This window comes from Hyla sarda, chromosome 3 (genome assembly GCF_029499605.1).
Source record: "Hyla sarda isolate aHylSar1 chromosome 3, aHylSar1.hap1, whole genome shotgun sequence".
In the NCBI taxonomy this organism is placed as follows: Eukaryota; Metazoa; Chordata; class Amphibia; order Anura; family Hylidae; genus Hyla; species Hyla sarda.
In genome coordinates, this window is record NC_079191.1 from 436,648,105 (window position 1) to 436,792,283 (window position 144,179).

The 144,179-nt window shown below is 46.2% G+C and overlaps 2 protein-coding genes and 1 long non-coding RNA gene across 4 annotated transcripts in view; 1 reads left to right on the top strand and 2 right to left on the bottom strand.

The window, feature by feature from the left end:
• Positions 1-2,591, bottom strand: part of SPDYA (speedy/RINGO cell cycle regulator family member A) — a 54,050-nt gene extending 51,459 nt beyond the window's left edge. The window contains exon 1 of one of the 2 annotated variants that reach the window (XM_056568570.1): positions 2,451-2,591. In XM_056568570.1, coding sequence (XP_056424545.1) covers positions 2,451-2,458 — 8 coding nt within the window. In that variant the 5' untranslated portion in view covers positions 2,459-2,591. The remainder of the gene's footprint in view (positions 1-2,450) is intronic. The other variant, XM_056568572.1, reaches the window with a different exon arrangement.
• A 53,420-nt stretch (positions 2,592-56,011) lies between these two features.
• Positions 56,012-57,723, top strand: LOC130363158 (uncharacterized). The gene is made up of 2 exons (XR_008891743.1): positions 56,012-56,422; positions 56,916-57,723. It is a non-coding gene; the product is annotated as an uncharacterized LOC130363158 (long non-coding RNA).
• A 313-nt stretch (positions 57,724-58,036) lies between these two features.
• On the bottom strand, positions 58,037-115,037 carry PPP1CB (protein phosphatase 1 catalytic subunit beta). Its single transcript, XM_056568573.1, has 8 exons — positions 114,586-115,037; positions 84,102-84,233; positions 79,219-79,449; positions 74,615-74,719; positions 70,597-70,668; positions 65,969-66,120; positions 62,174-62,308; positions 58,037-58,343 (listed from the first exon to the last, which is right to left on the bottom strand). The coding sequence occupies exons 1-8, from the start codon at positions 114,635-114,637 to the stop codon at positions 58,239-58,241; spliced, it is 984 nt and encodes a 327-aa protein (XP_056424548.1). The 5' UTR covers positions 114,638-115,037; the 3' UTR covers positions 58,037-58,238.
• Positions 115,038-144,179: the final 29,142 nt, after the last annotated feature.

Genomic DNA, 144,179 nt, shown 5'->3' on the forward strand with positions numbered 1-144,179 from the left:
TGTGTGTTCACAAAGCCCCTGTGCTACCAGAACAGTGGAACACCCCCCCCCCCCCCCCCCAAAATGTGACCCTATTTCGGAAACTAAACCCCTCACAGAACATAATAAGGGGTACAGTGAGTATTTACACCCCAGTGGACCACTGTTCAAAAAATATGTCAGACACCTGTGGGTTGTAAATGCTCACTGCACCCCTTATTACATTCCGTGAGGGGTGTAGTTTCCAAAATGGTGTCACAAGTGGTGGGGGGTCCGCTGTTCTAGCACCATGGGGGCTTTGTAAACGCACATGGCCTTCAATTCCAGCCATATTTACTCTCCAAAAATCTAACTTTGCTTCTTCTCTTCTGAGCCCTGTAGTGCACCCGCAGAGCACTTAACATCCATATATAGGGTGTTTCCATACACCCTATATATGAAGAAATGGTGTTTTCAAATTTTGGGGGGCTTTTACTCCTATTACCACTTGTGAAAATGACAAATTGGGTGTAACACCAGCATTTTAGTGAAAATTATTATTTTTTCTTCATTTTTACGTCCAACATTAACGAACATTTGTAAAACACCTGTGGTATGTTAGGCTCACTAAACCCCTTGTTACGGTCAGTGAGGGGTGTATTTTCCACAATGGGGTCACATGTGGGTGTTTTATTATTTTTTTGTTTATGTCAGAACCGCTGTAACCAGCAGCCACCCCTGTGAAAATCACCAGTTTAGGCCTCAAATGTACATGGCGCGCTCTCATTCCTGAGCCTTGTTGTGCATCCGTAGAGCACTTTACTTCCACATATGAAGTATTTTTGCACTATTTCTGCAAAACTGCAACTCCCAGCATGCCCGGACAGCTGAAGGGCATGCTGGGAGTTGTAGTTATGCAACAACTGGAACTGTGTAGTGGTCTACAAACTGTGGCCCCTCAGATGTTGCAAAACTTTAACTCCAAGCATGCCCAGACTGCCCAGGCATGCTGGGACTTGTAGTTCAGCAACATCTGAAGGGCCAGATGTTGCAAAACTACAATGCCTAGCATGCCTGGCTGGGCATGCTTTGAATTGTAGTTTTGTAACATCTGGAGGGCTACAGTGTGGACACACTGTATAGTGGTCTCCAAACTGTGCCCTTCGAGATGTTGCAAAACTACATCTCCCAGCATGCCGAGACTGTCCAGGCATGCTGGGAGTTGTAGTTCTGCAAAATCTGAAGGGCCAGATGATACAGAACTACAACTCCCAGCATGCCTGGACTGTCTGGGCATGCTGAGGTTTGGAGACCCCTGCACAGTGGGAAAGCTGGGTGTTGCAGTTTTGCAACTCCTAGAAGGCAGCAGTGAAGATCACTCACCACTGATCTTCACTGCTGCCGCCGCCACCTAGCTGCTGCCGTGGTCCTGCCACCGCCTGCTGTGATCCCGCTGCACTCTGGCTCCCGCCTTCCAGGGGCAGGCAGAGCGGGGATTTCAACTTTAAATATATCCGGTTCTTCAATAAAAGTAGGAAGTGTAAAAAAAATAAAATAAATGCCCCTTTCCCAATAAAAGCCCTGTATTATCATAAAAAAAAAACAGAAATCATATACATACGAGGTATTGCCATGTCCCTAATGATGTGTACTATAAAGCTATAATGTAAATTATCCCGCGCAGTGAACGCCATAAAAAATGACTAAAAAGTGCAAAATTTGCCAATTTTGGTACAAATAGCGGAATAAAAAAGATCTAAAGGTAGCATGTATGACAAAAATGATACCAATAAAAAGTACAGCTTGTCCCGCAAAAAATAAGCCCTCACTCAATGGCGTCAGCTGAAAAATAAAAAAGTTACGACTGTTGGAAAATGGTAACACAAAAAAGGGAAAAAAAATTTTGATCAGAAAAGGAAAAAGAACATAAAAAACGACAATGCTCAAAATAAATAAAGGGAACACTTAAACAACACAATGTAATTCCAAATCAATGACACTTCTGTGAAATCACACTGTCCATTCAGGAAGAACACTGATTGACAATCAATTTCACATGCTGTTGTGCAAATGGAACAGACAACAGGTGGAAATTATAAGCAATCAGCAAGACACCCCCAATAAAGGAGTGGTTCTGAAGGTGGTGACCACAGACCACTTCTCAGTTCCTATGCTTCCTGGCCGATGTTTTGGACAGCTGTCACGCCCCCTCCCATAGAGTTGCATTGAGGGGGCACGGTGTGACGTCACACGGGGGCGGAGTCGTGACGTCACTATTTTCAGCCCCCGTGGTCGGGATGGAACTAGCCTGAGGGCCTCCAGCGCTTCCGGAAGCCGTTACAGGTGGGTGCGGCATGGTAGATTGCGGGGGTCCCCAGCAGCAGGACCCCCGCGATCAGACATCTTATCCCCTCTCCTTTGGATAGGGGATAAGATGTCTAGGGGCGGAGTACCCCTTTAAAGGGGTACTCCTGTGGTATATAGGTATTTACCTCCCCATCCTGCAGTGGCTGTTTGGCGTTCATGCCTTTGCTCCCGTGCATGGTGGTATCCTTGCGTCCTTTTTTTTCCCTCTCATGGATTTGTGTTTTTTTCTCTTGTTTTTTCTGTTTCCTGCTGTTTGCAGTGTGAGGACTACGATTCCCAGGTGGCCGTGCGGCTGCATGGAGTGAATCATATCCAGATCTGTTGCTATGTTCTCCCGCCCACATAGGCCTGTCTATTCCGCAACGCAACACCTTTCCTTATGAATTATTCATTGGGCAATGGTCTTATTTGTATAATTTGTTCCGACCCTAATACGCCCTGCTGATTGGTCTCTGTTGCTTGCACTCTTCATAGCTGCTCTGGCCAATCACATTTCAGCTAGGCTGCACCGGACCGAAAGCAGGGATCTGGCGGGGGTCTCCTCGTTCCCCCTCTCCTCCGTCGCTTTACACAGTGAAGCGATCGGTGGTGAGGGGAATGCAGAGTGCCGATGGTTGCCATGGCAACCGGAGGACTGACAGTGGCCTCCGTTGTCATGACAACAGATCAGTGTTTACCTAAGGTAGATCGGCGGGCGGCGATGTTGTGTGGCTGCATCCGCAACATCTGGAGGGCTACAGTTTCAGACCACTATACAGTGGTCTCTAAACTGTAGCCCTCCAGATGTTGCAAAACTACAACTCCCATTATGCCCAGACAGCAAACGGCTGTCCAGGCATGCTGGGAGTTGTAGTTTTGCAACATCTGGAGGTCCGCAGGTTGAAGACCACTGTGATTGACTAAATAATCTTATGCACGCATGCGCTAAAACATCTGGACATGCATTAAAAAAAATGTTTTTAAATGCGCTTGCGCAATATGTTTGCCCTACATCACAATTGACCCCGGGTCACGTCGCGGCACATGCTCCGTTTACAGAAACAATTAATGCAAAGAGGTATAAGTGCGCCTGCGTTGCCGTCAACAGCTGATTGGACAAGAGGCAACCAATGAAAAACAGAGGAGGAACAGGGAAACAAATGCGAAAGGAGGAGCGCCGGGACTAGATATGAATATTCATTAGACGGGTTGTTTGGGGGGGAAAAAAATGGCTGGAAAGAAAAGGACGTCTACACCCACAAAGACCACGTCACGGACACAACATGGCCATCGGAGAAAGCAAACAAGTGGTCGCCAGCGAAAGGATGGTAAAGAAACTACTGAACTTACGATCTTACAAAAAAGGTAAAATTCCAACACATCCCATAGAATACAGAAACCAAACTCCAGGGAATATACAAGGAACAGACAAGAAACAATATAATCGCAACACTTCTTAACCAGCGGAGTACCCCTTTAAGGACCAAGGCAAATTTTATTTTTGCATTTTGGTTTTTTCCTCCTCGCCTTCTAAAGATCATAACTCTTTTATATTTTCATCCACAGACCCATATGAGGGCTTGTTTTTTTTGTCACCAATTTTACTTTGTAATGACATCACTCCTTTTACCATAAAATGTACAGTGCTATGAAAATAATATTATTTATTGGGGGAAATTGAAGAGAAAACCGCAATTTAGCAAGTTTTGGAAGGTTTTGTTTTCACACTGTATACTTTACAGTAAAATTACATGTTTTCTTTATTCTGTGGGTCAATACGATTAAAATGGCCCCATGTTATATGCTTCTTTTTATAATTTGTCCTCTTGAAAAAAATCTCAAACTATTTTAACAAAATTTGTATGTTTGAAATTGCCTTGTTTTGACCACCTAGAACTTTCAAATTTTTCCGTATATGGGGTGGTATGAGGGCTCATTTTTTTGCGCTGTGATCTGTAGTTATTTTTTTACTTAATTTTTTTATACTTTTTATGTTCCCATAGGGGAACTATCTATAGCAATCACTTGATTTCTAATACTGTTCAGTGCTACGAGTGCATAGCACTGATCAGTGTTATCGGTCATCTTCTGCTCTGGTCTGCTCTATCTCAGACCAGAGCAGAAGACCCCTGGAGACGGCCAGAGGCAAGTGTGGGGTCCTCCAGCCGCCATGCTGGATGATCGGATCCCCGTGACAGAGCTGCAGGCGATCCGATCATCCATTTAAAGTACCTCACTGCCGCAGATGTCGTGATCTGTATTGATCAGCACGATCCGATGCTCGCGGTCATTACAGAGCTTAAATGTACATCAGGGCACACCAAGTTCCACCGCACCATGACATCCATTGTCGTTAAGGGGTTAAGGTAAAAAATGGGTCTGTCCTTAACCCCTTATCGACCACTTCCCGCACCAGGACGTACATTTACGTTCTGTGTATGACCGCGAGCAAGGGTGCTCGCGTCATACACAGCAGGTTCCGTCTGCTAGCAGCAGCCGGGGACCCGCCCGTAATGGCCGACATCCGTGATCGCGCGGATGTCCGCCATTAACCCCTCAGATGCCGTGATCAATACAGATCACGGCATTGCGGCACTTTGATTGGATGATCGGATCGCCTGCAGCGCTGCTGCTACATGTAGTAATTTTTCCACCACGATGTCCCGTCACTGTATAATGTCCGTAATGAATTACGGGCATATACGGGTGCAAACGGGCAGTTATAAAACCCCATAGGCTGCAATGCAATTTAGTCTCGGCCGTCAGGGGTTTTGTAACGGCCGGGTTTCGGCGAAAATCGTGACGGAACTTCAATAACGGTAAAATCACCAATGTGATAAGAGCCTGAGCTGGTGTATATTTTCAACTTTTTTGGAGGAGTTTGTGCAACAATTTGTAAGAATATAAAAAAGTTGCAGATAATAAATGAGTTACCACTGCAACCACTGCCAAAGTAAAACTGACTTCAACAGATTAAACAGGGCACATTTTCCAAAAGTGCGGTCTGCAACAGTTGGAAAAATATTTTGCGGAATAAGAAGCATTGCGCAATAAATAAAGTGTATACACTAAGATAAATTCTGCCAAAAAGTGTATTTTTTATGTACGATGCGGGTCACAATGTAAGTCAAGAAAAAAGGTGAACTGAATGTGTAGTAGTTAATGTTGTCATTAGGTGATTACTTTCAGGTCATCGAATTGGGCCAGTGCCTATCGGAGCACAGATACGTCAACAGTTGATTTAACCCCTTAAGAACATAGCCCATTTTGGCCTTAACCCCTTAAGGACCAGGCCATTTTACACCTCAGGACCAGAGCGTTTTTTGCACATCTGACCACTGTCACTTTAAACATTAATAACTCTGGAATGCTTTTAGTTATCATTCTGATTCCGAGATTGTTTTTTCGTGACATATTCTACTTTAACATAGCGGTAAAATTTTATGGTAACTTTCATCATTTCTTGGTGAAAAATCCCAAAATTTGATGAAAAATTTGCATTTTTCTAACTTTGAAGCTCTCTGCTTGTAAGGAAAATGGATATTCCAAATAAAAAAAATTTTGATTCACATATACAATATGTCTACTTTATGTTTGCATCATAAAATTGACGTGTTTTTACTTTTAAAAGACACTAGAGGGCTTCAAAGTTCAGCAGCAATTTTTCAATTTTTCACACAATTTTCAAACTCACTATTTTTCAGGGACCAGTTCAGGTTTGAAGTGGATTTGAAGGGTCTTCATATTAGAAATACCCCACAAATGACCCCATTATAAAAACTGCACCCCCCAAAGTATTCAAAATGACATTCAGTCAGTGTTTTAACCCTTTAGGTGTTTCACAGGAATAGCAGCAAAGTGAAGGAGAAAATTCACAATATTCATTTTTTACACTCGCATGTTCTTGTAGACCCAATTTTTGAATTTTTACAAGGGGTAAAAGGAGAAAATGTATACTTATATTTGTAGCCCTATTTCTCTCGAGTAAGGACATACCTCATATGTCTATGTAAAGTGTTCGGCGGGCGCAGTAGAGGGCTCAGAAGCGAAGGAGCGACAAGGGGATTGTTACGCCGAGCGCTCCGGGTCCCCGCTCCTCCCCGGAGCGCTCGCCACATCCTCGCTACTGCAGCGCCCCGGTCAGACCCACTGACCGGGTGCGCTGCGATACCGCCTCCAGCCGGGATGCGATTCGCGATGTGGGTGGCGCCCGCTCGCGATGCGCACCCCGGCTCCCGTACCTGACTCGCTCTCCGTCGGTCCTGTCCCGGCGCGCGCGGCCCCGCTCCCTAGGGCGCGCGCGCGCCGGGTCTCTGCGATTTAAAGGGCCACTGCGCCGCTGATTGGCGCAGTTGGTCTAATTAGTGTGTTCACCTGTGCACTCCCTATGTATACCTCACTTCCCCTGCACTCCCTCGCCGGATCTTGTTGCCATCGTGCCAGTGAAAGCGTTCCCTTGTGTGTTCCTAGCCTGTGTTCTTGACCTCCTGCCGTTGCCCCTGACTACGATCCTTGCTGCCTGCCCCGACCTTCTGCTACGTCCGACCTTGCTCTTGTCTACTCCCTTGTACCGCGCCTATCTTCAGCAGTCAGAGAGGTTGAGCCATTGCTAGTGGATACGACCTGGTTGCTACCGCCGCTGCAAGACCATCCCGCTTTGCGGCGGGCTCTGGTGAAAACCAGTAGCAGCTTAGAACCGGTCCACTAGCACGGTCCACGCCAATCCCTCTCTGGCACAGAGGATCCACCTCCTGCCAGCCGAATCGTGACAGTAGATCCGGCCATGGATCCCGCTGAAGTTCCACTGCCAGTTGTCGCCGACCTCACCACGGTGGTCGCCCAGCAGTCGCAACAGATAGCGCAACAAGGCCACCAGCTGTCTCAACTGACCGTGATGCTACAGCAGTTACTACCACAGCTTCAGCAATCTTCTCCTCCGCCAGCTCCTGCACCTCCTCCGCAGCGAGTGGCCGCTTCCGGCCTACGACTTTCCTTGCCGGATAAATTTGATGGGGACTCTAAGTTTTGCCGTGGCTTTCTTTCACAATGTTCCCTGCACTTGGAGATGATGTCGGACCAGTTTCCTACTGAAAGGTCTAAGGTGGCTTTCGTAGTCAGCCTTCTGTCTGGGAAGGCTCTCTCATGGGCCACACCGCTCTGGGACCGCAATGACCCCGTCACTGCCTCTGTACACTCCTTCTTCTCGGAAATTCGAAGTGTCTTTGAGGAACCTGCCCGAGCCTCTTCTGCTGAGACTGCCCTGCTGAACCTGGTCCAGGGTAATTCTTCCGTTGGCGAGTACGCCATCCAATTCCGTACTCTTGCTTCCGAATTATCCTGGAATAATGAGGCCCTCTGCGCGACCTTTAAAAAAGGCCTATCCAGCAACATTAAAGATGTTCTGGCCGCACGAGAAATTCCTGCTAACCTACATGAACTCATTCATCTTGCCACTCGCATTGACATGCGTTTTTCCGAAAGGCGTCAGGAGCTCCGCCAGGATATGGACTTTGTTCGCACGAGGCGTTTTTTCTCCCCGGCTCCTCTCTCCTCTGGTCCTCTGCAATCCGTTCCTGTGCCTCCCGCCGTGGAGGCTATGCAAGTTGTCCGGTCTCGCTTGACACCTCAAGAGAGGACACGACGCCGCATGGAGAATCTTTGCCTGTACTGTGCCGGTACCGAACACTTCCTGAAGGATTGTCCTATCCGTCCTCCCCGCCTGGAAAGACGTACGCTGACTCCGCATAAAGGTGACACAGTTCTTGATGTCAACTCTGCTTCTCCACGCCTTACTGTGCCTGTGCGGATATCTGCCTCTACCTTCTCCTTCTCTACTAAGGCCTTCTTGGATTCCGGATCTGCAGGAAATTTTATTTTGGCCTCTCTCATCAACAGGTTCAACATCCCTGTGACCAGTCTCGCCAGACCCCTCTACATCAATTGTGTTAACAATGAAAGATTGGACTGTGCCGTGCGTTACCGCACGGAACCCCTCCTAATGTGCATCGGACCTCATCACGAAAAAATTGAGTTCTTGGTCCTCTCCAATTGCACTTCCGAAATTCTCCTTGGACTACCGTGGCTTCAACGCCATTCCCCAACCCTTGATTGGTCCACAGGAGAGATCAAGAGCTGGGGTACTTCTTGTTTCAAGGACTGTCTTAAACCGGTTCCCAGTACTCCCTGCTGTGACCCTGTGGTTCCTCCTGTAACCGGTCTCCCTAAGGCTTATATGGACTATGCTGATGTATTTTGCAAAAAGCAAGCTGAGACTTTACCCCCTCACAGGCCTTTTGACTGTCCTATTGACCTCCTCCCGGGCACTACTCCACCCCGGGGCAGAATTTACCCTCTGTCCGCCCCAGAGACTCTTGCTATGTCTGAATACATCCAGGAAAATTTAAAAAAGGGGTTTATCCGCAAATCCTCCTCTCCTGCTGGAGCTGGATTTTTCTTTGTGTCCAAAAAAGATGGCTCCCTACGTCCTTGCATTGATTACCGCGGACTTAATAAAATCACGGTAAAGAACCGCTACCCCCTACCTCTTATCTCTGAACTCTTTGATCGCCTTCAAGGTGCCCACATCTTTACCAAACTGGACTTAAGAGGTGCATATAATCTCATCCGCATCAGGGAGGGGGACGAATGGAAAACTGCATTTAACACCAGAGATGGACACTTTGAGTATCTGGTCATGCCCTTTGGCCTGTGCAACGCCCCTGCCGTCTTCCAAGACTTTGTTAATGAAATTTTTCGTGATCTCTTATATTCCTGTGTTGTTGTGTATCTGGACGATATTCTGATTTTTTCTGCCAACTTAGAAGAACATCGCCAGCATGTCCGCATGGTTCTTCAGAGACTTCGAGACAATCAACTTTATGCCAAAATGGAGAAATGTCTGTTTGAATGTCAATCTCTTCCTTTCCTAGGATACTTGGTCTCTGGCCAGGGACTACAAATGGACCCAGATAAACTCTCTGCCGTCTTAGATTGGCCACGCCCCTCCGGACTCCGTGCTATCCAACGTTTTTTGGGGTTCGCCAATTATTACAGACAATTTATTCCACATTTTTCCACTATTGTGGCTCCTATCGTAGCTTTAACCAAGAAGAATGCCAATCCTAAGTCCTGGTCTCCTCAAGCGGAAGACGCATTTAAACGGCTCAAGTCTGCCTTTTCTTCTGCTCCCGTGCTCTCCAGACCTGACCCATCTAAACCCTTCCTATTGGAGGTTGATGCCTCCTCAGTGGGAGCTGGAGCGGTCCTTCTACAAAAAAATTCTTCCGGGCATGCTGTTACTTGTGGTTTTTTTTCTAGGACTTTCTCTCCGGCGGAGAGGAACTACTCCATCGGGGATCGAGAACTACTGGCCATTAAATTGGCACTTGAGGAATGGAGGCATCTGCTGGAGGGATCAAAATTTCCAGTTATCATTTTCACCGATCACAAGAATCTCTCCTATCTCCAGTCTGCCCAACGGCTGAATCCTCGCCAGGCCAGGTGGTCGTTGTTCTTTGCCCGTTTTAACTTTGAAATTCATTTTCGCCCTGCCGACAAGAACATTAGGGCCGATGCTCTCTCTCGTTCCTCGGATGCCTCGGAAGTAGAGGTCTCTCCGCAACACATCATTCCTCCTGACTGTCTGATCTCCTCTTCTCCAGCCTCCATCAGGCAAACTCCTCCAGGGAAGACCTTTGTTTCTCCACGCCAGCGTCTGGGGATTCTCAAATGGGGTCACTCCTCCCACCTCGCAGGCCATGCGGGCATCAAAAAGTCCTTGCAACTCATCTCTCGTTTCTATTGGTGGCCGACTCTGGAAACAAATGTTGTTGATTTTGTGCGGGCCTGTACTGTCTGTGCCCGGGATAAGACTCCTCGCCAGAAGCCTGCTGGTCTCCTTCACCCTCTGCCTGTCCCCGAACAGCCTTGGTCTCTGATTGGTATGGACTTTATTACAGACCTACCCCCATCCCGTGGCAACACTGTTGTTTGGGTGGTCGTTGATCGATTTTCCAAGATGGCACATTTTATTCCTCTTCCTGGTCTTCCTTCAGCGCCTCAGTTGGCAAAACAATTTTTTGTACACATTTTTCGTCTTCACGGTTTGCCCACGCAGATTGTCTCGGATAGAGGTGTCCAATTCGTGTCAAAATTCTGGAGGGCTCTCTGTAAACAACTCAAGATTAAATTAAACTTCTCTTCTGCTTATCATCCTCAATCCAATGGGCAAGTAGAAAGAATTAACCAGGTCCTGGGTGACTATTTACGGCATTTTGTTTCCTCCCGCCAGGATGACTGGGCAGATCTTCTACCTTGGGCCGAATTCTCGTACAACTTTAGAGTCTCTGAATCTTCTGCTAAATCCCCATTTTTCGTGGTGTACGGCCGTCACCCTCTTCCCCCCCTCCCTATTCCCTTGTCCTCTGGTTTGCTCGCTGTAGATGAAGTGACTCGTGATCTTTCCACCATATAGAAAGAGACCCAAAATTCTCTTTTACAGGCTTCATCTCGCATGAAAAAGTTTGCCGATAAGAAAAGGAAGAGGGGGAGACCCAAGGGGGGGGGTACTGTTACGCCGAGCGCTCCGGGTCCCCGCTCCTCCCCGGAGCGCTCGCCACATCCTCGCTACTGCAGCGCCCCGGTCAGACCCACTGACCGGGTGCGCTGCGATACCGCCTCCAGCTGGGATGCGATTCGCGATGCGGGTGGCGCCCGCTCGCGATGCGCACCCCGGCTCCCGTACCTGACTCGCTCTCCGTCTGTCCTGTCCCGGCGCGCGCGGCCCCGCTCCCTAGGGCGCGCGCGCGCCGGGTCTCTGCGATTTAAAGGGCCACTGCGCCGCTGATTGGCGCAGTTGGTCTAATTAGTGTGTTCACCTGTGCACTCCCTATGTATACCTCACTTCCCCTGCACTCCCTCGCCGGATCTTGTTGCCATCGTGCCAGTGAAAGCGTTCCCTTGTGTGTTCCTAGCCTGTGTTCTTGACCTCCTGCCGTTGCCCCTGACTACGATCCTTGCTGCCTGCCCCGACCTTCTGCTACGTCCGACCTTGCTCTTGTCTACTCCCTTGTACCGCGCCTATCTTCAGCAGTCAGAGAGGTTGAGCCGTTGCTAGTGGATACGACCTGGTTGCTACCGCCGCTGCAAGACCATCCCGCTTTGCGGCGGGCTCTGGTGAAAACCAGTAGCAGCTTAGAACCGGTCCACTAGCACGGTCCACGCCAATCCCTCTCTGGCACAGAGGATCCACCTCCTGCCAGCCGAATCGTGACAGGGATTTTGGAGAGTATGTTTTTCTGAAATGGTTTTTGGGGGGCATGTTGCATTTAGGAAGCCCCTATGGTGCCAGAACAGCAAAAAAAAAACACATGCCATACCATTTTGGAAACTAGACCCCTTGAGGAACGTAACAAGGAATTAAGTGAGCCTTAATACCCATCAGGTGTTTCACGACTTTTGCATATGTAAAAAAAAATTATTATTTTTTCACTAAAATGTGTGTTTCCCCCCAAATTTCACATTTTTGCAAGGGTTAATAGCAGAAAAGACCCCCAAAATTTGTAACCCCATCTCTTCTGAGTATGGAGGTACCCCATAAGTTGACCTGAAGTGCACTACGGGTGAACTACAATGCTCAGAAGAGAAGGAGCCATATTTGGCTTTTTGAGAGCAAATTTTGCTCGGGGGGCATGTTGCATTTAGGAAGCCCCTATGGTGCCAGAACAGCAAAAAAAAAAACACATGGCATACCATTTTGGAAACTAGACCCCTTGAGGAACGGAACAAGGAATAAAGCGAGCCTTAATACCCCACAGGGGTTTCACGACTTTTGCATATGTAAAAAAAAAAAAAAAATTTCACTAAAATGTGTGTTTCCCCCCAAATTTCACATTTTTGCAAGGGTTAATAGCAGAAAAGACCCCCAAAATTTGTAACCCCATTTCTTCTGAGTATGGAAATACCCCATGTGTGGACGTCAAGTGCTCTGCTGGCGCACTACAATGCTCAGAAGAGAAGGAGCGCCATTGAGCTTTTGGGAAAAAAATTGTTTGGAATGGAAGTCAGGGGCCATGTGCGTTTACAAAGCCCCCCGTGGTGCCAGAACAGTGGAACCCCCCCCCCCCCATGTGACCCTATTTTGGAAACTACACCCCTCACAGAATTTAATAAGGGGTGCAGTGAGTATTTACACCCCACTGGCGTTTGACAGATCTTTGGAACAGTGGGCTGTGCAAATGAAAAATAAAATTTTTCATTTTCACGGACCACTGTTCCAAAAATCTGTCAGACACCTGTGGGGCGTAAATGCTCACTGTACCCCTTATTACATTCCCTGAGGGGTGTAGTTTCCAAAATGGGGTCACATGTGGGTATTTTTTTGGGGGGGTTTATGTCAGAACCGCTGTAAAATCAGCCACCCCTGTGCAAATCACCAATTTAGACCTCAAATGTACATAGTGCGCTCTCACTCCTGAGCCTTGTTGTGCGCCCGCAGAGCATTTTACGCTAACATATGGGGTATTTCTATACTCAGGAGAAATTGCGTTACAAATTTTGAGGGTCTTTTTTTCCTTTTAACGCTTGTGAAAATAAAAAGTAAAGAGCAACACCGGCATGTTAGTTTAAATTTTTTTTTTTTTTTACACTAACAAGCTGGTGTAGCCCCAACTTTTCCTTTTCATAAGGGGTAAAAGGAGAAAAAGCCCCCCAAAATTAGTAGTGCAATTTCTCCCGAGTACGGAGATACCCCATATGTGGCCCTAAACTGTTGCCTTGAAATACGACAGGGCTCCAAAGTGAGAGAGCACCATGCGCATTTGAAGACTAAATTAGGGATTGCACAGGGGTGGACATAGGGGTATTCTATGCCAGTGATTTCCAAACAGGGTGCCTCCAGCTGTTGCTAAATTCCCAGCATGCCTGGACAGTCAGTGGCTGTCCGGAAATGCTGGGAGTTGTTGTTTTGCAACAGCTGGAGGCTCCGTTTTGGAAACACTGCCATACAATACGTTTTTCATTTTTATTGGGGGGACAGTGTAAGGGGGTGTTTATGTAGTGTTTTACCCTTTATTATGTGTTAGTGTAGTGTAGTGTTTTTAGGGTACATTCGCACTGGCGGGTTACGGTGAGTTTCTCGCTAGAAGTTTGAGCTGCGGCGAAAAATTTGCCGCACCCCAAACTTGAAGCAGGAAACTTACTGTAAGCCTGCCCGTGTGAATGTACCCTGTATGTTCACATGGGGGGGGGGGGGGGGGGGGCAAACCTCCAACTGTTTCAAAACTACAACTCCCAGCTTGTACTGACAGACCGTGCATGCTGGGAGTTGTACTTTTGCAACAGCTGGAGGCACACTGGTTGGAAAACCTTCAGTTAGGTTCTGTTACCTAACTCAGTATTTTCTAACCAGTGTGCCTCCAGCTGTTGCAAAACTACAACTCCCAGCATGTACTGATTGCCGATGGGCATGCTGGGAGATGTAGTTATGCAATAGCTGGAGGGGATTGCTGTCAGGGCATGCTGGGATTTGCAGTTTTGCATCTGGAGGGCTACAGTTTTAGAGAACACTGCAAAGTGATCTCCAAACTGTGGTCCTCCAGCTGTTGCAAAACTACAATTCCCAGCATGCCCTGACAGCAAACAGTTGTTTGAGCATGCTAGGATTTGTAGTTTTGCAAGATCTGGAGGGCTACAGTTTAGGGACCACTATATAGTGGTCTCAAACTGTAGCCCTCCAGCTGTTGCAAAACTACATATTCCAGCATGCCCAAACAGCTGTCTGGGCATGCTGGGAGTTGTAGTTTTGCAACATCTGGAGGGCTACAGTTAGAGACCACTGTATAATGGTCTTAAACTGTACCCTCCAGATGTTGCTAGGCAACTCACCGGCTTCCGTCGGATCCAGCCGCACGTCATCGCCGCCCGCCGATCTCCGTCGCCTGCAGCCTCCGACGCCCGCCCGGATGGGTAAGTGGATCTTCGGCGCCGGTCCCCGTCGTTTCCCCGTCCTGCCCCGCCTATTGTGGGAGGGCATGACGGGGAAAACGAAAGTAAACCCCCCGCCCCCGATCTGCTATTGGTGATCGCGTCTAGACCACCAATAGCAGGGATAGGAGGGGTGGCACCCATGCCACCTCACTCCTATCGCTTCAGGGGGATCGCGGGTGTCTTAGACACCCGCGATCCCCCTTACATTCCGGGTCACCGGGTCACTATAGACCCGTAATGACCCGGAATCGCGCAAATCGCAAGTGTGAATTCACTTGCGATTTGCCGCGATCGCCGACATGGGGGGGTCTGATGACCCCCCTGGGCATTTGCACGGGATGCCTGCTGAATGATTTCAGCAGGCATCCCGCTCCGATCCCCGCCCGGCGCACGGCGGGGACTAAAACTGCCCATGACGTAAATGTACGTCCCTGGTCCTTAAGACCCAGGGTGTCGGGACGTACCGTTACGTCATGGGTCCTGTAGGGGTTAAAGGGGAACTCCGGTGGAATTTTTTTTTCTCTCAAAGCAACTGGCTCCAGAAAGTGAAACAGATTTGTAAATGACTTCTATTTAAAAATATCAACCCTTCCAGTACTTATCAGCTGCATAAACTACAGATATACTGCAGAGAAATTTGTGAAGTTCTTTCCAGTCTGACAACAGTGCTCTCTGCTGACACCTCTGTCCTCATCAGGAACTGTCCAGAGCAGGATAGGTTTTCAGTGGGGATTTGCTCCTACTCTGGACAGTTCCTAACACGGACAGGTGTCAGCAGAGAGCACTGTGATCAGACTGGAAAAAAACTACACAAATTTCTCTGTAGTATACAGTAGCTGATAAGTACTGGAAGGATTAAGATTTTTTAATACAAGTAAATTTACAAATCTGTTTAACTCTCTGGCACCAGTTCATTTGAAAACATTTGTTTTCCACTTGTTTTCACCAGATTTCCCCTTAAGGACATAGCCAATTTTAATTTTTGTGTTTTTGTTTTCTCTTCCTCCCCTTTTAAAATCCATAACTTTTTTTCCACCTATAGACCTATATGAGGGCTTGTTTTATACGTGACAAATTGTCCTTTGTAATAAGATCTCTCATTTTACCATAAAATGTACCGCAAAACAAATTTTTTTTTATTTGTGAGCAGAAATTTATAAGAAAACTTTTTTGGGGTTTTTACACAGTGCACTTTATGATAAAAATGATACATTATTTTATTCTGTAGGTCAATGCGATTAAAATAATCCAATTTACATAGTCTTTTTTATTATTGTACTACTTTAACCCCTTTCCGCCCTACGAAACGGATGCATACATTCCAGATGCTAGCTAGTTAGCGCAACTGGACGTATACATACGACCTGGCAATATCCTTCTCAGTGCGATGCACTGCAGGTGAACTCTGATGGGACCTGGCTGTCAATCACAGCCGGGGTCCCGCCGTAGCTGCCGAGTCCGGGATCGCGCCGGTCTTGGCAGCATTTACCCCATAGATAGATCAGTCCTGTAAAAAGTGAAAAGTAAAAAAAATTAAGGTTTTTAAATAAATTAATAAAGTGTAAAAAGATAAAAATAAATGCCTCTTTCCCAATAAAACCCTATATTATTGCCCCAAAAATAAAAAAATAAAAACCTATACGTAATAAGTAAACTTTTAGAAAGCAGCTGGCACTGCTACCACTTCAGAGTAGACTCGCTCCCTTTGCCCTCCAACCCTGATATCACTGCACAGTCACTGATAAGAATAGAGCAACCCAGTTTGTAGATTATATCAATAATAATCCTTATAATCTGTGGTTCACTTTTTCTTGGAATCATATTTAGACTCCTTTCCTGGACATTTTACTGGTTGCTAGTGGCTCCCATGTGCAGACTTCCACCTACCTAAAGCCAAGTGCCGGTAATTCCCTTTTAAGGGCTGAATCATGTTATACCAGACATACAGTTTCTGCCATGCTTGTGGACGAATTCATACGTGCTAACGTAATTGCTCCTCAGAAGAGCATTTCCACAGTGAATCGATTGTGGTGAGTGATCCTCTTGCACACATGGGCTACTCTTCACAACTTACCAATAGGGCTAAATCCAAAGTATTAAATAGAAATAGAGAGGACTTATTAGTCACCTCCAAAAATAAATCTATAATGTATGGCTGTTCCACTCATGAAGATACTGTTACATTTGTTACCACCTACAGTAACGAGTACCATCAAATAGTTAAAATTATAAAAAAATAAAAAATACTTACCCATGCTATCCCAGGACCCTATTTTGGCTAAGTTCACAGATAAGGGTTGTAGATTCTCGTCTTGCCGGGCAGTGTCCTTGTAGTACTACTTGGTTGCATGTTAAAGGTTTTCATAAATGCGGTTCTCCAGGTTGTGTAGTGTGTACTGTACTTGTGAATGTTAAAAAACATTAAAAACAATAGGATACTCAATTTTAGGAACATGCTCATATCTGTATTTTCATTCAATTCTACCGGGTCCATAGCTCCCGTTTTCAGGATCCATCTAGTCTCGCAATGCAAGAGGCGTCTATCCCTATTGGGTAATTAACCAGTTCAAGACCTGCAAATTTAAGGACCAATACCTCACTGTTGTGATCTTCCCTGACATATTGGATTAGTCTGGGGCATCCTACTGCTGTAGTAATGGATTTAAGATGTTCCCTTATCCTAACATTTAAATTCTGGATCGTCTTCCCTATATAGAAGCGGCCACAATCACAGATGATAGCATATACCACAAATTTGGATTTACAATGTGGTAGAGGGTGTGATGCAGGGCAAATGGAATTACCCTAGGGGCAGATGGCATTAACCCCTTGTATTCGTGATGCCAGGGCATGGTTTATCCTCAATACCACCCGAAGGTGTACCGCTGGATCCTGGGCTAGGCATGGGGGTAATAATGACTCCGACGCCAAGTTACGGAACAACGGTAGCTTTACTGAGTTAGACAGGTGGAATGGACTGGGACAATTCTGATGCAGGCCACGCTGACTGAAGACAATTTTACTTGACTGACTATACCCTGTTTGTAGCTTACCAGCTCTGACTTGGACATGGGGGTAGTGGACTTGTAGACTTGTGGCTGCTTGACAGACTTTAGGCCTCCTCTGGACTTCAGACACACACCTAGGGCTTGAGTGCACTGTGCTTCAGTAAAGACTTAACTGGAACTCAAGAGAGCAAGCTAGCTCCTCAAAAGGCTTACAGTAATGGCCGTAAATGTTGGCACCCCTGAAATTTTTCAAGAAAATGAAGTCTTTCTCACAGAAAAGGATCGCAGTAACACATGTTTTGCTATACACATGTTTATGGTCAGGGCCTTCCAGTGCGTATGGAACGTACACCTACCTGACCTAACATACCATGATGTAACTTTAACCCTATTTCCTATCCTGTAACAAGAATACCAGACATAACTTACCTTACCTAATCAGCGGCAGAGGTGTGCCCAGGCCGCCGTCGGGGGTACACCTTAACCCCTTAAGGACGCAGGACGTACTCAAACGTCCCCTTTTCCGAGTCCTTAAGGACTCAGGACGTTTGAGTACGTCCTGTCAAATCCCGGCCCCCCGCCGCTAGCCGGAGGGGAGCCGGTGCCCGATGCCTGCTGAAATCGTTCAGCAGGCATCGGGGCATATCGCCCAGGGGGGTCATTATGCCCCCCCATGTCGGCGATGGCCGCAGATCGCTGGACAATTCAGTCCAGCGATCTGCGGCAGATTCCGGGTCAATCGGGTCTCCAGTGACCCGGTGACCCGGAATTACAGGCTGTTCGGGGCCGTCTCCGACGGCCCCGAACAGCCATAGCCAGCAGGGGTGAGGTGGCACTGGTGCCACCTCACGATCGCCCTGATTCGTCGGCCGGATTACCGGCCGACCAATCAGGGCGCCTGCTGCGGGTGTCACTCCCGCAACCCGCTCCAGCCCTCTTCTGGAGGACGTGAGCGGGTGCGGGACGTGCACCCCAGGTGCTGGGGACCCCGATCCCCGGCGTCAATGTTGGGATCGGGGCCCCAGGAGCGACGGCCGCGGCGGAGACGACGAGGGACTGACCTCATGCGGCTGGATCGTTGGAGGTGAGTGACAGCCTCCTGCTGTTGCTTAGCAACAGCTCCCAGCATGCAAAAAGGGCATGCTGGGAGCTGTAGTTATGCAACAGCAGGAGGCAGACCACCACAACTCCCAGCATGCCCTTATGGGCATGCTGGGACTTGTAGTTTTGCAACAGCTGGAGGCACATTTTTTCTATGGAAAAGTGTACCTTCAGCTGTTGTGTAACTACAACTCCCAGCTTGCACCAACAGCTAAAGTGCATGCTGGGAGTTGTAGTAGTGCATCTGCTGGTTGCATAACTACAACTCCCAGCATGCCCGTTGGCTGTCGGTGACTGCTGGGAGTTGTAGTTTTGCAACAGCTGGCGGCACACTGAGTTATGTAGCAAACCAGTGTGTCTCCAGCTGTTGCATAACTACAGTCCCCAGCATCCCCAGCCAAAGTAGTATGCCTCCAGCTGTTGCATAACTACAAGACCCAGCATGCCCTTCCGCTGTCCGTACATGCTGGGGGTTGTAGCTTTTGCAACAGCTGAAGGCACACTGGTTGCAAAACACTGAGTTTGTTACCAAATTCTGTGTTTCACAACCAGTGTGCCTCCAGCTGTTGCAAAACTACAACTCCCAGCATGCACTGATAGACCGTACATGCTGGGAGTTGTAGTTTTGCAACAGCTGGATGTCCCCCCCCCAATGTGAATGTACAGGGTACACTCACATGGGCGGAGGATTACAGCAAGTATCCGGCTGCAAGTTTGAGCTGCGGCAAATTCTCTGTCGCAGCTCAAACTGCCAGCGAGAAACTACTGTGAACCCCCCGCCCGTGCGACTGTACCCTAAAAACACTACACTAACACAAAATAAAAAGTAAAAAACACTACGTATACACATACCCCTATACAACCCCCCTCCCCTCCCCAATAAAAATGAAAAACGTCTGGTACGCCACTGTTTCCAAAACGGAGCCTCCAGCGGTTGCAAAACTACAACTCCCAGCATGCACTGATAGACCGTACATGCTGGGAGATGTAGTTTTGCAACAGCTGGACGTTCCCCCCCCCCCATGTGAACGTACAGGGTACACTCACATGGGCGGAGGATTACAGTAAGTATCCGGCTGCAAGTTTGAGCTGCGGCTCAAACTGCCAGTGTGAAACTACTGTGAACCCCCGCCCATGTGACTGTACCCTAAAAACACTACACTACACTACACTAACACACGATAAAATAAAAAGTAAAAATCACTACAAATACACATACCCCTACACAGCCCTCCTCCCCAATAAAAATGAAAAACGTCTGGTACGCCACTGTTTCCAAAACGGAGCCTCCAGCTGTTGCAAAACAACTACTCCCAGTATTGCCAGATAGCCACTGACTGTCCAGGCATGCTGGGAGTTTTACAACAGCTGGAGGCACCCTGTTTGGGAATCACTGGCGTAGAATACCCCTATGTCCACCCCTATGCAAGTCCCTAATTTAGGCCTCAAATGCGCATGGCGCTCTCACTTTGGAGCCCTGTCGTATTTCAAGGCAACAGTTTAGGGTCATATATGGGGTATCGCCGTACTCGGGAGAAATTGTGTTACAAATTATGGGGGGTATTTTCTGCTTTTACCCTTTTTAAAAATGTAAAATTTTTGGGAAAAGAGGCATTTTAGGTAAAAAAAAAAATTATTTTTTTACATATGCAAAAGTTGTGAAACACCTGTGGGGTATTAAGGTTCACTTAACCCCTTGTTACGTTCCCCGAGGGGTCTAGTTTCCAAAATGGTATGCCATGTTTTTTTTTTTTTGCTGTCCTGGAACCATAGGGGCTTCCTAAATGCGGCATGCCCCCAGAGCAAAATTTGCTTTCAAAAAGCCAAATGTGACTCCTTCTCTTCTGAGACCTGTAGTGCGCCAGCAGAGCACTTTTCACCCCCATATGGGGCGTTTTCTGAATCGGGAGAAATTGGGCTTCAAATTTTGGGGGGTATTTTCTGCTTTAACCCTTTGTAAAAATGTAAATTTTTTGGGAAACCAAGCATTTTAGGTAAATTTTTTTTTTTTTTTTTACATATGCAAAAGTTGTGAAACCCCTGTGGGGTATTAAGGTTCACTTTACCCCTTGTTACGTTCCCCAAGGGGTCTAGTTTCCAAAATGGTATGCCATGTGTGTTACGCCGAGCGCTCCGGGTCCCCGTTCCTCCCCGGAGCGCTCGCCTCATCCTCGTTGCTGCAGCGCCCCGGTCAGATCCACTGACCGGGTGCGCTGCGGTCCCGCCTCCAGCCGGGATGCGATTCGCGATGCGGGTGGCGCCCGCTCGCGATACGCACCCCGGTCCCCGTACCTGACTCGCTCTCCGTCGGTCCTGTCCCGGCGCGTGCGGCCCCGCTCCCTAGGGCGCGCGCGCGCCGGGTCTCTGCGATTTAAAGGGCCAGTGCACCTATGATGGTGCCTGGCCCAATCTTCCAATTAGCTTAATTAGTTTCCACCTGTGCACTTCCCTATATCACCTCACTTCCCCTGCACTCCCTGGCCGGATCTTGTTGCACTTGTGCCTAGTGAAAGCGTTCCCTTGTTTGTTCCTAGCCCGTGTTCCTGACCTCCTGCCGTTGCCCCTGACTACGATCCTTGCCGCCTGCCCCCGACCTTCTGCTACGTCCGACCTTGCTTCTGCCTACTCCCTTGTACCTCGCCTATCTTCAGCAGTCAGAGAGGTGAGCCGTTGCTAGTGGATACGACCTGGTCACTACCGCCGCAGCAAGACCATCCCGCTTTGCGGCGGGCTCTGGTGAAAACCAGTAGTGACTTAGAACCGGTCCACTAGCACGGTCCTCGCCATCCCTCTCTGGCACAGAGGATCCACCTCCTGCCAGCCGGCATCGTGACAGTAGATCCGGCCATGGATCCCGCTGAAGTTCCTCTGCCAGTTGTCGCCGACCTCACCACGGTGATTGCCCAGCAAGCCCAACAGATTGCCCAGCAAGCCCAACGGATTGCCCAGCGAAATCACCAGCTGGCATACTTGACCACCGTGACACTGCAACTTCAGTCACAGATACAGCAGCTGCTGCCACAGACACAGCAGCTACAACAACCATCTCCTCCGCCGGCTCCTGCAACTCCTCCGCAGCAACCGGCCGCTCCTAACCCCTGCTTGTCCCTGCCGGACAAATTTGATGGGGTCCGCAATGATCCTGCCACAGCCACAGTCCAGTCCTACTTCGCTGAGGTCCGTGGTGTCTTCGAGGAGCCTGTCCGAGCCTCTTCTGCCAAGACTGCCCTGCTGAACCTGGTCCAGGGTGTTTCTTCCGTTGGCGAGTACGCCATTCAGTTCCGTGCTCTTGCTTCCGAGTTGTCCTGCAATAGTGAGATTCTCTGCGCGACCTTTAAAAAAGGCCTATCCAGCAACATTAAAGATGTTCTGGCCGCACGAGAAACTCCTGCTAACCTGCATGAACTCATTCATCTTGCCACTCGCATTGACATGCGTTCTTCCGGATGGCGTCTGGAGCTCCGCCTGGATATGGACTTTGTTCGCACGAGGCGTTTTTTCTCCCCGGCTCCTCTCTCCTCTGGTCCTCTGCAATCCGTTCCTGTGCTTCTCGCCGCGGAGGCTATGCAAGTTGACCGGTCTCGCTTGACACCTCAAGAGAGGACACGACGCCGCATGGAGAATCTTTGCCTGTACTATGCCGGTACCGAACACTTCCTGAAGGATTGTCCTATTCGTCCTCCCCGCCTGGAAAGACGTACGCTGACTCCGCACAAAGGTGACACAGTTCTTGATGTCAACTCTGCTTCTCCACGCCTTACTGTGCCTGTGCGGATATCTGCCTCTACCTTCTCCTTCTCTACTATGGTCTTCTTGGATTCCGGATCTGCAGGAAAAATTTTTTTGGCCTCTCTTATCAACAGGTTCTACGTCCCTGTGACCAGTCTCGCCAGACCCCTCTACATCTATTGTATTAACAATAAAAGATTGGACTGTCTCATGCGTTTCCGCACAGAACCCCTCCTAATGTGCATCGGACCTCATCACGGAAAAATTGACTTTTTTTTCCTCAGGTTCTTTGGCCCCAAGAAGAGGGGGAGACCCAAGGGGGGGGTACTGTTACGCCGAGCGCTCCGGGTCCCCGTTCCTCCCCGGAGCGCTCGCCTCATCCTCGTTGCTGCAGCGCCCCGGTCAGATCCACTGACCGGGTGCGCTGCGGTCCCGCCTCCAGCCGGGATGCGATTCGCGATGCGGGTGGCGCCCGCTCGCGATACGCACCCCGGTCCCCGTACCTGACTCGCTCTCCGTCGGTCCTGTCCCGGCGCGCGCGGCCCCGCTCCCTAGGGCGCGCGCGCGCCGGGTCTCTGCAATTTAAAGGGCCAGTGCACCTATGATGGTGCCTGGCCCAATCTTCCAATTAGCTTAATTAGTTTCCACCTGTGCACTTCCCTATATCACCTCACTTCCCCTGCACTCCCTGGCCGGATCTTGTTGCACTTGTGCCTAGTGAAAGCGTTCCCTTGTTTGTTCCTAGCCCGTGTTCCTGACCTCCTGCCGTTGCCCCTGACTACGATCCTTGCCGCCTGCCCCCGACCTTCTGCTACGTCCGACCTTGCTTCTGCCTACTCCCTTGTACCTCGCCTATCTTCAGCAGTCAGAGAGGTGAGCCGTTGCTAGTGGATACGACCTGGTCACTACCGCCGCAGCAAGACCATCCCGCTTTGCGGCGGGCTCTGGTGAAAACCAGTAGTGACTTAGAACCGGTCCACTAGCACGGTCCTCGCCATCCCTCTCTGGCACAGAGGATCCACCTCCTGCCAGCCGGCATCGTGACAATGTGTTTTTTTTTGCTGTCCTGGCACCATAGGGGCTTCCTAAATGCGGCATGCCCCCAGAGCAAAATTTCCTTCAAAAAAGCCAAATGTGACTCCTTCTCTTCTGAGACCTGTAGTGCGCCAGCAGAGCACTTTTCACCCCCATATGGGGTGTTTTCTGAATCGGGAGAAATTGGGCTTCAAATTTTGGGGGGTATTTTCTGCTTTAACCCTTTGTAAAAATGTAAATTTTTTGGGAAACCAAGCATTTTAGGTAAATTTTATTTTTTTTTACATATGCAAAAGTTGTGAAACCCCTTTGGGGTATTAAGGTTCACTTTACCCCTTTTTACGTTCCCCAAGGGGTCTAGTTTGCAAAATGGTATGCCATCTGGGGTTTTTTGCTGTCCTGGCACCATAGGGGCTTCCTAAATGCGGCATGCCCCCAGAGCAAAATTTCCTTCAAAAAAGCCAAATGTGACTCCTTCTCTTCTGAGACCTGTAGTGCGCCAGCAGAGCACTTTTCACCCCCATATGGGGTGTTTTCTGAATCGGGAGAAATTGGGCTTCAAATTTTGGGGGGTATTTTCTGCTTTAACCCTTTGTAAAAATGTAAATTTTTTGGGAAACCAAGCATTTTAGGTAAATTTTTTTATTTTTTTTTAAATATGCAAAAGTTGTGAAACCCCTTTGGGGTATTAAGGTTCACTTTACCCCTTTTTACGTTCCCCAAGGGGTCTAGTTTGCAAAATGGTATGCCATCTGGGGTTTTTTGCTGTCCTGGCACCATAGGGGCTTCCTAAATGCGGCATGCCCCCAGAGCAAAATTTCCTTCAAAAAAGCCAAATGTGACTCCTTCTCTTCTGAGACCTGCAGTGCGCCAGCAGAGCACTTTTCACCCCCATATTGGGTGTTTTCTGAATCGGGAGAAATTGGGCTTCAACTTTTGGGGGGTAATTTCTGCTATTACCCTTTTTAAAAATGTAAAACTTTTGGGAAACCAAGCATTTTAGGGAATTTTTTTTTTTTTTTTACGTATGCAAAAGTTGTGAATCACCTGTGGGGTATTAAGGTTTACTTTACACCTTGTTATGTTCCCCGAGGGGTCTAGTTTCCAAAATGGTATGCCATGTGTTTTTTTTTTGCTGTTCTGGCACCATAGGGGCTTCCTAAATGTGACATGCCCCCCAAAAACCATTTGTCGCTCCTTCCCTTCTGAGCCCTCTACTGCGCCCGCCGAACAATTAACATAGACATATGAGGTATGTGCTTACTCGAGAGAAATTGGGTTTCAAATACAAGTAAAAATGTTCTCCTTTTTACCCCTTGCAAAAATTCAAAAATTGGTTCTACAAAAACATGCGAGTGTAAAAAATGAAGATTGTGAATTTTCTCCTTCACTTTGCTGCTATTCCTGTGAAACACCTAAAGGGTTAAAACGCTGACTGAATGTCATTTTGAATACTTTGGGGGGTGTAGATTTTATAATGGGGTCTTTTATGGGGTATTTCTAATATGAAGGCCCTTCAAATCCACTTCAAACCTGAACTGGTCCCTGAAAAAAAGCGAGTTTCAAAATTTTGTGAAAAATTGGAAAATTGCTGCGGAACTTTGAAGCCCTCTGGTGTCTTCCAAAAGTAAAAACTCATCAATTTTATGATGCAAACATAAAGTAGACATATTGTATATGTGAATAAAAAAAAAAAATATTTTGAATATCCATTTTCCTTACAAGCAGAGAGCTTCAAAGTTAGAAAAATGCAAAATTTTCAAAATTTTCATCAAATTTTGGGATTTTTCACCAAGAAAGGATGCAAGTTACCACAAAATTTTACCACTAAGTTAAAGTAGAATATGTCACGAAAAAACAATCTCGGAATCAGATTGATAACTAAAAGCATTCCAGAGTTATAAATGTTTAAAGTGACAGTGGTCAGAATTGCAAAAAATGGCTGAGTCCTTAAGGTGAAAAAGGGCTCAGTCCTTAAGGGGTTAAGAGGGCAAAACACAGCATACCTAGGGGAGTAGTATATAATGTGCCCTTAAGTGATACCAGAGCCTGAGCTGTCGACCCCGCCTTCAGGCCATGGTCCCAACCCCCTCAGCGCGTATCCAATAGTATTGCGGACATCCTGATAATAACACCTACCTCACCAGAAGCCATAGCTACCATCTAGACACCAAGTACATATTCGTCACCTGAACTTGCTGAATGGACTGAACAAACCGCTCCCTATCCTACTGTACCTCATGACCCACTCTTAGTAAACCTAGTATGCAGTTTCCAGGATTATGGGCCAAACCTGACAAACCATAGGGAATTGTAGAAAGAAACCCAAGTGTCATGAGAGACAGAACATTACAGACGTCTACTGCCGATACAATGAACTTTTCCCTACATCAACGACCATAACTATGGATGAAAACAACTAACTGAACCATGTTACCATGTGTGAATATGTCACCTGTAAATGATCACTTAATACCGGTATGACAGTCGTATCCTGTAAAGGTGTCAGAACAGACGACTATGCAGTATATCCCACCTGAGAACGTGACAGGCATAACGGGTATACAGCTGCCTATGTGTAGTGATGTTATTGCTCTGAAAAACGTGTCAGCAACAATAACCAAGTAGTATTTCCCACCTGAGAACGTGTCAGGCATGTCAGATATATACTCCTCTATGTGTCATGCTGCTATTGCCCAGGAAAACGTGTCCGAAACAATAGCCCAGATGCTGTATTCCCCTGCAGACGTGGTAGGCAGGCTGAGAATATCCACAACCTTTAAACGTGACATGATTCAAAGTGGTTGATAATGCGCCTATGTGCATGATGCGTATGACCATTACGTGTAAGATTCGTGAACTGTGATACCTTGAAATGAAGCCCTATGCCCAGCACATAGTATTATACCTGCATCAATGACATGAGCGTGTGACTACCGTATACAAAGTAAGATAGCTTGAAGTAAAACCCTATAACAGTGATATGGTAACGTAACCTGACCTATTCATAAACTTAGAATCGTACTAAGGTAACCTGCTTAAAATAACGTACGTGTATGGAGACATTTACTGGGTACCAAATGGGCAGATAAGCATTGCGTCATGCAAGTAGTAACGTACACATAGAATGCTCGAACTAACGTAGCGCATGTGCCGTAGTCCATGCTATGATAATAAGCGAAATTACGTATGTATACGTACCCATATTATGACAACAAGACTCAGTTCACCTGTAAATGATCACTTTAATACCTGTATAGCAGTCGTGTCCTGCAGACGTGTCAGAACATACGAGTATGCAGTGCATCCCACCTGAGAACGTGACAGGCATAACGGGTATACAGCTGCCTATGTGTAGCGATGTTATTGCTATGAAAACGTGTCAGCTTGTCAGCTATATACTCCTCTATGTGTCCTGTTGCTATTGCTCAGGAAAACAAGTCCGTAACAATAGCCCAAATGATATATTCCCCTGCAGACGTGGCAGGCAGGCTGAGCATATCCACAACCTGTAAACGTGACATGATCCAAAATGGTTGAAAAATGCGACTTAGTAACATATGTCTAAACACAATTACCATAGACCCTATGCTTACCACAGTGTGGAAACATGAGCCAGTTATACTATAGCCCATTAAGCGTGTAATACCGTATGGAAGCCTACGGGGGTGTGTGAAAGCTATATGGGAATTGATCGCATTAATCATATGGAACACTACGTGTTATGCCGTATAGACGCATAAGCGTATAATAACGTGTGGAAACCTGAGCATATACCACGTATGGAACATAGGCGTGTTGTACCATATGGTGAACAATAGTATGCCATGTCATATGAAAATAAGAATAGAGTATTGTAATGAAACATCAAAGTTTTAACCCATTTAGAAACCTAAGTGTCACACCATCTAAGCCATAATCGTGTTATCCTGTATGGAACTGAGCGTGTAAACTGAATGGAACAAACATGTATGTATACTGTGTGGTAATTGCCAGCATACATACCGAATGGTAAACACCAGTGCGCACCCCGTGCCAACCACAGGCGGGCACACCGTACGGAAAATACAGGCATGCACGCTGCACAGTAGACACCAGTGCGCACACCCACGACAACCACCGGCATGCATACTGCCTGATAACCACCAGCGTGCCTACAGTATGGAAAAATGCGATTGTGTATATTGTACGGAAAATGCCATCAGAAAATGCTCCCATGTATACTGTACAGAAAATGCAATCATGTATACTGTACAGACAATATAATCGTGCCTACCGTACAGAAGATACTGTATGGAAAATGCAATCGTGTGTACCGTACGGAAAATACGATCATGTATACTGTACGGAAAATGCAATCATGTATACTGTACAGACAATACAATCGTGCCTACCGTACAGAAGATACTGTATGGAAAATGCAATCGTGTGTACTGTACGGACAATACCATCATGTATACTGTACGGAAATTAGGGGTGTGAATCGCCAAGAATTTGGCGATTCGAATCGCGATACCAGTGTGGCGATTCGATATATCCCGATATATCGCGATACCTTCTAGGTGACGATACATCGCGATATATCCCGATACATCGCCCACCTGGGAGCATTCATAGATCCCAATAGACGCCGCTGTCAGCTTTGACAGCGGCGATCTAGTAGTCCGGTGCTCACTTTTCTCATTTTATCCCGTCCGGGCTGCAGAATAAAAGAAAACGCACTTTATCTTACCTGCCAACGAGCCCCCGGAGCTCCGGTACAGGTGTTCGGTCCCCGGGCTGTACTCTTCTTACTTCCTGTTAGACCGGCACGTCACACGGAGCTTCAGCCTATCACCAGCAGAGGCGGGACATCGCTGCGGCCAGTGATAGGCTGAAGCTCCGTGTGACGTGCCGGTCTAACAGGAAGTAAGAAGAGTACAGCCCGGGGACCGAACACCTGTACCGGAGCTCAGGGGGCTCGTTGGCAGGTAAGATAAAGTGCGTTTTCTTTTATTTTGCAGCCCGGACGGGATAACATGAGAAAAGTGTGCACCGGAGTACTCCTTTAATAGCCAGCCACGGCGATCGCCGCATGCTGGCTATTAGCGGCGGCCCCCGGCTACTGAAATCAGCCGGGGGTCGCATAGTACGGAGCGGGCACGAGTCGGAGCCCGCTCCATACACCCAGAGCGACGCCGTGTCAGATCCGGCCTGCCCGGCTCCACAAATGTGCAACTTTTATCTCCTGATGCCCGGGACATGCTGTTCCGGGCGTCAGGAGATAAAAATTCCACATCCCTAAAAGAATCGATTCAAAAATATTTTGAATCGATTCAGTATCGGCAAATGAAAAAATCGCGATTATTGCGAGAATCGATTTTTTCTTACATCCCTAACGGAAATGCAATCATGTATACTGTACAGACAATACAATTGTGCCTACTGTACAGAAGATACTGTATGGAAAATGCAATCGTGTGTATCGTACGGAAAATACGATCATGTACGGAAAATACATACGTATATACTATAGAAAAGCAAACGTGTATACTGTACTGGAAATACAAGCGTGTATACTGTACTGGAAATACTAGAATGTATACTGTACTGGTAATATGAGCGTGTATACTGTACTGGAAATACGAGAATGTATACTGTACTAGAAATGCGAGCGTCTATACTGTACTGGGAATACGAGAATATATTATGTACTGGAAATACTAGCGTGTATACTGTATGAAAATATAAGCCTGCATACTGTACTGGAAATACGAACATGTATACTGTCCTGAAAATCCGAACATGTACACTGTATGAAAGAGTAAGCGTGTATCCTGTACGAAAAAGCAAGCGTGTGTACCGCATGAAACACCAGTGTAAATATTGTATGAAAAACACAACCGTGTATAACGTGAGAAAACCCAAGCATGTAATCTATATGGAAAATGCAAGCGAACCTACCATACGGAAAATACAAACGTGTGTACTATATGAGAAATACAAGCGTGTATACTGTGTGAATATACAATCGCATATTCTGTATGCAAATACAATCACATGTTCTGTATGAACAAGCGTGTATCCTGTAAGCAAATACAAACATGTACTGCATGCAAAACAAGCGAGCATTCTACCTGAATGATACAAGCACCTATACTGTAGGAAAACACAGCGTATATACTGTATGAAAATCCAAACGTGTACACTGTATGAAAATCCAAACATGTACACTGTATGACAATCCAAGCGTGTTCTTGAAAATACAAGCGTGTCATATTGTATGAAAATACGAGCGTGTCATGTTGTAGGAAACAACAAGCGTGTCATGCTGTATGAAAATACAAGCGTGTCAACCTGTATGAAAGTACGAGCGTGTCATACTGAATGAGAATATGAGCGTGTCATGTTATATAAAAACAAGCGTGTCATACTGTATGACATACAAGCGTATCAAACTGTATGAAAATACAAGCGTATCATACTATATAAAAAAGCAAGCGTGTCGTATTGTATGAAAACAAGCGTGTCCTACTGTATGAAAATACAAACGTGTCAACTGTATGAAAAACAAGCGTGGCATACTGCATGAAAATACGAGCGTGTCACGTTGTATGAAAAACAAGCGTGTCATACTGTATGAAAATACAAGCGTGTTCTATTGTATGAAAATGCAACGTGTTCTATTATATGAAATACAATCATGTTATACTGTAAGGAAAATACGAGCGTGTATACTATATGGAAACTACAAGCGTGTATACTGTATGGAAAATATAACGTGTATCCTGTATAGGAAATACAAGCGTGTACACTGTATGGGAAATACAAGCGTGTATACTGTATGGGAAATACAAACATATTCTACTGTATGGAGATGCAAGCTTGTAATGCTGTATGAATAAACAAGCGTGTTCTACTGTATGAAAATACAAGTGTTCGTGACTGCATGGTATGAAGCTATGATTGACTGCACGGCGTGACTGCTATGAGTGACCGAACGGTGTGACCGGTATGAGTGACTGCACGGTATGAATGCTACGAGTAACTGCACGGTATGAATGCTGTGGGTGAACTGTGACGGTATAAATGCTGTGACTATACGGTGTGAAGCTAAGAGTGGCTGCACAGTATGAAACGTTATGAGTGCCTATATGGTATGAAATGCTGTGAGTAACTGCACGGTGTGAAAGCTATGAGTGATTGCACGGTATGAAAGCTATGAGTGACTGCACGGAGTGAATGCTATGAATGACTGGACGGTATAAGTGCTGGGCGACTACCAGGTATGAATTGCGAGTGACTGTACGGAATGAAATTCTATGAGCGACTGTGCGGTATGAATACGTTATAACTGTACGGCACCATGTTGTGAACGGCTTTGTGGCACAGCCGCCACGTGAACCGTCAGCCACTACTAAACGTGGTCCGTGGTGACCCTGAGTCCGGCAGGGAAACCTGGGATGTGAAAACTGGAGGAGGGGAATTTGCACTGGAGACTCCCCCCTTGGCATACCCGGTGGCCGCGGGGAGCCGTGCCCTTAGATATAGGGCTGTCGTCCGTCTGTTAGGAGGCTGGTGTGTTAACCCATCCGCCCGGTTGTGTACAAGTTTTAGCTCTGCCCCCTCGCACACCACGTGAGCCGACGGCGCCGCCCCCAGCAACCGGGAAGGACGCTGATCCTGCCGCCCGGAGCCAGGGGAGCGAGGAGGAAGCGAGCCCGGCGCAAGGCCCAGGCCGGGCACCGTGATGGTCGTGAGCTCCGCCCCCCCTCCCCCCGCACCACAAGGACAGTCAAGCCGGCTGGAGCCACGGGGAGCGAGGAGGAGGAGACCCGGCAAGGGACTGGTCGGACACTGACCGCAGTGGGCCCCCGCACCCCGGCGGCACCGCTCCGGTGAGCGGGGAGGGAAGTTGATCTCACCGCTCAGGCCACGGGGTGCCAGAGGGGCGGGGACCCCGGTGAGACTCCCTGGCAAAGGATTTGGGCCCACCTGGCATAGGCCAGGATCTCCCCCCGCCGCTCCGACAGCCCAGTCGCCTCCGAGGCCCCTCCCCCCCGTGCACCGCTCGGCCCAGCAGAGATAACGCGGGGGGGACCAGGGGCCACCGCGGAGAGAGCTGAGGAGAGTCCGGGACGGGGGAACCGGGGACGGAGTGCTCCGATCCTCCGCCCGAGACCCTGTGTAGTGGAGCGCGGCGTGTAGGAACAGGCAGACCCCCGGGGGGACCTGGTGCGTGGGTGGGAACATAATTAAAAGACTAAAATTGCTGAAATTGGGGCCGGGGTTGACCGAGGGTGCCCTCCGTGCTCCGGCTTACCTCCGGAGAGAGGGCTGCAGCGTACGTCGCCGCCCCGGCTGGCCCCGGGCCGCTTACCATTACCCTGAAGACCGGAACTCCTGTGCATCAGCTGACAGTGTGACGTCCAACGTGCACCCGAGCCTGCACGTACTGGTATTTATACCACCCAGGCCCCTCCCATAAACTCAGATTGTCATTCAACCTTTAACTTATTCCCTTTGTGTGTGTTGGAACTAAACCAAAAAGAGAGGAAAAAAAGCAAATTGGACATAATGCCACCAAACTCAAAAAATGGTCTGGACAAAATTATTGGCACCCTTAACTTATTATTTGGTTGCACACCCTTTTGAAAAAATTACTGAAATCTGTCGCTTCCTATAACCATCAATAAGCTTCTTACGCCTCTCTGCCGGAATGTTGGACCACTCTTCCTTTACAAACTTCTCCAGGTCTCTCTTATTGGAAGGCGCCTTTTCCCAACAGCAATTTTAAGATCTCTCCACAGGTGATCAATGGGATTTAGATCTGGACTCATTGCTGCCACTTCAGAACTCTCCAGCGCTTTGTTGCCATCCATTTCTGGGGGCTTTTTTTACTTATGTTTGAGGTCATTGTCCTGCTAAAAGAACAAAGATCTCGGACGCAAACCCAGCTTTCTGACACTGGGCTGTAGAGTGCGACCCAAAATCCGTTGGTAATCCTCAGATTCCATGATACCTTGTACACATTCAAGGCCCCCAGTGCCAGAGGCAGCAAAACAACCCAAAACATCACTGACCTCCACCATATGTCACTGTAGGTACTGTGTTCTTTTCTTTGTAGGCCTCATTCCGTTTTTGGTAAACAGTAGAATGATGTGCTTTACCAAAAAGCTCTATCTTGGTCTCATCTGTCCACAAGACGTTTTCCCAGAAGGATTTTGGCTTACTCAAGTTCATTTTGGCAAAATGTAGTCTTGCTTTTTTATGTCTCTGTGTCAGCAGTTGGGTCCTTCTGGGTCTCCTCCATAGTGGGGTCCTCCTGGGTCTCCTCCATAGTGGGGTCCTCCTGGGTCTTCTGCCATAGCGTTTAATTTCATTTATATGTGGACGGATAGTTCGCGACGACACTGATGCTCCCTTAGCCTGCAGGACAGCTTAAATATCTTTGGAACCTGTTTGGGGCTGCTTATCCACCATCCAGACTATCCTGCGTTGGCACCTTTCATCAGTTTTTCTCTTCCGTCCACGCCCAGGGAGATTATCTACAGTGCCATGGGTTGTAAACTTCTTGATAATGTTGCGCACTGTGGACAAAGGCAAATCTAGATCTCTGGAGATGGACTTGTAACCTTGAGATTGTTTATATTTTTCCACAATTTTGGTTCTCAAGTCCTCAGACAGTTCTCTTCTCCTCTTTGTGTTGTCCATGCTTAGTGTGGCACACACAGACACACAATGCAAAGACTAAGTGAACTTCTCTCCTTTTTATTTGCTTTCAGGTGTGATTTTTATATTGCCCACACCTGTTACTTGCCCCAGGTGAGTATAAAGGAGCATCAGATGCTTGAAACAATCTTATTTTTCCACAATTTTGAAAGGGTGCGAATAATTTTGTCCAGCCCATTTTGGGAGTTTGGTGTCACATTATGAACAATTTGCTTTTTTTCATGCCTTTTTGTGTGTATTGGAACTAAACCAAAGGAAATAAACATGTGTATAGCAAAACATGCGTTACTGCAATCCTTTTATGTGAGAAATACTTCATTTTCTACAAAAATTTCTAGGGTGCCAACATTTACGGCCATGACTGTATATGGGGGAGACTCTGAGGGGTCCCATAGGTCACCCTAAGGTCACATGGTCACTGATACCTCACTGGGTTGCAATCACATGACACTGGTTCTTAAAGCAATAACATTTTATATACATTAAATTGCATAACAATAACTGTACAAGGGGAACAGATGCAGGGGGCCCAAGGGACACTGCAGGGAGGCTGCCTGGCAGGGCAGCAAGGGAACATGAGTACAACTCCTGTACCGGGCCACCACAACAAGTTATTAAATTCCTCACTTGTTAGGTCACTCGCCCTAACCTGATGGTTTTCTATTTCTGAATTTTTGGGGCATTGGTGACATTGCCTACACTTAAAATTACCTTGAGGTCTCCTTCCAGTCAGCCACATCTCGGCTACACCCTTAAACTGATTGGGGCCTAACAGACTGCCCTAGGTTTTGTTTTTTCTATATGAGAAAAAAGGTTTGTTAACAGCAATATCGCTCAGGTCACGATCCCCTTCTATGAGGTGCTAGTGAGGTGCCAATACAGCAGTAAGGGGGCATGCTGGGTGTTGTAGTTGTAGTCGTGCAGTGGGGGCAGGTGACAAGCTTGTCACCCGCCCCCTTTGCACCCCTAACACTCCCAGCATGTCCTTACTGTAAGGGCATGCTGGGAGTTGTAGTCGTGTTGCACGGACGCGAGATATGCAGGTGGGTTGCAAGCTTGTCACCCGCCCGCACATCTTCCGCCTGCAAAAAGTCACACAAAAAAGTTGCAACTGCGACTTTGTGCGCAACTTTTTTGAAAATGCTGTCAAAAGCAAGTTTGTAAGCCAGGTCTTTGCAACTTTTTTGCATACATGCGACTTTCGCACTTGATAAATTCCGAACCACTGCAAAGAGAAAACTCAAAATTGCTTAGTTAGGGCTGATTGGTATTTTTTGCTTACCCACAAAAGCCGCACAAAAAAGTTGCTTAAGCGCACGTGTGACTTTTTGTGACTACTGTAAGCAAAAAAAAAACTCTAAATCCCTTGATAGATCTCCCGCCTATAACTTTTTTATTTTTCAGTATACAGGAATGTATGAGTGCTCATTTTTTGCGCCGTGGTCTGTAGTTTTTATCGGTACATTTTCTGTTTTGATGGGACCCTTTGAAAAAAAAATTCTGTTATATGATGTAATAAAAAAATATGTCTTTTTGTTTTTGGTATTTTTTATATGTTTACGCCGTTTACCGTTCAGGATCATAAACATTATATTTTAATAGTTTGGACAATAGCGCACACGGCGATACCAAATATGTTACTTTTTTTATTACATTTTTTATGGGAAAATGGGAGGGTGATTAGATTTTTTTTAACAGTCAAACCAAGAATCTTTTATTGAAAAGGATAATGATAGCAGTACAAAAGGCAAAAGATAAATAGTAAAATGCCTTTTCAGGCATAAAATCACATAATAACAGATAAAACAGAGAACATGCAGGTTACATCATCTCGTTGGTTCGCACAAAAACAAAGAGCATACGCATGGAAAACAGTACAAATACAGGGCAATGGCAGGATCGGTCGTCCCAAACAGTCGCCTCAAGCACATATAATACCTAATAAAATTCCCCGCCCCCCAGTTCAATATAAAGAAAGGCAATTCTGCATAGGTGGGCAATAAGAGGAGGCCTGCCATTCTTCCCATAATTTATTAAAATATTCCACCCTATTCTCACGAATGGCAGACAATTTTTCACAAAGCATAATAAAGTTAACTCTATCGATAACCTTCTGAAACGACAATAACGGGGATTTCCATTGGGCCGCTATATGAATCCTGGTAGCCATAAGAATGAATTGAGCCATTCGAAAGGTGCGGAATGGCATCCCACTGGGTCTGTTGCTTAAAAGACAAAAAGATGGGGAACTGGGCATGCGGTCACCAAATAAATCTACCAGGACCGCATGAACCCTTCTCCACAATTGCGCTACCGTAGGGCAGCTCCACCAAATATGATGCATAGAACCAGTACTCTGACATCCCCTGAAGCAAAGAGGAGACACCGATGGGTATAGTGTGTGCAATCTAGAAGGGACCATATAGACTCTATGTAGGATTTTAATAGATGTCTCCATCAAGGAGACCTGCCAACTACCCTTACTAATAGCCGTGCAACAAGCATGCCATTGGGGCAAAGATAGGGTCACACGGAGGTCACGTTCCCAGGCTACCATGAAGCGCAGTTTAGTATCAGTAGGGGGAGCATTTAGATGAGCATAAATGCGAGAAAGCATGCCTGGCAACGTAGGACCATAAAGCAAGGCTGCTTCATAGAATGTAGTATGTACCTGAAAGCCCTTAGGTCCCAACGAGGAGTAATATGATAGGATTTGAAGGGCCCGGAAATATTCCCCAGGCGGGAGTGTATGTATAGAGCAGAGTTGTGTTATGGTGATCAATTGTTTACCCACCAGCAGGTAAGATAATTTAGTTAGGTTAGCAGAGCGCCACCAAGAATATAAAGCAGTGGAAATGCCAGGTTGAAAAGAGGGATTAGAAAGAAAGGGGAGGAGGGGAGGTATAGGGGACTGCAGACGGAATTTGAAGCGAACCAGACGCCAAAGAGACAAGGAAAACAGAGTGATTTGCGCCAAAGAGGAGAGAAGAGCTGAGACAGGACAAGAGGACCACATCAAGGCGGAAAAAGAGTAGGGAGAGATAAGGGATGCCTCCAACCCCACCCATCTAGGGGCATTTTGCGTGGCGTGTGTGAGGGCCAATTGGGCTAGGCGAGCAGCATAGTAATATTTCAACAGGTTGGGAACCGATAGGCCACCCACCCTTTTATGATAATGCATAACAGTCTTATTAATGCGGGGTCGTCTCCCATTCCAGATGTAATGGGAAATAGTGTGTTGAAGAGAGCATATGTCTTTTTTCACTACCGGGATGGGAAGGGAGCGGAACAAATACAGGATGCGTGGAAGAATAACCATTTTGCATACATTTATGCGACCTATCCACGAGATATGGGGTACCGTCCACTTAGTGAGATCCGCTCTAATAGAGCGAAATAGTGGAGGATAGTTTGCCGCATATAAAGCTTTAAGGGATGTAGTAAGAGTAACACCTAGATAGGACAGGCCTTGGGAGGAATCATGAAACCCAAAATTTTATGAAATCAATTGACGTGTCAAAGGTGGGACATTGCAATACATAACCTCCGATTTAGCCACATTCACCTTCAACCCCGACAGCCCAGCAAACCTATCCAAGAGGGTGAGTAAATTAGGTAAAGTAACTAAAGGATTCGTTAACGTCAGGAAAAGGTCATCTGCAAATAGACTAGTTTTATATTCCAGCGAACCCACCACAAGGCCCTTAATGTCAACATTGTCTCTAATAGCAACCGCCAAGGGCTCCATCACGAGCGCAAAAAGTGCTGGTGAGAGGGGGCATCCCTGGCGCGTTCCCCTCCCTATAGATATAGATGAGGGTGAAGTGGAGGGCAGCTTCAAGTAGGCCGTTGGGGCCGAATAAATGCCACGCAACATGCTAACAAAGGGACCCGAGATGCCAAATTTCGACAGTACCTGAAACAGGTAGGGCCACAAGACCGTATCAAAGGCCTTTTCTATATCTAGCGCTAGGGCGACCATGGGAGTTTTAGTTACATCTGAATAGTTGATAAGGTTTAAGATCTTCCTAATATTATCTGGGGCTTGTCGGCCTGGGATAAATCCCACCTGGTCTTGGTGGATAAGAGAGGGCAAATAGGAATTAAGTCTAGAAGCAAGTATAGAGGTAAGTAGTTTAGAATCGACATTAAGAAGAGAGATAGGACGATAGTTAGAGGGTAGAGTGTGGTCCTTAGAGGGTTTAGGCAAGACAGTGATCAAAGCATCAAGAAATTCAGAGGGAGGTTTGGCGCCAGAAAAAAGGGAGTTGAAAAAGGAAACAAGATGAGGAATTAGCAAAGAGGAAAAGGTTTTAAAGTAGGAGGCAGAAAATCCGTCCGGGCCAGGAGACTTGCCCAATTTAAGATGGTCAATGGCCCATTCTACCTCCTCCACCGTGATGGGTCCGTTCAAGGCCTCCCGGTCCAAAGCAGATAAAGATGGGAGAGACAATTGAGAGAAAAAGGCATTGAAAGAAGCAGAATAATTAGGGGGAGAGGGAGGAGCCGAGTAGAGGTGAGAATAGAAGGAAGAAAAAGCCTCATAAATACGATCAGGGTGGGATGTGCGGAGACCCGGTCTCAACTGAACACTATGTACCCGGTTAAATGAGGAAGTTTTCTTAAGCATAGCCGAGAGCAACCTGTCAGGTTTATTAGCCAACCTATAATAGGTTGCACCCGTCCACCTCAAAGCTTTCTCAACCTTAGTAGAAAGCAGGGCATCCAATTGCAACCTAGTATCCGCAATAGACTTATAAAGATAGGGGGTGGGATCCTGCTGATGGGCAAAAACCAATCTAGACAATCTGGCCTCCAAGGCCGCCTGGACTCTAGACCTATCTCGCTTAATACCCGAGGCCGTAGAGATCAGGCGTCCGCGGATGTAAGCCTTATGGGCCAACCACGTCCAATGCGGAGACGATTGTGGGGAGCTATTTAAAGAGAAGTAGGAAGCAATATCACTCTCCAATTGGGTTTTAATTCTAGGCATAGTCAATAGAGACTCGTTAAGTCTCCACCTAAATGGTAATGTGAGAGTGGACATAAAATTAAAGACTGACAATACCAGATCATGGTCCGACCATGACACGGGTACATGACGAGCATAGACCAGCTTAGACACCGTCGCAGCGTTGACCAAGATCCAGTCTATCCTCGTGTAGTGGCGTTGGACCGGGGAATAATAGGTATAACCTCTACTGGCACCGTTATGTTCCCTCCATGTGTCCACAAGAGAGTGCATAGCAAACAGATTGGATAATAGGCGTTGTTGAGTCCCCGACCTACGAAACTGAACCGTATTACAACGGTCCAACTTGCCGTTATAAACAAAATTAAAATCACCTGCCCACAACAATGTCTCGTAAGTCAGGGAGTCAAGAATGGAACACATATCTCTAAAGAATAAAATAGGGTTGTCGGTGAGGGCGTAAGTATTCACAAGACAGATAGTTTTCCCATACAGAGTACCTAAAATAATTAGATAACGACCTTCAGGATCACATTTCGCCTCCGTCACCTCAAGTGGAAGGGAGTTGTGCAAGAAAATAGCAACTCCTCTACACTTAGTGGTAAAGGACGCCTTGTACATTCTTACAAAAGATTTATGAATAAAACTAGGGTAACAAGTCACAGTAAAATGCGATTCTTGTATACAGACTATGTCAGGTTTGAGGCGGACATATGTATGGAAAGCCATTTTCCGTTTGTTAGGGGAGTTAAAGCCCCTAACGTTATGTGATATTATCCTACACATAATGGGTAAAATTAAAAAAGCAAAATATAAAAGGAGAAGGCAAACCATCACCCACATATACTTTACAATAGGCGACGACCGATCCCGTTACACCGCCTCCATCACAAAAGAAAGGTGTAGCTGGTAAACCTCCTGAAACAAAAGAAAAGACAAAAACAAACCAAATAGAACAAATCAAAGCAATACAATACTCAGGAAAGGCGGTCCAGGATATCATCTGAACCATCGTACTTCCTGCGCCCCAATCGGGACAGGTGAGGCGCAACAGTCCACATTGCGTCTAGCCAGCTAAATAGGTGACCCAAGTAAAGGCACCAGGTCAGCCCAGAGAGGAGCTAGAAAGGTAAGGACAAGGGAAGAGACGAAAAGCAGGATGAGGAAGAGAGAGAAGCAGGAGCAGTCTGAAGAGGAGAACAGGGAAATCTAGAGGGAAAAAGGTGGAGGAAAGAAAAGAAAAGAAACGTAGAGGATCAGAGTGCAGGTAAAAGGCAACAGAGACTAAGTCTCAAGTACACAAGTGTCACGATGCCGGCTGGCAGGTAGTGGATCCTCTGTGCCAGAGAGGGATTGGCGTGGACCGTGCTAGTGGATCGGTTCTAAGCCACTACTGGTTTTCACCAGAGCCCGCCGCAAAGCGAGATGGTCTTGCTGCGGCGGTAGTGACCAGGTCGTATCCACTAGCAACGGCTCAACCTCTCTGGCTGCTGAAGATAGGCGCGGTACAAGGGAGTAGACAGAAGCAAGGTCGGACGTAGCAGAAGGTCGGGGCAGGCAGCAAGGATCGTAGTCAGGGGCAACGGCAGGAGGTCTGGAACACAGGCTAGGAACACACAAGGAACGCTTTCACTGGCACAATGGCAACAAGATCCGGCAGGGAAGTGCAGGGGAAGTGAGGTGATATAGGGAAGTGCACAGGTGAAGACACTAATTGGAATCACTGCGCCAATCAGCGGCGCAGTGGCCCTTTAAATCGCAAAGACCCGGCGCGCGCGCGCCCTAGGGAGCGGGGCCGCGCGCGCCGGGACAGGACCGAGGGAGAGCGAGTCAGGTACGGGAGCCGGGGTGCGCATCGCGAGCGGGCGCTACCCGCATCGCGAATCGCATCCCGGCTGGCAGCGGAATCGCAGCGCCCCGGGTCAGTGGATCTGACCGGAGCGCTGCAGCGGGGAGAGTGAAGCGAGCGCTCCGGGGAGGAGCGGGGACCCGGAGCGCTCGGCGTAACAGTACCCCCCCCCTTGGGTCTCCCCCTCTTCTTAGAGCCTGAGAACCTGAGGAGCAGACTTTTGTCTAGGATGTTGTCCTCAGGTTCCCAGGATCTCTCTTCAGGACCACAACCCTCCCAGTCCACTAAAAAAAAAGTTTTCCCTCTGACCTTTTTGGAAGCTAAGATCTCTTTGACAGAGAAGATGTCCGAGGAGCCGGAAACAGGAGTGGGAGGAACAGATTTGGGAGAAAAACGGTTGAGGATGAGTGGTTTGAGAAGAGAGACGTGAAAGGCATTAGGGATACGAAGAGAAGGAGGAAGAAGAAGTTTATAAGAGACAGGATTAATTTGACACAAAATTTTGAAAGGACCAAGATAGCGTGGTCCCAACTTGTAGCTAGGGACACGGAAGCGGACATATTTAGCGGAGAGCCATACCTTGTCTCCAGGGGAAAAAACGGGAGGAGCTCTTCTTTTCTTATCCGCGAACTTCTTCATGCGTGATGAAGCCTGTAAGAGAGAATTTTGGGTCTCTCTCCATATGATGGAAAGGTCACGAGAAATTTCATCCACAGCGGGCAGACCAGAGGGCAAGGGGGTAGGGAGGGGGGGAAGAGGGTGACGGCCGTACACCACGAAAAATGGGGATTTGGAGGAAGATTCAGAGACCCTGAAGTTATACGAGAATTCGGCCCATGGAAGGAGATCTGCCCAGTCATCCTGGCGGGAGGAAACAAAATGTCGCAAATAATCACCCAAGATCTGGTTAATTCTTTCTACTTGTCCATTGGACTGGGGATGATATGCAGAAGAAAAATTTAATTTAATCTTGAGTTGTTTACAGAGAGCCCTCCAGAATTTAGACACGAATTGGACGCCTCTATCCGAGACAATCTGCGTAGGCAACCCGTGAAGACGAAAAATGTGTACAAAAAATTGTTTAGCCAACTGAGGCGCAGAAGGAAGACCAGGAAGAGGGATGAAATGTGCCATTTTGGAGAATCGATCAACGACCACCCAAATAACAGTGTTGCCACGGGAAGGGGGTAAATCAGTAATAAAATCCATACCAATCAGAGACCAAGGCTGTTCGGGGACAGGCAGGGGATGAAGAAAACCAGCGGGCTTCTGGCGAGGAGTCTTATCCCGGGCACAGATAGTGCAGGCTCGCACAAAGTCCACAACATCCGTCTCCAGAGTCGGCCACCAATAGAAGCGGGAGATGAGTTGCACAGATTTCTTGATGCCCGCATGACCTGCGAGATGGGAGGAGTGACCCCATTTGAGGATTCCGAGGCGTCGGCGTGGAGAAACAAAGGTCTTTCCTGGAGGAGTTTGCCTGATGGAGGCAGGAGAAGTGGAGATCAGGCAGTCAGGTGGAATGATGTGTTGCGGAGAGAGTTCAACTTCTGAGGCATCCGAGGAACGAGAGAGAGCATCGGCCCTAATGTTCTTATCGGCAGGACGAAAGTGAATCTCAAAATTAAATCGGGCAAAGAACAGAGACCACCGGGCCTGGCGAGGATTCAGCCGTTGGGCAGACTGGAGGTAGGAGAGGTTCTTGTGGTCGGTGTAGATAATAACAGGAAAACTTGATCCCTCCAGCAGATGCCTCCATTCCTCAAGTGCTAATTTAATGGCTAGAAGCTCTCGATCCCCGATGGAGTAGTTCCTCTCCGCTGGAGAGAAGGTCCTAGAGAAAAAACCACAAGTGACAGCATGCCCGGAAGAATTTTTTTGTAGAAGAACAGCTCCAGCTCCCACTGAGGAGGCATCAACCTCCAATAGGAAGGGTTTGGAAGGGTCAGGTCTGGAGAGCACGGGAGCCGAAGAAAAGGCAGACTTGAGTCGTTTAAAGGCGTCTTCTGCTTGAGGAGGCCAAGACTTGGGATCAGCATTTTTTTTGGTTAAAGCCACGATAGGAGCCACAACGGTAGAAAAATGTGGAATAAATTGCCTGTAATAATTGGCGAACCCCAAAAAGCGTTGGATAGCACGGAGTCCGGAGGGGCGTGGCCAATCTAAGACGGCAGAGAGTTTGTCTGGATCCATCTGTAGTCCCTGGCCAGAGACCAAATATCCTAGAAAAGGAAGAGATTGGCATTCAAACAGACATTTCTCAATTTTGGCATAGAGTTGATTGTCACGAAGTCTCTGAAGAACCATACGGACATGCTGGCGGTGTTCTTCTAGATTGGCAGAAAAAATTAGGATATCGTCCAGATATACAACAACACAGGAGTATAACAGATCACGAAAAATTTCATTAACAAAGTCTTGGAAGACGGCAGGGGCGTTGCACAGGCCAAAGGGCATGACCAGATACTCAAAGTGTCCATCTCTGGTGTTAAATGCCGTTTTCCACTCATCCCCCTCTCTGATGCGGATGAGGTTATAGGCACCTCTTAAGTCCAATTTAGTAAAGATGTGGGCACCTTGGAGGCGATCAAAGAGTTCAGAGATGAGGGGTAAGGGGTAGCGGTTCTTAACCGTGATTTTATTAAGACCGCGGTAGTCAATGCAAGGACGTAGGGAGCCATCTTTTTTGGACACAAAGAAAAATCCGGCTCCGGCAGGAGAGGAGGATTTACGGATAAAGCCCTTTTTTAGATTCTCCTGGACGTATTCAGACATGGCAAGAGTCTCTGGGGCAGAGAGAGGATAAATTCTGCCCCGGGGTGGAGTAGTGCCCGGGAGGAGGTCGATAGGACAATCATAAGGCCTGTGAGGAGGTAGAGTCTCAGCTTGTTTTTTGCAGAAAACATCCGCGAAGTCCATATAGGCCTTAGGGAGACCGGTTACTGGAGGAACCACAGAGTTACGGCAAGGGTTACTGGGAACCGGTTTTAGACAGTTCTTGGAACAAGAGGACCCCCAACTCTTGATCTCCCCAGTGGACCAATCCAGGGTTGGGGAATGAAGTTGAAGCCAGGGAAGTCCAAGGAGAATTTCCGAGGTGCAATTGGGGAGGACCAAAAGTTCAATCCTCTCGTGATGAGATCCGATGCTCATAAGAAGGGGCTCCGTGCGGAAACGTATGGTACAGTCCAATCTTTCATTGTTTACACAATTGATGTAAAGGGGTCTGGCGAGACTGGTCACTGGGATGTTGAACTTGTTGACGAGAGAGGCCAAAATAAAATTTCCTGCAGATCCAGAGTCCAAGAAGGCCACAGTAGAGAAGGAGAAGGCAGAGGCAGACATCCGCACAGGCACAGTAAGACGTGGAGAAGCAGAGTAGACATCAAGGACTGTCTCACCTTTGTGCGGAGTCAGCGTACGTCTTTCCAGGCGGGGAGGACGGATAGGACAATCCCTCAGGAAGTGTTCGGTACTAGCACAGTACAGGCAGAGGTTCTCCATACGGCGTCGTGTCCTCTCTTGAGGTGTCAGGCGAGACCGGTCGACCTGCATAGCCTCCACGGCGGAAGGCACAGGAACAGATTGCAGGGGACCAGAGGAGAGAGGAGCCGAGGAGAAGAAACGCCTCGTGCGAACAGAGTCCATATCTTGGCGGAGTTCCTGACGCCTTTCGGAAAAACGCATGTCAATGCGAGTGGCTAGGTGAATAAGTTCATGTAGATTAGCAGGAATTTCTCGTGCGGCCAGAACATCTTTAATGTTGCTGGATAGGCCTTTTTTAAAGGTCGCGCAGAGGGCCTCATTATTCCAGGATAATTCTGAAGCAAGAGTACGGAATTGTACGGCATACTCGCCAACGGAAGAATTACCCTGGACCAGGTTCAACAGGGCAGTCTCAGCAGAAGAGGCTCGGGCAGGTTCCTCAAAGACACTTCGGATTTCCGAGAAGAAGGAGTGTACAGAGGCAGTGACGGGGTCATTGCGGTCCCAGAGCGGTGTGGCCCAAGACAGGGCTTTTCCAGACAGAAGGCTGACTACGAAAGCCACCTTAGACCTTTCAGTGGGAAACAGGTCCGACATCATCTCCAGATGCAGGGAACATTGGGAAAGAAAGCCACGGCAAAACTTAGAGTCCCCATCAAATTTATCCGGCAAGGATAGGCGTAGACCAGGAGCGGCCACTCGCTGCGGAGGAGGTGCAGGAGCCGGTGGAGGAGATGACTGCTGAAGCTGTGGTAGTAACTGCTGTAGCATAACGGTCAGTTGAGACAGCTGTTGGCCTTGTTGCGCTATCTGTTGTGACTGCTGGGCGACCACCGTGGTAAGGTCAGCGACAACTGGCAGAGGAACTTCAGCGGGATCCATGGCCGGATCTACTGTCACGATGCCGGCTGGCAGGTAGTGGATCCTCTGTGCCAGAGAGGGATTGGCGTGGACCGTGCTAGTGGATCGGTTCTAAGCCACTACTGGTTTTCACCAGAGCCCGCCGCAAAGCGGGATGGTCTTGCTGCGGCGGTAGTGACCAGGTCGTATCCACTAGCAACGGCTCAACCTCTCTGGCTGCTGAAGATAGGCGCGGTACAAGGGAGTAGACAGAAGCAAGGTCGGACGTAGCAGAAGGTCGGGGCAGGCAGCAAGGATCGTAGTCAGGGGCAACGGCAGGAGGTCTGGAACACAGGCTAGGAACACACAAGGAACGCTTTCACTGGCACAATGGCAACAAGATCCGGCAGGGAAGTGCAGGGGAAGTGAGGTGATATAGGGAAGTGCACAGGTGAAGACACTAATTGGAATCACTGCGCCAATCAGCGGCGCAGTGGCCCTTTAAATCGCAAAGACCCGGCGCGCGCGCGCCCTAGGGAGCGGGGCCGCGCGCGCCGGGACAGGACCGAGGGAGAGCGAGTCAGGTACGGGAGCCGGGGTGCGCATCGCGAGCGGGCGCTACCCGCATCGCGAATCGCATCCCGGCTGGCAGCGGAATCGCAGCGCCCCGGGTCAGTGGATCTGACCGGAGCGCTGCAGCGGGGAGAGTGAAGCGAGCGCTCCGGGGAGGAGCGGGGACCCGGAGCGCTCGGCGTAACAACAAGTCCCGGGCAGCTTGGCAAAAAATAGGTGCGGATCCAACAGGTAAAGTCTCGCTGAGCAGGAGAATTCTCATATGCTTAGTAAACATTATAAAAAAATGGAAAGGAAGTGAATATCCACTGTCAGGACTAGAGGCCATATTGAAAAACAAAAAAAAACTCAATCAAAACAGGGGGCAAAAAGCAATCCACAACTTGCCAATGGGGGTGTACAGGTCACTTCAAGTAGGTTGGCGTGGCTCCCGTGAGGGAGGTCGGTCCCGTTTAGCCTGCGGTGCCGGAGTCCAGGTTCTCGACGGCCGAGGCACTCTTGGAGGCAAGGGGGGATTCTCCACTAATGGTACACGGGCTTGCAGCAAAATATCCTGTGCCTCTTGCAGGGAACGCACAGTATGTAGCTTGCCTTTCAATTGGAACGAAATGGAAAACGGAAAGCCCCACTTGTATTTTATCTGCTCGCGTTGTAGAGCGAGGGTGACAGGACGGAAGTCCCTACGGCGGGCCAACGTGGATGGAGCTAGGTCCGAATATATATGCACCGAGGGAGGCATCCCAGGGAGCACCGGCAAATTACGGGTCGCAGACAGCAGGACATCGCGGACCTAGGGTTAGTGTAGCTTGAGGACGACATCCCTGGGTAAGTCAGGGCCTCTTGGCTTAGCTAAGGCACGGTGAATGCGGTCAAAACGGAGCATTTCCGGCTCCAACTGTGGGGCAAGCTCAAAAAATAAAGATGTTACCGTTTTAGAGAGGTCCACATCGGGTTCAGGGAGACCGCGTATCCGCAAATTAGCCCTCCGTGAGCGATTTTCGAGGTCCTCTAACTTGAGCTCAAAGTCCCGCAGCTGTGTTGTATGGTCATCAATGTCCCTCCTGTCCTCCTCCGCTGCGTCCGCCAGCACGTGCAGTTTGGCCTCGTTGTCTGAAACTCTCCTGCCCAAATCCTGCAGCTGGGAGGTAAAATCATCCACCGCCTTAGACAGGGCTGAGTGGAACATCTTCTTAATGCTCCGAAACATGGCCGTTGGTGTTAAGTCGGCGGGCTCTGCAGGCTACTCCCCATCTGAAAGGCCTGCCGGAGAAGTATCTCTCCCCGTCGCCATCTTGGAGCGGGCCCCGGAGCGGAATAAGTCCGGAATTGATTGAGAGAGGACCTGAGAATTGCGGAGAGATCCCCTTCTGCCTGACCGGGGCATATTCAGGAATCAATGGGTACGTGGATCAGCGTCTTGGAGCCGAATTTCGGCGCTAAGTGAGGCTTAAAGACGCGTGTGGCGCGGAGCTCACATCACCTACGTCCTACTCCGTGAGCCGCGCGCATGCGCCCCCGATTAGATTTTTTTTACTAGGAGAAGGGTTTTATATAATTTTATAAATATTTTTATTTTACACTTTTATGTCCCCATAGGGGACTTTTATATGCAGTCATTAGATTGCATTAACTCTATAATGCTTTGCCTATGCATAGCATTACACAGTATGATCGGTGATCCACTGATATAGCCTGGCTAGATCATTATATCGGTGATCAGGAGGCAGGTAAGGGAACCCTCCTCCCCATTTTAGTTTACTGAACCCCCGCGATCACGTTGTGGCGGTTCTGTGAGCTCCACTGAGCTACCAGCAAACTTTACTTTAAACGGTGCTTACACATCTTATCCCCTATCCAAAGGATAGGGGATAAGATGCCTGATCGCGGGAGTCCTGCGGGACCCCCGTGATCATGCACGCGGCACCCCGTTTGTAATCAATCCCCGGAGCATGTTCGCTCCGGGTGTGATTACGGGCGACTACAGGGCCGGCGGCGTGTGACGTCATGCTCCGCCCCTCAATGCAAGCCTACGGGAGGGGGCCTAATAGCTATCATGCCCCCTCCCGTAGGCTTGCATTGAGGGGCGGAGCGTGACGTCACACGGGGCGGAGGCGTGAAGTCACACGCCGCCACCCCCTGTAGTCGCCCGTAATCAGACCCGAAGTGTGTTCGCTCAAGGGACTGATTACAAACGGGGTGCCGCGTGCATGATCACGGGCGTCCCCAGCTGCGGGACTCCCGCGATCAGGCACCTTATCCCCTATCCTTTGGATACGGAATAAGATGTGTAAGCACCGGGGAACCCCTTTAACTTTTGACGCCGTGAACGGCATTTTATTTTGGTCACCTCACATTTCATTAAGGGGTTAATAAATGTGTCAACCTGGCCAATGAAACAACCACATTTTGTGTGTTTTTGCTATAACAGAGTATTTTGTTTTTGAGAGTTAATTTTGGCGCATTTATTTAATAAATTTGTTAAACCATTTTTTTTGTGTGCTAAAAACAACACAAATATATTACAAACAGGTATAATAAATCTGGGCTGGTCTATTCATCCAGGATGTCACCAGATCATGCTGTTGTGAAAAGCCAGTGATCTCACAATATATTGGATTTAGAGATAATTAAGAACGCATCTGTCATTTCTCCCTCTGTTGATGTGGTATGTGTCACTGCATACTTTTTTTTTCCTAAGGCTATCTTTGCTTCTATAAACTGTTCTTTGTCGCTAGTGTAAGACAATGACAGCTATATGACATAAGACATGCAATTGCATACACTGGGAGATTGGGCACCAAACCCATTGTAAACAGCGCCTTAGATGGGGCGAGGCCTTAATAGCGGAAAGTCTAAGGGTTTCGCATTCCATTTTAAAATTACACAGCTGATGGGAAAAAAGTTTTTGTTATCATTCGCTTCTTTCACCTTTATTTTTTGTCCCTTATTCCAGGCGTAATATACTATTGTTTGTTGTCACATAACTAGTGCCAGCAGATGGCGCCAAATCCCTTCCAGTATATTTTGTAAAGACTTGTCACTCAAAGGCAATCTCCTGGATAACCAAGAAGCCGATAACATTAAGGCTGCAAACAGACACAGTTCTTTTTACAAATAAAAAAAAAAAAGCCCCCCAAAACGCCATACCTGCGGCATGGCCATTTTTGTGCCAAAAATGCTATGGCCAAATGCTACGGCTAAACTCTAGTATTGCTGGGACAGGTAGATGTGCAGATGATACTTGTTTCATGGCATAACAAGAAGAAAAAATTATCCAGATTTTAGACTATGCCTTCTTCATAAATTCTGCTTGGGAAAGTGACCGAGTTCTCAAAGGGGTATTCCAGGATCTATTTTTATTTGACTATGCGACAGGAGCTGTAAAGTTAGTGTAGTTCATAGTAAAGTGTCTGTACCTGTGTGTGACGGTTTTCTCACAACTCTTCTGTCATTTTCACCCCAATATTTATTTTTAACAGCATACAAAATTACTCAGGTCTTGGGATTTCCCAGGTTGCAGTGTGTTGAGAACTGACATCACTAGTCAGGTGATCAGAGGGAGTCTGTCCTGCTTCAATGGGTGGAGTGACTGCTGGGTGGGAGGGAGATCATTTTGTGACAGCTGTAGGCACCCTGATTAGAAAACACTGGTGTATTGCATTGAAGGGATCACAGGTGTGTTTCAATGGGTGGGGTGACTGATGTGTGGTAGGGAGGAAAGTGACCTCATACTTACAAACTATGGAACTATGAGATGTGTAGTTTAGAGAACGAAATTCAACAGGAAATACCCAGTTCTGGCAGGTACATACTACTATAATCACCTTATGGTGGATAACCCCTTTAAGACCAGCTCTGAAATACCTTTAATTGTGGAAGGGACTGATCAACCTCCAGGCTGGCAGGTTTAATATTTATGGATTTGAGCAAAGCTGAGTGTCCCCCGACACTAGAGCTTGCTCTGGGGGAATCCTCCAGTATTGCCCTTCATTTATCTAAATGAGTTGGGTGAACCAAGCTTTCATGGGCCAAAATGGAATGATGGCTATCACATAAGCTTGATCTTATCTAATCTTCATCAATACCCTCGGGATCAAGGAAATCCTAAGGAAGATGTAGATCCACATGAACCTCAACGTGATCAACAGAACATCTACCAGCACAGAATTATCCTCCCTGTAAATGAAGAAGAATTTCTCTACCTTGGCATTGAATCTTGTTGTTATTAGATCTATCTCTGGCAAACCCCACCTAAGAGTGATTTCCTGGAACAAATCCAGATAAAGGGCCCATTCTCCTGTTGGAATGTGATCAGCTATTATGCCCCAACTCAGGCGATCAGTTATCACTAGTGTTGCTCGTGAATATTCGCAATGCAAATTTTATTCGCGAATATCACATATTCGCTAATGTTCGCAAATATAGCACTGTATATTTGCAATTAGGAATATTCTTTTTTTTTTAGTTTTTTTTTTTCTTCCACAGTACACATCACAGTGATCCCCCCTCTCTGCTTCCAGCTTGTGTGGTGTAAAGAAGGCTCTAATACTACTGTGTGAGACTGGCGTGCAAATTTTTGCATATGCGAAAATAAAACGTGAATATTACGAATATGTGAATTTAGCGAATATATGACGTATATTCGCAAAATATCGCAAATTCGAATATGGCCTATGCCGCTCAACACTAGTTATCACATTGAGGGATCTCTGAATGTGATGCACAGATAAATTAGTAAGGTTCACCTCTGCCCAATCCAGGATTACCTATCCCTCTGAGGAGAATCTGCTCTCTCGGGCCTCCCTGCTTGTTGATACAGAGGACTGCTGTTATGTTGTCTGACTGAATCCTCCCTACTTTGAGGGGAGCAAAATGCAGGAGAGCTAGCTGGATAGGTCTAGCTTCTCTTGGAGTTTCCAAGACTCTTGGACTGTTTTATTTAGAAGATGCGCTCCCCAGCTAACAAGGGACGCGTCTATGGGCAAGAGGGTTGGATCAGAGACTTGTCATCCTGAAGGTGGCACCACCACCCGAGGGAAGAAAGGGCATGACAAGACAGGGAGCACAGAGTGTTTAGCCTGACTGGGCTGTGGTTCCATTTGGCCAACAACTCTGGTTGCAGAGTATGTAGATGCCACAACACCCAAGGAACCGCCTTTCTTTTTGGAACACTGATGACATCACGACCACAGTGCTCTCTGCTGACATCTCTGTCCATTTTAGCAACCATGCATAGCAGATGCATAGCAGATGCATGCTAAGGACAGCATGGTGGCTCAGTGGTTAGCACTGCTGCCTTGTAGTGCTGGGGACTTGGGTTCAAATCCCACTAAGGACAACAATAAATAAAGTGTTATTATAATAACGTCAGCAGAGAGAACAGTGGTCGTGATGTCATCAGAGAGCATTCCAAAAAGAAAATAATTTCCTCTGTAGTATTCAGCAGCTAATAAGTACAGGAAGGATTAAGATTTTTTAATAGAAGTAATTTACAAATATGTTTAACTCTCTGCCACCAGTTGATTTAAAAGAAAAAAGGTTTTCACGGGAGTACCCCTTTAAGGACACAGGTCAGTGCACTTAAACCCTTGATAAGGCCGCCATTTTCATTTTCTTTTTTCCTTTTTTACTTTCCTAGTGCCATAATTCTTTCATTTTTATTTCAACAGTGCTGGATGAGGTCTTGAGTGTTTGAGGGACAGGTTTGTTGTACTAAATAATGTAATACAAAGCAAAAAAATAATAATTTGTAGCGTGTAATTGAAAAAATGCTAATTCAATTTTGCAACTTCTGCAATAAATAAATAAGTAAACAAGCTAAAAAAAATAAAGTTTCTTTGCATCACCCTGTTCTGGCCCCTTAGAACTTTTTTTTTTCATATATGGAGATGGTTATCTGTAGTTTTTGTTATTATATGGGACTTTTTGATTGTTTTTTGTTCACTAGTCCCCATTTTCTGTGATGCAAGGTGACTACAAAACTGGTATTGGGTATTTTGTCTAGACTGCCAACAGGACCAAATTGAGTGTTTTTTTCAGGTTAAAACAAATTCCCATTCACCATGATAAAACAGTGTATATTTATATAGCTTTTTTTCTCCCTTTTCTATTGCAGAATGTGAGGGAAGAACGCCACAAAGTTACATACTTGTACACATACCATTTTTTCTGCATTTTTTTCTTCAACTATTGAGGCTTATGGGAGGAAAAAAAAATTGGGAGTGCAAATGCTAGAGCCAGCTGCATGTTACTCGTGCTACTGTGAGCAGCCAGCGTGGCCTAAACGTGGCCTGCAGCGTCTCTTGACTAGTATGTACCCTTTGCAGTATCGGATTTTTATAATATTTCATTTTTTTACATTAGCACTTGTATGATGATTTGCATAGCTCACAGCTGGTATGGGGTGTCAGCTGTCCACACACCCACTGCTGTTCAGGCCAGTTCCTGTCTGAAAAAATTCTTTACATAACTTCTTTACATGTTTAGTTTGGATTCAAACTCCCCCCCTCCACAGATTGTCACAGGGAGACCAGCTTGGAGTGTCTGCAACATAGCAACTACGGACAAATTTAAAAATAAAATTAAAAAATAAAAAAAACTACAAATTCCAGGATGCCCCTGTCAACCCTAGAACAAAAGAGTTATATTTCTATTAAGTCTTTTTATTTAATGACTGGTCTAATAGATGCATGGTACAGAATAATTGTAATTTTTTATGACGATGATCCTACCACTATTAACCCCTTAAAGGTAATGTCCGGTATTAACCACTTAGACACAGCGATCAAAGTCTATGGGCTTTCATTTGAGACAGAATCCGCATGTGAAATCTGTGCATAATTCCGCTGTGTGAATAGACCCTAAGGACATCCTAAAAAACATGACCTGTTGGTGGTACTTGAAGACTGCGCTTGGGTAATACGGCCATAAGGGACTATTACATGCAATCTTTTTATTGCAAACAATGAACATTATTCAGTGTCATCGGCACTACACTTATACAGGCTGACTATATATTTGGAGCGCTGATCAGGCGGCATGGAGGTAAGTAGAGACCCTCTGCTTGTCATCTCAGCTGATCGGGAGCCCGCAGTTTCCGATCAGCCTCCCTAACTTGCATTTTAGCCCCTTTTAGATGCCGCAATCAACTTTGACTGTGGCATCTAAAGGGTTAATGATGTACGTAAGCCTTTTATTTGATGTACAGCATTAGGGTACGTTCACACGAGTGGAGCCCCAGCACGTATTATGCTGCGTATGCGCTGCTGAAGGACCAGTGTATGTTGTCTTTACAGGTGCCTGTTCGGAGCGGCAATACGCCGCTAAGCGCAGACACACTGCGATGTGCCATATACTCATAGAGCAGGGGGAGCGGCCTCGATGTGTGCGAGTACACCACGCGTGCGCAGCGACTCGCACAACGCTGCACTGTGTCTGCTTGTAACGGCGTAATGCCGCTCCGAGCAGGCACCTGTAAAGGCAGCATACAGAGGTCCTTCAGCGACAGATCCGCAGCGTAATACGCGCTGGGGATCCACTCATGTGAACGTACCCTTAGCCAGAACCCCCTGGATGTGAAGCTAAGGGGGTAAAGGGCCTAAATGTACTACCTGTATCCTTTAGGAGTATTTTGGTAGCAGAAATGTTTTTGAATAAAATTATCAACTCAAGACACATAACTTTTTAAGATAGTGTTATCACTAAATCAACATGTTTGTTTTTTTTAGCATGCGATAACTGACAGGAAGTTGTGTAGTCCTCCTAATGTCAGTGTGGTGTTGTCTCAGCAGCTCCTAGGCTCATCCCTTTCTCCTGACAGGAAGTTGTGTAGTCCTCCTAATGTCAGTGTGGTGTTGTCTCAGCAGCTCCTAGGCTCATCCCTTTCTCCTGACAGGAAGTTGTGTAGTCCTCCTAATGTCAGTGTGGTGTTATCTCCAGCTCCCTGGCTCCTCCCTCTCTTCTGAGACAACACACCATTCTCTGCTGTCTCAGAAGGCATGGTTGGATCTGGTCTCTATGCTCAAGCCCCGCCCCCAAGTGATGTCATCACCTCTGAGCAGCCCCTACAGCCTATATCACCATCTCTGTCATATACATATCTATCTTTATTGGGGCAATTAAGGAAGAATGAGGTGTGATTACAACATGCTGCCTTGTGCTTCACAATTTCACAGGCAGAGGAGCAGACGGAATGAATGCTTCAGCTTTTGCAGACTTGCTGTATGGAGAGATGCTCTGGGTGAGGAACTAACAGTTCCGTAGGCGGGGTGGGAGGCATATAATGAAGAGCTGATGAAAAGCAATGCATTCTGGATATTGTAGTACTGAGTAACATTGCAGCACTATTCATTGTCTATGGAAGTACCAGAGCGTTTTGGTGGATTTATTTTCCAGTTTTGCTTGTGGAGCTGAAGGTTCAGAGCTCAAGGTTCAGAGCTCAGTGGGATTTCTGTGGTCCGTCTCTTTCCGCCTATGGTGATACTTACTAAAAACATAATGTTTAAAGGGGTACTCCAGTGGAAAACTTTTTTTTTTTCTCAACTGGTGCCAGAAAGTTAAACAGATTTGTAAATTACTTCTATTAAAGAAAAAAAAAAAATCTTAGTCCTTCCAGTACTTATTAGCTGCTGAATACTACAGAGGAAATTCTTTTCGGAACACAGAGCTCTCTGCTGACATCTCTGTCCATTTTAAGTACTGTCCAGAGTAGGAGAAAATCCCCATAGCAAACATATCCTGCTCTGGACAGTTCCTAAAATGGACAAAGATGTCAGCAGAGAGCTCTGTGTTCCAAAAAGAAAAGAATTTCCTCTGTAGCATTCAGCAGCTAATAAGTACTGGAAGGATAAAGATTTTTTTTTTTTTTTTTTTTAATAGAAGTAATTTACAAATCTGTTTAACTTTCTGGCACCAGTTGATTTAAAAAAATTCCACCTGAGTACCCCTTTAATGTGCCACTTTTGCCCAGCGCTGTTATATTGTAGGTTCAGATAACATACAGACTTGTTTCTGTGCTCTGAAACCTTTCACTAGACCAGTGTTTCCCAACCAGGGTGGTTTCAGGTGCTGCAAAACTACAACTCCCAGCATGCCCGGACAGCCAAAGGCTGTCCGGGCATACTGGGAGTTGTAGTTTTGCAACATCTGGAGGCACCCTGGTTGGGAAACACTGCACTAGACGTACCTAGGAAGCCTGCGCCCCATAGGTCTAGTCTGCAGTATATATTTCCATTAGTTAAATGTAAATGCCCTGTATACTACAAGGGTTACATAATCTGTGAGCGTTCTTTGGCATCTTGCCTAGCACAATGTAATCTGTCCCTGGTTTGGAATAAAAATGCCTAATTTGGTTCAGGCAAAGAGAAAGAGACTAATGAAATTCAAATTAAAAAATAGCAAACTCCCAAAATAGCAAGGCCAGCACGATGGAGGAGAAACGCGCGAATATAGAGGCAGCGCTCTGCAGATCTGTGCCCCCTAAACTAGAGCAAATACTAGACGGAGCGCCAGATAGATCATGTGATCCGGTTATTAAGGTGATCACTTAAATTAAGGCAAGAGTGAGGCAGCAAACTATTAATGTGCACGGGGTTATTCTTCTTGGATCAGCATTTTGCTTTCCAGAGAGGATTGTTCTCCTCTACAAGGAAAAAAGAAAAACAGCGTAAAGCTCTAAACACGTGACAGCCCAGATGGAGGCCGAATGGGAAGTGTCAGGAAAAAGAGACGTTTAGATATATTTACAATGGGAGCATTCCTAGAAAATATATACACTTCTATATAAAATGTACTTAAGGGTACGATTATGTACTGAATCCTCTGCAGATTAATCAATAATAAATAGTTGAGTGACATACGTGTGAATTTACCCTATAGGTTATAGAATCAGGTCATCTGGTCATTCCACCAGCAGAACAGTGAGTGCAGCTCTGGGGTATAATACAGGATATAACTCAGGATAAGTAATGTATGTACACAGTGACCCCCACCAGCAGAATAGTGAGTACAGCTCTGGGGTATAATATAGGATATAACTCAGGATCAGTACAGGATAAGTAATGTAATATATGTAGACAGTGATCTCACCAGCAGAATAGTGAGTACAGATCTGGAGTATAATACAGGATATAACTCAGGATCAGTACAAGATAAGTAATGTAATGTATGTACACAGTGATCTCACCAGCAGAATAGTGAGTACAGCTCTGGAGTATAATACAGGATATAACTCAGGATCAGTACAGAATAAGTAATGTAACACAGTGATCTCACCAGCAGAATAGTGAGTACAGCTCTGGAGTATAATACAGGATATAACTCAGGGTCAGTACAGGATAAGGAATGTATGTACACAGTGACCTCACCAGCAGAATAGTGAGTACAGCTCTGGGGTATAATACAGGATATAACTCAGGATCAGTACAGGATAAGTAATGTAATGTATGTACACAGTGACCTCACCAGCAGAATAGTGAGTACAGCTCTGGAGTATAATAAAGGATATAATGCAGGATCAGTACAGGATAAGTAATGTAATGTATGTACACAGTGAACACTCCAGCAGAACAGTGAGTGCAGCTCTGGGGTATAATACAGGATATAACTCAGGATAAGTAATGTAATGAATGTGCACAGTGACCTCACCAGCAGAACAGTGAGTGCAGCTCTGGAGTATAATACAGGATATAACTCAGGATCAGTACAGGATAAGTAATGTAATGTATGTACACAGTGACCCCACCAGCAGAATAGTGAGTGCAGCTCTGGAGTATAATACAGGATGTAACAAACAAAAATGGTCTATCCTGTACTGATCCTGTCTATAGGTAATCCATTAAAATAAAAGGGGGAGTCCCATGTAGGAAGGTTTATCCCCTTTCACAAATGATAGGGGATAAGTTTGATCTCCCTGCTCCTGTATGGCGCTCCGGTTTTCCCTGCACACACACAGCAGGGGTCGGAGCTGGTGTGCTCGTGTATCTCCGGCTCTCCCATAGAGATGCATGGAGGTGTTGACATCCCTCCCTGTGCGCAAAAAGAGCCGGAGTGCCATACAGGTTGGACCTCCCAGGATTATACACTAATTCCCTATCCCTTAAATATGGGGATACATTTTTCTACATGGGACTACTCCAGATAAAATGCTCTTAAACTATACAAAAATTACAGTAAACTCCGGACATTCTCAATTTCTCCAGATCATAGATCTAAATCATAGAGCAGGGAGCAATGACTGCCGCATAGGTTGTAAGATTATTATTTTGGGGGGGGGGGGGGGGAATCTTTTCAACACTTTAGGAAAAGGTCTAATAAACCAAAATATGTGATAATACAGAGCACGTCACCAAGATCACAGGAGTTCTTCTAGATCGCACCGGGAGACCTCCAGAGAGAGGAAAGGCAGGCGTTTTTTTTTTCTAATGACATTTTATTGAACGTAAAGAAAAAAATAATTTGAAAAACAAAAAAAACAAACAAAAACAAAGCAGTTAGTAGATTACTTGTAAAGAATACAACTTACTGTTTATATAGAGTGACTGCTGCTCGCAAATAAATGAAAGTGTCCATAGAGCCTACACACAGTGGAAGCTGCCCTGTGTACGAGCCGTACCGACATCCCCCCCGCTACCGTTACTGCTGCCTAAGGGGCGCAGGGCACCAATACCCCCAAGTGAGCTTGTGGGCTGTATTCACAGTGCGTGTAGGCGTCATGCACCCTTTAAAAGGGTACTCCGGCCCTAAGACATCTTATCCCCTATCCAAAGAATAAGGGATAAGATGTGTTGCCATTCAGCACCCACCTCTTTGAGCTGCATGCCGCACTGCCGGGTGCCGACCACTGGGCTGGAGTATAGTCACTAGAGATGAGCGAACTTACAGTAAATTCGATTCGTCACGAACTTCTCGGCTCGGCAGTTGATGACTTATCCTGCGTAAATTAGTTCAGCCTTCAGGTGCTCCGGTGGGCTGGAAAAGGTGGATACAGTCCTAGGAAAGTCTCCTAGGACTGTATCCACCTTTTCCAGCCCACGGGAGCACCTGAAAGCTGAACTAATTTATGCAGGAAAAGTCATCAACTGCCGAGCCGAGAAGTTCGTGAGGAATCAAATTTACTGTAAGTTTGCTCATCTCTAATCACCACTTCACGACTCCGCCCCCGTGTGACGCCCCACCCCCGCTATGCAAGTCTATGGGAGGGGTGTGACGGCAGTCACGCCCCTCCCATAGACTTGCATAGCGGGGGTGGGGCGTCACACGGGCGGAGTTGTGACCTCACGATACTCCAGCCCAGTGGTCGGCACCTGGCATGCAGCTCAAAGAGGTGTGTGCCGAATGCAAGGGTCCCAGCGGCGGGACCCCAGTGGTCAGACATCTTATCCTCTAGGGGATAAGATGTCTTAGGGCCAGAGTACCCCTTTAATCCAGACATTGGGGCAGGAGGAGACTCAGCAGCACATACAGTTTGCAAAGTGTCACTTCTAAACTCTAATTCCAGAGCTCAAATGCAGCGTTACTCCAGAAAATGCATCCAGAAGAAATGCAAACGTGGGATGTGCCGTCAGAACCTAGAAGTGTTTAATGTGCAAACCAACATTTACTCTATACATGCTGTAATAGATTGCAACTGAAACAGGTAAAAACAGAGAGATAGAGAGAGAGGGATACAGGGGGAGGAGGAGAGAGAGAGAGGGATACAGGGGGAGGAGGAGAGACGTTTGACCACAGATGCTCCGAGACAGAGAATGTGTCAGTATTTTAAAAAAAACACACATGGAAACATCTAATGAACATTACAGGATAGATACGTTGCAGTATCAGCTCATTCTCCTTTAACAGGCTGTACATGTTATAAAGCAAGCTGTACACAAACCATATGTACCAAGAAAAAGTCATCTTTAATGTCAAAGCAGATTAGAACAGAAAAAAAAAAAAAAAAAGTGGTCGTTTGTCAACAGAATGAAATGGGGGAAAAAAGACAAATAAAAAACAAACATGAAAAAAATAAAGAGAAAAAAATGCTACAAGCGGTGGAAGCCAAAAATACCACAGGGCACACACAACGGGTGATGATTATTGTTTCATTTCTTTCAGAATATACAACTAATGCTATAAAAAAAAAAAAAATAAAAGCAGTGAAGTTTTAGAGACAAAAGGTAAAGTGTAACCCCTTCAATGCCAGGAGGAATAATGGGAGGGACGCAAGAAATGTTGCGCTGTAAAATGTATTTAGCACGGTTAAGTCCTGCAGATCCAGCCGGCACTGAAAGGGTTGGCGTGACAAATGCCGTTGCGGCAGGACACGGACAGCGAGGCGGCGGTCTTGCAGGGTCCTTGTTGGGTTGGGGGACTAGCTGCATTACTAGAAACACGGACCTCTTGCGATGTTGTTTGGGGCTTATTATGTTATGTGCATAATATACTTTTTTTTTTTGGGGGGGGGGGGGGGGGGGAAGGTTTGGTATGAAGCGGATTTGGACAATAACTTTCTGGAATCCTTTTACCTGTCTCGTGAAGGTAAACGCGTGCGACATTTTATTAAAAGGGGGTCAGAATGGCTGGGTGATGTTAACAGTGCACACTTATTATAAGGTGGAGTTTGTCTTGATGGAGGATCTGGTGTAGTCTTGTTGGTAGGATAGGCTCTTCACCTCTTCTTTGGAGGGTTGGCTGTCCGGGGAGGCGTCACGGGGCGTCCTGAGTTCAATCCCCCGTACTGATACTTTGCTTTCTTTTCTGAGGGTTTCAGGATCTATGAGAGGAGGAAAAATATATCATATATCATAATATATACCATAATGAAGCAGATGAGAATGAAGTTAATACATTTAATACAGTTAATACATTCGTATGCACATGGCCCAAACCACTAGTCGATAAGGCCGATCCAGCCTAAACTGATCTTAAAGGGAATGAGTCACCAAATGTGATTTTTTTTTATTTGAGAGATTAATGAATTTTTCACATTTTTTAAATACATGTGTCATAAAATATGAAAAATGTTATTATAACTTGTCATATCTCCAACTGTTGACCAGCAGAGGGAGCGAACATGAGGAATCTGGTGAAGCAAGCAACTTGTCTGGCTGCTGCAAAAGAACCTTGTTCTTCTACCTTCCTCCTCTGCCTATGTGCAAAAGGAGCGGGGGAGAGGGGGAGCGGGTATTGTGGGTTTTTCAATTCCACCGTCTCTTGATAGGTCACTGCTCCTCAGGGACTTCAAGAAAATGGTGCCGGCTCCCCCTTTCATTTCACCTAATCTGTGCTATGCACATGTGCAGTAAGCAGTCAATGCTTTTCTATGAGACACTCTCAGGCTTAACTTTCTTATGCCCTGTGCCTGCCATAAAGCAACTGTGTAGGTGTTGTGAAGTGACACACCACAAAGAGGCTACAGTAATAGCAGCCCCCAGTACACACTCCATTAATAACATTAAAACTACACTGTCCTAAAAGTAAATAAATAAATTAAGTGCTTTATCTTTAACCCCTTAACGACGCAGGACGTATATTTACGTCCTGCGCCGGCTCCCGCGATATGAAGCGGGATCGCGCTGCGATCCTGCATCATATCACTTCGGTCCCGGCGCTCATCAAGGGCCGGGACCCGCGGCTAATGCCACACATCGCCGATCGCGGCGATGTGCGGTATTAACCCTTTAGAAGCGGCGGTCAACGCGGACCGCCGCTTCTAAAGTGAAACTGAAAGAATCCCGGCTGCTCAGTCGGGCTGTTCGGGACCGCCGCGGTGAAATCGCGGCGTCCCGAACAGCTGATCGGACACCGGGAGGGCTCTTACCTGCCTCCTCGGTGTCCGATCGACGAATGACTGCTCCGTGCCTGAGATCCAGGCAGGAGCAGTCAAGCGCCGATAATGCTGATCACAGGCGTGTTAATACACGCCAGTGATCAGCATAGGAGATCAGTGTGTGCAGTGTTATAGGTCCCTATGGGATAACAATGATCAGTGTGTGCAGTGTTATAGGTCCCTATGGGATAACAATGATCAGTGTGTGCAGTGTTATAGGTCCCTATGGGACCTATAACACTGCAAAAAAAAAGTAAAAAAAGTGTTAATAAAGGTCATTTAACCCTTTCCCTAATAAAAGTTTGAATCACCCCCCTTTACCCATAAAAAAAACAAACAAACAAACAAACATATGTGGTATCGCCGCGTGCTTAAATGTCCGAACTATAAAAATATATCATTTCATTAAACCGCACAGTCAATGGCGTACGCACAAAAAAAATTCCAAAGTCCAAAAGCGTATTTTGGTCACTTTTTATACCATTAAAAAAATGAATAAAAAGTGATCAAAAAGTCCGATCAAAACAAAAATCATACCGATAAAAATTTCAGATCACGGCGCAAAAAATTAGTCCTCATACCGTCCTGTACGTGGAAAAATAAAAAAGTTATAGGGGTCAGAAGATGACATTTTTAAACGAATACATTTTCCTGCATGTAGTTATGATTTTTTTCCAGAAGTGCGACAAAATCAAACCTATATAAGTAGGGGATCATTTTAACCGTATGGACCTACAGAATAATGATAAGGTGTCATTTTTACCGAAATATGTACTGCGTAGAAACGGAAGCCCCCAAAAGTTACAAAATTGCATTTTTTTTTCGATTTTGTCGCACAATGATTTTTTTTTCCGTTTCGCCGTGCATTTTTGGGTAAAATGACTAATGTCACTGCAAAGTAGAATTGGCGACGCAAAAAATAAGCCATAATATGGATTTTTAGGTGGAAAATTGAAAGGGTTATGATTTTTAAAAGGTAAGGAGGAAAAAACGAAAGTGCAAAAACGGAAAAACCCCGAGTCCTTAAGGGGTTAAATAATTTTATTCATAAAAAAAATAAAATAAAATGGTGACACATTCCCTCTAACCCGTTAAGGACTTTTTCCATTTTTTGCACTTTTTTCCTCCTTTCCTTAAAAAAAAAAAAAAAAAACATAATTCTTTAAATTTTGCACCTAAAAATCCATATGGCGGCTTATTTTTTGCGCCACCAATTCTACTTTGCAGTAACAGTCATTTTACCCAAAAATCTACAGCGAAATGGGAAAAAAAAAAATGTAAAAAAAATTGTGCGACAAAATGTAAGAAAAAATGACATTTTGTAACTTTTGGGGGCTTCCGTTTCTACACAGTACATCTTTCGATAAAAAAATGACACCACCTCTATTCTGTAGGTCCATACGATATAAATATTTATATAGGTTTGATTTGGTCTTCTGGAAAAAATCATAACTACATGCAGGAAAATGTATACGTTTAAAATAGTCGTCTTCTGACCCCTATAACTTATTTTTTAGTGTACGGGGTGGTATGAGGGCTAATTTTTTGCGCCGTGTTCTGAAGTTTTTAACAGTCCCATTTTTGTATTGATCGGACTTTTGATCGCTTTTTTATAAAAAATTTTCATGATATAAAAAGTGACCAAAAATACGCTACTTTGGAGAAAAAAAATTTTGTGTGTACGTCATTGACTGTGCGGTATAATTAACAATATATTTTTATAATTCGGACATTTCCGCATGCGGCAATACCACATTTTTTATTTACACTTTTTTTTATTTATTGAAAAGGGGGTGATTCAAACTTTTATTAGGGAAGGGGTTAAATGATCTTTAGTAACTTTTTTTGCAGCGTTATAGCCCCCTCTAGTGGCTATAACACTGCACACATTGAACTTTTACATTGATCTATGTTATCCTATGGGATAACAATGATTCTGCAGCTTGACTTTTCATGCCTGGATCTCCGGCACGGAGCAGTCATTCGCTGATCGGAAACACAGGAGGAACACTGTTCGGGAAACACAGGAGGAACACTGTTCGGGATCACCGCGATTTCACCGCGGTGGTCCCGAACAGCCCACTGAGCTAGCCGGGAGTAGTTTACTTTCACTTTAGACGCGGCTATCAACTTTGAACGCCACGTCTAAAGAGTTAATAGTGCGCGTCACTGATCGCGGTTAGCCACAGCCCTGCGTTATAGAAAGAGAGCGGACTACGGGTGTACAGGTATGCCCTGCGTCCTTAAGAGGTTAAAGGGGAACGCCAATACATTTAATCTTCTCGCCTATCCACAGGATTGGGAACAAGTGGGTGACCAAATGGTGCAACTGGGATTAAGTAAAATCATTATGTGAATGTAGCCTTAGATCTAGAACATTTTTAATCACAGTGAGTCGGGCTGACTGAAGATCTGGACATCTGTAGACTATCTAGTTTAAAGTTTAGACCAGTGTTTCCCAACCAGGGTGCCTCCAGGTGTTGCAAAACTACAACTCCCAGCATGCCCGGACAGCCTTTGGCTGTCCGGGCATGCTGGGAGTTGTAGTTTTGCAACACCTGGAGGCACCCTGGTTGGGAAACACTGGTTTAGACCATAAAATGTATTTCACGCCCCCTTTCAGCGATGCCCGTTTTCTGCAGTTCTCTCTCTCCCAGTGTGTCTTTTGGAGATTCCTACCCTCACCGTGCAGCAGGGTGGAACCATTTTAGGCTTTCCCACACTGGGCACGGTCAATGTACAATGTATAACCCCAGGTCAGGCCCTTGTTTTACCTGGAAGGAGCACATCAGGGTTTCGTCCACACTCATCATGCCGCCAGCGTTATCAAACTCCCCGCAGTAATTTGGGGCAGAGAACAGGGTGACCAGCTGCCGCTTTGCGAAGAATTCATAACCATCCTCTACCACCTGTGTATGGGGACAAATGAGAGGCAATGTCAGCTGCCAGCACCACAGTGACCAGTCACATACTGTGCCCACATTATAGGGGCAAAAGAAATATCGCAATCTGTAAACGGCGCCATAATGTGTAGCTGCTGTGATGATCGAGATACTGTCATTACTGGGCGATACACAACATAATTCCTGTTACAGCTATAGGGCTAGGAGGAGGTTGTGACATTTGTTTAATAGTAGTAGTCACGGTTCTAAGATGTAGGTATAACCAGTATATCAGTAGCATATAATTCGGCACTCGTGGAGCACTATCCGGTGCCACACCTTAAATCAATATTGTAACAACTTAGCATTGAAATATGATGCATATGGCGTGTTTATCGAGTTGCAATCCTTCAAAAACAAATATGTAACTTTTCAGTCTGACCTTCATTAGATAATATGAAGAACAGAATAAAGACACAGTGATCCCTCAACATATGATGGTAATTCATTCCAAATGATCCATCGTTACTTGAATCCATCGTATGTTGAGGGATCCGTGCAATAGTAATATAGAATGTTATACTCAAGTGTACCCGCTCCAGACCGTCACCGCTGCCCTGGATCATCGCTCCCCATCGCCGTCATCACGTCCCCACCACACCAGACCGTCACCGCTGCCCTGGATCATCGCTCCCAATCACAATCATCATGACCCCTCCGCACCAGACCGTCACAGCTGCTCTGGATCAGCGCTCTCCATCGCAGTCATCACGTTGCTGCGCACGCCGCTCCTATTGGATGACGGGACGGCATGCATAGTGAAGTGATGACGACGACGGAGAGCGACGGCCATGCAGCGGAGCATGAAGAGGACGCGCCGGAGCCCCGAGGACAGGTAAGTGATCGTCAGCGGACCACACGGGGCACCGTAAACGGCTATCCGGTGGACGCTGAAGCAGTCTGTGCTGCAGGATAGCTGTTTATGCGATGGCCCCAACATAAAAAAGCATCGTATGTTGATGCTGCCTTCACCATGTAATGGGCTCAGAGTGATCGTATGCTAAAATGATCGTATGTCGGGGGATCACTGTTTATGCATATCAGAAAAGCTCAATATGATAAGCAAATAAGTGTATAAATGTGAATTTCAATATATAGTCTAAACATGGCATCGAAAAGAGAAAAATAGCAGATCTCTGTACATAATGGAAGAATACTGTAATAATGAGACAATTGTGGCTATTTGTGCATATTTCAGCCTTTTTTGTGCACCCATGACAGAAATTTCCAACCAGAATTCCGCTCAGGAATTTCAGTCCCAAATTCCAGTGCAGCAGAATCCCATTGCTGGCAATAGGATTCCGCAGCACAGTGCACACTACGGAATTTCAGCCGCTGAAAATCTGCCCCCACGGCACGGTCTCGTCCATTCTTCTGGTGGAATCCGCACCGCAGACGTTGACATCTAAGGGGACATCAATGTCCGCATGGTCCTATTGTCAGTCAGCGCTGACCGGGCCAACTACTTCCATATACTTTCTCCCTTTGGTATTCTGCAGAACATGACAATAGGCCTGGTCAGAAAATCAGCAGCATCCTGTGTCACCTACTGATTGGCTGAGCGGGCGGGCCTGTGACATCACATTCCTGAACTGCTGCACAGACTTAAAGGGGTACTCAGGTGGAAATAAAAAAAAAATTCCTATTAACTGGTGCCAGAACGTTAAACAAATTTGTAAATTACTTCTATTTAAAATCTTAATCCTTCCAGTACTTATCAGCTGCTGTATGCTCCAGAGGAAGTTGTATTTCTTTCTGACCACATTGCTCTCTGCTGACACCTCTGTCCATGTCAGGAACTGTCCAGAGCAGGAGCAAATCCCCATAGCAAACCTCTCCTGCTCTGGACAGTTCCTGATAAGGACAGAGGTGTCAGCAGTGAGCCCTGTGGTCAGACTGAAGAAAACTCCAGAAAGAAATACAACTTCCTGTCGAGCATACAGCAGCTAATAAGTACTGGAAGGATTAAGATTTTTTTAATAGAAAATTACTAATCTGTTTAAAGGGGTTCTCCGATGCTTAGACATCTTATCCCCTATCCAAAAGGATAGGGGATAAGATGCCTGATCCCCAGAGTCTCGCCGCTGGGGACCCCCGTGATCTTGCATGCGGCACCCAGTTTGTAATCAGTCCCAGGAGCATGTTCGCTCCGGGTCTGATTACCAGCGGCCACAGGGCCAACGGCGTGTGATGTCATGCCTCCGCCCCCGTGTGACATCATGCTCTGCCCCTCAATGCAAGCCTACGGCAGGGGGCGTGATAGCTGTTGACCAGTTGCCCATAGCAACCAATCACATTGCTTCTTTCATTTTGAGAGGCCCCTTTAAAAATGAAAGAAGGCATCGGATTGGTTGCTATGGGCAACACCAACTTTTTATCAGCACAGGTTTTGATAAATTTCCCTGTGTGTGTGCCTACGTGTAAGTGTAAAATATTGCCTGATCCACATAAATAGTTGAATGTTCCCTTTATCAGTTTCGGGCCACGTTCACGCGGTGGAATTCCACGCAAATTCTGTTCAGCAAAGATTGGTGATCGGGACTGCAGCGGAATTTTTGTGGAATTCTGTTGTCAAAAACATGGAATTCGGCTGATATTCAATGTCCCATTGACTTTAATGGGATTCTGCCACAGAATTGTGCAAAATTAAGGATAGGTCTTAACATTTTGCAGAATATGGAATTTCAATGGCAGAACTGCAGACGCGAAAATTCGGCTGTGTGAATGGGACAGTGGAAGCCCATTAAAGTCTATAGGCAGTAAATTTTGGCAGAAATTCCACCATGTAAACATAGCCTCATATGTATATTTGTGCATAATGGAAAAATACTAGTCAATCGAATCAAGGAAACATCAAAATAGACTATTTTCTCATTAAAGGTGTACGCCAATAGCCAGCATACGGAACTAAATGCTCCGAACGCTGTTTTCACGCTGCAGGGATGGCCATGCCCCTCGTGACATCACGGCCGTGCCCACTCAATGCAAGTCAATGGGAGGGGGCGTGACGGCAGTCACGCCCCCTCCCATAGACTTGCATGAGTGGGTGTAGTCGTGATGTCACGAGAGGCATGGCTGACCCCCGCAGCACAAAAACAGGGTTCCGAACCTGGTTTTCACTCTGCGGGGAGTACCCCTTTAAGGGTCTATTCACATATACAGCACCCCTTGAAGCTGCAGATTTGAAGCTATGTTCAGTCATTTAGTTTACACTGAACTCCTCGGCTTCAAATCCTATACATCAAAAATGCGCAGGATACCTGCATGTGTGAATACAGTATTCTATTATATTCAGAGATCTGCACTTGTCCCTTACAATGTCACTTAGTCTGACAACCATATCTCCCAATTACATTCATACACTTGTCTACCAATTTTGTTTGCTTGTTTCCGGACTGTACCCTTTTAAATGTCTTACTGATCTGCATATATTTTTGGTTCTGTTTTTCAGATTATTTGATGAAGGGCAATTTGACCGAAACCTTATAAACTGTATTCGTTACTGAAGGATTGCAATTTAATAAAACGTATTATAAAATATGATCATTGTTGCTATAAGCAATATACCATAGATATTGGTAGGTATGCAGCAGTATCACTCTGTGCTTGTGTCCACTTAGATCCTACCTGATGAGCCCGACAGATCAGATCCAGGTCATGTCGATTCAAGAATTTGCTAACCACATCTGCGCCAAAGGTGAAGGAAACCCCACGGTCATTCTCGCCCCAGCCCTGCACGTCTTTATCAGGATCTGACCACAGGAGGTCACAAAGCAAACCTGCCGGAAAGAGAGAAGAATCATGAGGACGCAGCGTGACCCAAAGTCTTACACAGATGTCTTGAGAGGTCAGTGTAATCCACACCTCCATATGACCGGGACATGAGGACAGTCACCACATTAAGCCTTCAATCCCTAATAACTAATCTGGTACAGACTTCTATGCTCCAGGGTTACATCTTTTTCTAAGGCTGGGTTCACATGTTTTTACAATACGGTTCCTGTACCAGGTTTTTGATGAAAAAACGGATTCCTCAAAACCTGACTAAACTGTATCAAAACGTGTGTAAAAAACTACGTTTTAGCCTGATTTACACAATTAAGACGGTGTCTTAATTGTTTTTGCAAGGGTCTGCCATGTTTTAAACTGAGTGCCCGCCTTGCCTTACCTGGTGCATTGTAATTCTGGCCTTTAAGTTAAGAGGGACTAAATATGATAATTGAAACCATAAACATAACCATGAACAAGATTTTTTTTTTTTTTTGCAGCACCGAGATTCCCACCCTAACCCCTGACATTGGGGGGGTGGGGGGGGTTGAAGCAGAACAGCGTCCGCGGGTCACATATGATTAGTTCCCCGATGTAGGGACAGCGCAGCACTGGGTTGATCATCAATTCATTGGGGGAGGAGCCTAACCGGTATTGCGGTATGGGAAAAATTCATATCGTGCAGGACAAAAATTTCGGTATTCGGTATGAACCGGTATATCGCCCAGCACTAATGGGGATATTTATCAAAACCTGTTCAGAGGAAAAGTGGTGCAGTTGTCCATGGCAACCTGAGCGCTGCTTTAATTGTGATCTGACCGGTTGCTATGGGCAACTGCCCCCTACACAGGTTTTCAGAAAACTCCCCCATAGAACTGAATTTGTCAGATGACACAAAACAAATTCTTCACTAAAGATATTGAGAATGAGAAATAAACCCCAATCCTGAGCCTAAGGTCATGTTCACACCGCGTCATCACTTTACTGTCACAGGTATCAAGTCGACATCCCATATACTGTGGTGGAGAGTAGTGGGGGCCATTTAAAGGGGTACTCCGCTGCTCAGCGTTTGGAACAAACTGGAGCCGGCAGCTCGCGATGTCATACCCCCACCCCTCATTGCAAGTTTATGGGAGGGGGCGTGCCAGCTGTCACGCCCCCTCTCATAGACTTGCATGACGTCATAGGGGGCAGGGCTATGATACGAGCTCCCAGCGCCGGCTCCAGCGTTCGGAACAGTTTGTAACCATTTAATTTAAGTGGCCCGAACAGAGTCACCTGTTTACTCCATTCTTCCCATATTGGCTAATTTAACCCCTTAAGGACGCAGGACGTAAACGTACGTCCTGGTGAGGTGGTACTTAACGCACCAGGACGTACATTTACGTCCTAAGCATAACCGCGGGCATCGGAGCGATGCCCGTGTCATGCGCGGCTGATCCCGGCTGCTGATCGCAGCCAGGGACCCGCCGGCAATGGCCGACGCCCGCGATCTCGCGGGCGTCCGCCATTAACCCCTCAGGTGCCGGGATCAATACAGATCCCGGCATCTGCGGCAGTTCGCCATTTAAATGAACGATCGGATCGCCCGCAGCGCTGCTGCGGGGATCCGATCATTCATAACGCCGCACGGAGGTCCCCTCTCCTTCCTCTGTCCAGCTCCCGGCGTCTCCTGCTCTGGTCTGTGATCGAGCAGACCAGAGCAGGAGATGACCGATAATACTGATCTGTTCTATGTCCTATATATAGAACAGATCAGTATTAGCAATCATGGTATTGCTATGAATAGTCCCCTATGGGGACTATTCAAGTGTAAAAAAAAATGTAAAAAAATGTAAAAGTAAAAAAAAAAGTGAAAAATCCCCTCCCCCCCAATAAAAAAGTAAAACGTCCGTTTCTTCCTATTTTACCCCCAAAAAGCGTAAAAAACATTTTATATAGACATATTTGGTATCGCGGCGTGCGTAAATGTCCGAACTATTAAAATAAAATGTTAATGATCCCGTACGGTGAACGGCGTGAACGAAAAAAAATAAAAAAAGTCCAAAATTCCTACTTTAATACATTTTATTTAAAAAAAAAATTATAAAAAAATTTATTAAAAGTTTTTTATATGCAAATGTGGTATCAAAAAAAAAGTACAGATCATGGCGCAAAAAATTAGCCCCCATACCGCCGCTTATACGGAAAAATAAAAAAGTTAGAGGTCATCAAAATAAAGGGATTGTAAACGTACAAATTTGGTAAAAAAGTTTTAGATTTTTTTTTAAGCGCAAAAATAATATAAAAGTATATAATAATGGGTATCGTTTTAATCGTATTGACCCTCAGAATAAAGAACACACGTCATTTTTACCATAAATTGTACGGCGTGAAAACAAAACCTTCCAAAATTAGCAAAATTGCATTTTTCGTTTTAATTTCCTCACAAAAATAGTGTTTTTTGGTTGCGCCATACATTTTATGATATAATGAGTGATGTCATTACAAAGGACAACTGGTCGCGCAAAAAACAAGCCCTCATACTAGTCTGTGGATGAAAATATAAAAGAGTTATGATTTTTAGAAGGCGAGGAGGAAAAAATGAAAACGTAAAAATTAAATTGTCTGAGTCCTTAAGGCCAAAATGGGCTGAGTCCTTAAGGGGTTAAATAAGTCAGCAGGCTGCACTATTGAGTCCCATTAAAACCGCGGCTCTCCATAATACACGTGGGCGCCCTTCTCGGGCAGGATTCAGGCTGATACTTGTGATAAAAAGTGTAAACGTGGTGTGAGCCAAGCCTATCTGATGAAGGTCCTTACAGCCAGTCCGACTGTAATGAAACACATGGTAGGTAATAGAATGATGGGAAATATATACTGTCAGCTATAACAATCAGGACAGATTATGCCATAAACATCTGGGAAAGCAAAAAAGTAAGAAGAAATTGCCTGAAGTAAATAACAACCTGTCCCTGAATTCCAGGTACAGAGTGTTCACTCCAGGAGGCAGCTGCACTCGTCTACACGCCCCTGCCAAGCTTCTCTCCATAGAGGCTCAACCAGCAGCAACACGTACACAGACCGCAACAAAGGACGCCAAGAGATGGGGGGAAAAATGGAAATCATGCAAAGACTGCGCGGATCAGCCCGTAAGGTAAACTATGGGCGGAGGAGGCTTTTTACTTCAGCAAATAATGGTTACAAGACAATAAAACACATCCGCACTCACCGCCGCGCAAAATTTCCGGTGATAGCCTCTGAGCGCCCACACAAGCCTGCAGTCCCGGTTCTCCAGATAGGAGCATGGAGTCCCGTTTCCAGCGGTGCGTGCGGATGTTTTATTGTCTAGTATACCGCATGTTTGAGGCTTTCCTTTGCCTTCTATTCCAGCACCACCACAAGACGTTCTTAGGCCGGGTTCACACCACGTTTTTGCAATACAGTTCCCATATATGTTATCAATGTGAAAACCGTACGGAACCGTATGCATTGACTCTCCATTGGAAATTGTATGCCAAAAGATGCATCAGGTTGTGTCTGTTTTGAATCCTGTACGGTTTTGTCCGTTTTTTTTCCCCGTACCCAAAACTGTATCCTACTACGGTTTTTGGTCCGGGTGAAAAACCGTAGTAAACCGTATAAAGTTTATTTATTTTTTAACACGGGAGTCAATGGGAACCGTAGAGAACTGTATGTGTCTACAGTTCCATCCGCTTTTCACCATCCAGTTTTTTTCTTGGAATTTCAATCAAACAAGTGAAACTTTATTCATAATGGAGTGAAAAGTTAAACATACGTTTTTTTCTTCTTAAAACCGGGTACAACCGGTCATCATTTTTAAAACCGTATACGGGTTAAAAATTTTTACACACATTTTGATACAGTTTAGTCCGGTTTTGAGGGCTCAAAAACCTGATACGGGAACTGTATTGTAAAAACGTGGTATGAATGCAGTGATTCTCCGTATGCTGTGCTGATAGCCCATTCCGGCTCGGAAGATAACCCTCATTTAACTCTTTACTAGTGGTGCCGTCTCCACTCTCTCTCCCACACACGTAAATAATGGTTACTCCCAAATGAGAAACTTCACCCTGGCAATGACCATCCCGAATGCTGAGCTACTTGGTAAGGCCTAAGAGCTATTGCATCTGTGCAGTCCAGCAAAATTCCAAGTCTGTCTGGACTAACAGATTACCAGAAATTCCTAAATATCAGATGTACAGATATACAGTGTGTATACGCACCTAGAGGTCACCACTGCCCCCTGGAGTCCTTGTTTCCTCTCGTCTACTCCAATGCGTGTCAGAGGCATCAGAGCAGATGGCCCTATGTGGTCATCTCCTGATTTATGGACAATGTCAAATTCCTGTTAATCCGGCACTGGGGCTATTTTTGGCCTATGACAGGCAAGCAGGATTTCTGGACCTCTGGGTGCGAGGATTAAAGAACTTCTACCACACTACCCCCTTTTCTGGAATGTGAAGGCTTCTCATGGAGGACTCTACCTGTGTCGGGGACATCTGTGGGCCTCATGATTCTGCGGATCTGTTCCATAGACTGTAGATCAGGGGAGAGACCTGGAAGAGAGAAAATATATCTTATTACAAAGACCAGATCAGCGCACAAAAAAGAGAGAGTGTCAGTCATAGGATAGGAAACAGCTGAAGGACACGCCGCAGCCCCAGAGACAAGGAACGCCACAAATAGCTCAGGGGGAATGCCACCCATGCCTGCAGTGTTTGTGCCTTGGCACTGGGTATGAATACTGAGGTAAACATAGCCTGCCAGATACAAAAGTACACACGTTCTACAGGCCTGGGTAAGAACAATAGGTCAGACTGCATGACCTTTAAGATCAACCCATCTCACCAGAGCCCAATAAATTCACCCCCTTTGATGCAGGTTGTCATTTAGAAGGTGGAATTGCAGAATCTTGACTTGTTTTATTACAGCATCAAATAGATCACTCGATATTAAAAGGCATCAATCATGGAGACGAGCAGCGGAGAGTGATCGCATCATCTATTACAAAATAAATAAAATACAGCCATGTTGTCACAAGCAGCTAAACAGGTGCTGACTGCAGTAAAGCAAAAATAACTAAGTTTTTAAAGGGATACTCAGCCCCCTGACATCTTATCCAGTATCCAAAGGATAGGGGATAAGATGTCTGATTGCGGGGGTCCTGCCATTGAGGACCCCTGCGATCTCCTTTTCGCTTAGAACGTTGGAGGCTGGTGACATCATGGCCACACCCCCTCAATGCAAGTCTATGGGAGGGGGCGTGACGAACTTGCATTGAGGGGGCGTGGTCGTGACATCATGAGCGTGGCGTGGCTGTGAAGTCACGAGCCTCTGCCCCCCGCATCGCCAGTAATCCCGACACTGAGTGAAGTTTGTTCTGTGCACTGGATGTCTGGGGTGCCACAGCCACGATCGCAGGGGTACCCAGAGGGGGGGATCTCCACGATCAGACCTCTTATCCCCTATCCTTTGGATACTGGATAAGATGTGTAGGGGCGGAGTACCACTTTAAGGAGGTATTTAAAGAGGTACACCCGAGTAATGAACTCCTATGTGTTATGTATAGAGATGAGCGAACTTACAGTAAATTCGATTCGTCATGAACTTTTCGGCTCGGCAGTTGCTGACTTCATCCTGCATAAATTAGTTCACCTTTCAGGTGCTCCGGTGGGCTGGAAAAGGTGGATGCAGGCCTAGGAGAGAGTCTCCTAGGACTATATCCACCTTTTCCAGCCCACCGGAGCACCTGAAAGCTGAACTCATTTATGCAGGATAAAGTCAGCAACTGCCGAGCCGAGAAGTTTGTGACGAATCGAATTTACTGTAAGTTCGCTAATCTCTAGTTATTTACACAGCCCAATAGCTCCAGGACACAGAATGATATTCTTTAGCTGCTACAAAGAAGGTAATACTGTCACATAAATCCCGGGCGCTCCTCTCAGGGCTCACACAGTTCTACAAAAATAAATAAAAAAGTTCTTCCTGAATAAAATTAGGTCAGCGAGCTCGAGCTTTTTGGCAACTACAACTCCTAGCATGCCCTGCACGACAGGGGACAGAGTCAAATGCTGGAGATGACTATTAGACGGCTACAAACAGATCTGTGTTAGTGACTGAGCCGTCATAAAGCGCCACTAAGTATCAGCTTGTCCTGTGAGAACCGGTCTGGCGGGTTCCATAACACTATGTCCCTGTAATAAAGGACGACTGGCTCAGCAACCAGGATTTACGAGACAAACAACGAGCAGCACAAAGGCTGTTTACCTAGAGTCCATCTCCAGAAAAGTATAGATCTTGTAAAAGCTCTAAAATACAACGTGCATTCTAAAACCTCTGCTTGCAGTCAGTAAATGTAAACCTTCTCATTCTCTAATTTATAAGATTAAAGGCAACACCCTGAACGAGCTAACAGCTGCAAGTTGTTGCAATGTAACAGTGGAATAAAAAGAAGGTTACAGCTGGTAGTCCAAGGCCACTGGCGTTTCATGCCGCTCTTACACACTGCAGTAAGTGCCTGTGGCTGCCAGACACGTTTAGTCATTGCAGCAACCTAGTTGAGCTGCCGCTTTAAGCCCTAGTTTCGCATTAAAATGAGGAGACTATGGAACTGAAAGAAACCGCCTTAGGCTATGTTCACACTACAGAATGTCCACGCAGAAAATCTCCATGCGGACATCCCAGAGACTGGTAGCGCCGGCATATTATGGACCGCACAGGAATATGCTGTCTCATAGACGGCTATGCATTCTGTGCAGAGTCTGCAGAAAGAATGAACAGGTTAATTCTTCCTGCAGACACCGAAATCAGAATTTCCGTGCCAGAAACATCTGGTACAGAAAAACCACCATGTGCGCAGCGCAGCAGAATCTCGTTGAATTCGGGACTCTGCTGCAGAGGAGTTTCCATGCAGAATTCTGCAAAGAGATGTAGCTCGCGCCGGGCAGTAGGGATGACGCCGCTCGCGCCGGGCAGTAGGGATGACGCCGCTCGCGCCGGGCAGTAGGGATGACTAGGCTTATGATGCCTAGCAACTTCCATGCATGGTACTTTCTGGGCATCATACTGCAACAACCGAGGCAACTGTACTGTCAGTCCAGCTTGCTGAATGGGATTAAGAAAAACGTAGTTAAAGGGGAGCTCCGGTACTTGACTGCTATCCACAGCATAGGGAGAGAAGTGTCTGATCGCTGGGACCCCTGCAATCTCCTGCACGATGCCCTGATATTCCGAAGATTTGTTTTCAGAACAATGGGGGAGATTTATCAAAACCTGTCCAGGGAGAAGTTGCCGAGTTCTCCATAGCAACCAATCAGATCGCTGCTTTAATTTTTCAGAGGCCTCTAAAAATGAGAGAAGCGATCTGATTGGTTGCTATGGGCAACTCAGCAACTTTTCCTCTGGACAGGTTTTTATAAATCTCCCCCAATGTCTCTCCACGTGCACAGACCAGCGGTGGTCCACGTCCCCTCCATGCACCGTCTCTCCCACAGAAATGCACGGAGGGGGGGCCTGTCGCCTAATGATGAACAGCAGGGGCCATATTCGAATTCGCGATATTTTGCGAATATATTGAAGATTATTTGTCCTAGGTTTACGAAATTTGCATATTTGCTATGTCCGTTCACTTTTTTCTATGCGAAAATTTGCGTGAAAAAATAAATAAAAATGGCATAAAAAATTCGCATAAAAATTGGCATGTCAAAAAAAAAAAATAAAAAAAAATAAGGAATATTCGGCAATACGAATATATAGCACTATATTCTAAATATTCCCGAAATTGCAAAGTGCCGATATTCGTCATAAAAATTTGCATTACGAATATTCATGCTCAAGACTACTGTCGACCACCACTCTGCCGGGGTGTCAGGCAGGAGATCGCGGGGAGTCCCAGCTGTCAGACACTTATTCCCTTTCCTGTGGATAAGTATTGGAGTCCCCTTGAATTCTTACACTTTAATCACAGCCTTTACCAGTGTCATCCTCCAACCTGTTTCTATAAAGGATCAGAAGATTCGTGTGACTGCATTTTCCGTGGCAGAACTTTCCCTCCATGTTGGGACACACTGCTAACCATAGGTTGCATCCAAATTTCCCCATGAGGGAAGTATCACTTTCAGGTCATTGTGTAACCCTAATCTAATGTGTGCTATGCCGATCTGATCATGAACCTCAGCGCCCTAACCTTCAGTGTGCGTCATCTTCCTACGTGGCGACATTCCCACAGGCCGTACAGTACACGTGTGCATATATTATTACTCGCTTCCTATGGGACAACAATGGAAAAAAAAATCCTCATTAGAAGCCGCGCTGTCAGCTCTGCTGATCAACAGTAACCAAAGCTCCAGCACGGCCCGTCACATGCCATGACCTGACATCGCCAGCCGAAAACAAGAGGTCAGGGTTCAGAAATAGCTAAAGAGACCTGAGCCGTGGACACCACCCGGGGGAGCTGAGGATTCCGGCCTGCGGTGGAAATTCCTGAGCGCTGCCCTCCCTTACCTCCGTGGCAACAGAAGATCTTCTCGTCCACGATGGCGGCGATCGGCAGGCAATTGAAGCAGTCGGTGAACGTCTTCCACAGCTTTATGTTAAACCTCCGTTTACCTGCAGAAAAGCAGAGATGGGAGTTACGTATTTTTTTTATTTATTTTTACACTGTTAAGTGGGTCAGGAACGCGGCGAGGAAACGGGAGGAGGAATCAGCAGTTTTATTAATGCGGCAAAATCTCCAATAACGAGTCTGGAACATCACACATTCAGCAAAGCATTTCACGTAATGTCCCTTAAAAGTTGCAAGACTTTCATTCCCTATTTATCCATTACTGTCAGGACATTACAAGCCAAGCTCAATCGCTGTATAATGGAATAATACTACACCTTCAAGATTGGTCAAAAACAACAATGTTATCCAACCAGGGTGCCTGCAGCTGTTGCAAAACTACAACTCCCAGCATGCCCGGACAGCCAAAGGCTGTCCGGGCATGCTGGGAGTTGTAGTTTTGCAACCACTGGTTCGGAAACACTGCTCTATCATATGCCGGACTCTAGGTATAATCTCATCCTTCGTCAGGACTCGATGGAAGAGATTTATCATTGCTTTTAAAGCATTTATTTTGTCTATGCTTTGGCGCAGTTCAGGCGTAAGGAAGAAATATTTTGAGACTTTTGCGCCTTTTGATGTTTTTTCCTACCTGTAGAACTTTTTCTTTTTGACCATGCAGTGGTCACATATTTATCATTTGCTACTTTTGTCAAAAGTCGCTATTTTGTGCGCAAAGGTACATTTTTTTTTTTTTTTTTTTTAGGCGCAAAGCTACACAGTCTACCAGTAGGCGCGAGAATCACTTCTACCTTCCGCAATCAATTTAACCTTTAACCTCTTGTGGACGACCGCATCCCGCTCCCCCTCTATGACAGGTGTTCAGGAGCTGCGTGCGGGTCATAGCTGGGTGGTCCTGACGGCTATCTGCCCACCTAATGCCAGACATCACCGATCACGATCATTAACCCCTTAGATGCCGCAATCAAATTTGATTGTAGCATCTAAAATTAAAGTAAAAATGTCCCGGCAGCTCTGTGAAAGTAAATAAAAACACCTAACCCGCCAAATTCAGGACCCGGGAAAGTGTCTACTTCCCTCCCTCACAAGTGTCTAGATAAAGTGAATGTGGTCGAGCTTTTCCCACCACAGCAGAGCAAAATTCATCATCCTGCGGCACCTTCTTGATAAATAAGACGCACGCTAGTCAAACCCTCCACCCAAATAAACGTGGGGAAACAGCTCTACCATAGGCATTCTTTGATAAATCTGGGCCGATGAGCGTTGGAGTTTTGCAGCAGTTAATGGGCCATAAAAAAGTCAGAGGAACAGCGATAGAGAATTTTCTGCTGTGGTGCATTGTGGGAGATTGTTTATATTTACCCATGAAATCATATAGTGAACTATGATCAGCTGACAGAGCCTAAAAGCATTGCTGAGCGATGGACTAATTGAAACCCAGCAGAATTATGAATGCCGCATAAAGGCAACCAAGATAAAGCCAAACAAAGGGGAGGGGGAAGGCTTAGCAGGTTAGGGTTCTTTTAGGAAAAACATGCACCTATACAAAAATGGTTAAAGAAGAACTGCAGCCAAAAGTTAAAGGGGTACTCCGGTGTGTTGTGTTTTTTCCCCAACCTTCTGTGCCCGGGCTGCCAAGCAAAACCTTAACTCCCCTTCCTACGTTCCCCCGTTGCACTGATATTGATGTCCCGTTCTCCGGTCCCCGACTTTTTCCACTTCCTGTAAGTCGAAGAGTCACGTGACACTCACCGGCCGCGGGCGGCCGGCGATATGCTGAGCGTCACATGACTGACTTACAGGAAGCAGAAGAAGTTGGGGACCGGAGAACGGGACATCAATATCAGCGCAACGGGGGAACGTAGGAAGGAGAGTTAAAGTTTGTTTTGTTTCGCTTGGCAGCCTGGGCACAGAGGGTTAAAAAAAAAAGACTGCACCGTAGTACTCCTATAAAGGGGTACTCCCTATCATTCCGTGCACAGAGCAAACTCCACTCAGTGCCCGATGACTGGCGATGCGAGCGGCTACAACTCCTCCACTCAAGTCTATGGGAGGAGGTGTGACTGCTATGTGCATAGAGATTAATGTAGGGGGCGGACGTCACAAACGCGGAAGCTGCAGGCTTCCATGTTATGGCCGCCGCCAGCCCGGAGATCGTGGGGGTCCCCAGCGGCAGGACCCCCTGCAATCCAACATCTTATCCCCTATCCTTTGTAAAGGGGATAAGATGTTTAGAGCAGAGTACACCTTTAACTTATCCCCTATCCACAGGACGGAACACACTCCATTTCTATGGGAGCGCCCATGATGCCCAAGTCCTGTCCTCGGGTCTCTTTAGAGCTCCCATTGAAGTGAATGGAGAGTGTGCGCAGCCTACCGCACGCGCTCCTCGCTGAGAAAAACTTGTATCACTGGATATGTACTTTCCGTTTTACTCTACTGAATATGGTGCAGGTATATAGCAATGTTTTAAGGCACTAGAATAGAGGGACACTGTACACCGTAAGCATGCAGTGTCATTCTAGCATTAACCTTGGTTCATCATTGGATGTTTTCTGCCACAGTGTTGGACCAGGTTCACACTAAGGAAGTTTCAGGAGTAATTCCGCAAAGAAATGACATTCAGAAATTCTGACACAGCAGAGTCCAACTGAGTTCAGCCGCCCAAAAGAAGGACTGTGGAATCCGCCTGAAATACATTGCCCTCAATGGGGGCTCTAATGTACGCACGGTCCTAGTGCTGGCCACATTCCGAATCTCCAGATGGATTCCTCAGTGTGAACCCAGCCTTACAACCGTAATCATTCACCTGAACACAACACATGGCTATGTGCATAACATCACCAGCATGCATCTTCGCTGTTAACCATTTGGTTGTCACCCAGTGAATACACAGTCATTTGTTTCCACCATAACTCACTGGTCTTTTTGTAACTCATTTAAATTATGTTCTTGGAAATCGTTCCCCGACATACACCGCCGTTGTTTCTCCATTGCTGAGGTCACTGGGACAAGTAGCATGTAGGGAGAGGTTTGTTTTTTTAGGCCTTTACAACATTGATCCACCCTCAATGCAGATACAGTGACCCCTCGACCTACGATGGCCCCGACATACGATCATTTCAGCATACGATCACTCTCAGAGGACATCACATGTTGAAGGCAGCATCAACATACGAAGCTTTTGTATGTCGGGGCCATCGCATAAACGGCTATCCGGCAGCGCAGACTGCTTCAGCTGCCAACGGATAGCCGTTTACGGTGCCCCGTGTGCTCCGCTGACGATCACTTACCTGTCCTCGGGGCTCCGGAGCGTCCTCTTCAGGATTCCCTGCATCGTCGGCGCTCTCCATCGTAGTCATCACGTTGCTGCGCATGCCGTCCCGTCATCCAATAGGAGCGGCGTGCGTAACAACATGATGGCGGCGACAGAGAGCGAGGATGCCGGGGAAGCAGTGGTCTTCAACCTGCGGACCTCCAGATGTTGCAAAACTACAACACCCGGCATGCCCGGACAGCCAACGGCTGTCCGGGCATGCTGGGTGTTGTAGTTTTGCAACATCTGGAGGTCCGCAGGTTGAAGACCACTGTCCTATACTTTACATTGCACGGATCCCTCAACATGCGATGGTTTCAACAAACGATGGTCCGTTTGGAACGGATTACCATCATATGTTGAGGGACCACTGTATTTTATTGTGTTTATTTCAATATTTTTGCAATACAATGTCTTGTTTTTATGGTTTATGTTGATTATTTATGTTTTAAAAAATAAACTATAAAAAAGCAAAATCAATATATATATGGTGGTTTTGGTGACCATGTGTGGAGCATTCATCTGTGCCATACTAGACAAAGTATTTTTCTTATGTATTACAGATAAACAAGCTTTCATTGTTAAATATACCACAAGTGTGGATCCCACAAACTATAAGTTATGTTTTAGGACATTCCTTTTGGTTGGTTATCCGGTTACTAGGAACCGCCATAACACCAGTAAAAACATGGATTTTGGTTTGGCCAAGTAAAAACAAACTTTCAGAAAAACGTTTAAAGGGGCATTCCGGGATTATACATCTTTATCACCTATCCAAAAGGATAGGGGATAAGTTGTATGATCGCAGGGGTCCTGCCGCTGGGGACCTCCACGATCTCTGTGCCGAGTGCTGCCTCCGAGAGGGGGACGTGACATCACACCACGCCCCTCCATTCATGTCTATGAAGGGGGCGTGACGGCCGTCACGCCCCGTTCATAGACATGAATGGAGGGGCGTGGTGTGGTCACGTCCCCCTCTCGGAGGCAGCACTCGGCACAGAATGCTGGGGGCTGCACAGAGATCGCGGGGGTCTCCAGCGATCATACATCTTATCCCCTTATCCTTTGGATAGGGGATGAGATGTATAAAGCCGGAATACCCCTTTAATTGTCTGCTTCCTATAAGGACAGCAGGATGAGTAATGATAACACTACGTATCTTTCTAGGTCACGACACCCACTTATCAGAACCATCGCTGTTTTCCTAAAGCGAGGCCGGAGACTTACACTCATCGTAGAAGCCATAAATGCGGTTGATGCTCGCACACTCGTGGTTTCCTCTGAGCAGAAAGAAGTTCTCGGGGTACTTGATTTTATACGCCAGCAGCAGGCAGATGGTTTCCAGTGACTGCTTCCCTCTGTCCACATAATCCCCCAGGAAGAGGTAGTTGGCTTCTGGGGGGAAGCCGCCATATTCAAAGAGCCGGAGTAAATCTGTGTACTGCCCGTGGATGTCACCTGAAGGGAGGAGAAAATCAGATTAATCCAAAATGATAATTATTTGTGCAACGTGTAAAGGTTTTGCAACCTATATATACTTTGTATTAGTGCATTCAGATATCAAGAACTCCTCTTACTTTGTAAGGCTGGGTTCACATTACGTTTGTAGTGTACGGGCGACAGAACCCCATTCATTTCAATGGGTCGACCAGGTTCCAATGCTGACTCCGGTGGGCTCCTTTTTGCCTAATATAAGTTTTTTTCACCGGACCTAAAACAATGGTATACCACACTTTTAGGTCCAATCAGAGAAGCGTATATGGGGCAAAAATGAGCCGACTGGAGTCAGCATTTGACATTGAAATGAATGGGGTTCTGTCCAGATCCGGCTGGGTCCTGGAGCGGCCGTTTTTCGCTCCTCCCAACTGGATCTTTGTGCACATATTTGAAATCAGAGCTTAAAAAAACCTGTGTGAATTTACACCTAGGCTTGCACAACTGCTACAATGTATTTTAAAACACAAGGTATATGCCGGAACTGCTGACCTTTACATCAAACGCGCTGCAGACGCGCTCGGGAATAGGCGTTCTATACGGCACCATAAGTAGTGTCCCGTGTGAGATGGTGCTCAGTCCCAGATAAATATGACCAAATAAATGAAAGCTAGAAGACGGCACTCGCCATAAAATAGGAATTCTATAAAGGGGTACTCCGGTGGAAAATATTTTTTTTCAAATCAACAACTGGTACCAGAAAGTTAAACAGATTTGTAAATTACTTCTATTTAATAATCTTAACCCTTCCAGTACTTATCAGCTGCTGTATGTTGCAGAGGAAGTAGAGTTATTATTTCCAGTCTGACCACAGTGCTCTCTGGCGACACCTCTGTCCATGTCAGGAACAGTCCAGAGCAGGAGGTTTGCTATGGAGATTTTCTCCTGCTCTGGACAGTTCCTAACACGGACAGAGGTGTCAGCAGAGAGCACTGTGGTCAGACAGAAAAAAATAAAAATAAAGAAAAAACCTTACCCCTCTGTAGTATACAGCAGCCGATAAGTACTGGAAGGATTAAGATTTTTACTTTCTGGAGCCAGTTGAATGAAATTTTTTTCCCAAAGTACCCCTTTAACCCCTTAAGGACTCAGTGTTTTTCAGTTTTTGCATTTTCAATTTTTTCCTCCTTACCTTTAAAAAAAATCATAACCCTTTCAATTTTCCACTTAAAAATCCATATGATGCTTATTTTTTGCGCCACCAATTCTACTTTGTAATGACATCAGTCATTTAACCCAAAAATATACGGCGAAACAAAAAATAATTGTGCGACAATTGAAAAAAAAAAATCCATTTTGTAAATTTTGGGGGCTTCCGTTTCTACACTGTACATTTTCCAGTAAAAATGACACATTCCCTTTATTCTGTAGGTCCATACGATTAAAATGATCCCCTACTTATATAGGTCGGATATTGTCTTCCTTCTGGAAAAAATCATAACTACATGCAGGAAAATTAATACGTTTAAAATAGTCATCTTCTGACCCCTATAAATAATTTCTCCGCTTATGGGGCTGTATGAGGGCTCATTTTTTGCGCGCCGTGATCTGAAGTATTTTATCGGTACCATTTTTTGTTTTGATCGGACTTTTTGATTGCTTTTTATTCATTTTTTATGGTATAAAAAGTGACCAAAAATACACAATTTTGGACTTTGGAATTTTTTTTTTACGTGTACACCATTGACCGTGGGGTTTAAATTAATGATATATTTTTATAGTTTGGACATTAACACATGCAGCGATACCACATATGTTTATATTTATTTACATAGTTATTTTTCATTTTTTATGAGAAAAGGGGGGTGATTCAGATTTTTTATCAGGGAAGGGTTAAATCCCATGTGTTAACACTTTATTTTCACCATAGGGGACTATAACATTGCACACATTCATTTCCTACACTGATCACTGCTATGAAATAACATGGCATTGATCAGTGTTATCGCCGCTCTGCTTGAATCTCAGGCATGGAGCAGTTATTCGGCGATCGGACGCACAGGAAGCAGGTAAGGATCCTCCTGCGGTCCTGCAAGCTGTTAGGGACCAGTTGATGGCCGCTGGGACCGAACCAATGATGGCTGCCGGGACCGACCCGATATGACGCTGGATCACCGCGTGACCCCACGTTACAACGCGGGAGCCAGCGCAGGACGTAAATATACGTCCTGCATTGTTAAGGAGTTAATCTTTTTCCCAAAAAAATAATCGGACAGGTCAGGGGGTGATACAGACAGCGCGGAGCGTTCGGAATGTTTCGTGCGTGATGACGCACTGCCTCTAGCCGACGCCAGACGGCGTCGGCTAGAGGCAGTGCGTCATCACGCACGAAACGTTCCGAACGCTCCCCGATGTCTGTATCACCCCCTGACCTGTCCGATTTTTTGCAACTGAAGATCAAGTAATTCTTGTTTCATGGCGAGTGCCGTCTTCTATAATTTGTTACAAAGTATCATTAGCAGCAATGGCACAAGATCCTTCCTGTTTGCTACAATGGATCAGCGCAAATAGAACAGTCAAGCTGTTCGGCTCAGAGGATTTGACAGCATAGATTTCACCTGTGTGATTATTTTGTATCCCATGGAGATAAGCGGCGCCTGGATACTGCTGCGTTACAGTGTCAAGGATTAGTCACCATTTTCATAGAGGAATTGGCAGTCAATGCCCTTTTGTCTATGGTCATTTCTATGTGTTACAATGTAGCAATTCCAGTAGCTATAGGTGGTTTAACCAGTTTGGCTGCTGCCAGGTAGGAAAAAAGTGGAGCAATTTTGGTATTTTGTTGGTGGGGGTGCGAATCTAGCCTTAGATTGATACAGCACCTGCAGCTTACACATCAGTGGCCATTCACATCTTACATGTGAAGTACTGGCGCTGCCGGCAGGGGAAGGATATATACTCCAGCCCATTCACATTTTACATGTCAGGTACTAACGCTGCCGGCAGGGGAAGGATATATACTCCAGCCCATTCACATCTTACATGTGAAGTACTGACGCTGCCAGCAGGAGAAGGATATATACTCCAGCCCAATCACATCTTACATGTGAAGTACTGACACTGCCGGCAGGAGAAGGATATATACTCCAGCCAAGGAGAGAATGGCTATTGAGGTCTACGACCTGTCACTTTTTTTTTTTTTTTTAAATAAGAACAATTAACACAACAACCTCCACTCATCGGCCGGTAGTGAGGAACAGGAGAGCAGTACATTTTTCAGATTTTCTTATAGGTTTCCTCCAGTTTGGAAAAGTTACCTAGAAGTGGTGTCAGAGTTTTGCATTTTATCTAAAATTGTGCTCAGCCTGGTGGAAACACAAAATGTATATATCTACCTACCACCCTTCTCGTGGAGCTGGTCCCGCTGCACAGCTCTTGTGTGTGTTTGGGGTCTGTCTGTGGGTTGGCTCGCTCAGCTAATCAGCGGCCGCAGAAGTGTCCCCATAGATACCATGTAGTAATACCAAACAAGTGCCTCATAGCACGTACTGCTGGTGTGCATTCTAGAACAGGTCGGATTATACTGGGAGATGTACAGCTATCTGATGTAGGAAAACGTATCTGCCTCATGCATCATGGCTGTTAGGATAGTATCTGGTGGCAGAGTGCTGACAGCAAGCAGAATGCAGGATATAACTCAGGATCAGTACAGGATAAGTAATGTAATGTATGTACACAGTGACCTCCCCAGCAGAATAGTGAGTACAGCTCTGGAGTATAATACAGGATATAACTCAGGATCAGTACAGGATAAGTAATGTAATGTATGTACACAGTGACCTCCCCAGCAGAATAGTGAGTACAGCTCTGGAGTATAATACAGGATATAACTCAGGATCAGTACAGGATAAGTAATGTAATGTATGTACACAGTGACCTCCCCAGCAGAATAGTGAGTACAGCTCTGGAGTATAATACAGGATATAACTCAGGATCAGTACAGGATAAGTAATGTAATGTATGTACACAGTGACCTCCCCAGCAGAATAGTGAGTACAGCTCTGGAGTATAATACAGGATATAACTCAGGATCAGTACAGGATAAGTAATGTAATGTATGTACACAGTGACCTCACCAGCAGAATAGTGAGTACAGGTCTGGAGTATAATACAGGGTATAACTCGGGATCAGTACAGGATAAGTAATGTAATGTATGTACACAGTGACCTCACCAGCAGAATAGTGAGTGCAGCTCTGGAGTATAATACAGGATATAACTCAGGATCAGTACAGGATAAGTAATGTAATGTATGTACACAGTGACCTCCCCAGCAGAATAGTGAGTACAGCTCTGGAGTATAATACAGGATATAACTCAGGATCAGTACAGGATAAGTAATGTAATGTATGTACACAGTGACCTCACCAGCAGAATAGTGAGTACAGGTCTGGAGTATAATACAGGGTATAACTCGGGATCAGTACAGGATAAGTAATGTAATGTATGTACACAGTGACCCCACCAGCAGAATAGTGAGTACAGCTCTGGAGTATAATACTCTGGGATAAGTAATGTTCTTACAAAATACACATTAGCTGGATAAAAAGTTTACTCTTTTTTTTGGGAGGAATGGACGCTAATCAGGTCTCCCAAGTTTTATTAAAATAAACTCACCGCAGATCTTGAGAGGAGCCTCCAGTTCCAGCAGGATGGGTTGACTGAGGAAGATTTCCCTGGATTTTATGCAGAGCCCCCGCACCTCTGCCTCCGTCATCTGCACAATCTTTCCTGGGCGACATCCTCGCACTGCAGGGAGAAGGAGACAATGTAAGGGTTAACAGTAAAAGGAAAACACGCAGAGCACCTGCACTGTCCTAGATTCTCAGGACCCCCTACTGAGGAGACGTGGATCCTGCACCACATGCTACAGGCTGAAGGGCCCTGGGGGTTCAGGGTCAACACCAGATTCAAAACATGTATTGTAGGTGAAAACAATATCTTACTATGAAAAAGGACGAAGATGCACAAAACACCAAACATGGAGGTCTGATCCACGTCTCCATCATACGCACCACATGATCCAATTAGGCTAAATTCACACGGCAGAATTTCAGATTGTGGAATTCCACACAGAGTCTGAATAAAAGGGGTACTCCGGTGAAAAACTATTTTTTTTTTTTTTTTTTTTCATATCAACTGGCTCCAGAAAGTTAAACAGATTTGTAAATTACTTCTATTAAAAAAATCTTAATCCTATCAATATTTATCAGCTGCTGAAGTTGAGTTGTTCTGACCACAGTGCTCTCTGCTGACATCTCTGTCCGTCTCGGGAACTGTCCAGAGTAGGAGCAAATCCCCATAGCAAATCTATTCTGCTCTGAACAGTTCCTGACATGGACAGAGGTGTCAGCAGAGAGTACTATAGTCAGACAAAAGAACAACTCAACTTCAGCAGCTGATAAGTACTGGAAGGATTACGTTATATATTTTTCCGCACAAGCCTAAAAACACCCAAAATGAATGCGGAATTGGTGCGGATGTGGAACATTCTGCCGTGTGAATACAGCCTAAGGATTCTCTACAGGTAGGATGATGGATTCCAAGACTCACAGTAGAGGAAGGGAATCACTAGTTTGGCGTATAAGCGAGCGCCAGTGAGGAGTCGGCACAGTTTATATCATCCATTATTCATGTAATGTAGTTTATTTGTATTTGCAGAGGATTCCGACAGGTTTCCTCACGAACAACAAACAAGAAAATCCTTCGGCTTCTTATAGAGCGAAACAACTGATGCAAAGACTGTACTCAAATAATGTGTACGGAGGAATGACGTCAGAACGGACGACCGCCGAACGGGCAGAAGTCGCCATCAGAGGCGTCCGGCACCAAACCTCCTCTCCGGGAGGACGACCGTCAGGTTATTTTTAGACAAATGGAAAGTCCTGGCAGCCGCCCAGCAGCAGCGCTGCAGCTATGTGAAGGAAGCGGAGCACAGGGGGGGTATAAACGTCATACGGAGCCCCCACAGCAAGCCTGGAAATCAACGCTGCTGCCTCATCCCTGACTTGGCAATTCTACCCCCATCCCCATTCGCTGCGTATGCACCAACATATACACCTAAACAGAGACCTGGAGCCGAGGGCGAGACCGCACTGCACAACGCTGTAGATCCACTCTCCCTAATGTGGTTACCGCATCACAATCACTACCTAATACAGGGTTTCCCCAACCAGGGTGTCTCCAGCTGTTTCAAAACTACAATTCCCAGCATGCCCGGACAGCCTTCGGCTGTCCGGGCATGCTGGGAGTTGTAGTTTTGCAACAGCTGGAGGCCCCCCGTTTGGGAAACACTAACACCAAACCATTTTCTTCTCCCTATACAACAGCGATATCAAACATGTAGCTCCACAGAAGTTGTAAACGTACAATTTCCATCAATGCCTAACAATTTGTGACTCTTCGGACGTTCCATAACTACAATTCCCAGCATGCATTAAATGGGTAGAGTCATTCAAACAAATTTTTGCTACGGCACTCCTTATGGTTAATAAAAATTATTTCTAATGTACTTTTTTTCTATGTGTTATTTGTGTTTCAAAAATCTGCCACTAGGTGTCTCCCTATTTGTCCAGAGCACATTTCCCCCCACATCTCTTGCAGACTTTGGACTCCTGCTGGCCTGGCAGAAGTCCAAAATCAGGAAATGCTGAGGGGTGTGTGTGCAGCCTTAGCCAATCATAGCTCATCTCACACTGAACTGCTCTGGGCTGTGTGTAGCCGAGTGAGGAAGTTCTCCTCTGTATGGCTTCAGATGATGTCACGCCTGCTGGGGAACGCCCCTTCCCTGTCTGTGTATCTGACTGAGACTGAGCAGAAAATACAGAGTAATATCAAGGTAGAAAACTAAAAAATACTAAAAATAAAGGCCGGGGGAGGTTTATCATGATGGGGGCAGTGACCTGGGGGGATTATAACATTTAGGGTATGTTCACACTGCGGAATACCCGAGTAAAATTCCGCACAGTGGACGTTAACATCTGTGTGAATGGGTCTTCCGCGAGACCCGTTCACACTGCGGAATTTCAGGGGCAGACAATTCCGCCGCTGAAGTTGTTCCGCGCAAAGAAAGAACATGTTCATTCTTTGCGCGGAAGTCCCCAAGCACTGTATAGCCGTCAATAGTGACGGGGCGGTCCTACCGCTGTCGCCGCCTGCCAGGCTGAATCTCCGCTCTCTGAATTCTGCGAGTGGAGATTCAGCTACAGTTCCGCAGTGTGAACATACCCTTAACAAGATCATGACCGGTACTCTAACAATCTAAAATACCAAGAATGTCTTATGTGGAGGAGAAAGGCAAATTGTAAGTGCATTGTGGAAATTACAGTTTTTGCAACAACCACCTGGGTCTGGACAGCCATAAACTTAAGCATGATGGGAACTGTAGTTTTGGAGCAGGCAGAGAGGCCCAGGTTGTTAGTGCTTGCTGGGAGTTGTAGTTTTGCAACTACAGCCTAGGGCCCTCTATCTGCTACAAAACTACAATTCCCATCGTGTCTAACAATTCGCCCCTCTTCAAATGTTTAAAAACAACATGCTTCAACAGCATTAAAGGAGTAGTGCAGTGAAAAATAACTTATTCCCTATCCAGAGGATAGAGGATAAGTTATAGATTATAGGGGGTCCGAGAACTTGGACCCCCGTGATCTGTTGCACAGGGTACCGGCAGGTTGCTGGAAGCGGCCGTTCCGACCCCTGCAGGAAGCTGCAGCCGACAAACCCCCTCCATGTATCTCTATAGGGTACATGGAGAGGGAGTGTCGGCCGGCGCTCCGTGCAGGGGTCGGCACGCCCCCTTCAAGCAGACTGCCTACCCCCGGAGGAGATCGCAGGGGGTCCCAGCGCTCGGACCCCCCGCACGGTCTATAACTTATTCCTTTGGAAAGGGGGATAAGTTATCTTTTTTACTACATAACTCCTTTAATAGGGCCCCAGTACCCCAATCATTTCATTCTCATTGTTCCCACCTACTTTAGCAAATTTCTACTCAATGGATCTTTGACTAGAGCAGTGTTGGATGTCCGGGCATGCTGGGAGTTGTAGTTTTGCAGCAGACTGGTTGGGAGGTGGAGAAATCATTTCTCTGCAGAGAGCCCTTGTCCTGTCCGCTGCAGTGAATGGCCTATAGGTTTACACCCCGGTTCTGCTACCATAAGTTATTGTTTAAAAAATAAATCTCACTTCTGTGCAAGAAAATCTTCACGCGAATAAAGAAGAACACGGAGGGCGAGCAGTGCGCCCATAGCACAGGTGCTGATCGCAGACAGATGGCTTCTCACGCATCACAGAAGCGGTAATAGGAGAGACAATAACAGCGGAGGACACCAGGAACAAGAAAACACAAACACTGCGCTCTTAAAGGAGCCGCCCAAGACGCCCTCCCGGTGGTCTCTATGGGGTTTGGATAATTCAGGGAACTTTTAGTAAGATGTTCTGTCCCCATAATGAATTCCAGAATCCCCAATGGAAGGTATGGAGGGGGCTGTACAAAAGAGGAGGCCCCCCCATAAAAGAGGAGCTCTGCAACAGATCACATGGTAATGGAGACTAAGTGTGAGACATCTCATCACTCCACGGCGTTCATGGGTCACCCGGCCGCACTGGAAACGAAGCCCAATAGTTGGAGGATTCATCATACTAAAGCTTTACATTTACCGTTCCAATTGTCTTTAAAGGGGTACTCCAAAGGAAAGCAGGTAAGATGTCTGATCGCGGGGGGTCCCCCTGCTGGGAACCCCCACCATCTCTGTGCAGCACCGGGGATTCATTTACAATGCTGGTTGCGGTGGGAAAGGGGTCGTGATGTCACGCCCCCACCCCCTCGTGACATCACACCCCCTCAATGCAAGTCTATGGGAGGGGGCGTGGCGTCCGCCACGCCCCCTCCCACAGACTTGCATTGAGGGGACGTGGCATGACATCACAAGGGGCCTGGCCATGACGTCACGACCTCTTGCAACCCGCACCCAGCTTTCAGAACAAAACCTTCCAAAAGCTGTGGCAGCAGAGTACCCCTTTAACCTCTGAATGGAATCGCTTAGTAGCGCCAACGTATTCTGCAGTGCAGTACAAAGATAGTCAGCGCTCACATCAATATAATTTTACCATTTAAGATACTATGGTTTTATTTCCGGCCACAAAACCGGATACGGGGCAATAACGAGCCGACTCCGGTCGGCGCATTCAAATGAATAAGACGCAGGCCGGGTCCGGCTGGGATACGGGACATTTCCCAGCCGGGTCCGGTGACCATATGAAGGAAAAAGTGGTGTGAATGCAGACTAACTCAGTGTTTCCCAATCCGTGTATCTTCAGCTGTTGCCAATCTACAATTCCAAGCACTTTGGCTGTCTGGGCATGCTGGGAGTTGTAGTTTTACAACAGCTGGGAGTAACGCTGGTTGGGAAACAGTGTACTAACCTCAAAGTATCTGGAGTGTGGGAGGGAAAACATCCAGGAGCTGAAAACCAGAATACGAATTTAGGGAGAATTAACATTTTTGTTTTAAATCTGTGCAGAATTAAGGTGTAACAATGTATCAGCGTAGGAAAGGGGCCTCAAGGACTGTAAAGACTGAAAACAACGAACAATATTTATATTTTTATATTCAAAGAATTTATATAAATAAAATCATATATGAATATTGTTACAATTGTATCCAGTCTCTTACAATTTATATTAAATATTAAGACTGGATAAAATGGTAACAATATTTATATATTATATTTAATATAAATTGCAACAATATATTATATTTAATATTTATATATTTAATTTATAAAGACTGGACACAATCGTAACCCAGTATTATATTTGTTTACAAAAAATGCAATATGCACTGTATATTATGCCCGTTTTGATCTCATGTTTATGTGTTGCATACAAATGTAATCCTATGTATATTTATATCAAATTTAATGCTGTTTTGATACATGTTATGTACACAATTTGTTATTTTTTCTAATAAAGTTAAATATATAAATATATATACACACACAAAATAAGATTAGTAATATTCTTATTTTGTAAACAAATATAAAAATATTGTTACAATTGCATCCAGTCTTATTTAGTATAAATTGTAAAGACTGGATACAATTGTAACCATATTTTTGTTTATAAATAATATACATTGTAACAATTGCATCCAGTCTTTACAATATATTAACTATAAATATTAAATATAAATACTGGATAAAATTGTAATAAAGCGTCAGCTGTGAGAAGCGTTGGGCCTGGGATCACAGCTCTGCTATAACCTTTTACTGTTATCTCGGGCAGATCCGCTGCATGCCAGACGCCAAATGGCAGAACATTTTAATCAGGATTAAACCAGTTGGCGAGGTGGCACTTGTTTGCTTGCTGCCTTCTGACTGGCACCGCATAGGGCGATATTCTGCCAAAAAAAGTTTGCAAATATATCATCAAGCTCTAAATGCCCATCTGCTAGAAGAGCGATCTCTCCAAGCGCCCGGCCCCTCGGCTGGAGACAAGACTCCAAGTCCCTGACAAATACAGCTCAGCCGGGGCAAAGTCTGATCGGCTCTGCTGTGACAAGTTGGCACTGCCACGTGATACAATATAAAGAGACGGGCACAACAACCCTGCCAGGGTCAATAAACTCCAGCCTAATAAAAGCAACATCTCACTTTCCGGAAAACACTCACATTCCATCCGCATACCGATAGGTAAAAGGCGACACTTGTGCCAATCCTCTCTGCCAACCATGGTTGGGGCAGTCATCCCAGCATAAGGGGGAATGGAAAAAAAAAAACTGAAGAACTTTCAAAATTAAGCATGTCACCAGGACAGCTGGCAAAACAGTTCTCCGTCCGATAGCTAATCCCACCACCACATACCCATGCACATCTTGGATAAGGCAAATGCGTTCTGAATGGACGGGAGGAGTAGGCCGCTGCCAGAGAAAAGGATCGGGCATGCCAAAATTCAATTGCTCAACCATTCTCTCCTCCTAGCATAAGTTATTACTTCACAATCACAATATGTCTACTTCATGTTGGTGTCATTTGTTACATGTCAATTTAACTTTTTTTTTTATTTTATTTTATTTTTTAAGGACATTAAGGGGGGGGGGGGAGGGTTGGAAATTTGAAAGCAATTTTAAAAATTTTAGAGAAATTTCAAAGTCAGATAATTTAGGGAACAGTTCATTCAGAAATGGATTTGAGAGGCCTGTATGTTAACTTCCCCCTATTATAAAAACTGCACACCTCAAAGTAATCAAAATGACATTTAGGAAGTTTATTAACCCTTTCTGTGTTTTACAGAAATTAAAGGCAAAATCTAAGTGGATTTTATACATTTACATTTTTCTTGCAGATAGGCCATTTTACAAAAAATTTTCCAGTAACACTGGGGATGCTGACAGAAATGGAACTCCATATTTAGTCCCTTAATTCTGACCTATTTAGGGTAGGGTCACATGACACAGATCTGCAGCGTAAAATCAGCTGGTGACCCAACCCTTAGTGTGCATCCAGCTGTCGTCCCCCCCCCCCCCTGCTGGCAATGGAAACCCGCCACATCGAGCAGTCACACAGGGCGAATCGCTGTGCGAGTTGCCGCATGCATGCGCAGTGTACATTGCGGCTGCACTGCGATGTCTGTGAATAGACTGAGCGCGCGTACGGCAACCCGCAGGCCCCTGTGTGAGACTGTGTGGAGTGGTGGATTGCCCTAGAGTACTATATGACGGAGCACCGAGTGGATTTGGGTTTTTCCAAATTTTTGGGATATTCTGTAGGTCACATCTCTAGATGCAGAGGCCTCAGGGCCACAAAAATATTTGTTAGAGAAATTGATGTAGTCATTGGTACATGTGACAGTTCTGCCATTTTTTTATTTTAGTTTTTCACTGATATTCTGGGGGGAAATAAGCTGCGGAAGGAGGGAGCCCCTCCGAAACACGAAGTCAACCCCTGTACGTCACTTTTTATGATTACTAACTTTACACCCGACTCCTGTGTCATCACGCCGGTGTAGCGCTACAGGGCCACAGTCAGATCTTCACTGGAAGGAAAAGGAAACCCCTGCCGGGATCTCCCCTCCCACATCTGTATTTGAGCAGAAGCCCAGCACAGAATGCCGGGTGCTGTAGAGATCATGGGGGGTCCTTTGGATAGGGGATAAGAGGTCTATGGCAGGAATACCCCTTTAAAGGGGTACTCCGGTGCTTAAACATCTTATCCCCTATCCAAAGGATAGGGGATAAGATGCCTGATCGCGGGAGTCCCGCAGCTGGGGACCCCCGGGATCATGCACGCGGCACCCCGTTTGTAATCAGTGCCCGGAGCGTGTTCGCTCCGGGACTGATTACCGGCGACTGCAGGGCCGGCGGCGTGTGACGTCACACCTCTGCCCCTGTGTGACGTCACGCTCCGCCCCTCAATGCAAGCCGACAGGAGGGGGCGTGATAGCTATCACGCCCCCTCCCGTAGGCTTGCATTGAGGGGCGGAGCGTGACGTCACACGGGGGCGGATGCATGACGTCACACGCCGCCCGCCCTGCGGTCGACCATAATCATAATCCTTTGGATAGGGGATAAGATGTTTAAGCACCGGAGTACCCCTTTAAGTGTTTACTGAGGCAGGATTACCAAAAAGCAAGTTGGCAAGTTTTTTTTTCTGTTTTTTTAAGTGGTTAATTATTCTTTACACTTTACGTTTTTTTTTTTTTTTAACAATGGAGTCAATGGGAACGTAGAGAACCGTATGTGCTTAAAGGTTCCATCCCGGTTTGCACCATATGTTTTTTTTAAACTTTGCACATGCGCAGTGCACAGCGAAAGTTTTTTTCCCCTTGGAATTTCAATCAAACAAGTGAAACATTATTCATAAAGGAGTGAGGAGTTAAAAACACTTTTTTTTTCTTAAACATGGATGCAACCGGACATAATTTTTTTCAACTGTACACGGGTTAAAATTTAAATTTGTACACACGTTTTTATACAGTTTAGTCCGGTTTTGGGGAATCTGTTTTTCATCAAAAACCTGATACGGGAACTGTATTGTAAAAACGGCCTAACCAATGTTTGTCCAGTCTTAGAGGCAGATCCTGGACAGACACTACATGACCCATCAAGACAAGAAATCCCATTCTACATTGGGCGTCCTCCACCTCTGTTTGGGGGGGGAAAGCAAGTGACAGCACACGTGGGCAGCACGTACAGCCCGAGACAGGCGGCGGCGGAATGACAGAGGACGGTGGATTTTCTATTATTACTTGTGCAGTGAAAGGAAAAGTCTTCTGAGCTTATGACCATGTATGGCCTCCTGCCTGGGATTACAGCACAGCTCCTGCCTATAACACTGCGAGGACCCGCGCCATCACAAGGACTTCAGGACATCTGCGCTGTGGTCCCCTGCTTACATTACACCAGTGTTTCCCAACTAGTGTGACTCCAGCTGTTGCAAAACTACAATTCCCAGCATGCCCGGACAGCCAAAGGCTGTCCGGGCATGCTGGGAGTTGTAGTTTTGCAACAGCTGGAGGCACGCTAGTTGGGAAACACTGCATTACACTATGGTCAGGCTCAGACTGTACATGAACAGAAGTGCATTTTGCAACACTGATCACAATCAAATTTTTTTTGTGGAGTGAACTATTATATAAATGCAGATATTGGCCCTTATTTATCAGTCTGAAACCCTAATTGTCTGTTTTCCCATAACAACCAATCACAGCTCAACTTTCACTTTACAAGAGCTTGTTAACATATGAAAGTTGAGCTGTGATAGTGTGGAAAAAAAAAAAAACACAATTAGAGTTTCAGGTTATTTGATAAATTAGTTGCATTAATTGGCCCTGATTTATTTGTGCACAGTGAGTCAAACCCCCTCCAGGTGCAAAAAATACAATGGACTAAGAAAGCCAAAAATGCAAACAATAAATAAATAAATAATTAAAATGTAAAAAAAAAAAAAAGTGCATGCTCCTCATGCTGCGATGGAAATCACTCATAGCGTAGAGATTATTTTCCTGGGAGGACTGACGCTGTCTGGTCTGAAGCAGGAACTACTGCGCATGCGCAAAAATCCCAGCTGTTCTGAATGGTGTAATAGACACTGCGCATGTACAAATATCCCAGCTGTACTGAATGGTGTAATAGCTGACACACTGTGCATTCGCATATATCCCAGTTATACTGAATGGTGTAATAGACTGCGCATGCGCAAAAATCCCAGCTGTTCTGAATGGTGTAATAGACACTGCGCATGTACAAATATCCCAGCTGTTCTGAATGGTGTAATAGCTGACACACTGCGCATGTACAAATATCCCAGCTGTACTGAATGGTGTAACAGCTGACACACTGCGCATTCGCATATATCCCAGCTGTACTGAATGGTGTAATAGCTGACACACTGCGCATGTAAAAATATCCCATCTGTACTGAATGGTGTAATACAGGCATAGGCAACCTTCAGCACTGCTGATGTTTTGGACTACATCTCCCATGATGCTCATACAGCCACAATGCTGCAAAAACATCACTGGAAATGTAGTCCAAAACATCAGCAGTGCTGAAGGTTGCCTATGGCTGGTGTATTAGCTGACACACTGCGCATGCGTAGCCCAGGTAGCAACAAATAAAAACACTGGTTAAACAACGTAATTGAACAGGAAGCAATATTTCCCAAACACTAACAAAAAGGTTATTGAATCCAATGACAGGAATACATTTTATGGTCAGGGAGGAATCAGTCATGATGTACGAGTAGAGACGGGAAAACCCTTTAAAGCCCAATGTCTCATGGGCAGGAGACAGGAGGTTTTGTCCTCTCACCATCCCTCTATACACGTGAATGTTCCTGGCCCAGTGTCCACATGTTCTAAATGGGGAGAAGAGGGGTATGCAGCTTCCAAGATGTCCGATCCTTCTCTCCCCCATCATCATCTTTTCAGGGTGAATCAGGAGGTCTACTATACACATTAGAGGGGCAGCAAATTAAGATTTAGTTATAAGTTCCCTAATTTGTATTGGGTCTAAATGCCCCCGTCAGGTGGGTCCAAGTTCTGCGCCCACTTGACCATGAATACGACACCTTGCCTAGCGAAGGGGCCGGTACGGACCAGAAACGCGTTGCTTGTGTACTTCTGTAATAAACCAACTTTAAAAGGAACCACCAGATGTCCTAGTCCTATTACCTCCAAGAAGACCATGGCCAGAGACTGTCGTTTTTTTCTATCCTATACGCTGATCATGAATATGGGAAGAGATGGAATATTCCAAACAGGGATTCTGGAGGGGTAGCAGGATTCTACCATTGTAGTTACTTCTACCCAGTGATTTCCATGTATTGGATTGGTTGCGCTATAAGATGTTTCTATAGAGAAGTCCAGCCTCCCCGGCCAGAGACCACTGCCGCCGGCGCTGCCCCATTGCCTCCCCCACCCCCGTTTTTTATAATTACCTGTTCCCGGGGTCCGCGCTACTTTTGGCTCCTGCGGCGTCCTGCACGCTGCGCAGGGCAATGATGAGTGACATCCTCCACGCAACGTCACCGTCAGTGCATACAGCGACAGCTCAGGACGCTGCCGGAGCCAGAAGTAGCGCGGACCCCGGGAACAGGTAATTATAAAACCGGGGATTGGACTAGGGAGGACCTCAGAACAGGCAGGGGGAGAGAAGCGGGCGGCGGCGGCGGTCTCTGGCCCCGCAAAAGCCGCTGCAGTTCATTGATTTAAAGAGTCCGCTTTAAATCATTGATCTGCAGTGGCTTCTGCGGGGCTGGGTGGGGGGGAAATAGCCAATAACTTATACCGGAATATGGGTATAAGTTATGGGCTATTGGCCTGAAAGGTCACAGATTATCGGTATCGGCCCAAATAAAATAAATAAAAATAAATAAACGATATCGGTTGATCCCTAGCATGGACATTCTGCAAATATTATTGCACATTAACGTCAATGGGGATTTTACTGTCCCATTCACCCAGCAGAATATCCACGGTGGAAATTCCAGAGCATTATAAGACAAGTCTTTAAATTTTGCGGAATTCTGTTAAAACCTCAATTTAAGATAATGGGACTGAATCTGTGCAGAATTTGAGTGGAATAGCAGAAATTCCGCCATGTGAGCAAACTAATAGGGAGGTCCTCCAGTCTCCAGGAACACTCTTCAGCACGATGTCTGGACCTCGATGATCCGACCAAACCAGCTGAATCCTTATCATTGTGCAGCACGAGAACTGAATGTTCGTAATTCGTTGGTCTTTTTGGTGCTTATCACTTAAGTGGATGATCGTGTTTTCTATAAGTGGGATAATTCCTCCTGAAATTGATTTCGCTCTGCGCTGGCGTTCTCCCGTGCGGCGCACGATAAACCTTCATTCCCTCAGATGGAAGATAAGTTGTGTGTGTGGCAGGACGCCGGCAGCACAATGAGCTATTCATAAAACCAGGAGGGCAGATCCATGGCAACACAAGAGCTATGTAAGCGATATGACGGGGCGGGGGGTATGGGACACCCTATACCAGCGAGGTGCACACACACTACAGACAGGTGGGGGCTGCTAAGAATACATAATAGGGTGATGCCGGATCTGCAATGATCCAAAGTTACTGAATGTTTTGTCAAATATTGTGACCCCATCCACACTCTATAGATAAATCTATTATAATCCATATTCAGTAGATGCAGACGGTATATGACGCCAGCCGGGCGCATCTGATAGCCATGTATTACAATACACATCAGCCCCTGTTCACGCACTATTGGCTTTAAAAGAGGTACTCCGCTGTTTTCCCCTATCCTTTCGAAAAGATGTCTAAGATGTCTGATCGCGGGGGGGTGGTGGGCTGCCGTCGCTCCTCTGTCCTCAACTCGTTACCTGTATTAATGGCTCCTGTTTGAACTTGTTATCAGTATAAAAGACACCTGTCCACAACCTCAAACCGTCACACTCCAAACTCCCCTATGGCCAAGACCAAAGAGCTGTCGAAGGACACCAGAAACAAAAATTGTAGACCTGCACCAGGCTGGGAAGACTGAATGTGCAATAGGCAAGCAGCTTGGTGTGAAGAAATCAACTGTGGGAGCAATAATCTCCCTCGATCTGGGGCTCCACACAAGATCTCACCCTGTGGTGTCAAAATGATCACAAGAACAGTGAGAAAAAATCCCAGAACCACACGGGGACCTACTGAATGATCTGCAGAGAGATGGGACCAAAGTAACAAAGGCTACCATCAGTAACACACTACACCGCCAGAGACTCAAATTATGCAGAACCAGACATGTCCCCTGCTTAAGCCAGTACATGTGCAGGCCCGTCTGAAGTTTGGATGATCCAGAAGAATATTGGGAGAATGTCATATGGTCAGATGAAACCAAAGTAGAACTTCTTGGTAAAAACTCAACTCGTTGTGTTTGGAGGTGAAAGAATGCATCCAAAGAACACCAGACCTACTGTGAACCAAGAGGGAGGAAACATCATGCTTTGGGGCTGTTTCCTACTTAAGGACCAGGAAGACTGAACCGTGTGAAGGAAAGAATGAATGGAGCATGTATTGTGAGATTTTAAGTTAAAATCTCCTTCCATCAGCAGGGGCATTGAAGATGAAACGTGGCTGGGTCTTTCAGCATGACAATGATCACAAACACACCGCCCGGGCAACGAAGAAGTGGCTTCATAAGAAGCATTTCAAGGTCCTGGAGTGGCCTAGCCAGTCTCCAGATCTCAGCCCAATCGAAAACCTTTGGAGGGAGTTGAAAGTCCGTGTTGCCCAGCGACAGCCCCAAAATATCACTGCTCTAGAGGAGATCTACATGGAGGAATGGGCCAAAATACCAGCAACAGTGTGTGAGAACCTTGTGAAGACAGAAAACGTTTGACCTCTGTCATTGCTAACAAAGGGGATATAACAAAGTATTGAGATGAACTTTTGTTATTGACCAAATACTTATGATGGAAAATAAGGATGAATTTTTTTTCTCATTCTGTCTCATAGTTGAGGTTATAACCTATGATGAAAATTACAGCCTCTCGCCTCTAAGTGGGAGAACTTGCACAAGTGGTGGCTGACTAAATACTTTTTTCCCCCCACTGTATTATTTCTACTTTTTTAATCACAAAGGGAACCCTTAGATCAATCCATTCATGACTAGGACTAAAGAATTCTTCCTGTTTACAGTGAGAGGAGCACATAACCCCGTAATGACATCGGACATGTGTCTACGAGCTGATGAGCTGGGACGTAGCGCAGCAGGATGTACATTCATGTCCTGTACATGATGCGAGCACCGGAGCAATGCTCGCTTCATTACAGCTGCAATCAGCAGCCAGGGACCTGATTGTAAATTGTGGACATAAGCAATTGTGCAGATGCCCACCATTAACCCTTCAGATGCCATTCTATGCAGAGCACTGAACAGTATTAGCAATCTAAAAAGTGCAATAAATAGTCCCCTATGGGGACATAAGTGCCCCTCCCCATAAAAATGTAAACACATTCAAAAAAACGGAAAACTAAACCCTCCGAAAACATGCAAAATTTCGGATCTCTTCAATTTCCTGGCATAAATACATTTTTACATTACATGGTAAAATGTGTCATTGCAAAGGACAATTGGTCACACAAAAAACAAGTCCTCATATGGACGGAAATATAAATATAAAATATGGCTCTTAGAACGAGAGGAGGAAAAAACTAAAATGCAAAATGGGCTTTGTATTTAAGGGGTTAACCCAGCGATCTATTCACATAACACCAGAACCATAAGAGGTGAAAATAAAACTTGGGGGGGGGGGGGGGAAACCATGAAGTGGTGCGTTAACCCCCTGTGAGCTCGTGCAGCAGCGTATGAGCCAATCTATTGTTCTGTCCAGCCGGCTGGAAATTCACTGGCTGAGACAGCGGAACTTTACCGCGCTGGCAAGAGCTGGAGAGGACGGTGCCACACTGCAAGCGGTGATGAGGACCCATCCATCAGGGTCATGTGACCGGGGAGAAGACGACACAAGAATAAACCATTATTGGAGGGGGGAGCCGGCCTGATCCACTCAGGACAACGCATGTGTAATGACAGCCCCAGACATGGCCGCCCGGCGCTACTGACAACAAAGGAAGCAGCCGGCGTGACGGAAATAAAAGTATAATAAAGGGACGGCCCTGGTCAGAGGGTTTATGGAGGTGACGACACCCGGGTGGACGCAAACCTCCATTATAAACCATGACGTCCTACTATACAGGCGCGTCACCCACAAATAAAATGGTCACCATGAGCACAGTGCCACCGCACCCCAACATAATGCTGCGTATACTGCACTGACACATACTGTAACAACACAGGATCCCACCTATAAAAGGTAATGTATATACACAGTCACCTCACCAGCAGAATAGTGAGTACAGCTCTGGAATATAATACAGGATATAACTCAGGATCAGTACAGGATAAGTAATGTAATGTATATACACCGTCACCTCACCAGCAGAATAGTGAGTGCAGCTCTGGAGTATAATACAGGATATAACTCAGGATCAGTACAGGATAAGTAATGTAATGTATATACACAGTGACCCCACCAGCAGAATAGCGAGTACAGCTCTGAAGTATAATACAGGATATAACTCAGGATCAGTACAGGATAAGTAATGTAATGTATGTACACAGTGATCTCACCAGCAGAATAGTGAGTACAGCTCTGGAGTATAATACAGGATATAACTCAGGATCAGTACAGGATAAGTAATGTAATGTATGTACACAGTGACCTCACCAGCAGAATAGTGAGTACAGTTCTGGAGTATAATACAGGATATAACTCAGGATCAGTACAGGATAAGTAATGTAATGTATGTACACAGTGACCTCACCAGCAGAATAAGGAGTACAGCTCTGGAGTATAATACAGGATATAACTCAGGATCAGTACAGGATAAGTAATGTAATGTATGTACACAGTGACCTCACCAGCAGAATAGTGAGTACAGCTCTGGAGTAATATACAGGATATGACTCAGGATCAGTACAGGATAAGTAATGTAATGTATGTACACAGTGATCTCACCAGCAGAATAGTGAGTACAGCTCTGGAGTATAATACAGGATATAACTCAGGATCAGTACAGGATAAGTAATGTAATGTATGTACACAGTGACCTCACCAGCAGAATAGTGAGTACAGTTCTGGGGTATAATACAGGATATTACTGTTTATGTAAATAATCACTGTATATAAAATGGCTTCCATACACTTTCCCGGCCCCTATTAATAGGATACGTGATTGGATGAAATCGGATCAATCAATTACGCTCAGGTACTTAGTCTCTAATCCTATAGGTTCAGTTACTTCCTGCCTCTATAAACACACTGGGGGCCACGTGAACCTGTTTACCAGATTAGGCCAATCCACTGATCACATAGCTGCTGAGTAAGGTCCTTGTCCCCGAGCTCCTTTACTTTGCTCCATTTATTTCAAACAAACAGATCTGTATCTGAGGGGTTAGGAAATCAGTTCACCGAAATCCAAAGGCTGTCCAGGCATGCTGGGAGTTGTGGTTTTGCAACAGCTGGAGGCACAGTGGTTGGGAAACATTACTCTGAGCATCGTTGGTCTCTCATCCACTCCCTAGACCATGACACTTGTTGCTTAGCATGCTGGGGGTTGTGGTTTTGCAACAGCTGGAGACACACTGTTTGGAAAAACTGTGTGTAGAGGAGGAAAATAAATTATAGTCTGGAGATTCCAGGCCAGTTCTTAAAGGAAAACTGTCACCCGCACTATAACCTGATACACTGGATTATAGTGCGGGTGAACAAGAGAACGATGTGGGGTCTCAGACTGCTATACCTACCTGCAGTCCGGAACCCCGATCCTAAAAAGGTCCCCCTCTTCCAGCGCTGACTTGCGATTTGGGGTGGGCTCACCGGCTGGATTTAAATTTTCCTAAGCGCTGGTCATGTGAGCACTCGTGCCTACTGAGCGGTCACGTGAGCAACACTTAAGAATATTTAAATCCAGCCGGCTTTGGCTGTCCGGGCATGCTGAGAGTTGTCGTTTTGCAACAGCTGGAGGCACCCTAGTCAGAAAGCACTCCTCTGAGCACTGCTGTTGGTCTCCCATCCACTGCTCAGACCTTGAAACCTGCTGCTTAGCAATGCTGGGAGTTCTAGTTTTGCAACAGCTGGAGGCACCCTGGTTGGGAAACACTGCCTTAGTATGACGGGAGTGTTTTACAGGTTTTTCCTGCACATCCGTGGAACAACTACAGCTGCAGTGTCACCTGCACTGCAGGAGCCTGAAAAAGCTGAATGGATCCCCCCCCCCCCAATCAATCATGAACTGGTGACATCCGAGAGATAAGATGGTGCTCCCCCTTTAAGGCCTATTTATATGTGCATTTACCATTTTCAGTCACTTACGGTGTCTGGCAGTTACAGCAGCCGACGTAAAGCAAGTACACTTGGTCACATGTAGGAGACAGGTTTGCCCTAAGGATATTCGGATAGGAGATCTAGATATATATTATACACTCACTCCATGTATTTGTGTCACTTTGTGTTTCCTAGCCCGTATCACTATGACAACTAATTGTACGTTCATTGATCTTTGGCAGGTGACATTTATGCGTGTCCTTTGCACTGTGTCATTACACTTGATAAAGGTTTGGGTCGATCCGCGGGTCAGTACTGGGCGCTGCCACCTCTCCCTTCCTTCCTGTCGATTTGTCTCCTCAGCGAGCCCAACCAGCCAGCAGCAGAACTACACACGCAGATCATTTGTTGGCTAAATATACCAGGAGGATCGCATTACAGTGACATCGCCGCCCGCATGAAGGGCACCCTGCACTGCCAGACTAAAAACAGCACAGTAAGCCCACGACTGAGCCGCCAACCTACCAGCGGACATTTACTGACGGACGACAGAGCATCGAAGAAGCCAAAGGAAACTGCCAGGACAGAACTAGAGTCGTGTATTAAAGGGGTAGTCCAATGGTGAAAAACTTATCCCCTATCCTAAGGCTAAGGGATAAGTCGCAGATCACAGGGGGTCCGACCGCTGGGCCCCCCCCGCGATCTCTCTGTACGGGGGCCAGTCTCTCCGGGCAGATAGCGGGTGTCGACCACTGCACGAAGCGGCGGCCGACACGCCCCCTCAATACATCGCTATGGCAGAGCCCGAGATTGCCGAAGACAGCGCTCCGACTGCCGCTTCGTGCGGTGGTCGACACATCCCCTTCCGGCGGGCTGCCGGGGCCCCGTACAGGAAATCTCGGGGGGGGGGGGGGGGGGGGGGGGACGGACCCCCCCGCAATCTGCAACTTATCCCCTATCCTTAGGATAGGGGATAAGTTGTTCACCACTGGACTACTCCTTTAAAGGGGTACTCTGGTGGAAATTTTTTTATTTTTTTTTTATTTTTAAGTTAACTGGTGCCAGAAAGTTAAACAGATTTATAAATTACTTCTATTAAAAAAAAAATCTTTACCCTTTCAGTACATTTTAGCAGCTGTATGCTACAGAGGAAATTCTTTTCTTTTCAAATGTCTTTTTTGTCTTGTCCACAGTGCTCTCTGCTGACACCTGATGCCCGTATCAGGAAGTGTCCTGACCAGCACAGGTTTGTTATGGGGATTTTCTCCTGCTCTGGACAGAGGTGTCAGCAGAGAGCACTGTGGACAAGACAAAAAGAAATTCAGAAGGCAAAGAATTTCCTCTGTAGCATGCAGCTGCTAAAAAGTACTGGAAGGATAAAGATTTTTTAATATTAGTAATTTACAAATCTGTTTAACTTTCTGGAACCAGTTCATTTAAAAAAAACAAAAAAAGAAAAATAATTGTTTTCCACCAGAGTACCCGTTAAAGGAAATAATTCACAAAAAGCAACAATGACTTCAGATCTCTGATAAGGGAGAACACAACTAGTCGCTAGGTCATAGGCCGCTATCCAGCTATTGCAAAACTACAACTCTCAGCATGCCCGGAAAGCGAAGTCAAATAGTGTGCCTCCAGCTGTTGGAAAACTAAAAGGCTGTCCGGGCATGCTGAGATTTGTAGCTTTACAACAGCTGGATGCACTGTTTGGGAAACACTGTTCTGAGCATTGCTGCTTGTCTCCCATCCACTGCCCAGACCATGATACCTGCTGCTTAGCATTCTGGGAGTTTAAGCTTTGCAAAAGCTGGACACACACTATTTGAAATACATTACACTAGGGTACTGGTTGCTCTCCAGTTGTTTCAAAACTACAACTCCCAGCATGCCCAAACAACCTTTTAGTTTTGCAACAGCTGGAGGCACTGGTTGGGAAACACTGCTCTGAGCATTGCTGTTGGTCTCCCATCCACTGCCCAGACCATGATACCAGCTGCTTAGCATGCTGGGAGTTGAAACTTTGCAACAGCTGGAGGCACAGTATTTTAAAAAAAAACTGCACCAGAGCACTGGTGGCTGTTTTAAAACTACAACTCCCAGCATGCCCGGACAGCCAAAGGCTAAACTGTAAAAAAACGTGTATAAAATGTAGGGTTCACCAAAATGCTGAGGCTGATCTTACTACAATGTACCCCAAAAATGAAAACAAAAAAGACCAGACACCCCTCCTAAGAGTGGTAATGGTCTGTGGGGCTATACAATGAGGAAGAGAATTCTGCCTTCAAAGCCGACAATCTAAATCTAGTGCGAGGCTTGGGCTAGGACAGTGGTCTTCAACCTGCGGACCTCCAGATGTTGCAAAACTACAACGCCCAGCATGCCCGGACAGCCAACGGCTGTCCGGGCATGCTGGGAGTTGTAGTTTTGCAACATCTGGAGGTCCGCAGGTTGAAGACCACTGGGCTAGGAGGAGAGTGACATTCGGACAGAGACTGCAGTGTTTCACTGCCTGAATTACTATACGTTGTGGTTCACCTAAAACCAATGCCGTTGCAACCACAACCAGGGAATCCCCAGTAATCTTTTCCATTATTTTTTGCACGAGAATTTGTGGTTGCAGTTCCTGTTGGGTCACATCTGCCCACGGTCGCACAAAGCGAGTAGAATGGATTTTTCTGATCACTACCACACACCAAATCCTATCAGTTCCAGTTCTCGACCCTTGGGCCACAGTCAGATCACATCGAAATCACTTTAAAAAAGGACATTATTCTGCATTTTGATGCGATAACAGATAGTATTGATCACACACAGCGGTGGTGATGGTGGGGTCGGGGGTTCTGGGGACAGGCGGTGGTGATGCAAGGGGGTTCTGGGGACAGGCCCAATTGCATCCCAACCCCTCTCTGAATCTCAAAGCAGAAGAGAGGGTATGAGGCCGGTGCAGGATGACAGGACACAAAACCTCATCCCCGTCTGATCTACAGGAGGAAACCTCAGCTCTCTGTAAACTATGGCCAAATATAGTAGAAGCGTCTCCTCCGGAGAACATTCAGCCCTGGGCTCTGCGGAGACGTCACTTCCTTACAGGCTGCAGATGGGGGGGAAAGCCCGGGATACAAATCAATAGGTTTCTATGCTACTTCAGCGCTATGCACATGGATTTAGTCCTGTCTTATTTCATCCGTCATCAAGGTAAAAAAAAAAAAAAAAAAATCAATGACTGCTACAAAATATACGCAACCCTACGCGGAGGCAATGTCACCGGTGATGTCCATTAGGAAAGAGGGAATCCTGAGCGCATAGATGGGGAGGGTCATCTGGAAAGGACAAAGCCTTAGGTGACAAACAAGATGGAGCAGCGCTATGTAAGGCCGGGGAGATCAATATGGGAGTTGTAGTTTTGCAACAGCTGGAGACCCACAGATTGTCGAGCTATGATAGTATTTGTAGTTTTGCAACAGCTGGAGACCCACAAGTTATTAGGGCATAATGGGGGTTGTTTTTGCCAACCGCTGCAGTGTAGTGCTGGGCGATATGGCCTAAAATTAATATCACGGTATTTTTTTATTTTATTTTTTTACTATAGCGGGATCACGGTATTACCGCCATAACCGCCCAGCACTACTGCAGTGTCACAGGTTCTTAGGGTATGATGGGAGTTGCAGTTTTGCAACAGCTGGAGAGTCGCAGGTTTGGGGAATCAATGACGTAAAAGGCATCTCCGATGAGCGCAGGTACCAGTCTTATCGCACCCAGCGTGTTATTCACACACAACAGCAACTGAGCAAAGAAACACACCCAGCGCACGCCCTGCCAACACTATGGCCGCCAACCTCCTCACATTACCATCTGTATCCAGGATACATTTCCCATACACAAAGGAGGATCAAACAGAATCATGTCTGAAGTCCTAAGGGACACGTTGGGAGTTGTAGTTTCAGCGCATGCTGGGAGTTGTGATAACAGCTGTAGAGCCACCAACCAGGCACAGTATACACACACACATATATATATATATATATATATAACAGCATTTCCTTTCTAGTGTGTCTCCAGCTTGTTACAAAACTACAACTCCTAGAATGCTAAGCAGCAGGTATCACGGTCTGGGCAGTGGATGGGAGACCAACAGCAATGCTCAGAGCAGTGTTTCCCAACCAGTGTGCCTCCAGCTGTTGCAAAACTACAACTCCCAGCATGCTAAGCAGCAGGTATCACGGTCTGGGCAGTGGATGGGAGATCAACAGCAATGCTCAGAGCAGTGTTTCCCAACCAGGGTGCCTCCAGCTGTTGCAAGACTACAACTTCCAGCTGGCCCGGACAGCCTTTGGCTGTCCGGGCATGCTGGGAGTTGTAGTTTTGCAACAGCTGGAGGCACAGTGGTTGGGAAACACTGGTATAGATCATTCTCAGAACTGCACCAATTAACAGGTTTTTGGTAAAAAAAAATAAAAAAAGAGGCTACACCCTGAAGCTCAGTATGCTGAGCTCACACTCCGAGCGCCGTCCCCTCCAGTATAACTATATTACATCTCAGCATCTCCAAAGCACCTGTCGGCCATGACAGCTCTCATGGGGCCAATGTCTCGTCAACCGGTCACAAGAATAAAAAAAAATAAAAAATAAAATCTAGATCCGACAGATGTCCCTTCACAATCCTCAGCCACCCCAATATACCCGCTCTCTGCAGACAGCTTCCCCTGCGGTCCCTCCACTATAACAGCCAGTGCTGACAGGCCGGTATCCCCGGTGAGTTACTATTTAACCCGTTAAGGACACAGGGTATACCTGTACGTCCTGAGTCCGCTCCCTTTCTATAACGTGGGGCAGCGCTGTGGCGCCGCGTCATAGCGGGACGGGCCCGAATTCTAACAATGGCCGGGACCCATAGCTAGTAGCGTGCGGCACCGAGCGCAGTGCAGCGCACTATTAACCCTTTAGGCATTCAAAGTTGATCACGGTGTCTGAAGTGAACTACCCCCGGCTAGCTCAGTCGGCTGTTCAGGACCACCACATCGAAATCGGTGTCCCGAACAACTGGAGGACACATGGAGGATCCCCTGCGTGTCCGATCGCCGAATGACTGCGCCGTGCCTGAGATCCAGACATGAGCAGCCAAGCGGCAGAATCATTGACCAATGTTATCCTATAGGATAACTATGATCAATGTAAAAGATCAGTGTGTGCAGTGTTATAGCCCCCTATGGGAGCTATAATATTTTTAAAAAAAAATTACAATATAGATAAAAAGTGAAAAAAAATAAAAAAAAGTTATAAAGATCAACCCCTTCCCTAAGAAAACTTTTCCCATTTAAAACAAACAAAAAAAACTGAAATTAAAAACAAAAACATATGTGGTATCGCCGCGTGCGGAAATGTCCGAATTATTAAAATATATTGTTAATCAAACCGCATGGTCAATGGCGTACGCGCCAAAAAAAGTCCAAAATAGCGCATTTATGGTCACTTTTTATATAATGAAAAAAATGAATAAAAAGCGACCAAAAAGTCCGCGCAATACAAAAATGTTACTGCTAAAAACTGAAGATCACGGCACAAAAAAAATGTGCCCTGAACGCAGAAAAATAAAAAAGTTATAGGGGTCAGAAGATGACAATTTTAAACGTATACATTTTCCTGCATGAAGTTATGATTTTTCCCAGAAGTGCGACAAAATCAAACCTATATAAGTAGGGGATCATTTTAACCGTATGGACCTACAGAATAATGATAAGGTGTAATTTTTACTGAAAAATTTACTGTGTAGAAACGGAAGCCCCCAAAAGTTCCGAAATACATTTTTTTCTTCAATATTGTCGCATAATTTTTTTCTCCATTTTGTCGTAGATTTTTTGGTAAAATGACTGGATGTCATTACAAAGTAGAATTGGTGGCGCTAAAAATAAGCCATAATATGGAATTTTAGGTGCAAAATTAAAAGGGTTATGATTTTTTTAAAAAGGTAAGGAGCAAAAAACGAAAGTGCAAAAACGGAAAAACCCTGAGACCTTAAGGGGTTAAGTGTTTCCTGCTGTGGCGCAGACACCTCAGGCCCCGTGTTACATCCCTGTCTCGGTGTGACTATGTATGGAGGCATTGTGCGGAGGCACCTCCCAGGTCTGTCACACCGGTGCACAAGGGCTCCGCATCCCCCACAAGCCCAGATGCTATGCAGCAAAGTAATAGAACAGTGTTTCCCCAACCAGGGTGTCTCCAGGTGTTTCAAAACTACAACTCCCAGCATGCCTGGACAGCCAAAGGCTGTCCAGGCATGTTGGGAGTTGTAGTTTTGCAACATCTGGAGGGACCCTGGTTGGGAAACTGTACTAGAGAGACTACACACTGACCTACTGTAGTCTATACATAGACTAGACCAGAGCTTCCCCAACCAGTGTGCCTCCAGCTGTTTCAAAACAACAACTGCCAGCAAGCTAAGCAGCAGGTATCATGGACTGGGCAGTGGATGGGAGACCAACAGCAATGCTCAGAGCAGTGTTTCCCAACCAGGGTGAACTCAGCTGTTGCAAAACTACAACGTCCAGCATGCCCGGACAGCCTTTGGCTGTCCTGGCATGCTGAGAGTTGTAGTTTTGCAAAAGCTGGAGGCTCCCTGGTTGGAGAAACTCTGGTCTAGCCCATCGCATATTGTGTGCTCCCCAATCTGTGGCTATCCAGTTGTTACAAAACTACAAGTCCCAGCATTCCCAGTTATTCCAAAACTACAACTCCCAGCACGCCACCTTCAGCTCTCCAGCTGTTGCAAATCTACAACTTTCAGCTGTTACGGCATGCTGGGGGTAGTAGTAGTTTTTTATTTTTAAGGTTCAGAGCGCCCCAGATCCGTGAAGCTGATATCGGATGGCGGCGGCTCCTCACATACACATCTCTGCACCGCCGAGCACAAGCCTCTTTGTAGGGCGCTATTCACATACAGAAGATTTAGCGGCATATAGATTTCTGCAACCTGGTGCGTGAATAATACTCGTGTGAAAAGTGCGCAGGGGCAAAAGGAAAATAGTTTTTTTTTATTTTTTAAAACCCTTAACGACCACGAGCAAATATTTACGCTCGTGGCCGGCTCCTGTTATGTGAAGCGCGCTAAGGAGCTGAGCGCACTTCATACCAGGCAGGTCCCGATTGCTAGCAGCAGCTAGGACCCGTGGCTAATACCGGACATCGCCGATCAGGCTGATGTCCGGTATTAACCCTTCAGACGCCGCAATCAAAGTTGACCGCGGCATCTAAAAATGGAAAAAAAATAAAATAAAATGAGTTGCTGATTAGCATAGTGGGCTTGAAATCGCGCCGTCCTCAATAGCTCAGAGGCTTCTTACCTTGTCTTCCGCCGTCCGATCGTCGCTCTGCTACTCCATGCCTGACATCCAGACTGGAGCAGCAGAGCACCGATATCACTGATCAATGCAATGCTATGGCAATCAATGTACTGCATGTTATAGTCTCCTATGGGGGCTCTAACATTGCAAAAAAAAAAAAAAAAAAAAAAAAAATTTTTTAAAGTGTCAAATTTTGTTCAATGATTTAACCCTTCCCCCTAATAGTTTGAAAAAGTTTTTTCCCCCATTTAAAAAAAAAAAAATGAGAGAATAGATAGATAGATAGATACCGTATTTATCGGGGTATACCACGCACCGGCCTATAACACGCACCCTCATTTTACCAAGGATATTTGGGTAAAAAAAGTTTTTTACCCAAATATCCATGAAAAAATGAGGGTGCATGTGTGTGCGTGTATACCCCGATATACCCCCAGGAAAGGCAGGGGGAGAGAGGCCGTCGCTGCCCGCTTCTCTCCCCCTGCCTTTCCTGGGGTCTAGAGCACTGCTGTCGGCCCTTTTCACCCCCTGGTTATCGGCGCCGGCGTTCTGTCCCCCTGACTATCGGTGCCGGCGCCGATAGCCAGGGAGAGAGAAGCGGCGCCGACAGCCAGGGGGAGAGAAGGGGCAGCGGCACCCATTGCTCCAGGCCTCCGTCGTGCGTTCCCAGCGTCGTTGCTATGCACGGCGCGGCGCTCTGACGTCATGCGCCGCGCCGTTCAGCGCATAGCAACGACGCCGGGGACGCACGACGGAGGCCTGGAGCAGCGCGGACCGGACTCAGGTAATTATGCCACCGGGGATGGGGGGAGGCAACGGGGCAGCGGCGCCGGCAATGGGTGCCGCTGCCCCTTCTCTCCCCCTGGATGTCGGCGCCGCTTCTCTCTCCCTAGTCAGGGGGACAGATCGGGCAGCGGCGCCGATAACCAGGGGGTGAAAAGGGCCGACAGCAGCGCTCTAGACCCCAGGAAAGGCAGGGGGAGAGAAGCGGGCAGCGACGGCCTCTCTCCCCCTGCCTTTCCTGGGGGGGGTATCGGCGTATAACACGCACACAGACTTTAGGCTAAAAATTTTAGCCTAAAAAGTGCGTGTTATACGCCGATAAATACGGTATATATATATATTTTATTTATTTTTTACTAAAAATAAACATATGTGGTATCACCGCATGTGTAAATGTCCAAACTATAAAAAATATGTTAATTAAACCGCACGGTCAATGGCGTACACGTGAAAAAATTCTGGTCACTTTGTACATACTAAAAAAAAATAATAAAAATAAATTTTTTAGAAAAAAGCAAACAAAAAGTCCCATCAAAACAAAAATTATACCGATAAAAACTTCAGATCACAGCGAAAAAAATTAGACTTCATATATCCCATATAAGGAAAAATAAAAGTTTTAGGGTTCAGAAGATGACAATTTTACACACTAATTTCGGTGCGTGTAGTTATAATTATTTTTAAGAAGTAAAATAAAACCTATATAAATGAGGTATCCTTGTAACCATATGAACCTACAGAACATATGGTGTCATTGTTACAGAAAATTTGTACTGCATAGAATCTGAAGCCCCCAAAAGTTACAGAATTTTTTTTTTCCCCCACAACCATTTTTTTTTGTGGTTTTGCCGTAAATTTTGTGGTGAAATGATTGATAGAAGATGATGAAAAAAACGAATATGCAAAAACGGAAAAACCCTGCATCCTTAAAGGGGTTAAAGAGTGCAGTTATTGAGCTTCAACATGGCGGACGCTTTGCTGGCGGCAAAAATTGCCGGGTGCAACCATTTAGCAAGAGTTTGATCGTGACATGAAGACGTGTGCTGGATGATACAGACGGCGACAAAGTACAGCTGCAAGACAAAGCGCCCGTCAGTGCCAGTCATTACACCACAGCGGGCATTGGGGGAAGCACAGAAAGTTTACACCCCCCAAATACACAGGGGTCAGGCGGGAGACCCTTGCAGATGCTTGACATGTCATTGCCCATAAGTCTCTGACATGACCCCCCCCCACCAAGGGGTGCCGTGATCCAAACTGGCAACCCCTCCTGTTACTGCTTATCAGCGCCATGGGTGCTCTGATCCAGGCCTAGCTCCCACCCATGGGTGCTCTGATCCAGGCCTGGCGCCCCATTCTTGTGTAGTAGAGACCCCAGTGTATTTACGCCGAGCCCACCCAGACCCTGGAGGAGAAGCCCTGCAGAGACCCGGAGCACGATGAGTGAAGGAAGGGATTGATCTAGTCCTTAGAGCAATGTTTCCCAACCAGGGTGCCTCCAGATGTTGCAAAACTACAACTCCCAGCATGCCTGGACAGCCTTTTGCTGCTCAGGCATGCTGGGAGTTGTAGTTTTGTAACACCTGGAGGGGAAACACTGCATTAGAGCGTAAGCTCCTGAGGTCAACAATGTTGTGCATAAATAACACCAGAACCTGACGCTATATCTCTGCCCCCCCCCCCCCCCCCAATCATCCTCCAGCCAAAAAACCCTCCTCTGTATAGACAACAGATGTGAGGAGCACATGACAGCCAAGACTACAACCCCCATAGTGCACAACATTCTGCTGCAAGACTACAACTCCTCTTTGGCAGTCAGGGAACTATGGGAGTTGTAACTTTGAAATCAGATAAAGGGACGCGGGTCGGGGCGTCACTGGCTTCGTCTGCAGAACTGACACTCTAAAGCTTTCCATCCAGGGGGCCTCCAGCTGTTGCAAAACTACAACTCCCAGGATGCCCGGACAGGTTTTGGCTGTTGTGTCATGCTGGGAGTTGTAGTTTTACAACAGCTGGAAACACCCTGGTTGGGAAACACTGATCTATAGAGATAACTCCATACAGATAAGTATTCACACCCCCATCATCTCTAGGTCATTGTATTACAGTATCAGCCGACCCCTCCATACAGATAAGTATTCACACCCCCATCATCTCTAGGTCATTGAATTAAAATAGCAACAGACTAGTAATAATACCTATAGGTGATGGGGGTGTGAATACTTATCTGTATGGAGGGGACGGCCAGTACTGTAATACAATGACCTAGAGATGATGGGGGTGTGAATACTTATCTGTATGGAGGGGTCGGCCAATACTGTAATACAATGACCTAGAGATGATGGGGGTGTGAATACTTATCTGTATGGAGGGGACAGCCGATACTGTAATACAATGACCTAGAGATGATGGGGGTGTGAATACTTATCTGTATGGAGTACATCAGCCGATACTGTAATACAATGACCTAGAGATGATGGGGGTGTGAATACTTATCTGTATGGAGGGGACGGCCGATACTGTAATACAATGACCTAGAGATGATGGGGGTGTGAATACTTATCTGTATGGAGGGGTCGGCCAATACTGTAATACAATGACCTAGAGATGATGGGGGTGTGAATATTTATCTGTATGGAGGGGTCGGCCAGTACTGTAATACAATGGCCTAGAGATGATGGGGGTGTGAATACTTATCTGTATGGAGGGGTCGGCCAGTACTGTAATACAATGACCTAGAGATGATGGGGGTGTGAATACTTATCTGTACGGAGGGGTCGGCTGATACTGTAATACAATGGCCTAGAGATGATGGGGGTGTGAATACTTATCTGTACGGAGGGGTCGGCTGATACTGTAATACAATGACCTAGAGATGATGGGGGTGTGAATACTTATCTGTATGGAGGGGTCGGCCAGTACTGTAATACAATGACCTAGAGATGATGGGGGTGTGAATACTTATAAACAAGAAATGTAAATGTGTTCACACCCCCATCATCTCTAGGTCATTGTATTACAGTATCAGCCGACCCCTCCATACAGATAAGTATTCACACCCCCATCATCTCTAGGCCATTGTATTACAGTATCAGCCGACCCCTCCATACAGATAAGTATTCACACCCCCATCATCTCTAGGTCATTGTATTACAGTATCAGCCGACCCCTCCATACAGATAAGTATTCACACCCCCATCATCTCTAGGCCATTGTATTACAGTATTGGCCGACCCCTCCATACAGATAAGTATTCACACCCCCATCATCTCTAGGCCATTGTATTACAGTATTGGCCGACCCCTCCATACAGATAAGTATTCACACCCCCATCATCTCTAGGTCATTGTATTACAGTATTGGCCGACCCCTCCATACAGATAAGTATTCACACCCCCATCATCTCTAGGTCATTGTATTACAGTACTGGCCGACCCCTCCATACAGATAAGTATTCACACCCCCATCATCTCTAGGTCATTGTATTACAGTATTGGCCGACCCCTCCATACAGATAAGTATTCACACCCCCATCATCTCTAGGTCATTGTATTACAGTATTGGCCGACCCCTCCATACAGATAAGTATTCACACCCCCATCATCTCTAGGTCATTGTATTACAGTATCGGCCGTCCCCTCCATACAGATAAGTATTCACACCCCCATCATCTCTAGGTCATTGTATTACAGTATTGGCCGACCCCTCCATACAGATAAGTATTCACACCCCCATCATCTCTAGGTCATTGTATTACAGTATCAGCCGACCCCTCCATACAGATAAGTATTCACACCCCCATCATCTCTAGGCCATTGTATTACAGTATCAGCCGACCCCTCCATACAGATAAGTATTCACACCCCCATCATCTCTAGGTCATTGTATTACAGTATTGGCTGATGTACTCCATACAGATAAGTATTCACACCCCCATCATCTCTAGGCCATTGTATTACAGTATCAGCCGACCCCTCCATACAGATAAGTATTCACACCCCCATCATCTCTAGGTCATTGTATTACAGTATTGGCCGACCCCTCCATACAGATAAGTATTCACACCCCCATCATCTCTAGGTCATTGTATTACAGTATCGGCCGTCCCCTCCATACAGATAAGTATTCACACCCCCATCATCTCTAGGTCATTGTATTACAATATCGGCTGATGTACTCCATACAGATAAGTATTCACACCCCCATCATCTCTAGGTCATTGTATTACAGTATCAGCCGACCCCTCCATACAGATAAGTATTCACACCCCCATCATCTCTAGGTCATTGTATTACAGTATTGGCTGATGTACTCCATACAGATAAGTATTCACACCCCCATCATCTCTAGGCCATTGTATTACAGTATCAGCCGACCCCTCCATACAGATAAGTATTCACACCCCCATCATCTCTAGGTCATTGTATTACAGTATTGGCTGATGTACTCCATACAGATAAGTATTCACACCCCCATCATCTCTAGGTCATTGTATTACAGTATTGGCTGATGTACTCCATACAGATAAGTATTCACACCCCCATCATCTCTAGGCCATTGTATTACAGTATCAGCCGACCCCTCCATACAGATAAGTATTCACACCCCCATCATCTCTAGGTCATTGTATTACAGTATTGGCCGACCCCTCCATACAGATAAGTATTCACACCCCCATCATCTCTAGGCCATTGTATTACAGTATCAGCCGACCCCTCCATACAGATAAGTATTCACACCCCCATCATCTCTAGGTCATTGTATTACAGTATCAGCCGACCCCTCCATACAGATAAGTATTCACACCCCCATCATCTCTAGGTCATTGTATTACAGTACTGGCCGACCCCTCCATACAGATAAGTATTCACACCCCCATCATCTCTAGGCCATTGTATTACAGTATCGGCCGACCCCTCCATACACATAAGTATTCACACCCCCATCATCTCTAGCACTGCACTCATTAACAGCAGTGTCTCCCCAAATCCAGGTGCCTCCGGCTATTGCAAAACTACAATTCCCAGCATGCCCGGACAGCCAACGGCTGTCAAGGCATGCTGGGAGTTGTAGTTTTGCAACAGCTGGAGGCACACCGGGTTGGGGAAACGCTGCACTTACACAATGATAAAGTATTTGCCCCCCTCCCCCATAGGTTTCCTATAATACCCCCATACCCACAACTACCACCCCCAATCCCCCCCCCCTTTCCTTTTAACCCTTTACATCTGGGGGCCAGAAAGTGCTGGAACTTTCCTCTAATACCATCCCTCGGCGCAATTCTAAAAATTTGACCTGCACCCTATTTATACCTAGAGGTCACATGACCCCCTGTCATTTCTATCTATTAACCCTCCAATTACCCAGCCCCTCCCCCTCACAATAACTGCCCCTCGGGGTCGCCATGGTAACAGCCCCTCACCTGGCTGTCTCCGAGGTCTCCATGGTTACAGTCGGGGCCCGGTGAGAGCGCGGAGGTGACGGAGCTCGGTCGCCCGTGGCCTTTCTCCTCTCCCCGCCCTCCTCCCGCTTCACTCCGGTCACGGCCGCCCTTCACTCCCCGCACCCCCAGGCCTCACCCTCGTGCTCCCCCGGTCCCCCCGGCCGTCCTCCTCCCACTTCCCGGGTCACTCACCCTCCAGAAGGCGGCTGATCAGACTGTCCACGTTCAGCTCTCCGTCCGCCATTTTGCGCTTCCCTCACCAGAGCCGAGCAGTACAAGCCGGGCGGAGCTGCGTCACAACACGACAGGACCACGCCCACGGGGCGCAACCGCAGGAGCCTCTCAGCCAATCACCGCACCTGGAGGCGCTACCTCTCAGAGCCACGCCTCCTTCACGGACACAATGGCATGTGGGAGGAAGAGCAACCAACGGGCGGGAACTATATCCGAGGGGGCGTGGTTAAAAGTCTCGACATTTCCAGAGCTTGTCTGTCGTTATTCCTGCGCTCCGCCCTTTTGGGAGGGGCTGGCGTAACGTCCCGCTTTTTCTTTTTTTTGTAACCACGCCCCTGTATCCAGTTGCTGTCCGTGTCTGGTCGGAGATGATGGCGCGTACTCCGCGGAAGCCCCGCCCCGCAACCCGCCCGTTGTTATGGAGACTCCAGGAGGATGAATTGCGCTGGGCTTGGCCTGAGTCTTCTTCTGTGGGTGTCATGGCAACAGTGACGTCATAGTGACTGAGACCTGTTTTTCACTTGAGGCAGCAAAGGGAGAAATCCTGAGAGGAGATTGTAATATGGAGAGATGAGTCTTATATAGAGAGAGGAGGTTGTAATATAGAGAGATGAGTCTTATATAGAGAGAGGAGATTGTAATATAGAGAGAGGAGTCTTATATATAGAGAGAGGAGATTGTAATATAGAGAGAGGAGACTAATAGAGAGAGGAGACTAATAGAGAGAGAGAGAGAGAGAGAGGAGATTGTAATATAGAGAGATGAGTCTTATATAGAGAGAGGAGATTGTAATATAGAGAGATGAGTCTTATATAGAGAGAGGAGTCTGATAGAGAGAGAGGAGACTAAAAGAGAGAGAGAGAGAGACGAGATTGGAGTATACAGAGATGAGATTGTAATATAGAGAGATGAGTCTTATATAGAGAGAGGAGGTTGTAATATAGAGAGATGAGTCTTATATAGAGAGAGAGAGGAGACTAATAGAGAGAGGAGATTGGAGTATACCGAGAGGAGATTGTAATATAGAGAGATGAGTCTTATATAGAGAGAGGAGTCTGATAGAGAGAGAGGAGACTAAAAGAGAGAGAGACGAGATTGGAGTATATAGAGAGGAGATTGTAATATAGAGAGAGTAGATTGTAATATAGAGAGAGGAGACTAATAGAGAGAGAGGATTGTAATATAGAGAGAGGAGACTAATAGACAGAGAGGAGATTAATAGAGAGAGAGAGAGGGGAGATTGGAGTATATCTAGCTTGAGTATACAGAGAGGAGAGTGTAATAGACAGAGGAGACTAATAGAGAGAGAGAGGAGATTGTAATATAGAGAGAGGAGATTGTAATATAGAGAGAGGAGACTAATAGAGAGAGAAGATTGTAATATAGAGAAAGGAAACTAATAGACAGAGAGGAGATTAATAGAGAGAGAGAGAGAGAGGAGATTGGAGTATATCTAGCTTGAGTATACAGAGAGGAGAGTGTAATAGACAGAGGAGACTAATAGAGAGAGAGAGGAGATTGTAATATAGAGAGAGGAGATTGGAGTATACAGAGAGGAGAGTGTAATATAGAGAGGAGACTAATAGAGAGAGAGGAGATTGTAATATAGAGAGAGGAGTCTTATATAGAGATAGGAGGTTGTAATATAGAGAGATGAGTCTAATAGAGAGAGAGAGGAGACTAATAGAGAGAGAGGAGATTATAATATAGAGAGATGACTCTTATAGAGAGAGAGGAGATTGTAATATAGAGAGATGACTCTTATATAGAGAGGAGATTGTAATATAGAGAGAGGAGTCTAATAGAGAGGGAGATTGTAATATAGAGAGAGGAGTCTAATAGAGAGAGAGATTGTAATATAGAGAGAGGAGACTAATAGAGAGAAGATTGTAATATAGAGAGAGGAAACTAATAGAGAGAGAGAGGAGATTAATAGAGAGAGAGAGGAGGTTGTAATATAGAGAGGAGACTAATAGAGAGAGAGAGAAGACTGGAGTATATCTAGCTTGAGTATACAGAGAGGAGAGTGTCATATAGAGAGAGGAGACTAATAGAGAGGAGATTGTAATATAGAGAGTGGAGACTAATAGAGGGAGAGGAGATTGTAATATAGAGAGAGGAGATTGGAATATACAGAGAGGAGAGTGTAATATAGAGAGAGGAGATTGGAATATACAGAGAGGAGAGTGTAATATAGAGAGAGAGAGGGGAGAGTGTAATATAGAGAGAGGAGACTAATAGAGAGAGATGAGATTGGAATAATATAGAGAGAGGAGATTGGAGAACACAGAGAGGAGAGTGTAATATATAGAGGGGAGACTAATAGAGGGAGAGGAGAGTGTAATATAGAGAGAGGAGACTCAGAGAGAGAGAGAGGAGATTGGAATATACAGAGAGGAGAGTGTAATATAGAGAGAGGAGACTAATAGAGTGAGAGGAGACTGATCGAGAGAGAGGAGAGACTAATGGAGAGAGAGGAGATTGTAATATAGTGAGAGGAAACTAATAGAGAGGAGATTGGAATAATTTAGAGAGAGGAGACTGATATAGAGAGAGGAGATTGGAATATACAGAGAGGAGAGTGTAATATATAGAGAGCAGACTAATAGAGGGAGAGGAGAGTGTAATATAGAGAGAGGAGACTAATAGAGGGAGAGGGGATTGTAATATAGAGAGAGAGGAGACTAATAGAGAGAGGCGATTGGAATATAGAGAGAGGAGACTAATAGAGAGAGAGAGGAGATTGGCGAATACAGAGAGGAGATTGTAATATATAGAGATAGGAGACTAATAGAGAGGATAGTGTAATATAGAGAGAGGAGAGTGTAATATAGAGAGAGGAGATTGTAATATAGAGAGTGGAGATTGTAATATAGAGAGAGGAGATTGGTGTATACAGAGAGGAGATTGGTGCATACAGAGAGGAGAGAGTAATATACAGAGAGGAGATTGTAATATAGAGAGAGGAGACTAATATAGAAAGAGAAGACTAATAGAGAGAGAGAGGAGATTGGAATATAGAGAGAGGAGAGTAATATAGAGAGGAGACTGATAGAGAGAGAGGAGATTGTAATATAGAGAGAAGAGACTAATAGAGAGAGAGGAGAGTGTAATATACAGAGAGGAGAGTATAATATACAGAAAGGAGAGTATAATATACAGAGAGGAGAGTGTAATATACAGAGAGGAGAGTATAATATACAGAGAGGAGAGTGTAATATACAGAGAGGAGATTGTAATATACAGAGAAGAGACTAAAATAGAGAGAGGAGAGTGTAATATACAGAGGAGAGTATAATATACAGAGAGGAGAGTGTAATATACTGAGGAGAGTATAATATACAGAGAGGAGAGTGTAATATACAGAGAGGAGAGTGTAATATACAAAGAGGAAAGTGTAATATACAGAGAGGAGAGTGTAATATACAGAGGAGAGTATAATATACAGAGAGGAGAGTGTAATATACAGAGGAGAGTATAATATACAGAGAGGAGAGTGTAATATACAGAGAGGAGAGTGTAATATACAGAGAGGAGAGTGTAATATACAGAGAGGAGAGTGTAATATACAGAGGAGAGTATAATATACAGAGAGGAGAGTGTAATTAACAGAGGAGAGTATAATATACAGAGAGGATAGTGTAATATAGAGCAAGGATAGTGTAATATACAGAGAGGAGAGTATAATATACAGAAAGGAGAGTATAATATACAGAGAGGAGAGTGTAATATACAGAGAGGAGAGTATAATATACAGAGAGGAGATTGTAATATACAGAGAAGAGACTAAAATAGAGAGAGGAGAGTGTAATATACAGAGGAGAGTATAATATACAGAGAGGAGAGTGTAATATACTGAGGAGAGTATAATATACAGAGAGGAGAGTGTAATATACAGAGAGGAGAGTGTAATATACAAAGAGGAGAGTGTAATATACAGAGAGGAGAGTGTAATATACAGAGGAGAGTATAATATACAGAGAGGAGAGTGTAATATACAGAGGAGAGTATAATATACAGAGAGGAGAGTGTAATATACAGAGAGGAGAGTGTAATATACAGAGAGGAGAGTGTAATATACAGAGGAGAGTATAATATACAGAGAGGAGAGTGTAATTAACAGAGGAGAGTATAATATACAGAGAGGATAGTGTAATATAGAGCAAGGATAGTGTAATATACAGAGAGGAGAGTGTAATATACAGAGAGGAGACCAATATACAGAGAGAAGATTGTAATACGTTTTTATATCGATGTACTGGTGCTGTAATGTGAACACCGTGTTGGGGCACTGCTAATGCTATATGGACACTCTCCACTGTCCCTGGTAATACTATATGGACACTCTCCACTGTCCCTGGTAATACTATATGGACACTCTCCACTGTCCCTGGTAATACTATATGGACACTCTCCACTGTCCCTGGTAGTACCATATGGACACTGTCCATTGTCCCTGGTAATACTATATGGACACTCCACTGTCCCTGGTAACACTATATGGAAACTCTCCATAGTCCCTGGTAATACTATATGGAAACTCTCCATAGTCCCTGGTAATACTATATGGACACTCTCCACTGTTCCTGGTAATACTATGTGGACAGACACTCTCCACTGTCCCTGGTAGTACTATATGGACACTCTCCACTGTCCCTGGTAGTACTATATGGACACTCTCCACTGTCCCTGGTAGTACTATATGGACACTCTCCACTGTCCCTGGTAGTACTATATGGACACTCCACTTTGCCTGGACACTCTCCACTTTGCCTTGTAATACTATATGGACACTCTCCACTGTCCCTGATAATAATAATTGTAATATAGAGAGAGAGGAGACTAATAGAGAGAGGCGATTGGAATATGGAGAGAGGAGACTAATAGAGAGAGAGGAGATTGTAATGTAGAGAGAGAGGAGACTAATAGAGAGAGGCGATTGGAATATAGAGAGAGGAGACTAATAGAGAGAGAGGAGATTGGCGAATACAGAGAGGAGATTGTAATATATAGAGATAGGAGACTAATAGAGAGGATAGTGTAATATAGAGAGAGGAGAGTGTAATATAGAGAGAGGAGATTGTAATATAGAGAGTGGAGATTGTAATATAGAGAGAGGAGATTGGTGTATACAGGGAGGAGATTGGTGCATACAGAGAGGAGAGAGTAATATACAGAGAGGAGATTGTAATATAGAGAGAAGAGACTAATATAGAAAGAGAAGACTAATAGAGAGAGAGAGGAGATTGGAATATAGAGAGAGGAGAGTAATATAGAGAGGAGACTGATAGAGAGAGAGAGAGGAGATTGTAATATAGAGAGAAGAGACTAAAAGAGAGAGAGGAGAGTGTAATATACAGAGAGGAGAGTATAATATACAGAGAGGAGAGTGTAATATACAGAGAGGAGAGTATAATATACAGAGAGGAGAAAATAGAGAGAGGAGAGTGTAATATACAGAGGAGAGTATAATATACAGAGAGGAGAGTGTAATATACTGAGGAGAGTATAATATACAGAGAGGAGAGTGTAATATACAGAGAGGAGAGTGTAATATACAGAGAGGAGAGTGTAATATACAGAGAGGAGAGTGTAATATACAGAGGAGAGTATAATATACAGAGAGGAGAGTGTAATATACAGAGAGGAGAGTGTAATATACAGAGAGGAGAGTGTAATATACAGAGGAGAGTATAATATACAGAGAGGAGAGTGTAATATACAGAGAGGAGAGTGTAATATACAGAGGAGAGTATAATATACAGAGAGGAGAGTGTAATATACAGAGAGGAGAATGTAATTAACAGAGGAGAGTATAATATACAGAGAGGATAGTGTAATATAGAGCAAGGATAGTGTAATATACAGAGAGGAGAGTGTAATATACAGAGAGGAGACCAATATACAGAGAGAAGATTGTAATATGTTTTTATATCGATGTACTGGTGCTGTAATGTGAACACCGTGTTGGGGCACTGCTAATGCTATATGGACACTCTCCACTGTCCCTGGTAATACTATATGGACACTCTCCACTGTCCCTGGTAGTACCATATGGACACTGTCCATAGTCCCTGGTAATACTATATGGAAACTCTACACTGTCCCTGGTAATACTATATGGACACTCCACTGTCCCTGGTAACACTATATGGAAACTCTCCATAGTCCCTGGTAATACTATATGGACACTCTCCACTGTTCCTGGTAATACTATGTGGACAGACACTCTCCACTGTCCCTGGTAGTACTATATGGACATTGGACACTCTCCACTGTCCCTGGTAGTACTATATGGACACTCTCCACTGTCCCTGGTAGTACTATATGGACACTCTCCACTGTTTCTGGTAGTACTATATGGACACTCCACTTTGCCTGGACACTCTCCACTTTGCCTTGTAATACTATATGGACACTCTCCACTGTCCCTGATAATACTATATGTACACTCTCCATTGTCCCTGGTAATACTATATGGAAGCTCTCCACTGTCCCTGGTAATGCTATATGGACACTCTCCACTGTCCCTGGTAGTACTATATGGACACTCTCCACTGTTCCTGGTAGTACTATATGGACACTTTCCACTGTTCCTGGTAGTACTATATGGACACTCCACTTTGCCTGGACACTCTCCACTTTGCCTTGTAATACTATATGGACACTCTCCACTGTCCCTGATAATACTATATGGACACTCTCCATTGTCCCTGGTAATACTATATGGAAGCTCTCCACTGTCCCTGGTAATGCTATATGGACACTCTCCACTGTCCTTGGTAATACTATATGGAAGCTCTCCACTGTCCCTGGTAATACTATATGGACACTCTCCACTCTCTCTGGTAATACTATATGTAAACTCTCCACTGTCTCTGGTAATACTATATGGACATTTCACTGTCCCTGGTAATACTATTTGGAAACTCTCCATAGTCCCTGGTAATAATATATGGACACTCTCCACTGTTCCTGGTAATACTATATGGACACTCTTCACTGCCCCTGGTAGTACTATATGGACACTCCACTTTGCCTGGACACTCTCCACTTTGCCTTGTAATACTATATGGACACTCTCCACTGTCCCTGGTAATACTATATGGACACTCTCCATTGTCCCTGGTAATACTATATGGAAGCTCTCCACTGTCCCTGCTAATACTATATGGAAACTCTCCACTGTCCCTGGTAATACTATATGGAAGCTATCCACTGTCCCTGGTAATACTATATGGACACTCTCCACTGTCCTTGGTAATACTATATGGAAACTTTCCACTGTCCCTGGTAATACTACATGGACACTTCACTGTCCCTGGTAATATTATATGGAAACTCTCCATAGTCCCTGGTAATACTATATGGACACTCTCCACTGTCCCTGGTAGTACTATATGTACACTCTCCACTGTCCCTGGTAGTACTATATGGACACTCTCCACTGTCCCTGGTAATACTATATGGACACTCTCCACTTTTCCAGGTAATACTATATGGGCACTCTCCATTTTGCCTGGTAATACCATATGGACACTCTCCACTGTCCCTGGTAGTACTATATGGACACTCTCCACTGTCCCTGGTAATACTATATGGACACTCTCCACTGTCCCTGGTAATGCTATATGGACACTCTCCACTGTCCCTGGTAATGCTATATGGACACTCTCCACTGTCCCTGGTAATACTATATGGACACTCTCCACAGTCCCTGGTAATATTATATGGAAACTCTCCACTGTCCCTGGTAATATTATATGGAAACTCTCCACTGTCCCTGGTAATACTATATGGACACTCTCCACTGTCCCTGGTAGTACTATATGGACACACTCCACTGTCCCTGGTAGTACTATATGGACACTCTCCACTTTTCCTGGTAATACTATATGGACACTCTCCACTTTGCCTGGTAATACTATATGGACACTCTCCACTGTCCCTGGTAGTACTATATGGACACTATCCACTGTCCCTGCTAATGCTATATGGACACTCTCCACTGTCCCTGGTAATATTATATGGACACTCTCCACTGTCCCTGGTAATACTATATGGACACTCTCCGCTGTCCCTGGTAATACTATATGGACACTCTCCACTGTCCCTGGTAATAGTATATGGAAGCTGTCCACTGTCCCTGATAATACTATATGGACACTCTCCACTGTCCCTGGTAATGCTATATGGACACTCTCCACTCTCTCTGGTAATACTATATGGAAACTCTCCACTGTCCCTGGTAATACTTTATGGAAGCTCTCCACTGTCCCTGGTAATACTATATGGACACTCTCCACTGTCCCTGGTAATGCTATATGGACACTCTCCACTGTCCCTGGTAATACTATATGGAAACTTTCCACTGTCCCTGGTAATACTACATGGACACTTCACTGTCCCTGGTAATATTATATGGAAACTCTCCATAGTCCCTGGTAATACTATATGGACACTCTCCACTGTCCCTGGTAGTACTATATGTACACTCTCCACTGTCCCTGGTAGTACTATATGGACACTCTCCACTGTCCCTGGTAATACTATATGGACACTCTCCACTTTTCCAGGTAATACTATATGGGCACTCTCCACTTTGCCTGGTAATACCATATGGACACTCTCCACTGTCCCTGGTAGTACTATATGGACACTCTCCACTGTCCCTGGTAATACTATATGGACACTCTCCACTGTCCCTGGTAATGCTATATGGACACTCTCCACTGTCCCTGGTAATGCTATATGGACACTCTCCACTGTCCCTGGTAATACTATATGGACACTCTCCACTGTCCCTGGTAATACTATATGGACACTCTCCACTGTCCCTGGTAATATTATATGGAAACTCTCCACTGTCCCTGGTAATATTATATGGAAACTCTCCACTGTCCCTGGTAATACTATATGGACACTCTCCACTGTCCCTGGTAGTACTATATGGACACACTCCACTGTCCCTGGTAGTACTATATGGACACTCTCCACTTTTCCTGGTAATACTATATGGACACTCTCCACTTTGCCTGGTAATACTATATGGACACTCTCCACTGTCCCTGGTAGTACTATATGGACACTATCCACTGTCCCTGCTAATGCTATATGGACACTCTCCACTGTCCCTGGTAATACTATATGGACACTCTCCACTGTCCCTGGTAATACTATATGGACACTCTCCGCTGTCCCTGGTAATACTATATGGACACTTTCCACTGTACCTGGTAATACTATATGGACACTCTCCATTGTCTCTGGTAATAGTATATGGAAGCTGTTCACTGTCCCTGATAATACTATATGGACACTCTCCACTGTCCCTGGTAATGCTATATGGACACTCTCCACTCTCTCTGGTAATACTATATGGAAACTCTCCACTGTCCCTGGTAATACTTTATGGAAGCTCTCCACTGTCCCTGGTAATACTATATGGACACTCTCCACTGTCCCTGGTAATGCTATATGGACACTCTCCACTGTCCCTGGTAATGCTATATGGACACTCTCCACTCTCTCTGGTAATACTATATGGAAACTCTCCACTGTCCCTGGTAATACTATATGGACACTTCACTGTCCCTGGTAATACTATATGGAAACTCTCCATAGTCCCTGGTAATACTATATGGACACTCTCCACTGCTCCTGGTAATACTATATGGACACTCTCCACTGTCCCTGGTAGTACTATATGGACACTCTCCACTGTCCCTGATAGTACTATATGGACACTCTCCACTGCCCCTGGTAATACTATATGGACACTCTCCACTTTTCCAGGTAATACTATATGGACACTCTCCACTTTGCCTGGTAATACTATATAGACACTCTCCACTGTCCCTGGTAATACTATATGGACACTCTCCACTGTCCGTGGTAATACTATATGGACACTCTCCATTGTCCCTGGTAATATTATATGGAAACTCTCCACGGTCCCTGGTAATACTATATGGAAACTCTCCACTGTCCCTGATAATACTATATGGATACTCTCCACTGTCCCTGGTAATACTATATGGACACACTCCACTGTCCCTGGTAGTGCTATATGGACACTCTCCACTTTTCCTGGTAATACTATATGGACACTCTCCACTTTGCCTGGTAATACTATATGGACACTCTCCACTGTCCCTGGTAGTACTATATGGACACTATCTACTGTCCCTGCTAATGCTATATGGACACTCTCCACTGTCCCTGGTAATACTATATGGACACTCTCCGCTGTCCCTGGTAATACTATATGGACACTCTCCACTGTCCCTGGTAATACTATATGGACACTCTCCATTGTCTCTGGTAATACAACATGGAAGCTCTCCACTGTCCCTGATAATACTATATGGAAGCTCTCCACTGTCCCTGGTAATACTATATGGACACTCTCCACTGTCTCTGGTAATACCATATGGAAACTCTCCACTGTCCCTGGTAATACTATATGGACACTCCACTTTGCCTTGTAATACTATATGGACACTCTCCACTGTCCCTGGTAATACTATATGGACACTCTCCATTGTCCCTGGTAATACTATATGGAAGCTCTCCACTGTCCCTGGTAATACTATATGGACACTCTCCACTGTCCCTGGTAATGCTATATGGACACTCTCCACTCTCTCTGGTAATACTATATGGAAACTCTCCACTGTCCCTGGTAATACTATGTGAACATTTCACTGTCCCTGGTAATACTATATGGAAACTCTCCATAGTCCATGGTAATACTATATGGACACTCTCCACTGCTCCTGGTAATACTATATTGACTGTCACGATGCCGGCTGGCAGGAGGTGGATCCTCTGTGCCAGAGAGGGATTGGCGTGGACCGTGCTGGTGGACCGGTTCTAAGTCACTACTGGTTTTTACCAGAGCCCGCCGCAAAGCGGGATGGTCTTGCTGCGGCGGTAGTGACCAGGTCGTATCCACTAGCAACGGCTCACCTCTCTGACTGCTGATGAAAGGCGAGGTACAAGGGAGTAGACAGAAGCAAGGTCGGACGTAGCAGAAGGTCGGGGGCAGGCGGCAAGGTTCGTAGTCAGGGTGGATAGCAGAAGTTCTGGTACACAGGCTTTAGACTCACAAAACGCTTTCACTAGGCACAAGGGCAACAAGATCCGGCAAGGGAGTGCAAGGGAGGAGGTCAGATATAGCCAGAGACCAGGTGGAAGCCAATTAAGCTAATTGGGCCAGGCACCAATCATTGGTGCACTGGCCCTTTAAGTCTCAGGGAGCTGGCGCGCGCGCGCCCTAGAGAGCGGAGCCGCGCGCGCCAGCACATGACAGCAGGGGACGGGAACGGGTAAGTGACCTGGGATGCGACTCGCGAGCGGGCGCGTCCCGCTGTGCGAATCGCATCCCCAACGGCCATGACAGTGCAGCGCTTCCGGTCAGCGGGACTGACCGGGGAGCTGCAGGGAGAAAGACGCCGTGAGCGCTCCGGGGAGGAGCGGGGACCCGGAGCGCTAGGCGTAACATTGACACTCTCCACTGTCCCTGGTAGTACTATATGGACACTCTCCACTGTCCCTGGTAGTACTATATGGACACTCTCCACTGCCCCTGGTAATACTATATGGACACTCTTCACTTTTCCAGGTAATACTATATGGACACTCTCCACTTTGCCTGGTAATACTATATAGACACTCTCCACTGTCCCTGGTAATACTATATGGACACTCTCCACTGTCCGTGGTAATACTATATGGACACTCTCCATTGTCCCTGATAATACTATATGGACACTCTCCACTGTCCCTGTTAATACTATATGGACACTCTCCACTGTCTGTGGTAATACTATATGGACACTCTCCACTGTCCCTGGTAATACTATATGGACACTCTCCATTGTCTCTGGTAATACTACATGGAAGCTCTCCACTGTCCCTGATAATACTATATGGACACTCTCCACTGTCCCTGTTAATACTATATGGACACTCTCCACTGCCCCTGGTAATACTATATGGACACTCTTCACTTTTCCAGGTAATACTATATGGACACTCTCCACTTTGCCTGGTAATACTATATAGACACTCTCCACTGTCCCTGGTTGTACTATATGGACACTCTCCACTGTCCCTGGTAGTACTATATGGACACTCTCCACTGTCCCTGGTAGTACTATATGGACACTCTCCACTGTTCCTGGTAGTACTATATGGACACTCTCCACTGTCCCTGGTAGTACTATATGGACACTCCACTTTGCCTGGACACTCTCCACTTTGCCTTGTAATACTATATGGACACTCTCCACTGTCCCTGATAATAATAATTGTAATATAGAGAGAGAGGAGACTAATAGAGAGAGGCGATTGGAATATGGAGAGAGGAGACTAATAGAGAGAGAGGAGATTGTAATGTAGAGAGAGAGGAGACTAATAGAGAGAGGCGATTGGAATATAGAGAGAGGAGACTAATAGAGAGAGAGGAGATTGGCGAATACAGAGAGGAGATTGTAATATATAGAGATAGGAGACTAATAGAGAGGATAGTGTAATATAGAGAGAGGAGAGTGTAATATAGAGAGAGGAGATTGTAATATAGAGAGTGGAGATTGTAATATAGAGAGAGGAGATTGGTGTATACAGGGAGGAGATTGGTGCATACAGAGAGGAGAGAGTAATATACAGAGAGGAGATTGTAATATAGAGAGAAGAGACTAATATAGAAAGAGAAGACTAATAGAGAGAGAGAGGAGATTGGAATATAGAGAGAGGAGAGTAATATAGAGAGGAGACTGATAGAGAGAGAGAGAGGAGATTGTAATATAGAGAGAAGAGACTAAAAGAGAGAGAGGAGAGTGTAATATACAGAGAGGAGAGTATAATATACAGAGAGGAGAGTGTAATATACAGAGAGGAGAGTATAATATACAGAGAGGAGAAAATAGAGAGAGGAGAGTGTAATATACAGAGGAGAGTATAATATACAGAGAGGAGAGTGTAATATACTGAGGAGAGTATAATATACAGAGAGGAGAGTGTAATATACAGAGAGGAGAGTGTAATATACAGAGAGGAGAGTGTAATATACAGAGAGGAGAGTGTAATATACAGAGGAGAGTATAATATACAGAGAGGAGAGTGTAATATACAGAGAGGAGAGTGTAATATACAGAGAGGAGAGTGTAATATACAGAGGAGAGTATAATATACAGAGAGGAGAGTGTAATATACAGAGGAGAGTATAATATACAGAGAGGAGAGTGTAATATACAGAGAGGAGAATGTAATTAACAGAGGAGAGTATAATATACAGAGAGGATAGTGTAATATAGAGCAAGGATAGTGTAATATACAGAGAGGAGAGTGTAATATACAGAGAGGAGACCAATATACAGAGAGAAGATTGTAATATGTTTTTATATCGATGTACTGGTGCTGTAATGTGAACACCGTGTTGGGGCACTGCTAATGCTATATGGACACTCTCCACTGTCCCTGGTAATACTATATGGACACTCTCCACTGTCCCTGGTAGTACCATATGGACACTGTCCATTGTCCCTGGTAATACTATATGGAAACTCTACACTGTCCCTGGTAATACTATATGGACACTCCACTGTCCCTGGTAACACTATATGGAAACTCTCCATAGTCCCTGGTAATACTATATGGACACTCTCCACTGTTCCTGGTAATACTATGTGGACAGACACTCTCCACTGTCCCTGGTAGTACTATATGGACATTGGACACTCTCCACTGTCCCTGGTAGTACTATATGGACACTCTCCACTGTCCCTGGTAGTACTATATGGACACTCTCCACTGTTTCTGGTAGTACTATATGGACACTCCACTTTGCCTGGACACTCTCCACTTTGCCTTGTAATACTATATGGACACTCTCCACTGTCCCTGATAATACTATATGTACACTCTCCATTGTCCCTGGTAATACTATATGGAAGCTCTCCACTGTCCCTGGTAATGCTATATGGACACTCTCCACTGTCCCTGGTAGTACTATATGGACACTCTCCACTGTTCCTGGTAGTACTATATGGACACTTTCCACTGTTCCTGGTAGTACTATATGGACACTCCACTTTGCCTGGACACTCTCCACTTTGCCTTGTAATACTATATGGACACTCTCCACTGTCCCTGATAATACTATATGGACACTCTCCATTGTCCCTGGTAATACTATATGGAAGCTCTCCACTGTCCCTGGTAATGCTATATGGACACTCTCCACTGTCCTTGGTAATACTATATGGAAGCTCTCCACTGTCCCTGGTAATACTATATGGACACTCTCCACTCTCTCTGGTAATACTATATGTAAACTCTCCACTGTCTCTGGTAATACTATATGGACATTTCACTGTCCCTGGTAATACTATTTGGAAACTCTCCATAGTCCCTGGTAATAATATATGGACACTCTCCACTGTTCCTGGTAATACTATATGGACACTCTTCACTGCCCCTGGTAGTACTATATGGACACTCCACTTTGCCTGGACACTCTCCACTTTGCCTTGTAATACTATATGGACACTCTCCACTGTCCCTGGTAATACTATATGGACACTCTCCATTGTCCCTGGTAATACTATATGGAAGCTCTCCACTGTCCCTGCTAATACTATATGGAAACTCTCCACTGTCCCTGGTAATACTATATGGAAGCTATCCACTGTCCCTGGTAATACTATATGGACACTCTCCACTGTCCTTGGTAATACTATATGGAAACTTTCCACTGTCCCTGGTAATACTACATGGACACTTCACTGTCCCTGGTAATATTATATGGAAACTCTCCATAGTCCCTGGTAATACTATATGGACACTCTCCACTGTCCCTGGTAGTACTATATGTACACTCTCCACTGTCCCTGGTAGTACTATATGGACACTCTCCACTGTCCCTGGTAATACTATATGGACACTCTCCACTTTTCCAGGTAATACTATATGGGCACTCTCCATTTTGCCTGGTAATACCATATGGACACTCTCCACTGTCCCTGGTAGTACTATATGGACACTCTCCACTGTCCCTGGTAATACTATATGGACACTCTCCACTGTCCCTGGTAATGCTATATGGACACTCTCCACTGTCCCTGGTAATGCTATATGGACACTCTCCACTGTCCCTGGTAATACTATATGGACACTCTCCACAGTCCCTGGTAATATTATATGGAAACTCTCCACTGTCCCTGGTAATATTATATGGAAACTCTCCACTGTCCCTGGTAATACTATATGGACACTCTCCACTGTCCCTGGTAGTACTATATGGACACACTCCACTGTCCCTGGTAGTACTATATGGACACTCTCCACTTTTCCTGGTAATACTATATGGACACTCTCCACTTTGCCTGGTAATACTATATGGACACTCTCCACTGTCCCTGGTAGTACTATATGGACACTATCCACTGTCCCTGCTAATGCTATATGGACACTCTCCACTGTCCCTGGTAATATTATATGGACACTCTCCACTGTCCCTGGTAATACTATATGGACACTCTCCGCTGTCCCTGGTAATACTATATGGACACTCTCCACTGTCCCTGGTAATACTATATGGACACTCTCCATTGTCTCTGGTAATAGTATATGGAAGCTGTCCACTGTCCCTGATAATACTATATGGACACTCTCCACTGTCCCTGGTAATGCTATATGGACACTCTCCACTCTCTCTGGTAATACTATATGGAAACTCTCCACTGTCCCTGGTAATACTTTATGGAAGCTCTCCACTGTCCCTGGTAATACTATATGGACACTCTCCACTGTCCCTGGTAATGCTATATGGACACTCTCCACTGTCCCTGGTAATACTATATGGAAACTTTCCACTGTCCCTGGTAATACTACATGGACACTTCACTGTCCCTGGTAATATTATATGGAAACTCTCCATAGTCCCTGGTAATACTATATGGACACTCTCCACTGTCCCTGGTAGTACTATATGTACACTCTCCACTGTCCCTGGTAGTACTATATGGACACTCTCCACTGTCCCTGGTAATACTATATGGACACTCTCCACTTTTCCAGGTAATACTATATGGGCACTCTCCACTTTGCCTGGTAATACCATATGGACACTCTCCACTGTCCCTGGTAGTACTATATGGACACTCTCCACTGTCCCTGGTAATACTATATGGACACTCTCCACTGTCCCTGGTAATGCTATATGGACACTCTCCACTGTCCCTGGTAATGCTATATGGACACTCTCCACTGTCCCTGGTAATACTATATGGACACTCTCCACTGTCCCTGGTAATACTATATGGACACTCTCCACTGTCCCTGGTAATATTATATGGAAACTCTCCACTGTCCCTGGTAATATTATATGGAAACTCTCCACTGTCCCTGGTAATACTATATGGACACTCTCCACTGTCCCTGGTAGTACTATATGGACACACTCCACTGTCCCTGGTAGTACTATATGGACACTCTCCACTTTTCCTGGTAATACTATATGGACACTCTCCACTTTGCCTGGTAATACTATATGGACACTCTCCACTGTCCCTGGTAGTACTATATGGACACTATCCACTGTCCCTGCTAATGCTATATGGACACTCTCCACTGTCCCTGGTAATACTATATGGACACTCTCCACTGTCCCTGGTAATACTATATGGACACTCTCCGCTGTCCCTGGTAATACTATATGGACACTCTCCACTGTACCTGGTAATACTATATGGACACTCTCCATTGTCTCTGGTAATAGTATATGGAAGCTGTCCACTGTCCCTGATAATACTATATGGACACTCTCCACTGTCCCTGGTAATGCTATATGGACACTCTCCACTCTCTCTGGTAATACTATATGGAAACTCTCCACTGTCCCTGGTAATACTTTATGGAAGCTCTCCACTGTCCCTGGTAATACTATATGGACACTCTCCACTGTCCCTGGTAATGCTATATGGACACTCTCCACTCTCTCTGGTAATACTATATGGAAACTCTCCACTGTCCCTGGTAATACTATATGGACACTTCACTGTCCCTGGTAATACTATATGGAAACTCTCCATAGTCCCTGGTAATACTATATGGACACTCTCCACTGCTCCTGGTAATACTATATGGACACTCTCCACTGTCCCTGGTAGTACTATATGGACACTCTCCACTGTCCCTGATAATACTATATGGACACTCTCCACTTTTCCAGGTAATACTATATGGACACTCTCCACTTTGCCTGGTAATACTATATAGACACTCTCCACTGTCCCTGGTAATACTATATGGACACTCTCCACTTTGCCTGGTAATACTATATAGACACTCTCCACTGTCCCTGGTAATACTATATGGACACTCTCCACTGTCCGTGGTAATACTATATGGACACTCTCCATTGTCCCTGGTAATATTATATGGAAACTCTCCACGGTCCCTGGTAATACTATATGGAAACTCTCCACTGTCCCTGATAATACTATATGGATACTCTCCACTGTCCCTGGTAATACTATATGGACACACTCCACTGTCCCTGGTAGTGCTATATGGACACTCTCCACTTTTCCTGGTAATACTATATGGACACTCTCCACTTTGCCTGGTAATACTATATGGACACTCTCCACTGTCCCTGGTAGTACTATATGGACACTATCTACTGTCCCTGCTAATGCTATATGGACACTCTCCACTGTCCCTGGTAATACTATATGGACACTCTCCGCTGTCCCTGGTAATACTATATGGACACTCTCCACTGTCCCTGGTAATACTATATGGACACTCTCCATTGTCTCTGGTAATACAACATGGAAGCTCTCCACTGTCCCTGATAATACTATATGGAAGCTCTCCACTGTCCCTGGTAATACTATATGGACACTCTCCACTGTCTCTGGTAATACTATATGGAAACTCTCCACTGTCCCTGGTAATACTATATGGACACTCCACTTTGCCTTGTAATACTATATGGACACTCTCCACTGTCCCTGGTAATACTATATGGACACTCTCCATTGTCCCTGGTAATACTATATGGAAGCTCTCCACTGTCCCTGGTAATACTATATGGACACTCTCCACTGTCCCTGGTAATGCTATATGGACACTCTCCACTCTCTCTGGTAATACTATATGGAAACTCTCCACTGTCCCTGGTAATACTATGTGAACATTTCACTGTCCCTGGTAATACTATATGGAAACTCTCCATAGTCCATGGTAATACTATATGGACACTCTCCACTTCTCCTGGTAATACTATATTGACTGTCACGATGCCGGCTGGCAGGAGGTGGATCCTCTGTGCCAGAGAGGGATTGGCGTGGACCGTGCTAGTGGACCGGTTCTAAGTCACTACTGGTTTTCACCAGAGCCCGCCGCAAAGCGGGATGGTCTTGCTGCGGCGGTAGTGACCAGGTCGTATCCACTAGCAACGGCTCACCTCTCTGACTGCTGATGAAAGGCGAGGTACAAGGGAGTAGACAGAAGCAAGGTCGGACGTAGCAGAAGGTCGGGGGCAGGCGGCAAGGTTCGTAGTCAGGGTGGATAGCAGAAGTTCTGGTACACAGGCTTTAGACTCACAAAACGCTTTCACTAGGCACAAGGGCAACAAGATCCGGCAAGGGAGTGCATGGGAGGAGGTCAGATATAGTCAGAGACCAGGTGGAAGCCAATTAAGCTAATTGGGCCAGGCACCAATCATTGGTGCACTGGCCCTTTAAGTCTCAGGGAGCTGGCGCGCGCGCGCCCTAGAGAGCGGAGCCGCGCGCGCCAGCACATGACAGCAGGGGACGGGAACGGGTAAGTGACCTGGGATGCGACTCGCGAGCGGGCGCGTCCCGCTGTGCGAATCGCATCCCCAACGGCCATGACAGTGCAGCGCTCCCGGTCAGCGGGACTGACCGGGGAGCTGCAGGGAGAAAGACGCCGTGAGCGCTCCGGGGAGGAGCGGGGACCCGGAGCGCTAGGCGTAACAGTACCCCCCCCTTAGGTCTCCCCTTTTTTTTGTCCGGTGACTGCCTCCCCTGGGATGAGGACACCGGGAAGGAATGGATGGTTTCCTCAATGGCAGGCAGTACAGCAGGAGTAGGAATGGGGAGGGAGGGCAGAGGGTGAAGCTTGGCACGGGGCAGGGAGACACAAGGACGGGAGCCATGAGGGGACACAGAGGCTTGCCTGAAGGGACTGGGAGGGGGGGAGAGGCATTTTCTGTGGCAGGCAGAGTCCCTAACGACCTTAGGGGGACCGGATACAGGAGGAACCACAGGGTCACGGCAGGGAGTACTGGGAACCGGTTTAAGGCAGTCCTTGGAACAAGAGGGACCCCAACTCTTGATCTCCCCAGTGGACCAGTCCAGGGTTGGGGAATGGTGTAGAAGCCAGGGTAGTCCAAGGAGAATTTCGGAAGTGCAATTGGGAAGGACCAAAAATTCAATTTTCTCGTGATGAGGTCCGATGCACATTAGGAGGGGCTCCGTGCGGTAACGTACGGTGCAATCCAACCTGGCTCCGTTGACTGCGGAAATGTGAAGTGGCTTGACAAGACGGGTCACCGGAATGCGGAATTTATTCACCAAGGACTCCCGAATAAAATTCCCAGAGGCACCAGAGTCCAGGCAGGCCACGGCTGAGAGGGAAGAGCTGGCTGAAGTAGAAATGCGTACAGGCACCGTGAGACGTGGAGAAGCCGACTTAGCATCAAGAGACGCCACACCCACGAGAGCTGGGTGCGAGCGTGCGTTTCCCAGACGTGGAGGACGGATAGGGCAATCCACCAAAAAATGTTCGGTACTGGCACAGTACAGACAAAGATTCTCTTCCTTACGGCGATTCCTCTCTTCCAGGGTCAGGCGAGACCGATCCACTTGCATGGCTTCCTCGGCGGGAGGCCTAGGCGCAGATTGCAGTGGAGACTGTGGGAGAGGTGTCCAGAGATCTAAGTCTTTTTCCTGGCGGAGCTCTTGATGTCTCTCAGAAAAACGCATGTCAATGCGAGTGGCTAGATGAATGAGTTCATGCAGGTTAGCAGGAGTTTCTCGTGCGGCCAGAACATCTTTAATGTTGCTGGATAGGCCTTTTTTAAAGGTCGCGCAGAGGGCCTCATTATTCCAGGATAGTTCAGAAGCAAGAGTACGGAATTGTATGGCGTACTCGCCAACGGAAGAATTACCCTGGACCAGGTTCAGCAGGGCAGTCTCAGCAGAAGAGGCTCGGGCAGGTTCCTCAAAGACACTTCGAATTTCCGAGAAGAAGGAGTGTACAGAGGCAGTGACGGGGTCATTGCGGTCCCAGAGCGGTGTGGCCCATGACAGGGCTTTTCCAGACAGAAGGCTGACTACGAAAGCCACCTTAGACCTTTCAGTAGGAAACTGGTCCGACATCATCTCCATGTGCAGGGAACATTGCGAAAGAAAGCCACGGCAAAACTTAGAGTCCCCATTAAATTTGTCCGGCAAGGACAGGCGGAGGCTAGGAGTGGCCACTCGCTGCGGAAGGGGTGCAGGAGCTGGCGGAGGAGATGATTGCTGCTGAAGTTGCGACTGAAGTTGGTGCACAATGGTGGACATTTCCGACAGCTGGTGGGTTAGATGGGCGATCTGTCGGGATTGCTGGGCGATCACCGTGGTGATATCAGAGATATAGGGCAGAGGGACCTCAGCGGGATCCATGGCCGGATCTACTGTCACGATGCCGGCTGGCAGGAGGTGGATCCTCTGTGCCAGAGAGGGATTGGCGTGGACCGTGCTAGTGGACCGGTTCTAAGTCACTACTGGTTTTCACCAGAGCCCGCCGCAAAGCGGGATGGTCTTGCTGCGGCGGTAGTGACCAGGTCGTATCCACTAGCAACGGCTCACCTCTCTGACTGCTGATGAAAGGCGAGGTACAAGGGAGTAGACAGAAGCAAGGTCGGACGTAGCAGAAGGTCGGGGGCAGGCGGCAAGGTTCGTAGTCAGGGTGGATAGCAGAAGTTCTGGTACACAGGCTTTAGACTCACAAAACGCTTTCACTAGGCACAAGGGCAACAAGATCCGGCAAGGGAGTGCATGGGAGGAGGTCAGATATAGTCAGAGACCAGGTGGAAGCCAATTAAGCTAATTGGGCCAGGCACCAATCATTGGTGCACTGGCCCTTTAAGTCTCAGGGAGCTGGCGCGCGCGCGCCCTAGAGAGCGGAGCCGCGCGCGCCAGCACATGACAGCAGGGGACGGGAACGGGTAAGTGACCTGGGATGCGACTCGCGAGCGGGCGCGTCCCGCTGTGCGAATCGCATCCCCAACGGCCATGACAGTGCAGCGCTTCCGGTCAGCGGGACTGACCGGGGAGCTGCAGGGAGAAAGACGCCGTGAGCGCTCCGGGGAGGAGCGGGGACCCGGAGCGCTAGGCGTAACATTGACACTCTCCACTGTCCCTGGTAGTACTATATGGACACTCTCCACTGTCCCTGGTAGTACTATATGGACACTCTCCACTGCCCCTGGTAATACTATATGGACACTCTTCACTTTTCCAGGTAATACTATATGGACACTCTCCACTGTCCCTGGTAATACTATATGGACACTCTCCATTGTCTCTGGTAATACTACATGGAAGCTCTCCACTGTCCCTGATAATACTATATGGACACTCTCCACTGTCCCTGTTAATACTATATGGACACTCTCCACTGCCCCTGGTAATACTATATGGACACTCTTCACTTTTCCAGGTAATACTATATGGACACTCTCCACTTTGCCTGGTAATACTATATAGACACTCTCCACTGTCCCTGGTAATACTATATGGACACTCTCCACTGTCCGTGGTAATACTATATGGACACTCTCCATTGTCCCTGGTAATATTATATGGAAACTCTCCACGGTCCCTGGTAATACTATATGGAAACTCTTCACTGTCCCTGGTAATACTATATGGATACTCTCCACTGTCCCTGGTAATACTATATGGACACACTCCACTGTCCCTGGTAGTGCTATATGGACACTCTCCACTTTTCCTGGTAATACTATATGGACACTCTCCACTTTGCCTGGTAATACTATATGGACACTCTCCACTGTCCCTGGTAGTACTATATGGACACTATCCACTGTCCCTGCTAATGCTATATGGACACTCTCCACTGTCCCTGGTAATACTATATGGACACTCTCCGCTGTCCCTGGTAATACTATATGGACACTCTCCACTGTCCCTGGTAATACTATATGGACACTCTCCATTGTCTCTGGTAATACTACATGGAAGCTCTCCACTGTCCCTGATAATACTATATGGACACTCTCCACTGTCCCTGTTAATACTATATGGACACTCTCCACTGTCTGTGGTAATACTATATGGACACTTTCCATTGTCCCTGGTAATATTATATGGAAACTCTCCACTGTCCCTGGTAATACTATATGGAAACTCTCCACTGTCCCTGGTAATACTATATGGATACTCTCCACTGTCCCTGGTAATACCATATGGACACACTCCACTGTCCCTGGTAGTGCTATATGGACACTCTCCACTTTTCCTGGTAATATTATATGGACACTCTCCACTTTGCCTGGTAATACTATATGGACACTCTCCACTGTCCCTGGTAGTACTATATGGACACTATCCACTGTCCCTGCTAATGCTATATGGACACTCTCCACTGTCCCTGGTAATACTATATGGACACTCTCCGCTGTCCCTGGTAATACTATATGGGCACTCTCCACTGTCCCTGGTAATACTATATCAACACTCTCCATTGTCTCTGGTAATACTACATGGAAGCTCTCCACTGTCCCTGATAATACTATATGGACACTCTCCACTGTCCCTGGTAATACTATATGGAAGCTCTCCACTGTCCCTGGTAATACTATATGGACACTCTCCACTGTCTCTGGTAATACTATATGGAAACTCTCCACTGTCCCTGGTAATACTATATGGACACTCCACTTTGCCTTGTAATACTATATGGACACTCTCCACTGTCCCTGGTAATACTATATGGACACTCTCCATTGTCCCTGGTAATACTATACGGAAGCTCTCCACTGTCCCTGGTAATACTATATGGACACTCTCCACTGTCCCTGGTAATGCTATATGGACACTCTCCACTGTCCCTGGTAATGCTATGTGGACACTCTCCACTCTGTCTGGTAATACTATATGGAAACTCTCCACTGTCCCTGGTAACACTATATGGACACTCTCCATAGTCCATGGTAATACTATATGGACACTCTCCACTGCTCCTGGTAATACTATATTGACACTCTCCGCTGTCCCTGGTAGTACTATATGGACACTCTCCACTGTCCCTGGTAGTACTATATGGACACTCTCCACTGCCCCTGGTAATACTATATGGACACTCTCCACTTTTCCAGGTAATACTGTATGGACACTCTCCACTTTGCCTGGTAATACTATATAGACACTCTCCACTGTCCCTGGTAATACTATATGGACACTCTCCACTGTCCGTGGTAATACTATATGGACACTCTCCATTGTCCCTGGTAATATTATATGGAAACTCTCCACTGTCCCTGGTAATACTATATGGACACTCTCCACAGTCCCTGGTAATATTATATGGAAACTCTCCACTGTCCCTGGTAATATTATATGGAAACTCTCCACTGTCCCTGGTAATACTATATGGACACTCTCCACTGTCCCTGGTAGTACTATATGGACACACTCCACTGTCCCTGGTAGTACTATATGGACACTCTCCACTTTTCCTGGTAATACTATATGGACACTCTCCACTTTGCCTGGTAATACTATATGGACACTCTCCACTGTCCCTGGTAGTACTATATGGACACTATCCACTGTCCCTGCTAATGCTATATGGACACTCTCCACTGTCCCTGGTAATATTATATGGACACTCTCCACTGTCCCTGGTAATACTATATGGACACTCTCCGCTGTCCCTGGTAATACTATATGGACACTCTCCACTGTCCCTGGTAATACTATATGGACACTCTCCATTGTCTCTGGTAATAGTATATGGAAGCTGTCCACTGTCCCTGATAATACTATATGGACACTCTCCACTGTCCCTGGTAATGCTATATGGACACTCTCCACTCTCTCTGGTAATACTATATGGAAACTCTCCACTGTCCCTGGTAATACTTTATGGAAGCTCTCCACTGTCCCTGGTAATACTATATGGACACTCTCCACTGTCCCTGGTAATGCTATATGGACACTCTCCACTGTCCCTGGTAATACTATATGGAAACTTTCCACTGTCCCTGGTAATACTACATGGACACTTCACTGTCCCTGGTAATATTATATGGAAACTCTCCATAGTCCCTGGTAATACTATATGGACACTCTCCACTGTCCCTGGTAGTACTATATGTACACTCTCCACTGTCCCTGGTAGTACTATATGGACACTCTCCACTGTCCCTGGTAATACTATATGGACACTCTCCACTTTTCCAGGTAATACTATATGGGCACTCTCCACTTTGCCTGGTAATACCATATGGACACTCTCCACTGTCCCTGGTAGTACTATATGGACACTCTCCACTGTCCCTGGTAATACTATATGGACACTCTCCACTGTCCCTGGTAATGCTATATGGACACTCTCCACTGTCCCTGGTAATTGTCACGATGCCGGCTGGCAGGTAGTGGATCCTCTGTGCCAGAGAGGGATTGGCGTGGACCGTGCTAGAGGATCGGTTCTAAGTCACTACTGGTTTTCACCAGAGCCCGCCGCAAAGCGGGATGGTCTTGCTGCGGCGGTAGTGACCAGGTCGTATCCCCTAGCAACGGCTCAACCTCTCTGGCTGCTGAAGATAGGCGCGGTACAAGGGAGTAGACAGAAGCAAGGTCGGACGTAGCAGAAGGTCGGGGCAGGCAGCAAGGATCGTAGTCAGGGGCAACGGCAGAAGGTCTGGAATCACAGGCAAGGAACACACAAGGAACGCTTTCACTGGCACTAGGGCAACAAGATCCGGCGAGGGAGTGAAGGGGAAGTGAGGTGATATAGGGAAGTGCACAGGTGTAAACACTAATTGGAACCACTGCACCAATCAGCGGTGCAGTGGCCCTTTAAATCGCAAAGACCCGGCGCGCGCGCGCCCTAGGGAGCGGGGCCGCGCGCGCCGGGACAGAACTGACGGGGAGCGAGTAAGGTACGGGAGCCGGGGTGCGCATCGCGAGCGGGCGCTACCCGCATCGCGAATCGCATCCCGGCCGGAGGTAGTAACGCAGCGCCCCGGGTCCGTGGAACCGACCGGGGCGCTGCAGTGAGGGAAGTGTAGCGAGCGCTCCGGGGAGGAGCGGGGACCCGGAGCGCTCGGCGTAACAGTACCCCCCCCCTTGGGTCTCCCCCTCTTCTTGGGGCCTGAGAACCTGAGGATCAGACTTTTGTCCAGGATATTGTCCTCAGGTTCCCAGGACCTCTCTTCTGGACCACAACCCTCCCAATCCACTAAAAAAAAAGTTCTTCCCCTGACCTTTTTAGAGGCCAAAATCTCTTTGACAGAGAAGATGTCCGAGGAGCCGGAAACAGGAGTGGGAGGAACAGATTTAGGAGAAAAACGGTTGAGGATGAGAGGTTTAAGAAGAGAGACGTGAAAGGCATTAGGGATACGAAGAGAAGGAGGAAGAAGAAGTTTGTAAGAGACAGGATTAATTTGACACAAAACTTTAAAAGGACCAAGATAGCGTGGTCCCAACTTATAGCTCGGGACACGGAAACGGACATATTTAGCGGAGAGCCATACCTTGTCTCCAGGGGAAAAAATGGGAGGAGCTCTTCTTTTCTTATCTGCGAATCTCTTCATGCGAGAAGAAGCCTGTAAGAGAGAATTTTGGGTCTCTTTCCATATGGTGGAAAGATCACGAGAAATTTCATCCACAGCGGGCAGACCAGAGGGCAAGGGGGTAGGGAGGGGGGGAAGAGGGTGACGGCCGTACACCACGAAAAACGGAGATTTGGAGGAAGATTCAGAGATTCTGAAATTATACGAGAATTCGGCCCAAGGTAGAAGATCTGCCCAGTCATCCTGGCGGGAGGAAACAAAATGTCGTAAATAGTCACCCAAGATCTGGTTAATTCTCTCTACTTGTCCATTGGATTGAGGATGGTATGCAGAAGAAAAATTTAATTTAATCTTGAGTTGTTTACAGAGAGCCCTCCAGAATTTAGACACAAATTGGACGCCTCTATCCGAGACGATCTGTGTAGGCAACCCGTGAAGACGAAAAATGTGTACAAAAAATTGTTTAGCCAACTGAGGCGCTGAAGGAAGACCAGGAAGAGGGATGAAATGTGCCATTTTGGAGAATCGATCAACGACCACCCAAATAACAGTGTTGCCATGGGATGGGGGTAAGTCAGTAATAAAATCCATACCAATCAGAGACCAAGGTTGTTCGGGGACAGGTAGAGGATGAAGAAAACCAGCGGGCTTCTGGCGAGGAGTCTTATCCCGGGCACAGATAGTGCAGGCTCGCACAAAGTCCACCACATCAGTCTCTAGAGTCGGCCACCAATAGAAGCGAGAGATGAGTTGCACAGATTTCTTGATGCCCGCATGACCTGCGAGATGGGAGGAGTGACCCCATTTGAGGATCCCAAGGCGTTGGCGTGGAGAAACAAAGGTCTTTCCTGGAGGAGTTTGCCTGATGGAGGCTGGAGAAGTGGAAATCAGGCAGTCAGGAGGAATGATGTGTTGAGGAGAGAGTTCAATTTCAGAGGCATCTGAGGAACGAGAGAGAGCATCGGCCCTAATGTTTTTATCAGCAGGCCGAAAGTGAATTTCAAAATTAAATCGGGCAAAGAACAGAGACCACCTGGCCTGACGAGGATTCAGCCGTTGGGCAGACTGGAGGTAGGAGAGGTTCTTGTGATCGGTGTAAATAATAACTGGAAATCTTGATCCCTCCAGCAGATGCCTCCATTCCTCAAGTGCTAATTTAATGGCTAGAAGCTCTCGATCCCCGATGGAGTAGTTCCTCTCCGCCGGAGAGAAGGTCCTGGAAAAAAAACCACAAGTAACAGCATGCCCGGAAGAGTTTTTTTGTAGAAGGACAGCTCCAGCTCCCACTGAGGAGGCATCAACCTCCAATAGGAAGGGTTTAGATGGGTCAGGTCTGGAGAGCACGGGAGCCGAAGAAAAGGCAGACTTGAGTCGTTTAAAGGCGTCTTCCGCTTGAGGAGGCCAAGACTTGGGATCGGCATTTTTTTTTGTTAAAGCCACAATAGGAGCCACAATGGTAGAAAAATGTGGAATAAATTGCCTGTAATAATTGGCGAACCCCAAAAAACGTTGGATGGCACGGAGTCCGGAGGGGCGTGGCCAATCTAAGACGGCAGAGAGTTTATCTGGGTCCATTTGTAGTCCCTGGCCAGAGACCAAGTATCCTAGAAAAGGAAGAGATTGGCATTCAAACAGACATTTCTCTATTTTGGCATAGAGTTGATTATCACGAAGTCTCTGAAGAACCATACGGACATGCTGGCGGTGTTCTTCAAGATTGGCAGAAAAAATCAGGATATCGTCCAGATATACAACAACACAGGAGTATAGTAGATCACGAAAAATTTCATTAACAAAGTCTTGGAAGACGGCAGGGGCGTTGCATAGACCAAAGGGCATGACCAGATACTCAAAGTGTCCATCTCTGGTGTTAAATGCCGTTTTCCATTCATCCCCCTCTCTGATGCGGATGAGATTATAAGCACCTCTTAAGTCCAGTTTGGTAAAAATATGGGCACCTTGGAGACGATCAAAGAGTTCAGAGATGAGGGGTAGGGGGTAGCGGTTCTTAACCGTGATTTTATTAAGACCGCGGTAGTCAATGCAAGGACGTAGAGAGCCATCTTTTTTGGACACAAAGAAAAATCCGGCTCCGGCAGGAGAGGAGGATTTACGGATAAAGCCCTTTTTTAAATTTTCTTGGACGTATTCAGACATGGCAAGAGTCTCTGGGACGGACAGAGGATAGATTCTGCCCCGGGGTGGAGTAGTGCCCGGGAGGAGGTCAATGGGACAATCATAAGGCCTGTGAGGAGGTAGAGTCTCAGCTTGTTTTTTGCAAAAAACGTCCGCAAAGTCCATATAGGCCTTAGGGAGACCGGTTACATGAGGAAGCACAGGGACACGGCAAGGTTTACTGGGAACCGGTTTTAAGCAGTCCTTGGAACAAGAGGGCCCCCAACTCTTGATCTCCCCAGTGGACCAATCCAGGATTGGGGAATGGAGTTGAAGCCAGGGAAGTCCAAGAAGGATTTCAGAAGTGCAATTGGGGAGGACCAACAGTTCAATCCTCTCGTGATGAGATCCGATGCACATTAGAAGGGGCTCCGTGCGGAAACGTATAGTACAGTCCAATCTTTCATTGTTTACACAATTGATGTAGAGGGGTCTGGCAAGACTGGTCACCGGGATGTTGAACCTGTTGACGAGAGAGGCTAAGATGAAATTTCCTGCAGATCCAGAGTCCAGGAAGGCCACAGCAGAGAAGGAGAAGGCAGAGGCAGACATCCGCACAGGCACAGTAAGACGTGGAGAAGCAGAGTAGACATCAAGGACTGTCTCACCTTTGTGCGGAGTCAGCGGACGTCTTTCCAGGCGGGGAGGACGGATAGGACAATCCTTCAGAAAGTGTTCGGTACTAGCACAGTACAGGCAGAGATTCTCCATGCGGCGTCGTGTCCTCTCTTGGGGTGTCAGGCGAGACCGGTCGACCTGCATAGCCTCCACGGCGGGAGGCACAGGAACAGATTGCAGGGGACCAGAGGAGAGAGGAGCCGGGGAGAAGAAACGCCTCGTGCGAACAGAGTCCATATCCTGGCGGAGCTCCTGACGCCGTTCGGAAAAACGCATGTCAATGCGAGTGGCAAGATGGATGAGTTCATGTAGGTTAGCAGGGATTTCTCGTGCGGCCAGAACATCTTTAATGTTGCTGGATAGGCCTTTTTTAAAGGTCGCGCAGAGTGCCTCATTATTCCAGGATAATTCTGAAGCAAGGGTACGGAACTGTACGGCATACTCGCCAACGGAAGAATTACCCTGGACCAGGTTCAACAGGGCAGTCTCAGCAGAAGAGGCTCGGGCAGGTTCCTCAAAGACACTTCGAATTTCCGAGAAGAAGGAGTGTACAGAGGCAGTGACGGGGTCATTGCGGTCCCAGAGCGGTGTGGCCCAAGCCAGGGCTTTTCCAGACAGCAGGCTGACTACGAAAGCCACCTTAGACCTTTCAGTGGGGAACTGGTCCGACATCATCTCCAAGTGTAATGAACATTGGGAAAGAAAGCCACGGCAAAACTTAGAGTCCCCATCAAATTTATCCGGCAAGGATAGTCGTATTCCAGAAGCGGCCACTCGCTGCGGAGGAGGTACAGGAGCTGGCGGAGGAGATGATTGCTGGAGCTGTGGTAGTAACTGTTGTAGCATAACAGTCAGTTGAGACAGCTGTTGGCCTTGTTGCGCAATCTGTTGTGACTGCTGGGCGACCACCGTG

Excerpts from the sequence above, each read along its gene's own strand:
- PPP1CB (XM_056568573.1), bottom strand. The coding sequence starts at position 114,637 with ATGGCGGACGGAGAGCTGAACGTGGACAGTCTGATCAGCCGCCTTCTG. Across the intron at positions 66,121-70,596 it reads CACAGATGTCCCCGACACAG|GTTTGCTTTGTGACCTCCTG; the intron begins GTAGAGTCCTCC and ends TCTTTCCGGCAG. Across the intron at positions 62,309-65,968 it reads TGATCTGTCGGGCTCATCAG|GTGGTAGAGGATGGTTATGA; the intron begins GTAGGATCTAAG and ends CCCCATACACAG.